The 144,179-nt window shown below is 41.7% G+C and overlaps 1 protein-coding gene across 7 annotated transcripts; it reads right to left on the reverse strand.

The window, feature by feature from the left end:
• Positions 1–1,386: 1,386 nt before the first annotated feature.
• Positions 1,387–114,193, reverse strand: ADRA1A (adrenoceptor alpha 1A). 7 transcript variants are annotated; one of them, XR_015170075.1, is made up of 6 exons: positions 113,847–114,161; positions 111,069–112,606; positions 8,318–8,703; positions 6,863–6,973; positions 6,373–6,433; positions 2,692–3,254 (listed from the first exon to the last, which is right to left on the reverse strand). XR_015170075.1 is itself a non-coding variant. In XM_086416527.1 (5 exons), the coding sequence occupies exons 2-4, from the start codon at positions 111,949–111,951 to the stop codon at positions 6,404–6,406; spliced, it is 1,299 nt and encodes a 432-aa protein (XP_086272653.1). In that variant the 5' UTR covers positions 111,952–112,606; positions 113,847–114,161; the 3' UTR covers positions 1,387–3,254; positions 6,373–6,403. The 7 variants fall into 7 exon arrangements, 6 of the variants coding, with proteins under 6 accessions (XP_086272653.1, XP_086272654.1, XP_086272655.1 ...); XM_086416527.1 differs by lacking the exon at positions 6,863–6,973 and having other exon boundaries at positions 1,387–3,254; XM_086416528.1 differs by lacking the exon at positions 6,863–6,973 and having other exon boundaries at positions 1,387–3,254; positions 114,002–114,151.
• Positions 114,194–144,179: the final 29,986 nt, after the last annotated feature.

The raw sequence follows: 144,179 nt of genomic DNA on the forward strand, positions 1-144,179 counted from the left end.
TGCACACCTTGTTTCCAGCTGAGACTGTCTTTCTCCCCCCACTGCCTATCAGAATTGGAGGGGATGGAAAGGAAACCCCTCCCATAAGGCACCAGCTCAGAAAAATAGAGCTCTGTTATCCCAGGGGAGGGCTAAATATGTTTCCATAGTAACGCCATTTTGAGTCTAGTTAGGTCATTTCAGACTTAAACAAAAAGGAAGAGAGGAAAAGGAGGAGGGGGAGCGGGGAGGGGAGGAAAGGGGAGGTGGGCAGAGGAGGAGGAGGAGAGCTCCTGTTGGTAAATTGTTCAGTCATTTAGTCGTGTCCAGCTCTTTGTAACCCCATGGACTGCAGCACACCAGGCTTCACTGTCCATCACCAACTCCTGGAACTTGCTCAAATTCATGTCCATCGAGTCAGTGATGCCATCCAGCCATCTCATCCTCTGTTGCCCCCTTCTCCTCTTGCCCTCAATCTTTCCCAGTATTAGGGTCTTTTCCAATGAGTCAGCTCTTCGCATCAAGTGGCCAAAGTATTGGAGCTTCAGCTTCAGCATCAGTCCTTCCAATGAATATTCAGGTTCTATTTCCTTTAGGATTGACTTGTTTGACCTCCTTGCCTGTCCAGCACCTCCTGTGGACCCCAGGTCCTGGTGAGCTCCAGTAACAGACCCCTAATTGCCCGGGTACTTGTGCTGTGGTCAGGAGGCCTCCCTATGGAGCCAAGTGAGGACCTCCCTACAGCAGCCTCCAGCAGTCTGGGAGGAACTTCACATTGGCCTTAGTCAAGTGGCTGTGGTTGGCTGTTGCTGCTCTCAGAGTTGGCCAGACTGTGCTGGAGTAGTTTTCCAATGAGGGGAAGAGCTAAAAAGACCCCTGTGGATGGCCCTGGGCTTCTGCTGAACTGCTGGCTCTGCGGAATAGAGCAGTGGGAGTGGAGATTGAAAATCACAATGACAGACTGGAGTGTATCTTTTGGGTGGGCGGGTCATACTGGAGCAGGCTCCAGCCCTGAACGTGAACGCTGTCACTTTACTTAACAACTCGTACAGTTTGGAGATGCTAATGTAATCAAGTGTAGATGTGGCAATTGAACATTAAAAAAAAAAAACAAAACAAAACTTGCTGTTGAACAACCAAATCCAATGCTTAACATTGTTTGTACTACGCTGTAAACAAGTGATGGCAGAGATCAAGGATAGAAAACTATGGCCCATGGTCTGTTGTTATTTTGTTTTTCTTGGTACAGTCTGTGGACTAAGAATGGTTTGTACATGTTTAGAGGGTCTCCCCTCCCCACAAAAAATTTCAAAGGAAGAAGAATGTGTGACAGAGACTGTATTGCCCACAATGCCAAAATTATTTACTATCTAGCCATTTGCAGAAAATGTTGGCCAACCCCAGGTGTATATGAAATAGGTTTTTATTTTTTGTTTTTGGTTCATCGGAGAACATCCTTCCCCACCCCCATTTATAACAATGCCTCTTGGAAAAATGCAACAGATGAGTTTGGAACACACCCAGATCACAAGCTGGGGACTGTCTGTGCCTTTCTGTATTTTCTTTTTCTTTTTGTGCCAAATGCAGGGCCTGGTGCAGGAGAAGAAGTGAACAACTTGCTGATGGTGATGATCATGGTGTATACAACTCTCAGGCTCACAGGAAAATGAACATTCCCAAAACTCTCTCTGGGACTTTAGCATTCCTGAAGTCCTTAAGGTGTCAGTCACTGCTGTCTTTTCCTGACAGGTCACCACGTTGAGGAAGCCAAGAGCCCCTCCTGCCCTGCTTATTTCCTTAGCTCTGCTGCTGCCTATCTAGGGAGAATGAGCAGAATAACATCTGCTTGTCTTTTAGCCAATGAGAGAAGCCTAGACAAATATGCACTCAGCCCCCAGAACAATCTTGATCGGCCCAGCCACCAGCAGAGATACAGTGGGAGAGAAGGTACAAACAGAGCTGAAAATATGGCTAAGAGGTGAGTGAGTGAAATGTGAATGTCAGGGTCTTGAGAAACACAGTGGACCTTGGGGATATTGAAGGCATCTGGGAAAAAGAAGTCAGAGGCTGGATTTGAAGATATTCAAAGAAATCCTCAGCTTAACGTCATCCCCCACCTTGGCTCTTTATATGCTAATAAACATAATTCCTTTTTTCTCTTCCTACTTCACGGGGTAGGACTCGAGATATGCAAACGTACTTTGGACTCGTATGAAATACATAAATAGAAGAAAATATTAAACTTCTGTTGGGACTGTCTGTAGTTTCTTTTCTATCACATTAGAATGTGCATGCATGCTTCAATTGTATCCAACTCTTTGTGATCCCATGGACCATAGCCCTCCAGATCCCTCTGTCCATGGAATTCTCCAGGCAAGAATACTGGAGTGGGTTGCCATGCCCTTCTCCAGGGGATCTTCCTGACCCAGGGATTGAACCAGTGTCTCCTGCATTGCAGGCATATTCTTTACCACTGAGCCACTGCGGAAGCCCATCACATCAGATTGCAATTATTGTATTCAAACTTTCTAATAGATCAGAGCCTTCATTTCCCGCCCCCCCTCCCAAATATAGTACAAATTTGTCCTCAGACGTTATAACCTAATTAAATATGGACTCCTCATAGTTTCGCAATAATCATTTCTAGCTCATGACATGCCACGTTGACTATGCTATGGAGGGCAAGTAACATAGTGACTCCTGAGCCACAAGTAGAAGAAAAAGACAGTTGTTTTGTCTTTGGAAATGAATCAACAACAGCTTTAGGGAAGTTTCCTGCTGAGTAGTTGCAGGAATGCATTACTGAACAGCTTTGAGCAATGTCCAGGGTAAGTCTTCCTCCTCCTCCAATGCTATGACCTTCCTTCGAGGTAGAAGACTCAGTAGTTCATGCTGCAGTAGCCAAGACATGATCTTTTCCTGTACAGAGCAGACAAGATCCATCCACAGCCCCTGTGACATTGAGGTCTGGGTAAGAGGGAAAGAGGCAATGCTGACAGGATCGCTGGCAAGATCTGGCATCCTCTGCTCAAATTCCAGCTTGCTCTTGACAGCCTAGCCCCATCACAGTCATCTGCACTTACTCATCTTGCAGGGACTTGGAGGGCCAGAGGCCCTCACTTCTGCCATTGCTTTTGGAAGCTGATGGACCCCACAGCAGCCTGCGCTCAGCCCTGCTCCACACAGTACAGTTTGCAGACAGGGAGCAGATGTCAACAGTGTTCCAACCGGAGCTCCACCAGAGCTGTGTGCAGCTAGTTTGTTGGTTAAAAGTCCTAGTAGTGTAAAAAGAAATCAGAGTAACAAATGAGCACACGTCGGATGCCACCATATTTACCACTGCTGCCTTCTTTTTTAGTCTGCCTGGTTTTGCTTGCAGAGTTTGCCTTCCATGTGCTTGGGCTCCCTTCTCCCCTCGCTGACGAGCAGAGCTCTCTCCTTAATTAAGTGAACAAGTACTCATACACAGAGGCAGCGTCTCTTCTGGCAGGACAATCTGAGCAGAAACAGCCCCCGAAGCAAGTGAAAACATTTGTCAAGCTGTGATTAAGTAGCCATGATTAAAGAGCGAATAATTACCTGCCCAAGCAAAGAGTTCCTAGCATGTTCTAACTCCCAGGCCGTAATCATGAAACTTATGGGGCCAGAAGGTCTGCATGATGGTTCATTTTGGGGGTGGGGTGGGGGTAACCAAGATGCTCAGGACTTAAAAGTTTTCATTTGTGAAATCCAGAAGCAAGAGGATGCCATCTAAGAAGTAGCTATAGCTACCAACTGAGTCTTCATTTTCAAAGACTGCCCAGGTCTCTGGGTACTTGAAGACCAGCATTCTGAACCATTTCCTCCTGGAGACAGACATGAAATTCACATGTTTGACATACTCTTTGGACTCTATAATTCCTGGTGAACTACCTCTAATTCCTTATCTCTCTCCAACTCAAAAAAATTATTTTTGGAGTACAGGTGAAAGCAAGTGATATTGTATTTATTTTTTATTTATTTTAAAAAGGGCTATACTTCCTGAAAAAAAAAAAAAGGTGGGGGAGCTATAGCTTCCCTGGTGGCTCAGACGGTAAAGCGTCTGCCTGCAAAGTGGGAGACCCGGGTTCGATTCCTGGGTTGGGAATATCCCTGGAGAAGGAAATGGCAATCCACTCCAGCATTGTTGCCTGGAAAATCCCATGGATGGAGGAGCCTGATAGGCTACAGTCCATGGGGTCGAAAAGAGTCAGACACAACTGAGCGACTTCACTGTACTTCCTGAAAGCGTGCTGATGAACTGTGGCTGGTCGTCAATAACTTCAACACATTGCACAATGTGTTTTGTGTCCACAAATGTGTTTGCTGTTCTAAGCCAAGGCAGCCTCTTCTGCCTTCTCTTACATGTCTGCCTTCACCCAGTTTGATATAATTTGTCCTTCACGCAAAGCCACATTCCAGGTCACAATACCCTACAAAAGTGCTGCAGTTTGACAGTTAGAATTGTAGGTGCCACAGCCTTACAATTACGACCTGCTCTTGGGTTTGGCTGGGCTGGAAAATTGGCGGCATATTTATTGAGATTAATTGGAAACAAATCCCGAAGAAACAAAACATTCAAAGTTTGAGTACAGTGGCTTCCCCGGTGGTTCAGTGGTAAAGAATCCTTCTGCCAATGCAGGAGACACGGATTCCATCCATGATCCAGGAAGATCCCCTGGAGGAGGAAACGGCAACCCACTCCAGTATTCTTGTCTGGGAAATCCCATGGACAAAGGAGCCTGGTGGGCTAGCCCATGGGGTCGCAAAGAGTCATATACGACTTAGCAACTGAACAATAACAATGACAAAAATGGTTTAGTATCATCAGCATATCCAACTCCAATTTGGGGGCTTTGACGTTTACTACTTATGAGGCTGAGGTGTTGGTGGAAAACATGTAGACATTAGGGTTTGGAAGACCCAGGATCAAATCATGGTTCCTCCTTGGCCTTGGGTGAATCATTAATCACTTTTAACTATCTCATTTCTTGGCTCCAAATAAGAACAGTAGAACTGCTATGACCTTTAGAGACTATGGATGTGAAATGTTCTGCCAATGCTTGGCACATAGTAACACCTAAGAAGAAAACCTTAAGAAAATATTTATTTACCCAAATAACACTGTCCACTATGGATGGACCAATCCAAGTAGCTGGCAAGAGCATTAGAAGCCTTTTGGAGAGTATTAGCAGACCCCAAGTGATTATAGGCAGAAGCAGTATTGGCTGAGACCTCCCTTATGGGAGGTAAAATGAAGAAAGCGTAACACATAAAATGCTTTTCTGAAATTCTTGCAAAGGTCTGGGGCAATTCCTGAATAAAGAGATTCAAGGTCTCTCTTAATGCATGCGATTTGAATTGCAGAAGAAACTCAAGTTTCACCTATCCCATAATGTCAAGTTGATTTTTTGCTGATGTTTAGACAATCCTAAAAGCAACTGCTTTTTATAACACATTAGAGAAGATATTTTGATCACTGTTACTCTGGGTACATTCTCCAAACTCCAAATAGAAGCAGTAAACATGTGAGTATAAATATGACGATCATTTGTTTAACTGTGACAATTTTAGAGAGTTTTTGGCATGCTCCAAGGTACAGAGATTTTTGTGGATGAGTAAAAAAATAACTCGTGTATTGTTTATCCCTCTTTGACTAAGTCTTGGGTGACATTATCAATTTTTCATAAAACTGGTGTGTTTATACCTAATATCAAGTCATAGGAAAGGAAAAAAATGTTAAAGTTTGCCTCCCTGGAGGGCTTGGGGATGGAGAAGCGTGTAGCAGACAATTATTTATGGATAGTTTTACATGAATACAATTGTCATGGATTTTATCTGATGACCGGAAGGTTTTCAAATTGTTGTCTTTGATTAGAAGTGGCATTAAGGCTAGTTTTCTGATGATCCTAAGCTTTTTAGTATTTAAAATTTAAATTTGTCTCTAGAGGTGTTTAAAGACCAGCTCAAACATGGAGTCATATTCTGGTGAAGAAAAACTGTTACCCTTCTTTTCATGGAGTTGTTCTTCCTATAAGGGTGAGCCTGGTATAAGTAGTTTTAAAAATTCAGATCCTAAAAGAAGTTCCTCTCAACAATGAAACTGAAGAGAGGTTTATGTAGTCAAGTCCTTCCCGCGTGTCTCCATGCACAATATGACACCCACATCTGGAAGAGCCATTGTAAGATGTGCAAACAGACCAGAAGAGTCTAGAAATCCAGCCAGCATCTACTGCCAGAGTCTAAGTTACAAGCGAAAGGCAGAGTGTCTAACTGGACAACAATGAGACACTTTCCAGAAAGGACTGAGAAAGCAGTAACATTCTACATCAAAACACAACCAAAAACCAAACTCCAACTGATGTGCAAACATACCTTCCATGGCAGTGTGCAACAAATTAGCCTTTCAGGAGGATTTCAGGAAATTATCACTTTGCTGCAAGGAAAGAAGGAAAAGATGATGGTGCCACTACCTTTGCAGTGAAGGTTAAATAATGTCTGTAATGGGAAATTCCCTGGTGGTCCAGTGGTTAAGACTCTGCACACTCACTGCCAAGGACCTGGGTTCAATCCCTGGTCAGGGAACTAAGATCCTGCAAGCCATGTGAGGTGGCAAAAATAAATAAATAAATAAATGAAAAATTAAAAAGGCAATAATCTGTTTTAAAATTCTTAGAGGGAATTACCCCAAATAGGGGAAATAGACCATAGAAATGGTTAGAAGTTTTAGACCAGTGATTCTAGTCAAGCATTATTTCAAAAACATAAATCTTGTAAATTCCTATTGTGGAATGTGAAAATACTTTAGTTTTTACAGATTGTCACCATCTGTATCTTTGTAATATATTGAATTTATGAGGCTTACCAACTTTGATATTCAGAAAGCAAAAAACAGCTCCTCCCCCAAGTTCTTGTAAAAAGTGGGATCAGGTTCAATAAATGGGCAACTGGATCTTTTCTCAGCATAAACAGGATTCTGTCAAAAACAATTTGCAAACTTCTGTTTTTGATGGGCTTAAAGTGACCAGAAAGCATTTTCCTAAGTGTATCTTTCAGAGTTCAGGAAGGAGGTACTTGAATCATCAGGCTCATTCTGGCATGTTCCATGCGCCCTGGGGACCATGGACCTTACTCATTATGCAGCAGTGAAGCAGCTGAGAAAAAACGGCAGTGGTGATATGCCATTCAAAATATTATATGCCCTGGATTTTCATAATGGAATTCTGGAAAAGGTAAGTGATTTGCCAAGAAAAGCCTTTCTATGCCATGTTGAAAAGGCTGTGGAGTAATTTTGCAGCCTCTATCTTAGCTTGAAAGTAGCACCCACCCCACCCCAAACTCTTGATCTTTAAATATGTTACACAAGAAGCCTTCCTCCACCTGATCTTGGAACCACTTAATGGAATTCTGTCCATAGAATTTGAAGAACTGACTCTCATCCTTACTGTCTTCCACTAGGAAAAGCCATCCTTTTCCCAACTGGTTCTTTCAACACTCTCTATACCCAAGTGCAGATGACCATTGGCATAATGAGTACCCCTCACCCTCATCCTTAGGGAATTGGGAGCAGTATCCTGTCAAGCAGCAGCAAAAGGTAAATAAAATCTCACTGTCAAGTTTCACCCAAACTGAGAAAGGGTGGACTGTAAAACTTGCTCTAAAAATAATGCGTCTGGATATTGGCCACCATCTTAAGGCTCTTCATCTCCAGGCCTTCTCTCCATAAAAATCCAACGTGGCTTTCAGCAAGTTTAGCCTGGAAATAAAATCCCCTCACTCCATCAAGAAATAGCTCCAAACTTAGAGTGCATGCTCAAAATATTCATGATGAAATCATAATCCTATATTTATCGTCTTTTGGATTGTGTATGAAATTCTGTTTCCCATGGTGTTTGTCGTTGAAAGGGACAGGCGTAGAAAGCAGGCTCAGAGAATGACCCAGAGAGCATTAGCCTCAAGGAAATGCTGTTTCTCATCATAGTGAACTGGATGGTGGTAGGACATCCTCTCTCGTCTCTAAGCCCTACCTCTGCCCCAGAGTCAGCTCTCCTCCCCAGCCCATTCCCAGATGGTCCCTGGTTTACTGGCTGTGTCTCAGCATCCACGGAACGTGAACTGGCCTTCCCAGAAGGAAGTGGAGAGTGGGTGCCTAAGATCACCCTCCCATCCTTCTGACCTTTCCTGTCCTTTAGACTTCCTCCCCATTTTCACTGAGGGAGATGGTGTGGATCTTAATGGTCGGAATCTGATGATTCTCTCCATGACTGGGGGTCGAGGGCCCCAGGCAACAGCACACTTGCAAAAAGCTTTTACTTCTCACCCGGGCAGTGGTGCAGGCTGATGGGTCTCTGGCCACCGCCATCCTGGCAGATCCGCGGGGTAGGGAAGAGAAAATTTTCCATTCACAGACCCCATCCGTCTTGGAGATCTTATAGAAGGTCTCTGCAGATCCCACCGGAATGCGAACCAGGTCCTTGTGCTGTCCCTCCAGGACGTGGCTGGGTGCGTGCAGCGTGTAGCCCAGGGTGTGTTTGGAGGACTGCTTTCGTCGCAGACACTGGATTCTCAAGACATTCTGAAAGGCCTTTTTAAACTCTTGACTGGAGCATGGGTATATAATGGGGTTGATGCAGCTGTTTAGGTAACCGAGCCAAAATGCTATTTTAAAAACGGTTTCTGAGGGCCTGAAATCAGGAAAGAAAGACCCTGGAAGAAAACACAAGAGATTCATACGTGTTATTTGCAAGTCAATGGGACACTTGGCTAGGAAAATAAAGCAAACCCTCCAACAAACACCTTTATCGGATCTCGAAAAAGCTCCAAATGATCCCAAATGCATCTGAGTTTTCAGATTTGACTGATCACATCCTTGATAATATCCTCAAAAGCCATTCACATTTGGCTTTTGATATTGCTCCAAATGAGCAATATCGTTTACGGGAAAAGACCCAAAGGATAGGGCTGCACTGGTTCTTAGTGATGAAATATCACTTGATGTCCACTAGGAAGCTTTAAATCATGAAAACATGAGATGGAGCCTGAGTCTATATATGCAAATTGTTTTGCTTGAATTTAAAACTAAGTTGAAATTCATCCAAACATTCATATTAAAATAAGATCACCTGAATTGTTCTTTTGTTCTTTGATGCAGTATTGTACGGGCTTCCCAGGTGGCGCTAGTGGTAAAGAACCTGTCTGCCAAAGCAGGAGACATAAGCGGAAGAAGGCATGGCAATCCAATCCAGTATCCTTGCGTGGAGAATCCCACAGACAGGGGAGCCTGGCAAACTACAGTCCATAGGGTCGCAAAGAGTCGGATATGAGTGAGCAACTGAGCATACATGCAGTATATTATACAAGTACAGCCTAAATATTAATAATTTGAATCTTTTTCTCTCCTGAATGTTGGAGAAGTATTTTCTAATGAGAATCTCAAATTTACAAACTATTGGCTTTGTCAACTTTGACCAGTGATTTTTTTCTCTGATGATGCCTTTTGACATTGCAGTATACTCACCTGCTCAAAATGCTCCAATAGCAGCCAAATGCTCCTTAAGAGCTTGACATGCAGGGTCTTTTCCAGTGCTAAACCTACTCTAGCTTTCTAACATTAATACTTCCACTGTAAACAGACACACTACAAAATTTTCTCCAAGTCACTGCTCATTTTTTGGGGTCCAGATGTCCAAAATGACCTTTACTGTCCTCTTTACCTACTCAAGTCATCCTTTAACTTACCCAGCAGGAATCAAGTTTCAGGTCTCTTTACGTCTTACATAATAACTATCCCATAGCTCCTGGATGCAAAATGGCAAAACCAAGTTATCTTAAAGTGGGAACAGTGTTAAAGTGTTAGTCGCTCAGTCGTATCCTACTGTTTGTGATCTCACAGATTGTAGCCCACCAGGATCCTCTGTCCATGGAATTCTCCAGGCAAGAATACTAGATTGGGGGCTGCCATTTCCTTCTCCAGGGGATCTTCCCGACCCTGGGATTGAACCAGTGTCTCCTGCATTGCAGGCAGATTCTTTACCACCTGAGCCACCAGGGAAGCGCTGTGCGAACAGTCTTAGAGGTTATTTTATTCAATTACTCAATTTCCAAATGAAAAAAACAATGATTAAGGTGGTTGTCACAAACTTAATAGCTATGTACTAATACAGTGATAGATAAAGAGATATAGAACTGCTAGCCCAGTGTTATTTATTTTCTGCACAATTTTTTTCTTTTGCTTCAGCCTCATAAAGATCTTGATTTTATGTCTTTCTTTTTCTCTCTGCTCTAGAGATCCATCAGAGTCATGACAAACTGATGGATAGGCTTAGAAATCTACTCTGGCAAACAGTGCCCTGAAATTTAGTGGAGAATCTCATAAATATAAACAAAGAGTAAAGTTAAATATTGCAGAACCAAAGAAGGCAAAATGGTACAATGATTGATGAGAGTATTTTTTGTCTCTGAAGCATATTCCCTGTTAAATTCAATGTGTCTCAAAAAAATTAAAACACATACAGGCACATACAGAGATGATGGTTGTTAAGTGGGAAAGTATTATTCTTTATCTCCAAAGCTTTTAACATTTTCCTATAGTTATAATACAATGTACTCATATTGAGTGTCTGGTTTGAGCCAGGCTCTGTACTAAACAGTCTACATAAATTTAATCACCTCTGAAACTCCAGTGCTTTGGCCACCTCACGTGAAGAGTTGACTCTTTAGAAAAGACGCTGATGCTGGGAGGGATTGGGGGCAGGAGGAGAAGGGCACGACAGAGGATGAGATGGCTGGATGGCATCACCGACTCGATGGACGTGAGTTTGAGTGAACTCCAGGAGTTGGTGATGGACAGGGAGGCCTGGCGTGCTGCAATTCATGGGGTCGCAAAGAGTCGGACACGACTGAGCGACTGAACTGAACTGAACTGAGTAACATCAAGAGTCATATGATTCCTACTGTATAGCACAGGGAAGTCTACTTAACACTCTGTATGGGAAAATACCTATATGGGAAAAGAATTTACAAAAGAGTGGATCTATGTAAAACTGATTCACTTTGCTGTACATTTGAAACTAACACACTATAAATCAACTGTTAATGTATTCTAATAAAAATAAAAGTTATATGATTCATATCAACATCCCCATTTTACAAATTAAGAAACTGTGATTTAATGAGATAGAATAATTCAACTAAAGTCACACAGGCAGAGGGTTAGCTGGGATTTGAAACTGGGAAGTCTGACTTTAGGGCCTATGTTCCTTTATCATATCTGAAAATACATTAGAATAATGCATATCTAGAGAATGAGGATGATGTATGGAGAATGATAAAGGGTACAGTTGAGGGAATTAAACTAGAAAGATGGTTTCTCAAACTTAATCTTAGAGGTGAAAAAAGCAGCTAATATGAACATGAATGGTGATTCTTATGAATGTGGTCAGTTCCAGAAAAATCCATCTTAATTATGATGCCTATATGTTGTTCCATATTTCTTCCAAATAGCAACAGTGATAGGATTAAGGGGACTCTCTTCTCAAGGCAGGCCTTGGGTTGGGCTTAATTAGGACATATGAGCAGGGCATGCCTGAAATTACCTTGTCTGGGAATTTCACTCTTCTGTAAATCAGCTAGAGAGGGGAGTATGTGTCCCTTATTTGAAGAATTTAAGTTAAGAGAAAAATAAAAAAAAATATGTGAATTCTGAACGCTAATGCTAGTGAGATGATTTCAGATCCTTGGAGTTTCCCATAATTTCTTCAGGGACACTCTTTGTATTCACAGAGTCCTGTTCTGCATTAAGACATCTCAACATTTCCTTTCAGTCCATTTCCTCCTATTCCTCTTCCCTCCTTTGAAGTCTCTTTACAAAGCCAGGCTACTTTGGCCTTCCTGTTATGTCCACAGCTTCAGAGATAAATATCAGTCCTTTCCTTCAGGTGCCCTGCTCAAAATACCCATTTCCTGGTGGCAGCTGAGGCATAGGATGATAAAGGAGAAAGTATAAATGTGTTAGTTTCTTAGTCACGTCCGACTCTTTGCGACCCCATGGACTGAAGCCCACCAGGCTCCTCTGTCCATGGAATTCTTCAGGCAAGGATACTGGAGCAGGTAGCCATTCCTTTCACCAGGGCATCTTCCTGACCCAGGAATTGAACCCAGATCTCCCACATGGCAGCCTGATTCTTTACCATCTGAGCCACCAGGGAAACCCATAGGATGAGAAAGGAGATGGTTAAAATGAATTTATACCTAGATTTTAAAGACAGTCGTGTTTTAACCCTGCAGAAATACTGTCTTGCTAATTATAGCAAATCTCTTGATATTGGCTTTTAAGACAGTGAATGGGAGATTCTTCTGGACCAGAGGCTCTCTCATAAATGAACCACTTGGTTTATCCCATCAGGTGTGTGACAACACCTAGATGTGTCTAAACCTAGCACAATGTGCCCATGCCCAATCTGACAACTCCACAGAGGCAGGTCACGGGACCCATTTCTCCTCCCTGCAGTCTTTCATCCTCCCTTTCAGGTGATTGTCTTTTGGTAGCTTCCAACTGGGGTTTTAGAAAAGGCAGAGGAACCAGAGATCAAATTGCCAACATCCGCTGGATCAAAAGCAAGAGAGTTCCAGAAAAATATCTATTTCTGCTTTAATGACTATGCCAAAGCCTTTGACTGTGTGGATCACAATAAACTGTGGAAAATTCTGAAAGAGATGGGAATACCAGACCACCTGACCTGCCTCTTGAGAAATCTATATGCAGGTCAGGAAGAAACAGTTAGAACTGGACATGGAAGAACAGACTGATTCCAAATTGGGAGAGGACTATGTCAAGGCTGTATATTGTCACATTGCTTATTTAACTTATGTGCAGAGTACATCATCAGAAATGCTGGGCTGGATGAAGCACAAGCTGGAATCAAGATCGCTGGGAGAAATACCAATAACCTCAGATATGCAGATGACCCCACCCATATGGCAGAAAGTGAAGAAAAACTAAAGAGCTTCTGGATGAAAGTGAAAGAGGAAAGTGAAAATGTTGACTTAAAACTCAACATTCATAAAAATAAGATCATGGCATCTGATCCCATCACTTCATGGCAAATAGGTGGGTAAACAGTGGAAACAGTGGCTGACTTTTATTTTTTGGGGGCTCCAAAATCACTGCAGATGGTGACTGCAGCCATGAAATTAAAAGACGCTTACTCCTTGGAAGGAAAGCTATGACCAACCTAGACAGCATATTAAAAAGCAGAGACATTACTTTGCCAAAAAAGGTCTGTCTAGTCATGGCTATGGTTTTTCCAGTGGTCATGTGTGGATGTGAGAGTTGGACTATAAAGAAAGCTGAGCGCCGAAGAATTGATGCTTTTGAACTGTGGTGTTGGAGAAGACTCTTGAGAATCCCTTGGATTGCAGAGAGAGCCAACCAGTCCATCCTAAAGGAGATCAGTCCTGGGTGTTCATTGGAAGGACTGATGTTGAGGCTGAAACTCCAATACTTTGGCCACCCGATGCGAAGAGCTGACTCATTTGAAAAGACCCTGATGCTGGGAAAGATTGAGGACGGGAGGAGAAGGGGATGACAGAGGATGAGATGGTTGGATGGAATCACCGACTCAATGGACATGAGTTTAGGTAGACTCCAGGAGTTGATGGTGGACAAGGAGGCCTGGCGTGCTGCACTTCATGGGGTTGCAAAGAGTCAGACACAACTGAGCAACTGAACTGAACTGAACTGGGGTTCGGAGAGAGACTCCTAACTGTATTTCCTTCAAATGCTTTCCAAAAGTTAAAAGAAGACAGTACAGGGCTTCTTTCCAAACTTCTTCATATTATTCACATCTTTTTTAAAAATTGCACTTATTTATTTATTTGGCTGTGTTGAGTCTTAGTTATGGCGCTCAGGATCTTCATTGCATTATGTGGGATCTTTCGTTGCACCCCATGGACTCTCTAGTTGTGCCACATGGGCTTAGTTGCTCCAAAGGCATGTGGGATCTTAGTTTCCTGACCAGGGATCCAACCTGAGTCTCCTGTGTTGTTAGGCAGATTCTTAGCCACTGGACCACAGGGAAGTCCCTTATTCACATCTTTGGATCTCTTTCTTCCCTTCATTTTTCCTCTCTAGGAAGAGAAGATTGAGCTGTCATCAGGCTTGGAAAAGAACTGTTGTTTCGTGGTCCCCATCAGGGTGCTCTCATCTCAGGATCCCTTCTTCTGCTCAAAGCTTTCTGCTCAGGCATCATCTTTTCTGAATTTCTCACAATTTCTTTTCCCAACCTCACTTTCTTCTCGATGATGATGATGTTTTTTAGATCAGGAAGCTTGATCATGATTCTCTTTGTTGTCTACCCATCATGGCATGGAGCACCAGGGTTGAATCTGCCTGGTTTAGGGACAGACATCTCTGGACCCAGTCACTAGGATGAAAACTCCCTTTTAGCAGGAACCGTGTCAGTTCTTCTTGCTCATAGAGCTCCAGAACCCAGCACAATGCTGGTGTTTCAAAGTTCTTGTTTAGTCACTAAACTGTGTCCAACTCTTTGCAACTCCATGAACTGTAGCCCACCTGGCTCCTCTGTCCATGGGATTCCCTAGGCAAGAACACTGGAGTGGGTTGCCATTTCTCCCTCCAGGGGATCCTCCCCACCCAGGGATCGAATCAGTGCCTCTTGCATTGTCAGGTGGATTCTTTACCACAGAACCACTGAGGAAAGCATCCTCCTAATTTTTGCTGAATGAATGGCTGAATGAATTTCTTGACTGACTGAATAATCCTCCCTGTCTCCCCTATCACTGCTTCATAGTGTGGCCTGGCTTCTTCTCTGCCTCGCCATAGCCCTTATTTCTCATCATGCCCCTGCCTTCCTTCTGTTGTCTCTTTCATTTTGGCAGAGTTTCTGCTCAAAACTCTGGTGTTCTTTGGGCTGTCCTTACACTATCTGATTTGTGTGTTCATCACTCAGTCGTGTCCAACTCTTTGCAACTGCATGAACTGTAGCCCACCAGACTCCTCTGTCCATGGGATTCTCCAGGCAAGAATACTGGAGCGGTTTGTCATGGCTTTCTCCACTATCTGCTTTACCTTACTGCAATTAACTGGTATCTAATACTCTAATTTTTCTCACCATGCTCCACAGGAGGAGCCAGACATTTGAATTACCCATAAGAACACGGGGTCTTCTATTTCTCTTGTCATCGTAGGTATACTGGGCACTTCAACAATTTCTGTTCAGATTCTGCTGCAAGAAACACAAACAGCTTCCGGCTTAATTCCCGGAACTCCTCCCCCTGCAGGTCGGGTCATCCCTTGCATGTGAATTTGCTTCACTGAATTCCCGAACTTTGGAAAATCCCCAAGCCTCTAGAGACTCTTTCATGCACTGACTTTCCTCCATGATTAGGTCCTGCTGCAGAATTTCTGACTATTTTCGGGTTCATCCAAACACTCTGGTTGACTAAAACTTGGCCAGACTGAGACGGGAAGAGCCTGAGTTTATCCCTTCAACACCATCTACATCTTCACCCTTGGAGATTGACTATCCTCCTTTCCATTGTCGAGGGCTCTAGATACCAAGGAGAAATAGAAACTGACGATTTCAAATGATGCACTTAAGTCTCACTCGATGTCCTCTCCATTGGAAGCATTTCACTTTTGGTTTCTGATCTGGGGCTCATCTGTAGGCTTATTGTGGAAGATACCAGGACCCATCCCAGTGAAGGCTACACTATAGTCACATTTTAGCTACAAAGTTACAGCAATTTGTTCTCAATGGTCCCCATAGAAAGAAAACTATTTTCCTGCCAATACTGGCCTCCTAAGTGTGTTTTATCCATCAGTGTTCCAGTTCTCTCTAAAATACATGAGGATAAAAATGCAGTTCTCAGGAGAGGGTGGGATGAACTGAAAAAGTAGCATTGACATATATACACTATCAAGTGTAAAACAGATGGCTAGTGGGAAGCTGCTGTATAGCACAGGGAACCCAGCCTGGTGCTCTGTGATGACCTAGAAGGGGTGGGATGAGGGGGGTGGGGAGAGAGAGACAGGCTCAAGAAGGAGTTTGTTGTTCAGTTGCTCAGTCTCATCCGACTCTCTGTGACCCCATGGACTGCAGTATACCAGGCTACCCTGTCCTTCACTATCTCCCGGAATTTGCTCAAACTCGTGTCTGTTGAGTTGGTAATGCCGTCCAACCATCTCATCCTCTGTCACCCCCTTTTCCTCTTGTCCTCAGTCTTTCCCAGCATCAGAGTCATTTCCAGTGAGTCGGCTCTTCACATCAGGTGGCCAAATGAAGCTTCAGCTTCAGCATCAGTCCTTCTTATGAATATTCAAGGTTAATTTCCTTTAGGATTGACTAGTTTGAACTCTTGGCTGTCCAAGAAGGAGGGAAGATGTACATATATACATATGGCTGATTCACACTGTTGTACAGCAGTAACCAACACAACATTGTAAAGCAATTTTCCTCCAATTAAAAAATTCAAAAAACCCAGAAGTTCTCAAATTCCAACTCAGCACTGATAATTAGAAGGTGCCTTTTGAGTTCAGCTCCTGTCAAATCAGGGGGACTCAATACAGAAGTTGGAAGCCATGAGTCAGTCTTCTTGGTTCTAGCCTTCCAATTTCTACACTTAGTTTCACCTACCTGAAAACCTGACATCTTAATGACAACTTTGAGAGATATCAGGTTATGACAAGCTTTAATTAGCTGGAGTCACAGGATGTTAGAATGTGAAGAGTGGCAGAAACTAGGAAACCTAGCAGGCACTGTCAACCCCTCCACAACAGATGAAGAGTGTACGGATGAGAAGAGAAAGTGGTTTCCATAAAACTATCTGCTCATCTGTGGTCCAGAGACCCAGACTCTGCTCAGTTTCTTCCATTTCTTCTCCCGATTTGCTGGGCCATTTGGCAACCTCATGATGGCATGGGAAGTATTGATGGCGATATGTCCAACTGTGGTCATAGAATGACAACAGGTTTTGCAGAGATAATGAGAAAGAAGGGGGAGGAGAGCAGTGTCATCAATAACTACACTATTTAAAAGTTGCAATGTTCAGACACTGGAAAGGAGAACAGTGGTGATGGTCTTGGAAGGGCTCACACATTTGTGATACACTTGGAAGGGTATCACATTTTGAAAACTGGAGTTTAAATAACTTCAATTAAAAAAACATGGACACCCAAGGGAAAGCTAATGTTATGTGGCCATGGGAGAAAATAACCCTTAATTGTTTCTCTTTGTCTAACCAGCGGTCTCTCCATGTGTGTGGTATACAGTCCAGTGTGGCTGGTATGTATATGGGTGGCTGGTATGTATATGTATGGGTGGCCAGTTCCCCAGGCCAAGGAGCTCCCGTGCCAAGCAGTATTCAAGCCAGATCGGTTGGCATCTTCTGGCCACGAAGACAGTTCTTGCCCCATTGAGCTAAGTTTGGGAGAAAAGCTGTTGGAATCAGAGTATAAGCACAGACTCAAGCTCTTTGTCACCCTGGAGTCCACCAGATGTTCTACCTTGGATGGCTGATTTGGCTGTGTCACAGTGACTTGCCTGAGCCCTTCTGAGGTTCATCCAGGGGCCACCCTTATGCAATTCTCAGCCAGATAAGAATCTTTAAGTTAGCTCCCTGGAATAATGGACAGAAATCTCTAAGAACACTGCCAGATTAACTGCAAACTGGAACCCTGGGCTCTCGACCCAAGATCCATGAATAGACTTCCCATGAAATGAAATGCAGTCTTTGTATGAGCAGAGATTCATTTCCTGGAGAAGAAGGCTTCAGCTTCTATCAGCTACTCACAGTGGTCTTGGAGACCCAAGGTATGGCCAAGCCTACCTCCCAGGTGCTGAGCAAAAGTGGTACCTCTGCCTGGCACACCTCACTTAGCCTATATTCGTGCATGCTCAGTCATGTTTGACTCTTTGCCACCCCATGGATGGTAGCCCACCAGGCTCCTCTGTCCATGGATTTTTCCAGGCAAAAATACTGCAACGGGTTAGCATTTCCTACTCCAGGGAATCTTTTCCATGCAGGGATTTAACCCCCGTCTCTTGCATCTCCTGCATTGGCAGGCAGATTCTTTACCACTGAGCCACCAGGGAAGCCCCCACTTAGCCTATACATCCTGATAAGAGCATCCAGCTTATAATCATGACAAAAAGATGTCAGTTCAACTCCTCTTTAGAAGGACTTGCTCTTTTCTTCTCCTAGTTAATTGGGACTTAAAATTGCCTCTAAGGACAGTCACATGATTGCTCCCTGGAAAGAGTTAACTGCTGGTCTTTTCTGAGCTTTCTGGGGTAGCTTAAATAGTAGTGTGAGGAAGGATGGCAGTGTGGGAGGGTGCAGTGAGCAGGGGAAAAGACACACACTGTGTGCAGGGTACAAATGGAACAGAACAAACCTGGAGCACTGTGGGGACCAACTGTGGATGGGAGAGTTGCCCTTTTTCTCATTTTCTGGGGACCAGAGTATATCGGCCATGGTTACTATTGTCAAGGGCTTCCCAGGTGGCGCTAGTGGTAAAGAACCCGCCTGCCAATGCAGGAGACTAAGAGATGCGAGTTCAGTCCCTGAGTGGGGAAGATTCCCTGGAGGAGGAAATGGCAACCCACTCCAGAATTTTTGCCTGGGGAATCCCCGTGGACAGAGGAGCTCGGCGGGCTACAGTCCATGGGGTCACAAACAGTGGGACAAGACTGACTTAGCATGCACACTGTTGTCAAGAACCACTGCTCCACCACCCCTGATGGGTAAAGAGGTCACCTGGGGAGAGGTTGTCTCATGCTTCATACTTCTGCAAGTGGAAGACATTCTTTATGGGATCCTTCTGGCTGTGTAGTGTGTAGCTCTGCAGAATCAGGGGTTTTATCCTGGATGAGTCCAAGCTGCTCGAAGTAAAGCTCTTTAAATGGTGTCTCTCACCAGTTATCAAAGCCCCAAACAGCATTTCTCCTTGTAGAAAGAGCGCCGTGTCTCCCAGAACGTGCATGCTTATCTCAAGATAACTCAGGAAAGAATGACCAGCTAGACCAGAGCTAGACTCATCAGGTACATTTCCCTCAAAAATCTCCTTGTTATTGTCTGTTTAAAATTAATACATAATCTAAGCACTTTCAACAGATGGCAAGACTTTTTCTTCTCCTTTACTTAGTGAAATATATTTTGATTCAGGAAAACAATAGTAATTAAGTCATCATGTTCTGGCTTTTAAATAATTATTTATTTATTTATTTTTGGCTGTGCTGGGTCTTCATTGCTGCATGGGGTTTTCTCTAGTTGCGGTGACCATGGCTACTCTCCAGTTGTGGTGCACAGGCTTCTTATTGCAGTGTCTTCTCTTGTCGTAGAGTACGAGCTCTAGGGCGCACAGGCTTCAGTAGTTGCAGCTCCTTGGCTCTCTGTTTTGCAAGTAAGATCATCTATACCATTTTTCTAGATTCTACATACATGTATTAAAATATATTTGTTTTTCTCTTTCTGACTTATTTCACTCTGTATGACAGACATCCATGACCTACTGTATAGCTCAGGGAATTCTACTCAATGCTCTGCAGTGACCTAAATGGGAAGGAAATCCAAAAACAGGGGTATATGTATACAGAGAGCTGATCCACTTTGCTGTGCAGTAGAAACTAATACAACATTGTAAAGCAACTACACTTCAATAAAAATTGATAAAAAAAATCTATCTTCAACATTGCATTCAACACATTTGAGTCAGTCCTAATGAGGTGGATGAAGCTACAGCCTATTGTAAATAGTGAAGTAAGTCAGAAAGAGAAAGACATATGTTGTATATTAACACATATATATGGAATCTAGAAAGATGGTGCTGATGAACATACTTGCAGGGCAGCAATGAAGACGCAGACAGAGAATAGACTTGTGGACACAGTGGGGGAAGGAGAGGGTGGGATGAATTGAGAGAGTGGCATGGAAATGTAAACATTACCATATGTAAAACAGAGAGCCAGTGGGAATTTGCTGTGTTACAGCAAATTACAGGAATTTGCTGTGTGCTCTGTGACAACCTGGAGGGATGGGATAGGTGGGAGACGGGAGGGAGGTTCAAGAGGGAGGGGACATATGGCTGTCCCCTGTGGCTGATTCATGTTGATGAATGGTAGAAACCAACACAATAGTGTAAAGCAAATATCAATAAAAAAATTAAAGAAAAAAGGTTGTATTGTCTATTTAGACATTTCTCCAAAGAAGACATACAGATGGCTAACAAACACATGAAAAGATGCTCAACATCACTCATTATCAGAGAAATGCAAATCAAAACCACTATGAGGTACCATTTCATGCCAGTCAGAATGGCTGCGATCCAAAAGTCTACAAGCAATAAATGCTGGAGAGGGTGTGGAGAAATGGGAACCCTCTTACACTGTTGGTGGGAATGCAAACTAGTACAGCCACTATGGAGAACAGTGTGGAGATTCCTTAAAAAACTGGAAATAGAACTGCCTTATTATCCAGCAATCCCACTGCTGGGCATATACACTAAGGAAACCAGAAGGGAAAGAGACACGTGTACCCCAATGTTCATCGCAGCACTGTTTATGATAGCCAGGACATGGAAGCAACCTAGATGCCCATCAGCAGATAAATGGATAAGAAAGCTGTGGTACATATACACGATGGAGTATTACTCAGCCATTAAAAAGAATACATTTGAATCAGTTCTAATGAGATGGATGAAACTGGAGCCTATTATACAGAGTGAAGTAAGCCAGAAAGAAAAACACCAACACAGTATACTAACGCATATATATGGAATTTAGAAAGATGGTAACAATAACCCTGTGTACGAGACAGCAAAAGAGACACTGATGTATAGATCAGTCTTATGGACTCTGTGGGAGAGGGAGAGGGTGGGGAGATTTGGGAGAATGGCATTGAAACATGTATAATATCATGTATGAAACGAGTCACCAGTCCAGGTTCGATGCACGATATTGTATGCTTGGGGCTGGTGCACTGGGATGACCCAGAGGGAGGGTATGGGGAGGGAGGAGGGAGGAGGGTTCAGGATGGGGAACACAGATATACCTGTGGCGGATTCATTTTGATATTTGGCAAAACTAATACAATATTGTAAAGTTTAAAAAAAAAAAAAAAAGGTTGTATTCAAAATCCAGCTCATCAAGCCCCTCCTTCTTCATAGTCTCACCTGTCTTCTCACCATCTCCCCTAATGGGCCAATCTAATAGCACTCATCACCATCTTCTATACTTATTCTTTTTTTTTTGTCCCTTTCCTTGAATATGAACTCCTCAAAGGCATAGGTTTTTATCTTTACATTTCACGGCTAAGTCCTCAATGCCAACAGTTTGTAGGCTCACAACAAATATATGTTGAATAGATAAGACATTCAATCTTAATTTTCAGTGTCTCTTTAAGGACACATACTTCTTATCCTTCATTTAATCTCCATCAGTGTCGAATGCATCCTCGATAAATGTGTATGGAATCAATGGATGACATTTGCCAATGGAAGAAAATGACATTTTGAATAAAACTTGGGCTTCAACTACTTACAGCTGGAAATAACGCTTTTAAATGGAGAAAGAGAGCCTGTCTTAACTCACATTCCAACACTTTATATCTTCCCGATCTTCAAGACACTTATATTTACATGAAAATAAAACCATTCTACAAATAACTGGATACAGCTAAGTTGCAGGCACTTCATAAAATGATTACTTCCAGTACTTATAAAGACATTTTATAGGGTCCTGTAGGAAAGGTCGGAGCCTGTAATTAAGATGTGATAATCATCAGCAGTCTCTCATATTTGCGGGGTATGAATCCAAGGCCAAACACTACAAATCCAAAGCAGTGACAGAAACAACCAAAATCGGTCACCCAAGGAGGAAGCACAGGAGCTTATTGGGGTGGTGTCTCTTCACTCTCAGCTTATAGGCTACGGCAGGCTCCATTCCATCAGGGACATGGGAGCTGGCTGGCGGTTACATAGTAAGAGGTGGACAGGGGAGCCGGCAAGGACTGACAGCAAAGCTATAGAATCTGGGGAATTCCCTGGTAATCTGGTGGATAAGAATCTGCCTGCTAGTGCAGGAGACACAGGTTCGATACTTGGCCAGGAAGATCCCATATGCCTCACAGCAACTAAGCCCATGCGACACAACTACTGAAGTCTGTGCACCTAGAGCCCATGCTCCGCAACAAGAGAAGCCACTGCAATGAGAAGCCCATGCACTAAAATGAAAAGTAGCCCCAATGGCCACAACTAGAGAAAGGGTGTGCACAGTAATGAAGACCCAGCACACACACACACACACACAAAGATATGGAATCTTTAGACAAATCCTTACTTGGAAATGACAACCCCAGGTCCTCTCACTGGCCACCAGGTCACTCAGAGGCATGTCCATGAATACTGTAGCCATCCTCCATGAGTATCATCTAACTCTGCTCAAGGTAGAATATGACTAGCACTTTGGTCTCCACCCATAGCTCCTGCATGTTCCCCTCCACTGCCCAGGCTATGACAGGGATGTAGGTGGTCTTTGAAGCCCCTGCTACTGCTTCCAGCCCTAGACTCAAGCTGGGCCAGGCCAGCAGAGTGCCTGACCTTCATCCAGAGTGGATGGTAGTCAAACTGACATAACATATATGCATAGGCATTTTGATAGCTTATTTTCCAAAATAAAAAGTGATTTCACAGAACCTGTTATATGGCTTCTAAACACAGCTAGAAAAAAACAACTTTAAAACGCAGGAAAACTTTACTTTTTCCTGGGAAACTTTACTTTTTAATTTAAAAAGGCAATAGAGTATGACACTGATTTGATTAGAGATCTCCTTGAAAAAAAAAGAACTGACCATGTCTCCATCTTTCATAATAAATGCGATATTGAGAAAGCTCAGTTTTGCTTGCAAGGGGACATGCTCATTCTTTTCATACGTAACCCAAGCCTTTGCAGTCTTAACTGAGAACTGTCTGATACTCTAAGCGGGAAGATAGAGGTCGGGGACATTCATTCATTTCCATGGCTTCAATTTCTTTTTTGCTTTGATGAATTCTCCAATCTCCATCCTGAGACCATATCTGGCTCCTGAACTCAAGTTCTGCATACACAACTATTAACAGACATCTTTCTTTTGTGTGTGTGTGATGTGGAGCATTTTTATAGGCTTTATTGAAATTTTTTACAATGTTGCTTCTGTTTTATGTTTTGTTTTTTTGGCCATATGTAGGCATGTGGGATCTTAGCTCCCCAACCAGGGGTAAAAACTGCATCCTCTGCATTGGAAGGTGAAGTCTTAACCACTAGAGCACTAAGGAAGTCCCCAGGCATCTTTCATGGTTTTCCCAAACCATTGCATTCTTAACATAAACAAACTGAACTCATTGTTTCTCACAAAACCTACTCTTTCTTCTCTGCTCCATCCTCAGCAGATGGCGCCCCTCCTCCTGAGTTGTCCCAGCCAGACACCCACTGTCATCCTTAATTCTTCACTCTCCCAACTCTTCCATTCCATCCACTCACCCAGTGCAGACCACGGAAACTTCATTCTCCTTGTCACCATCCATCCTATTCAAGCCACCATCATTTCTAGCTAGGACCCCATATCAGCCTACTAACTAAGCTTCCTGATTCTTGTCTCACTGCCTTATAACCTACCTTCAAAGTGTAGCCAGAGAGAGTCTGAGAAAACAAACCTGATTTTATCTTCCTTGATTAAATCATCTCAGTACCTCTTCAATGAATTCAAGGTCAAGCACAAATTTTGTACTAGGACTTATTAGGTTCATGGGTCTGGGAGAGCGAAAATCCACTTTGCTAGATAACTAGTTAGTAGAGTAAAATGATCCAAGTGCTCACTCAAAGTCTCTAGTTAGTACTATGTCTTGTGTGCCTGCTCAGTCTTGTCTGACTCTTTGTGACTCCATGGACTGTAGCCTACCAGGCTCCTCTGTCCATGGGATTTCCCAGGTGAGAATATTGGAATGGGTTGCCATTTCCTCCTCCAGGGGATCTTTCTGACCCAGGGATCAAACCCGTGGCTCCAGAGACTCCTGAACTGGCAGGCGAGTCTTTGCAACAGTGCCACCTAAAGTAGAAAATTATAAACAACAGGAATAATAGTGTGTAATTGTTGACTCAAGTGAGTGATAGGGCATTTTTGTTCCTGAGGATGTGGTTTGGGGTTATTGTGGTTGATATATGAAGGCTTAATCCTAAGGAGCAAAAAGATGGTGTCCAGAAGGCAGCATGCCCACTAAAACAGCTTTTCAAGGTCAAGGAACAGAAACCACTCAAGAATTTCCAGCCATTCCTGTGGTATTGATGACAATGGTTCAAATAGATTTGCAAAATCTGGAAGGCCTGAGTTGAGAATAGAGATGCCTGAAGAAATACTAAGGAATAAATCTATCTAAGGAAACAAAAGACCTATATATAGAAAACTATAAAACTCTGATGAAATAAATCAAAAATAACACAAATAGATGGAGAAATATACCATGTTCATGGATCAGAAGAATCAATATAGTGAAAATGAGTATACTACCCAAAGCAATGTATAGATTCAATGCAATCCCTATCAAGCTACCAAAGGTATTTTTCAGAGAACTAGAACAAATAATTTCACAATTTGTATGGAAATACAAAAACCCTTGAACAGCCAAAGCAATCTTGAGAAAGAAGAATCGAACTGGAGGAATCAACCTGCCTGACTTCAGACTATACTACAAAGCTACAGTCATCAAGAGAGTATGGTACTGGCACAAAGACAGAAATATAGATCAATGGAACAAAATAGAAAGACCAGAGATAAATCCATATACCTATGGACACCTTATCTTTGACAAAGGAGGCAAGAATATACAATGGAGAAAAGACAATCTCTTTAACAAGTGCTGCTGGGAAAACTGGTCATCCACTTGTAAAAGAATGAAATTGGAACACTTTCTAACACCATATACAAAAATAAACTCAAAATGGATTAAAGGTCTAAACGTAAGACCAGAAACTATAAAACTCCTAGAGGAGAACATAGGAAAAATACTCTCTGACATAAATCACAGCAGGATCCTCTATGACCCACCTTTCAGAGTAATGGAAATAAAAGCAAAAATAAACAAATGGGACCTAATTAAACTTAAAAGCTTTTGTACAACGAAGGAAACTATAAGCCAGGTGAAAAGACAGCTTTCAGAATGGGAGAAAATAATAACAAACAAAGTAACTGACAAAGAATTAATCTCAAAAATATACAAGTAACTCCTGCAGCTCAATTCCAGAAAAATAAATGACCCAATCAAAGAATGGGCCAAAGAACTAAACAGACATTTCTCCAAAGAAGACATACAGATGGCTAACAAACACATGAAAAGATGCTCAACATCGCTCATTATCAGAGAAATGCAAATCAAAACCACAATTAGGTACCATCTCATGCTGGTCAGAATGGCTGCTATCAAAAAGTCTACAAACAATAAATGCTGGAGGGGGTGCAGAGAAAAGGGAACCCTGTTACACTGTTGGTGGGAATGCTAACTAGTATAGCCGCTATGGAGAACAGTGTGGAGATTCCTTAAAAAATGGGAAATAGAACTGTCATACAACCCAGCAATTCCACTGCTGGGCATACACACCGAGGAAACCAGAATTAAAAGAGACACGTGTACCCCAGTGTTCATTGCAGCACTGTTTACAATAGCCAGGACATGGAAGCAACCTAGATATCCATCAGCAGATGAATGGATAAGAAAGCTGTGGTATACATACACAATGGACTATTACTCAGCTATTAAAAAGAATGCATTTGAGCCAGTTCTAATGAGGTAGATGAAACTGGAGCCTATTATACAGAGTGAAGTAAGTCAAAAAGAAAAACACCAATACAGTATGAAGTGAAGTGAAGTGAAGTCACTCAGTCGTATCCGACTCTTAGCGACCCCATGGACTGCAGCCTACCAGGCTCCTCCGTCCATGGGATTTTCCAGGCAAGAGTACTGGAGTGGGGTGCCATACGCATATATATGGAATTTAGAAAGATGGTAATGATGACCCTATATGTGAGACAGCAAAAGAGACACAGATATAAAGAACAGACTTTTGGACTCTGTGGGAGAAGGCAAGGGTGGGATGATTTGAGAGAACAGCATTGAAACATATATGTTATCATATGTGAAATAGATTGCCAGTCCAGGTCTGATGCATGAGACAGGGTGCTCAGGGCTGGTACACTGGGATGACCCTGAGGGATGGGATGGGGATGGAGGTGGGGGGGGGATTCAGGATGGGGAACACATGTACACCCATGGCTGATTCATGTCAGTGTATGGCAAAAACCACAATAATATTGTAATTAGCCTCCAATTTAAATAAATAAATAAATTTAAAAAAAGATGCCTGAAGGATAAACATGGAAAATGGTGAAGAAAAAGCAAGGACATCCTACTGTATAGCACATGGAACTCTGCTCAATGCTATGTGGCATCCTGGATGGGAGAGGGGTCTGGGGGAGAATGGATACATGTATACATATGGCTGAGTACCTGTGCTGTCCACCTGAAACTATTGTTAATCAGCTATATTCCAATACAAAATAAAAAGTTAAAAAGAAAAAGCAAAGACAGAGACAAATGCCTTTCTTCCTGAAAAGAACTAATCCCTGGTGTATGGTGTGACTTTCTGTTACACCAAAGAGTCATGTTTCTAAGAAAGGTTGTTTCCCACTGTGGCTATTCACTTCTGAAATGCCCACACAATATCTGCTCAAATTAAGTGATTCATTCAGAACACATCAGATAATCACAAGCAATATTTTTCTAGATGTTCTGTTTGGGATAGGAGTTTCCTTCAGCACCTTCAGCCCAGCTCACTTCAGTTTCCAGGCAAGTGTTGAAGCAGCTTAACTACCTGGCTTAGTTGTCAATCTGTCTCTCTCATTCCCAGAAAAATTATCATTGGGGATAGGAGTTTCCTTCAGCACCTTCAGCCCAGCTCACTTCAGTTTCCAGGCAAGTGTTGAAGCAGCTTAACTACCTGGCTTAGTTGTCAATCTGTCTCTCTCATTCCCAGAAAAATTATCATTGGAAGAGAAGAAAGCTTCGACAGTCTGTTAACATGAAATCATAATACTCATTGTTTTTGCTTATTCTGACTAGATTCTGTTGAGTTAGAAGTTAACTCCTGGCTTCTGGAGGAGAAGGGGATGACAGAGGATGAGATGGCTGGATGGCATCACCGACTCGATGGACATGAGTTTGAGGAAGCTCCGGGAGTTGGTGATGGACAGGGACGCCTGGTGTGCTGCAGTCCATGCGGTCGCAAAGAGTCGGACACAACTGAGTGACTGAACTGGACTGGCCTTCCCTGGTGGTTCAGTGGTGAAGAATCCATCTGCCAATGCAGGAGACATGGGTTCGATCCCTCATCTGGGAAGATCCCACATGCCTCAGAGCAACTAAATCAATGTCCCACAACTATTGAATCTATGCTTTAAAGCCTGGGAGCTGCAACTGCTGAGCCCACGTGCTGCAACTACTGAAGCCCACGCGCTAGGGTCTGTGCTCCACAGCAAAAGAAGCTACCGCAAGTTCATTCTATACATCTGCATCTCCATTCTTGCCCTGAAAATAGGTTCATCAATACCATTTTTTCTAGATTCCATATATATGTGTTAACATATGGTATTTGTTTCTCTCTTTCTGACTTACCTCACTCTGTATAAGTTGCTATAGAACACAGGGAGCTCAGCTCCGGTGCTCTGTGATGACCTAGAGAGGTGGGATGGGGGAGGGGAGCAACGCTCAAGAGGGAGGGAGGGCTTCCCTGGGCGGCTCAGCGGTAAAGAATCTGCCTGCAATGCAGGAGCCACGGGAGATGTGGGTTTGATCCCTGGGTCGGGAAGATCCCTTGAAGGAGGGCAGGGCAACCTATTCCAGTATTCTTGACTGGAGAATCCCATGGACAGAGGAGCCTGGTGGCTACAGTCCATGGGGTCGCAAAGAGTCGGACATGACTGAAGCAACTTAGCATGCATATATATACACACAAACACATACATATATATATATGTATACACACACACACACACACACACATACTCATGGCTCATTCACAATGTTATATGGCAGAAACCAACACAACATTGTAAACCAGTTTTCCTCCAATTAAAAAGTAAATAAAAAACAAGAAGTCATCGCAATGAGAAGCCCACATACCGCAACTAGAGAGTAACCCCTGTTTGCCGCAACTAGAGAAAGCTCATGTACAACAATTAAGACCCAGTGCAGCCAAAAATAAAATATAAAAAAAGAAACTTTGAATTGGAAGCATTTTAGGAGGCCCACAGATATAAGAATATGGACATATTATTAAATCTCACCAATAATATACTCAGCACGATTTAGCTTTTTTCTGGGAGTGGTACTAATCGACATGTATTTCAATACTTTGTAGATTTTCTTTGTAGTCTATTTGGGATCCAGCATGCATATTTTGATCTAAATGGTTATGGAAATTATTTATAACCCCTTCCTATAAGCCCCTGAATCACCAAGAGTCAAGCAAGACATCTGAGCTACAAAGAGATAAGGATATGAACATGCAAAAGGGTGAAGCACTTGCTTGGGGTTACACAGCTGGTGAGCAGAAGGACTAAATTAAAACTCTGGTCTTCAGACTCCCAGTTAAGAAACCTTTCCACTAGTCAATATACTGAAATTTTCCACAGCAAGAGTAGAAATATCTCTGATTATCTGGGAGTGCTCAGAAAATTTGCTCCAAAAATATGGATGCCGTCAAGATTAATATCTGTGGGTAGCATTTAGCTATCAAGTATATAGCCTGGGCTTCCCAGGTGCGGTTAGTGGTAAAGAACCCGCCTAAGAATGCAGGAGACATAATGAGACTCGGCTTTGATCCCTGAGTCAGGAAGATCCTCTGGAGAAGGAAATGTCAACCCACTCCAGTATTCTTGCCTGGAGAATCCCCACGGACAGAGGAGCCTGGCAGACTACAGTCCATAGGGTAGCCAAGAGTTGGACACAACTGAATCGACTTAGCATACACACATATAGCTTGAGTCAGTGCTTATTTTTTGAGCTCATGATCCATACATGCATCTATACTTAGATGTCTTATAGGAACTTCAGTATTAATATGTCCCAAATGACACTCTAGCTTGCTTGTCTTCTAGTATTCCTCATCTCTATAAAGAATATTTAACATTCATTCATGTGTTTATGACAAAAACATGGCAGTCAATTCTGATACCTTATTGATATCTCCAGTGGATTATACCTCCTAACATTGTCCAAGTCTTTGTACATCTCTGTCTCCACTGTCATGGGTTATGGCCTAATCCAAACTACCGCTATTTATCATCCACATGACTCTACTCATTGGTCTCCTGCATGCACGTATCATCTCTTTTCTCTAGGATGATCTTTATGAAATTCAACTAACTCCTATTCTGTGACATCTCTGCCTGTATGTCTCAAGTGCACTTGGATGAAATTCACTAACACCACCCATCAGGCCATATGATCTGGTCTTGCCTCTCCTACTCTGCCTTGCAGACCTTCCACAACTCCTCCAATCACTGTTGTTCTCTCAACTTTTCACCCCAGGACCCTCACACCTGTTGTTTCATTTACATATAATGTTTTCTCCACCTCCACCCCTTCTTCATCCTTTAGGTCTTAGATTAAACTCTATTTCCTTAAGAAAACTGTCTGTGATCTTTCTCCTCCCATCTGCACACTCCAGATTTCACCTAGGAATTCTCTTGTTAAATGTGACCACAGCATCCTATGCTCTACATTCATAACTTTTTGCCACAATTGTTCTCATATGATAATGTGTGTGATGACTTGCTTAATGGCTCTCCCTATATGCATGTGTGCATGCTAAGTCACTATAGTTGTGTCAGACTCTGAGACCCTATGGATCATAGCCCACCAGGCTCCTCTGCCACCTAGGAAGCTCCTCTTTATATATATACATTTCATCAATAGAGGATTGGGATATTACATATATACATTATAGATATTATGTATAAAATAAATAACTAATGAGAACCCACTGTATGGTTTAGGGAACTCTACTCAGTGCTCTGTGGTGACCTAAATAGGAAGAAAATCCAAAAAAAGGGGATATATGTATAACTGAGTCACTATGCTGTACAGCAAAAACTAACACAACATTATAAAGCAGCTATACTCCAATAAAAATTAATTTTAAAATAAATAACATTTAAAAAATAAATTTCATCCAAATAGGGATTGTGCCTGGCACAGTATCAAACCCAGGGATCGAACCCAGATGTTCCGCATTGCAGGTGGATTCTTTACCATCTGAGCCACCAGGGAAGCCTGGTACAGTGTATGTGCTTAGTAAATATTCATGAATCATACTGACATTTCACCGAACACTTATTTTATGCCAGACTTGTTTTGCTAGAAGATACTTATTTTATGCAAGGTATTTCACTAACCTATCCCATTTAATTCTTCCTTATGACCCTATGTGAATATACTCTCACTCTCATTTTGCAGATGAAGAAACTGAGACTTAAGGAGTTTAATTCATGACTAAAGGACATGGCTGAGCTCAGATTCAAACCCAACCCTGTTTGACACCAAAGCTTATGCTTTTAACCTTCAGATCACACTAAGAGTCAATCTCTGCTTTGCTGGTTTTATAATGAAAATAGTGTTCACTGCTACAATGCTCAACGTTTGAAACAAAAACAATCATCTGAGTGGCCAAGGAAATTAATCACACATTTTATGGTCTATTCTTCAGAAAGCAGAGAAATGTATAATTCAAATAACTGAAAGAACAATAAATTCTTCCAAGTTAATAATTTTGTTTGTTCAAGTTGGACATGATTGGCCATGTGAAAAACTGTGAAGATTGTATTCTGTCAAATTAAAAAAAAAGACCGTTGACAAAACTCTGTTAATAAGGTCGGCTTAAAAAAACAATCAGGTTAGACTAGGTCAGAATGTATGACTTGTCACTTATAAAAAAATTAGAGTTCAGGCCTAAAAGGAGAACTGGAATCTGTAGCTCTTGAATACAGAGTTCCTTAGGAGAGGAAAATGAAAATATTGGGTTGGCAAAAGTTTGTTCAGGTTTTTCCAAACTATGTTATAGAAAACCTGAACTGTTTGATCAACTCAGTAGTTACCACATTTATTGTGCTGCATAAACATACTAGGGCCTGCTACCAACTTTTCAGAGCTACTCCTCGTTCCTAGAAAGGAAATCCTTCCACTGATAGGTCCACTGGTGAGGGCAGGTTTCTCACTTTCCTTGTGCCTCAATTTCCTCTTACTGGTAAGCATAGTGTCTGGCTGTTAGCGTTGGCTGTGTGTTCGTGCTAAGTCACTTCAGTCATGTCTGACTCTTTGCAATTTCATGGACTGTAGCCTACCAGGCTCCTCTGTCCATGGGATTCTCCAGGCAAAAACACTGGATTGGATTGCCATTTTCTTCTCCAGGGGATCTTCCTGACTCAGAGATCAAACCAGGTGCTCCGGCTGGGATGGGGTGGGAGGTGGGTGGGATGTTCAAAAGGGAGGGAATTTATGTATAAGTATGGCTGATTCATGTTGATGCATGGCAGAAACCAACACAATATTGTAAAGCAATTATTCTCTAATTAAAAATAAATTAAACAAACAAAATAAACAAAAAACAATACATAAAAACCCAACCTGGAGCAGCAATATTAGTATTAAATAAAATAGAATCCAAGGCACAAGGCATTTCATGGGATTAAGATCTTACTTTATGTTGATAAAAGGCATACTTCCCAATAGAGCTATATTTATTGTATTTTATACACCAAAAGATATCAAATATATATATATATATATATATATACAAATATGTATATTATACACACACACAGGGCATCCTAGGTGGCACTAGGGGTAAAGAACCTGCCTGCCAATGTAGGAGACGGAACAGACGCAGGTTTGATCCCTGGATTGGGACGATCCCCTGGAGTAGGAAATGGCAACCCACCCCAGTATTCTTGCCTGGAGAATCCCATGGACAGAGGAGCCTGGTGGGCTACAGTCCATAGGGCAGAAAAGAGTCAGATAAAACTGAAATGACTTAGCATGTGCGCAGGCGCACACACACACACACACACACATACATTAAAATGTTCTTGGAAAAAAATTGATAAAGCTATATTCATAGTAGAATGACTAAAATATAAACTCACCAAAATACTGATAATTTTTCAGTTGAAGAGTAAATAAAAACTAGTGAAAGACAACTTAGAAAATACTGAAATTGAATTTCATATAATTTTTATGTATTACAAAATACTCTTCTTTTGATTTTTTCAATCATTTAATAAAGGTAAAAATCATTCTTAATTCATAGTCATTAAAGAAAAGAAGCAGCTGTATTTGGCTCTTGGGCCACAGCTTGCTAATACCTAAAGGATTTCCCCCTCACTTTAAGGGGAATTTGTCTGATATCAGAAATATTTTTTTCTGTTCCTTCCTTGATTATCAAAAATGTTTTTAATGAATAAAGATGCCTAAAAGTATAATTAATGAACAATGTTCTAGATGGCTTAGACAATGCAATGACAGAAGAAAAGAAACAGGGGATATTAATATAATGGAAAAGATAACTTATTATTATTTGTTGCTTGGAAAACAAATAGTGTATTTATCTTAAAAATCACATTTCCTAGCTTTGACTACTAAAAAGACCTAGAAACAGTGATCAGTGCAGCTAAATAAGCCTCTGACTAGACTGTGGCCTCAAACACTGTTTATCACTGAAAAGAATGAAGAATTCTTGGAGAAATCAGATCTGGGCAGGAAATGTATTATATACAAGAATGGTAGTCACAAGAGACCACGGGATTTTGACAAGAGGAGTCAGAAACTAATCTGAAGAAACTGCCACTGGCCAAAGCTGGCATGGTTTGAAGCTTGATAAGGATATTAAAAAGTATTAATCATCACAATAAGGAGTAATAATGGGTTTCAATCTGTAAGTCTGAATCAAGAATTTAACCTGCCTCTCTTGTAAAATCTATACCTCAATTAATCAAATAGCTGATGAGTGAAAGTTGGTCCTTTCAGATGTTTTCCAGCTAATAATAAATGAAGGTAGAATGATAGAGAATAGAATAGAAGGTAACTATTTTGCAATCCTAATAAAAGCAAATTGATGAATCAAGACAGTGGTTGATTGATAGAGTCCATAAACATTATGTACCTCCTGATGGAAGTACATCATCTAAACATTAATTTTAAAACAAACAAAAACAGGAGAAAACCTTTCAGTTCTAATGACCAGTTTCCAGGAAACACAAGGAGAAAAGGAACATGACAACACAGAGAACACAGCAAAATCTAATCCATAGAAAACTGCTCGTTCAAATAAAATAACAATAAAAATTTCAAAGAAAAGGGAAAAAAGAGAGATGAAGAGGGTAAAAAAAATTTACAGACATAAAACCAACCATTATATATGAATCTTACTTGGATCTTGATTGAAGCAAAGAGATTCTAATAGTGTTACAAGAAAATTGGAGAAATGTGAACCCTGGGTGGATATTTGAAAATAATTATTGTTGACTTTCCTCTTAGAGATGATAATGATATTATGGTTGTGTGTGTGCAAAGTTGCTACAATTGTGTTCGACTCTTATGTTGGACTGTAACCTGCCAGGCTCCTCTGTCCATGGGATTCTCCAGGCAAGAATACTGGAGTGTGTTGACATTTCGTCCTCCAGATATTATGGTTACGCATTTCAAAAACGAGTACAATATAGAGGCACCCAGTGAAAAATTTTCAGATGAAGCAATTCACTGTCTAGAATTTGCTGCAAAAGAATCTCCATGGAGTGGGGAATTTGAGTGAAACAGAAGTGTTTACATACCTATTTAAAATTGTTAAAATTGGGTAATGGGTAGAGCAGCCTCATTACACAGTTCTCTCTACTTTTCTATTTATATTTGATAATTTCCCTGATAAAATTTTTAAAAATTAAAAAGGAATGAAAGCTCATAGCTATCAAAAATTCACTTATTCCCTGGTTTTTGTACTTTTATCTGCAGTTCTAAGTTTCTTAAAACTTTCTTAAGTGAGTTTTGCATTTCAAGTGAAGGGAACCATACAAAGGGAGGATTAGAATGGACCTGGGTAGAAACACCAAGTTAGAAAGAGTCAGAAGACTGATCTGTACATCAGTGTCTCTTTTGCTGTCTCGTACACAGGGTTATTGTTACTCTGTGGGAGAGGGAGAGGGTGGGGAGATTTGGGAGAATGGCATTGAAACATGTATAATATCATGTATGAAACGAGTCGCCAGTCCAGGTTCGATGCACGATGCTGGATGCTTGGGGCTGGTGCACTGGGACAACCCGGAGGGAGGGTATGGGGAGGGAGGAGGGAGGAGGGTTCAGGATGGGGAACACATGTATACCTGTGGCGGATTCATTTCGATATTTGGCAAGACTAATACAATATTGTAAAGTCTAAAAATAAAAAAAAATAATAAAAAAAAAGAGTACTGGAGTGGGGTGCCATTGCCTTCTCTGGATCAGCAGGTTTACTCCTCAGCAATTACCCGACAGATCAATGGACACACATATGGCGCCTATATGAGTATACTCACAGAGCACTGGTTTGAATAGCAAAACATCTGGAAACCACAAAAAGGTCTGCTAGTAAGAATTGCAGATAAATGAATTATGGTACATTCATACAATGGGATATATGCAGCCATTTAAAATATTAGCTCCAGAAGAGATGATATGGCCTGATCACCTATACTGTTAAATTAAAACAAAATAAAAACACAGAATTGCGTGTTTATAATTCCATTATTTGCATCAATTATATATACCACATATACAGAAAAAATCTGGAAGGACAGATACTGAAATATTAACACTTTATCTCTGGTGGCTGGAATTATAGGGTACTGCTTTCTTCTTTTATAGCCTTTTATATTTTTCTTTATTCCCATGATGATATGATACTTTTCTAATAAAAAAATTAATCTATCTTCATTAAAAAAAAAAAAGAAAGAGTCAGAAGAGATGAGGAGTCCCCGGAAATCTGGTGAAAGTGTTAGTCATTCAATTGTGTTTGACTCTTTATGACCCTATGGACTGTAGCTCAGCAGGCTTCTTTGTCCAGGGAATTCTCCAGGCAAGAACTGGAGTGGGTCACCTTCTCCAGGGGATCTTCTGGACCCAGAGATTGAACTGGATCTCCTGCACTGCAAGCAGATTCTTTACTGTCTGAGCCATCAGGCAAGCCCATGAAATCCAGCAGTCATTTATACAATGATCATTGTATTTGATACAATGATAATTGCATCATTTAATAACTATATCATTATATCATTTGATACAGTGATAATTCAGTAGCCTTTACAATGTATGATCAGAGGAAGCCTGGATACAGCTTTGCTTTTAAGGTAGACATGATCAGGATACACTGGTGAGGCTTATTCATGCACTGAGCCAATATTTATAGAGATGAGACTGGAATCTGGTGTGAAATGAAGAGTCATACTAGAGCATCAGTTCTCACAGCTCTCTTCCAAAGGGGCTGCAAGGTGGAAAATACATTCATAATAATACAAAGACATTCGCTTTTTCACTCGCATCTCACAAAAAGTCTAGTGGAATGTTCCAGAGATGATGATGTGATGTGTATTATTGTGATAGATTGAATACAGAAGCAGACATGAGGATTCAGCTGTTCTTTTTATAGCTAGATTTGCAAACATGTAAAACAATATTCCTCTTTACACTATCTTTTCTTTTTTAATTTGAAAGATAAAGTTTCTTTTCACAAAAATAGGTTATTTTTCAACATGTGATAGGTTTATTATTGCTATTTCCAAAGAATTAATAAATATTAAACAACTCAATTTTAACTTCCAATATAGTAGCATCAACAGATATAATCCACATAAATAAAAGCTCTTTCAGGGTCTCAATAATTTTTAAAAGTATAAAGGAGGCCTGAGACCAAAAAATCTAAGAACTGTTATACTCAAGTGTTTATTAAGAATATGGAGGGAAAAAAAAGCAGAGTGTAAGGGAAAAGTGGTCAAGACATGGCAATTACTTCAGTAAATAATCATTAAACACTCACTACATCCAAAGTACTAAAAAGAAGCTGCTGCTAAGTTGCTTCAGTTGTGTCTGACTCTGTGCGACACCATAGACGGCAGCCCACTAGGCTCCCCCGTCCCTGGGATTCTCCAGGCAAGAACACTGGAGTGGGTTGCCATTTCCCTCTCCAGTGCATGAAAGTGAAAAGTGAAAGTTAAGTCACTCAGTTGTGTCCGACTCCTAGCGACCCCATGGACTGCAGCCTACCAGGCTCTTCCATCCATGGGATTTTCCCAGGTAAGAGTACTGGAGTGGGGTGCCATTGCCTTCTCCGAAAAAGAAGCTAGAGGGATAAAAATTATCTTCAGGCTGTCAAGCAGGCTGACTGACTGACTTGAATACAAATTGTTACAAATTGTTATCTGCATTGACAAGTGAGTTAGTTTTCAATAACTCCTAGAGATGCTCCAAATTATTTTCTCTTCTAGCTGAGTGGATGCGAAAAGTTTTGAACTTCACTAAGAAAAGCATAGCTTTATTAAACCATGGAGAAAGAGTATGTTCTAAAAAGGACTCCTAGTACAGTCAGCAGATCCGAAACTACTTACCCATTTGCTTATATATCATAAACACTGTCAACGCTCACCTACCTTCTGCTTATTCTCATTTATTTTTGTTACAAGGACATTTTTCATCCCCCAATTATTTTTCCAGACAGAGATAGCAGGTTATTTATCTTGACATATCATTTAATGCCTGAGTGTGGTGGTGGTTGAGTCACTAAGTCGTGTCTGACTCTTTGTGACCCCATGAACGGCAGCCCACCAGACTCCTCTGTCCATGGGATTTTCCAGGCAAGAATACTAGGGTGGGTTGCTATTTCCTTCTACAGGGGTTCTTCCCCACCCAGGGATCAAACCAGCATCTCCTGCATTGGTAGGCAGGTTCTCTACAACCTTGCCACCCTGGAAGCCCATTGTATTCTCATTATAACAGACAAAAACCTGGTAATAGCACATGCTGGTAAAAAGCAATTGGAAATTTCATACATTGATGGTGGAAATGTAAAATAATCAAATCATTTTGCGTAAGATTTTAAGAGTTAAAAAGTTAAAACATACACCTAGCACATGACCCAGTCAGTTCTATTTACCCAGGAGAAATGAAAACATATGTCCACAACAAAGGCTTATATAAGAATATTCAAAGCAGCTTTGTTTGTAATAGCCCCAAACTTCAGAAGTCCAAATGTTCAGCAAATGGTTGAAAGTATAAACATGTTATAATATACATAATACTCAGCAATGGGCTTCTTTGGTGACTCAACGGTAAAGACTCCTCCTGCCAATGCAGGAAATGTAGGTTCAATCTCTGGCTTGGGGAGATCCTCTGGAGAAGGAAATGGCAACCCACTCCAATATTCTTGCCTGGAAAATCCCATGGACAGAGGAGCCTGGCGGGCTACAGTCCATGAAATTGCAAAGAGTCAGACATGACTGAAGGGACTGAGCACGCACTCATCAATAAAAAGGAACTAACTTGATACACAACATAGACACACTTCAAAATCATGCTGAATGAAAGAGGCAAAAAAAAAAAAAAAGAGTAAATACTATATAATGCCATTCATAAGATTCTAGAAATTTCAGTCTAGTAGAAAGATTCAGAAAACAGATAAGTGCTTGTCTGGGGCACAAATTCACGACTCCAGAGTGGTGTTCTGAATTCTTCTAATATGCCACTGATTGTTTAATGAACAAATGGTCATAGAAAGTGGAGACTTTTGAAACTAAAAGTTTGGGGTCTAATTCCAGAGTCAAGTAACTTCTGTGTATCCCATCAGAGGAATATCTTCTGCCTTAGAAGTTGGTTGTCTAAGAGATCAGATGAGATGACTTATGAACAATAATAGCAATTATAAGATCTGATAGAAATTTAATTTATTCTTATTGTTTTGTTAATAACAGCTAGAGAGAAGCGATGAAATTGGGATTTCATAGCTCATCAGCCAGCATCAACGATGGATGTAAGTCAATTTTGGAGCCATAGACACACACACATAAATACACACCGCCCAGGTCCCATACATGTTGTTTCTGGAGATCTAGAGCATCGCTTTGAAATTTTTTCTAACGCTATTGGTAATTTGGATGCTCATTTTAGGCTAGGAATCAAATTCTAAAATATCACTTAGATGAACTTCATTGTGACCACTGAAAATGGGGGAAGTGAGGGAGTCAATATACCTATCTCTTTCACACAGAGTCACCTTCCTGGTTTGCAGAATCAATTTATGCCTCTTGTCTTGCCATAATTATTTATAGCTCTCTCTTTCATTCTTTTAAAAAAATATCTATTTATTTGCCTGAATGGGGTCCTAGTTGCAGCACATAGGGTTAGTTGCCCCAGGGCATGTGGGATCTTAGTTCCCTGACCAGGGATCAAACCCTCATCCCCTGCATTGGAAAGTGGATTCTTAACTACTGGATGACAAGGGAAGCCTCTAAACCACTGGACTGCCAGAGACATCCCATGGGTTTCTGAATCTTTGTTGTGTTCTTCAGTAATGGTTTCCCAACAGGGCCATTCAGAATTGCCTAGAGTAATGGCTTCTTCATGCATACCTTACTATATTGCTCAATTTTTGAACCAAGTCAATGTCTTAGCATTCAAAGGTAAACTTTAAAAAAAATAAGGAATTGCAGAGGTAATGACACAAGGGGCTTGGGAACTGGTTCTATGTCCAGAGGGGAGCAGGAGGTGATGATGGAAAGATTTAGCTATCTTGTGAAGCTGTGAACTGGAAGGAGGGAACAGAATTTACACGTAAGGAGCAAAAGCAGGTGGGTCAAGAATCCAGATAGCTCAGTTGGTAAAGAATCTTCCTGCAATGCAGGAGACCCAGGTTTGATTCCTGGATCGGGAAGATCCCCTGGAGAAGAAATGGCAACCAACTCCAGTATTCATGCCTGGAGAATTCTATGGACAGAGGAGCCCTGTGGGCTATGGTCCATAGGGTTGCAAAGAGTTGGAAATGACTGAGCACCACCTGGTCTCTATGGCAAATCTGTTCCCCAGTACTCCCCAACTCCTGTTCTCCAGCCAGGCTATCCTCCTCTGCATCTTCCTAAATATTCTAAATATGTTCCTGCTTTTGTTCACGCCACATTCCTGCCAAAGCAAACACCCTTCCCAATGTTTCTCACCAACACAAATCTTCATTCATTCAGTTATTCACTAAATATCTAAGCACCTCCATCCTCTAGAATGGTGGCAGACCCCAGACCTGAATGAGGCACATTCCCTCTCTTGAAGGGGTCCACTGCCTATTAAGATAGACAGACAGTGAGATTAATGATGTAGCATGGCATTGCAGAACAGCTTCTCAGAGAGGTGACTGATTCTTAATAGTGAAAATTAGTAAGAATTGACTAGGGGAGAAATACCCTACAGTTAAATCAGAAAGAAAAAGTAGTTTCATTCGGATTCTAACTTAATGATACCAATCATTTGTATTACTTTCATTTCTCAAATTAATATTTATATATTAAGTGCATCCTAATAAACATTGTCATGTCATGCTAAGTCATGCTAAGTTGCTTCAGTCACGTCCAACTCTTTGCGGCCCTATGGAGTGTAGCCTGCCAGATTCTGTACATGAGATTCTCGAGGCAAGGATACTGGAGGGGGTTGCCATGCCCTCCTCCAGGGGATCTTCCCAACCAGGGATCGAACCTGGTCTCTTATGTCCCTTGCACTGGCAGGGGGTTCTTTATCACTAGCTCCACCTGGGAAGCCCCTAATATACATTAGGTGCAGACAATACTGTTTGATTCCACTTATACTAGATACCTAGAATAGTCGAATTCATAGAGTTAGCAAGCACATTGGTAGATGCCAAGGACCAAGGGGTGAGGGGTCAGGGAGAGAGGATGGGAGTTAGTGTTTAATGGGGACAGAGTTTCAGTTTAGGAAGGTGAAAAATTCAGGAAATGGATGATGGTGAGAGTTGTACAACAATGTGAATACCCTTAGTGCCACTGAACTGTACAGTTAAATATGGTTACAATAGTATGTTTTATTTTAAATGACTTTTATAATAAAAAACATTTTAGAAGTTAAATTAATATTTTAATAAGCTATGTGCTAAATCACCCTCTCTAATTCTTGCACATACATGTTATTTCATTGTTAAAAGAAATCCTGTGAAAATAGCTATGATTATACAGCTATACAGTCAAATATAGTCAAAACTACTATAGTTTTTCCAGTAGTCATGTATGGATGTGAGAGTTGGAGCATAAAGAAGGGTGAGCACCAAAGAATCGATGCTTTTGAACTGTGGTGCTGGAGAAGACTCTTGAGAGTTCCTTGGACTGCAAGATCAAACCAGTCAATCCTAAAAGAAATCAACTCTGAAGATTCTTTAGAAGGACTGATGCTGAAGCTGAAGCTCCAATATTTTAGTCATCTGATATGAAGAGCTGACTCGTTGAAAGAGACCCTGATGCTGGGAAAGACTGAGGGCAGCAGAAAAAGAGGGCGACAGAGGATGAAATGGTTGGATGGCATCACCGACTCAATGGACCAGAGTTTGAGCAAACTCTGGGAGATGGTGAAGGACAGGGAAGCATGGCATGCTGCAGCCCACGGGGTCACAAAGAACTGGATATGACTTAGGGACTAAACAACAACAGTAATACAGCTATTGTACAGATAAAGAAAGAAGGCTTGGAGAGGTAAGAGGCCCACTCAAGGCTGGAAACTAATTCCTCTTAGGAGGTATGCTTAAAGGGAGGGGGGGTAAGTTTGTCATCTTTAGGATGGAAAATAATTACTGTTGTGAAAATTATTATAAGGCTCTCTCTTTTTATATTGATTGCATCTGGTTAAGGACCTTGTTGAGCCATGGGTTTTTGGAATTTAAAACTCATTCATTGAACACATTTTCTTCTTAGCATTTTCCCCTACAAGTTACATTACGAACAAGGCCAAAGTCAAGCTCAGAAGGCCCTCAGTAAAGAAGCAGATGGTGACTCAGTAAAGAATCTTCCTGCCAAAGCAGGAGATGCAGGTTCGATTCTCGGTTGGGAAGATCTCCTGGAATAGGAAATGGCAACCCACTTCAGTATTCTTGCCTGGAGAATCCCATGGACAGAGGAGCCTGTTGGGTTATAGTACATGGGGTTGCAAAGAGTCGACACAACTGAGCAACTAACACTTTCAAAGAAGCAGATGGTCCACACAAACCTAGCCTGGGACCCCTCCCACTCATCCATCCTCTCTTAATGCTCACTAAGGTCTGCTCCTTCCCCATCCACTCTTGGGGACCTGAGGTGATGGGCTCAGCCTTGTTCTCCCATTACTTCTCTTAAGTTGGATCTAGAATGTCACTTTCCTTTCTGTGGCTACCTGGACTGTCCTGCAGGCCATTTCTAACCAGGGCCAACCACACTAGCTCTTGCGGTTTCATCCTTCAAGGCATGTGGCTACTGTATATAGTGATTGAGCTCTCAGTTAATCCAGAGACTTGCCCCCAGAGAGACTTAGGGAGTAACCCTGATTCTCTGGCAATAGCAGCAGCTCTACTCTATAAACTCTAAGCCATTTTCACTTACTGCCCTGTGTGAAGCTTGACATCTTCCTACTAATTAATAGCAACCCTCTCAGTGATGAGTTACTATCTGGATTCCCATGCACTGTCTGTAGAAGAGCCTGGACACCAGAGAGCTTCTATTTTTAACCAGGCTCTGGCATCGCTCTTACATTCCATTAAAACTGAGTCAGAAGCCACAGAAAACTTGAGTTGTGCTTTTTTTCCTACCTAGGGCCACCGTATTAACTGATAAAGAGCTTTTTACACCCTCTTAGCTATTATAGTACAAAAGAGGAGCAAAGCAGAAGCCTGGTTTCAATTTAATAAATAAACTCATGTGTAAACACTCAGCTTCTGGGGCTGGTTTCACCATATCTGAAGGCAGGCCATGGTGGAAATTATATTGATACAAACACAGGAGGCTGAATGAATTGCAGCCCAGTAAAAAACAGGATAGTAATAATTCCCCACAGGGGGTCATGCCTGGGGAGGAGGGAGGACAGCAGAGATGGGGCAGAAGCAGGGGCATGATAGATTCTCTTTCTTCCTTCCAAGGAAGAAATCTATTAGATCAATATGCCAGCACTTTCTTCAAACAAAAACGATGTGACCACACGTGGGAAGGGTAAGGGGTGGATGCTGAGAGTGTAGGTTCCAGATCACTGGGTTGTGGGAGTTTAAATCCTCTTCCTCCATTTCCTTCTTGTATGGTGTCAGGCAGGTTACTTAGCCTCTTGTGCTTGTTCCCTCATCTGTAGTAATACTTTATGAAAGTGAAGTGTTAGTCTCTCGGTCATGTCTGATGTTTTGTGACACTATGAGCTGTATGGCCTGCCTGGGAGATAGTGAAGGACGGGGAGCCTGGCATGTTGCAGTCTAAGGGGTTGCAAAGAGTTGGACAAGACTTAGAGACTGAACAAGAACAACAGGGAGAATCCCATTAAATAATAATTAGCAACCATTTGTAAAAAACACAAAATCTTGTCTACTTTAGTGATACCCAGAGGACACTTAAATAAACAAACATATATTCAGCTTCTACCTCCACTGGACACTGGTCTCTATGTGGAATGCAGGGGTGGTCTGTTCCCTCAAAGAGTTGAGAGACAGTCGTGGCCATTGAGTTAGCCTCATAAAATGCAAAATGATGTCACCTTCTCAAAGGGAGATGGGAGAGTGACAATCCTGAACTAGGCTTGCCTTTGTAAAAGGCTTGTTGTATAATTTTGACAAAGTCTCTCTAGCAATTTGGTCCTCAGATTTCCTAGATGGCTAACAGAATTTCTTCCATAGATTATTAAACTTCTGTGTCTCAGCTTGCAAATTTTATCATAGTAGTGGAACTCGGGTTCTAAGGAGGAGATCTTCCCTTGAAAACTGGCTGCCCTTCTCTCAGCTAAGCTACACTGGCTTGTGGACATCTTTTTTATGTTGTTAATGATTAATCTTTTAAATTCAGAGATCAAGTCAATAAAAGCCAACATATTGACCAACTTTAATCTGGCTATCTCAAATACCAAAGTAATATATATATATATATATATATATATTTTAAACAAAAGAGTAGTTATGCATATTCTAGTAATTCAGGCAATTTCCACCATGGCTTAATTTCACATTGGACTTCTGAATTCCCAGTGCAATTTCTACTAGATGTAATTATAACTGCAGATTTTTTTACTTGCTACATTCTAAGAGTTGGTGACAGGCAACAACCTTAAAACAGCTGCTCTGTTTCATTAGGGAGAGAGGCTGCATATGTCCTCTGAATGAAACCATATGTTAGAATTTTCTAGCAGCTTTATTAAAGAAATTGTGGAGAATATTTCAAGAAGCTCAGTTAAAGGTAACTGAATATTTATAAGATGACCTGAAGCATTTTATTTATTTAATTGGAGTATAATTGCTTTACAATCCTGTGTTAGTTTCTACTGTATAACAAAATGAATCAGCTGTATGTATACATGTATCCCCTCCCTCCCACCCGTCTAGGTCACCACAGAGCACCAAGCTGAGCTCCCTGTGCTATACAGCAGCTCCTACTAGCTATCTGTTTTGCACGTGATAGTGTATATATGTCAAACCTGATCTCCCACTTTAAATAAGAAGGCAAACCCTTATTATCCCATTCCTGAGTCACACAGGCAAGGCAGACCTGGCATATTCCAGCTTAAAATAAACACAGTGATTTTTTTTTCTTTGCAAAAAACCAATGACTTCATTAGAGAGATGGAATGGAGGCTCTAGCAGAGACCAGAACGAGTATTTCATTGTCTATCTTCCAAGTCTCACATATCCGCTCCTATAGAATCATGCATGGACGACACATCTTTGTTCATTGAATGGCAGGTTTTGCACTTTTTTGGCCCCACCACGTGGTTCTTGTAATCTTAGTTACCCAACCAGGGATCAAACCTGCACCCTTGGCAGTGAAAGCGTGGAGTTCTAATCATTAGATCACCAGGGAATTCCCTGCAATTATTTTTAATTTATATACTTCTTCTTTGACCGACCCCAAAGAGTTTGAAGTCAAAACAAACAAAAATATTGCCTAATTTAAGCTATGATTAATCAGTTATTTGAAAAATTACCTGAAAATTAAAAAAAAATCAAGATTCACCCAGCATGGCATTTTACTCTTTTGGGATATCCTTCAAATGTGCTTCTGGGTAAGCTTCTGGAGTTAAATAATATGAATGGAAATGAAACACCTTGAATCCATGCAGGACATTCTATATCAATCATTGAATCCATTAACAAACAGAAACTCACTCCAGGTGCATTTATTCATCGTCATTGTGTGTGAGGCCTTTGTGAGAGAAATAGAGATAGAGGTTGGATCTTGCCAGAAAGAGAGTCACCATCTAGCTATCTAAAGACAAATTGGTCTTTACATCAACCTCTCTTCAGTCATTGCCACAAAACTCCAGTTCACTCAGAGCCCACTCACAAAACTTTTCATCAACACATGAGAGTATGGAAGTGGGAATTTACTCTTAATTTCTTGCACTTAAAAATTTTGAGATTTAACTTAATATTTATAAATGGTCTAAATCTTCAGTATCCAGCTCAATGGTTTTATATGTATGTACATACACAGGAAACTGCTACCCAGATCCAGATCCAGAACATCTTCAGAACCTCAGAAGGTTCCCTTATGCCTACTCCCAGTCAATACTCCCCACAAAGTAGTGACTATTCCAATCTCTAACTCTATAGCTTAGTTTTACCTGCTTTTGAACTTCATATAAACCGAATCACACTGTCAGCTCTTTTTTATGTCTTGCTTTGTTCACTTTTGTCTGTGTGATTCATCTTGTGATCCCCAGAAGAGGGCATGGCAACCCACTCCAGTCTTCTTGCCTAGAGAATCCCATGGCCAGAGGAGCCTGGCCGGCTAGTCCACAGAGTCACAAAGAGTCAGACACAACTGAAGTGACTTAGCATGCATGCACGCACACATTCCATATGAACATAACAATTTACCTATTTAATAGGTAATGGGCATTTGTGTTGTTTCTTGTTGTTAGGATACTATCAATAAAGCAGCTACAAACATACTTGTAAATGTATTTTTAAAACGAATTTAAGCAGTTTCACAAATTCCAGGTGGATCAAGGATCTTGTTTTACATCCACATACTATTAATTCAGGCAATAAAATGAATGACTCTCAAATGTACCCTATTAAATGAAAGAAACCAGACTCAAAAGGCTACATACTCTATCTTTCCTTTAATGTTGACATGACATGCTCGAAGTGGCACAGCTACAGAGACAGAAAATGGACCAATGATTGCTTGGGGCTGAGGCTGGGGAGAGAGGCTGACTGCAGAGTGGGCATAAAGAAAGTTTTGGGGATGTTCTAACCTTTCAATACCTTAACTATACTGATGGTTACACAGCTGTACGTGTTTATAGAACTGTGCACCAAAAAGGAATAAATTATACTGTATAAATTATGCCTCAATCAAATACAAATAGGGAATTTCCTATTAAAAACATAGCAACCATTATTAATCTCTTAGCATGTTCCAGATACTGTGGTCCTCATTTCTACATGCATCCTTTCATTTAATTGTTCACAATCATCTTATGAAATAGATACTATAATTAAGTGAAAAAGATTAGTAGAGACAGATTCATTCACTGTTCCATTCATTCTATAAAGATGCCTAAATTCTTTTCAAAAAATTCTTTAAATCTCCTCTTGAGGAGCAATTTTGGGCTTCCCAGGTGGCATTAGTGGTAAAAAACAAAAAACAAAAAACAAAAAAAAAAACCCACCTAACAATGCGGAAGATATAAAGAGACCCGGGTTCAATCCCTGGATTGGGAAGATCTCCTAGAGAAGGAAATGGCAACCCACTCCAGTATTCTAGCCTGGGAAATCCCATGGACAGAGGGGCCTGGTGGGCTATGGTCCACAGGGTTGCAAAGAGTTGGAAAGAACCGAATTGACTTGGCACACAAACATCCACCTAAAACTTCATATCTGTTCAGCTGGAGAGTTCAAGCATTCCTTTCTGTGTGAGACCTTTCACCACCTTCCCGAAGGCATGAATCACCTTCTCTGCTTCTCTGCTACTGCCTACCATCCAACCAAGCCATACATTTGCAGACACAAATGCACACATATGCTCACACGCACACACCAGTATATAAACACTGCTACAAACAGAATTGGCTTGACTACACTGAGATTCTGGAATGATGAAACTTCTATAAGTAATAGGTGTACAGAAATCGACACATTTTTAAGAATTAAAATTCCTTTTGTGGTAAATGTAGATTCACATACTGCTGTAAGAAATATACAGAGAGATCTCCTATTACCAGGTTTCCTCCAGTTGTTGCTGTTTAGTCACTTAAGTCGTGTCCAGCTCTTTGGGACCCCATGGACTGCAGCCCACCAGGCTCCTATGTCCCTGGGATTCTCCAGGCAAGAATACTGGAGTGGGTTGCTATTTCCTTCTCCAGGGGATCTTCCCAACCCAGGGATTGAACCTGGCTTTCCTGCATTGGCAGGCATGTTCTTTACCACTGAGACACTTGGGAAGCCCTTCCTTCAATGGTTCAGTTCAGTTCAGGTTAGTTGCTCAGTGGTGTCCGACTCTTTGCGACCCCATGAATCGCAGCACGCCAGGCCTCCCTGTCCATCACCAACTCCCGGAGTTCACTCAGACTCACGTTCATTGAGTCGGTGATGCCATCCAGCCATCTCATCCTCTGTCGTCCCCTTCTCCTCCTGCCCCCAATCCCTCCTGGCATCAGAGTCTTTTCCAATGAGTCAACTTTTTGCATGAGGTGGCCAAAGTACTGGAGTTTCAGCTTTAGCATCATTCCTTCCAAAGATATCCCAGGGCTGATCTTCAGAATGGACTGGTTGGATCTCCTTGCAGTCCAAGGGACTCTCAAGAGTCCTTCAATGGTTAACTTCTTGCAAAACTATAGGACCATATCACAACCAGGATATTGACACTGATACAGCCAAGATACAGAACATTTTCATCACTACTAGCATAACACACCTACTTAGTTTCCAACTCCACTTTCTCCTTTGCCTCTGGTTACCATTAATCTGTTCTCTGTTTCTATAATATTTCAATTAAAAGTGTTATATAAATGGAGTCATACATTATGTAATCATTTGAGGGTTGTTTTTTTTCACTTAGCATAATTCTCTGGAAATTGATCCAAAGAATGTTGCATTTACTAATAGTTCTTTCCTTTTATATTGTTGAGTAGAAATGGATCCTGGTTTGTTTAACCATTCACTCACTAAAGAACATCTGCATTGTATCTGGCTTGGGACTACTACAAATAAAACTGCTATAAATATTTCTGTACAGGTTTTTGTGTGAGCACAAATTTTCACTTGTCTGGGATAAATGCCCAGGAATGCAATTACTGGGTTGTGTGATAGTTTTGTGTTTAGACTTTTTAAAAAAAAGTCAAACTTTTCCTGAGTCTGAATCATTTTACATTGCCACCAGCAATTTATGAGTTATCCAGTTTATCTGATGTTGCCATTATTTTTTTATTTTAGCCACCCTTATAGTTGTGTAATGATATCTAACAATGGTTTTCATTTGCATTTCCTTAATAGGTAATGATGCTTTTCATTATCATTCAAAAGTACATCTTTTTATATACTTATTGAGATATCTGTTCCTGTGTTCTGCTCATTTCTACTTGGATTGTTGAGTTTTGAGAGTTCCTCAAATATTTTTTTTTAAATTTTAATTAATTAATTAAATTAATTTTTGGTAGCTCTAGGTCTTCATTGATGTCCGTGGGCTTTTTCTAGTTGTGGTGAGGGCAGCTACTCTTTCTTGCAGTGCACAGACTTCTCACTGGAGTGGATTCTCTAGTTGCAGAGCACAGACTTTTAGCACATGGGCTTCAATAGTTATAGCACACGGGCTTAGCTGCTCTGTGGCATGTAGAATCTTCCTGGACCAGGGATCGAACCTGTGTCCCCTGCATTGGCAAGTGAACTCTTATCCCCTATATCAGCAGGGAAGTCCCGCAAATAGTTTAGACAATAGTCTTTTACTGAATATGGAATTTGAATACATTTTCTCCCAATACGTAATGTCCTTTCATCTTAAGGTCTTTTGTAGAGCAAAAAAAATTAAATTTTTATCAAGCCCAGTGTAACAAATTTTCATTTTCACTTCTGGTGTCAAGTCTTGTCTAAACCTTCAGTTCAGTTCATTTCAGTGGCTCAGTCGTGTCTGACTCTTTGAGACCCCATGGACTGCAGCATGCCAGGCTTCCCTGTCTATCACCAACTCCTGGACCTTGATCAAACTCATGTCCATAGAGTTAGTGATGCTGTCCAATCACCTCATCCTCTGTTGTCCCCTTCTCCTTCTGTCTTCAATCTTTCCCAGCATCAGGGTCTTTTCCATTGAATCAGCTCTTCACATCAGGTGGCCAAAGTATTGGAGTTTCAGCTTCAACATGAGTTCCTTCCAATGAATACTCAGGACTGATTTCCTTTAGGATTGACTGGTTTGATCTCCTTGCAGTCCAAGGGACTCTCAAGAGTCTTCTCCAGCACCACAGTTCAAAAGCATCAATTCTTCAGCACTCAGCTTTCTTTATAGTCCAACACTCACATCCACACATGACTATTAGAAAAACCGTAGCTTTGACTAGATGGACGTTTGTTGGCAAAGTAATGTCTCTGCTTTTTAATATGTAGTCTAGGTTGGTCATAGCTTTTTTTCCAAGGAGCAAGTGTCTTTTAATTTCATGGCTGCAGTCACCATCTGTAGTGATTTTGGAGCCCAGAAAAATAAAGTCTGACACTGTTTCCCCTGTTTCCCCATCTATTTCCCATGAAGTGGTGGGACCGGATGCCACGATCTTAGTTTTCTGAATGTTGAGTTTTAAGCCAACTTTTTCACTCTCCTCTTTCACTTTCATCAAGAGGCTCTTTAGTTCTTCTTCACTTTCTGCCATAAGGGTGGTGTCAGCTGAGTATCTGAGGTTATTGATGTTTCTCCTGGCAATCTTGATTCCAGCGTGTGCTTCATTCAGCCCAGCATTTTGCATGATGTACTCTGCATATAAGTTAAATAAGCAGCCTTGATGTACTACGTTCCCAATTTGGAACCAGTCCCTCGTTCCATGCGTAGTTCTGTTGCTTCTTGACTTGCATAGATTTCTCAGGAAGCAGGTAAGGTGGTCTGGTATTCCCATCTCTTTAAGAATTTTCCAGTTTGTTGTGATCCACACAGTCAAAGGCTTTGGCATAGTCAATGAAGCAGAAGCAGATGTTTTTCTGGAACTTTCTGGTTTTTTGATGATCCAGCAGATGTTGGCAATTTGACCTCTGGTTCCTCTGCCTTTTCTAAATCCAGCTTGAACATTTGGAAGTTCACGGTTCATGTACTGTTGAAGCCTGGCTTGGAGAATTTTGAGCATTACTTTGCTAGCATGTGAGATGAGTGCAACTGTGCAGTAGTTTAAACATTCTTTGGCATTGCCTTTCTTTGGGATTGGAATGAAAACTGACCTTTTCTAATCCTTTGGCCACTGCTGAGTTTTCCAGATTTGCTGGCATATTGAGTGCAGCACTTTCACAGCATCATTTTTTAGGATTTGAAATAGCTCAACTGGAATTCCATCACCTCCATTAGCTTTGTTCATAGTGATGTTTCCTAAGGCCCACTTGACTTTGCATTCCAGGATGTCTGGCTTTAAGTGAGTGATCACACCATCATGGTTATCTGGATCATGAAGGTCTTTTTTGTATAGTTCTTCTGTGTATTCTTGCAACCTCTTCTTAATATCTTCTGCTTCTACTAGGTCCATACTACTTCTACGCTTTATTGTGCTCATCTTTGCATGAAATGTTCCCTTGGTATCTCTAATTTTCTTGAAGAGATCTCTAGTCTTTCCCATTCTGTTGTTTTCCTCTATTTCTTTGCATTGATCACTGAAGAAGGCTTTCTTATCTCTCCTTGCATTCTTTGGAACTCTGCATTCAAATGGGTATATATTTCCTCTTCTCCTTTGCCTTTCACTTGTCTTCTTTTCTCAGCTATTTGTAAGGCCTCATCGGACAACCATTTAGCCTTTTTGCATTTCTTTTTCTTGGGGATGATCTTAATCACTGCCTCCTGTACAATGTCACAAACCCCTGTCCATAGTTCTTCAGGCACTCTGTCTATCAGATCTAATCTATGGAATCTATTTGTCACTTCCACTGTATAATTGTAAGGGATTTGATTTAGGTCATACCTGAATGGTCTAGTGGTTTTCCCTACTTTCTTCAATTTAAGTCTGAATTTTGCAATAATGAGTTCATGATCTGAGCCACAGCCAGCTCCATCCCGGTCTTGTTTTTGCTGACTGTATAGTCAACAAAAGAGTCTGAAATGCAGTACTTGTGTGCAATCTCAAAAAGGACAGAATGATCTCTGTTTGTTTCCAAGGCAAACCATTCAATATCACAATAATCCAAGTCTATGCCCCAACCAGTAATGCTGAAGAAGCTGAAGTTGAACGGTTCTACGAAGACCTACAAGACCTTCTAGAACTAACACCCCAAAAAGATGTCCTCTTCATTATAGGGAATTGGAATGCAAAAGTAGGAAGTCAAGAGATACCTGGAGTAACAGGCAAATTTGACCTTGGAGTACAAAATGAAGCAGGGCAAATGAATAGTTTTGTCTAAACCCAGATGCCAATACTTTTCTCCTTTATTTTTCTAAAAGTCATATAGTTTTGAGTTTTACATTTAAGTCCGTGATACATTTTGAGCTAATTTTTGTTTAATGTGTAAGGTTTAAGTTGAGGTTCAGTTTTTACCTCTGGATGTCCAATTGCTCTGGCATCAGCTGTTGAACAAGCTATCTCTCCTTCACTGAGTTGTTTTCGCCTCTTCATCAGAAATCAGTTGAGCATATTTGTATGGATTCATGTTTTGCTTTTCCATTTTGTTCCATTGATATGTGTGTCTGTTTCTCTGCTTGGTTTCCATCACTATATAATAAATTTTGAAATCTGAAAAAGTGATTCCTCTTGCTTTAAACTTGTGTCCAGGTGGTTTTAGCTATTGTAGTTCCTTTCTCTTTCATATAAATTGTAGAAGAATCTTATGCATAACCACAAAAAAATCAGGCTAGAATTTTGATACTGATTGTGTTAAATCTCTATTTCAATTTGGGGAGAATTGATATCTTTGCTATATTAAGTCCATGAACACAATATATCTCTCCATTTATTTATATCTTCTTTGATTTCTTTCATCATCATTTTATTGTTTTCAGCTTATAGACACTGCATAATACACTGTTAGATTTAAACCTAAGTCTTTCATTTTTATGAGCAATTGTAAATGGTATAGTATATTTAAATTTGATGTCATGTGCTCATTATGAGTATGTAAATATATAATTTTTTGTTTTATTTAACTTTGCTGAACTTATTAGTTCTAGAAGGTTTTTAAAAAATAGATTCCTTTGCATTTTCAACATATATACAACATCATCTACAAATAATGACGGCTTCATTTCTTCCTATCTAACTTGTATGTCTTTCCTTTCCTTTTCTTGCCTATAGCATGGACTAGAACTTCCAGCAAATATGTTGAATAAGACTAGTGAGAGTGAAGATCATTGCCTTGTTCCTGATTTTAGAGGGAAAGCATTTACTCTTTCACAATTATGTTGAGTGTTATCTGTAGGTTTGTTCTAGATAATCTCTATCAAGGTGAGGAAGTTCCCCATCTACTCCCAGTTTTCTGAGAGTTTTCATATTATCTGCACATTAGCTTTTGTCAAATGCTTTTTCTATATCAATTGATATGATCATGTGATTTTTCTTTAGTGTGTTAATATGATAAATTACATGGATTGATTTTCAAATATTAAATTCACCTTGCATCTTTGGAATAAATTCCACTTGGTAATGATATACAACTACTTATGTATATTGCTGAAGTACTTTTTTTAAAAATCATTTTGTTAAGGATTTTTGCATTATATTCATGAAAGGTATTAAACTGTAGATTTCTTTTTCTCCTTCCTTCTTCCCCTCTTTTCCTCTCTGTCTCTTTTCTTCCTTCCTTCTTCCTTCCTTTCTTCTGCTCTTTCTTTCCCTTACTTCCTCTCTCTCCTACTTTATAGCATGGAAAACTATACTCAATATCCTGTGATAAACCATAGGAAAAGAATATGAAAAGTATATATATATATATATATGTGTATGTATAAATGAGTTGCTGTTGTACAGCAGAAATTAACACAACATTGTAAATCAACTATACTTCAATAAAATAAAAAGAAAGAAAAATAAATACCAACAAAAAATGGACAATGTGAAGGAAGATGTCAATGGGAAGCAAAATGGGTGGGCAGTGTTTCTTCAAACTGTGCCCCTCTCTGTGATACACTCAGCAACACAGCCCGGCATCTGCTGTCCACAGTGTCACCTGCTGAGCTCCACCTTACGTGGTGGCTCTGTGCTGGGGGCTGGGTGTGGGTAGCAATTTCCTTTCTGCTTCCTCACAAAGCAATATCTTACAGAATTCATTATGGAGACAGGTCACCAGTACGGATGTGCTCTGGCATGAAAAACTGGTCCCTGGGGTTTCCCTGGTGGTTCAGGGGCTAAGACTCTGCGATCCCAACACAGGGGGGCCTGGGTTCGATCCCTTGTCGGGGAACTAGATCCCACATGCCTCGGTTAAAAGTTCCCATGCCACAACTAAAACAGCCCACATGCCGCAACTAAGACCTGGCACAACCACATAAATAAGTACATTTTCTTTAAAAAAAAAAAAGAACTAAACCCAAAACTGGTCCCTGATGAACTTTATCTCTGCTTTCGCCTCTCAAAAAATTATACAGTTTGATATTGAAACTCCAACTAAAAATCTTAATTTATCTACTTAAAAAATTGGAATATATAGTGGGAAAATATGTACCCTTGCTCTATATTTTCCAAGTCTCCTGTAAATGTGTTAGCATACATTCACAATTCAAAAAAAAAAAAAAACTTGTACAATGAACGTAGATGATATTCATCGACAGATAGTTCATTATTCCCTCATGATAGGTATAAGTCTTTCTTCCATTTTGGAAATGAGGACAAGTGGCCTGGCTCCAGAAGTACTGGGAATGCTAAGAGGTTGCCTGAATACTTAACATATTTGTGCCACCAACCATGTATGTGCCACCAGGAAATTCTGAGGGAGGATCAGAACTCTACGGCTTAAGACCCCCACAAAGACCGCAACTCCATTATTTCCACCTGACATGTACGTTTTTGTGATGATAAGGAAACGTCACTCCCTCATGTATATTACAATTACAGCTGCAGAGAGAAGAAACCAGTGTTATGATGAGACAGTGACTTGGTCAAAGCCTCACAATAAGATGGGGCTTCCCTGGTAGCTCAGACGGTAAAGAATCTGCCTGCAATGCAGGAGACCTAGGTTCAATCCCTGGGTTGGGAAGATCCCCCAGAGAAGGGCATAGCAACCCATTCCAGTATTCTTGCCTGGAGAATTCCATGGACAGAGGAGCCTGGCAGGCTATAGTCCATAGGGTCACAAAGAGTCAGACATGACTTAGCGACTAACACTTTCACTTTTCACAATAAGATGGTGGCAAAACTGGAAACAAAATCCTCAAACTCTAAGCCCCTGGGTCTTTTCCATATATCATGGTGTTCTGAGCTCATTTAGAAGAAAGTATTGTTCAGGGCTGGAAAACAGAACGCCTAGTGACTATACCTGCTTCTCTCTCCATTCCCTTGCTCACTTCCACATCTGTTAACACCAGCCCTGGTTCAGATATGTAGCAAAGAGGATAAAAACAGAATCAAAGAAAGAAATAGGGAACCAAAAACTGAAAGGAAGCCCCATAGTTTACATCAGTTCAGAAATAAAGACACTCAAGAGTTTCCATGAGAGCCAGCATCCTCATAGAATCATAAACAGTTAGAGGAAGTGAAGCAGGAGGGTAAAGTGACTTGTTTCAGGTAACAGAGGTTCATTTAGTAAGCAGACACTAATAATGGACAGCAGAGCCTGGGAACTAAGGTCAGCTAGAGTTCCAATCTCAGCTCAGCCACACTCCAGATGGGAAGCCTCAGTTAGGGCAGCTTCTCTGAACTTTATTTTTCTCATCTCTTTAAGGTTTGGGGGGGGGTGTCGTGATACCAGCTTTACAGGGTTACTGTGAGGATTAAACAAGATAATATATGCAACACAGCTGTCCTAGATAAGAAGGTAATAGGAGAGAATATTTATTAATTTGGACTAGAACCCAGATACTGTTTCAATCAAGTGATCTTCCTGTTATAATATGCTACCCCTCCCCTTCTGTCTCTCCTACCCCAATGCCAGCTCATTCCCTCAAGCTCTCTAATTAGCTAAATAAAGAGTGCAGACAGGGTCTATGTATAAATGCTATCTGAGCCAAGTGAAATCTCCAGGGATGTGAACAAACCCACACGGCCAATTACCATAGCATCATTTCATTTCCTGAGAGTGACTAATACCCAGAGATGGTCACTTAAACACTAATTGCAGGAGAACAGGTAGAAATCATGTTAAATGAGCCCAACTTTATTTCTGGGGAAAAGGATGGAAAGCCTCTCAGATCCATGAGTATGCCTGCTTTCTACTCTACAGGAAGAGGGAGGCTTCCATTTCCAACTGGACATAAGATTTTGATTGCAATGGTAATTGTTCTTAAGCAAGTGGACAGATTTACAGCGCGGAACTAAATTACCATCCTAATAATGTGCCAGCTCCATTCTGTGAGCGTTTGATTTTTCTGAATTCAAGCAGTGCATGGAACAACGATGCCCGCATGCTGCCGAGAAGACAGCCACACACCCACATGTCTCACCTTGAGTTTGCTCAACCTCCCAGGGCTCAGTGCCCACTGGTGTGCTGAGACAGAGAAAGGAGACAGCCCCTTCTTTAGGAGGGTTTAATGAGCTCTCATCACTGAGGGCTACTGTGAATCATCACTCCCTACCCACTAGCTGGTTTTCCACCTTCCAACTGTGGCTTCACTTTCTCTCTTCTCTCTTCTCCTTGCTTTTAACCATACATCCATCCAACATCAAGGTGAGAGAGTTGGGTTTCATTACAAGAAGTATAAGGCAAGCAGGGAGGAGGGCACATTTCCTTCATTTCCTCAGTCTGCCCCACTTCCTCACCTGCAAGGAGATTGTGAACACTTCTCACTGGTCAGCCTTGGTCTCTCATGCCCCGGAAGCTGTGTCTACCCAACCTGCAAACCACCAACCATTTTTGTCAAAATCTCTTTATCCCTCCTACATAAGTCTTCCTTATTCCCTAAGTTCAGGTAAAGTGCCACCCCCTCAAAAAGTCTTCCTTAACTACTTCAGCCTTTATACAATTCCCCTTGCTTCTTTAGAAAAACACAAAGTGTTCTTCACAATTATCTCCAAATTTGATTGTCATGTGATGTGGACTCCATGTCTTGATTTAATGGTCCTGAAGGAGGGGGACCAAATCTCCCATCACTCTTGTATCCACCATGAGTGTCCTGGTCCAATGCTAGGCACAGACCTGCTTGCCTATTTGACTCCTGCTTAAAAGAGAGAACCTACTTCCAATTTCCACATGCTGGTGTTTGCATGAGGGCACAAACTCAGTAAGCCACAGAAATAGCTTTCTGTGGTGCTAGGGTTGAGTTCAACACAGAGCTTTTTTTTTTTTTTTTTTTTTTACATTCCTCCAGTGTTCCAGGCACTGACCTAGCAACTAGCTGTATCAGAAATACACTCTGTCCAGTGCTGTCTTCACCCCTTCTTTCTCAGGAGATGGCCAGCCCTCCTGCAAGCTGACCTTATTCTCATCACGGAGATGATGAAGACAGGGTGCCTGACAATACTTCATGCCTGTCAAGACTCAGATCAAGTTGGATTTCCTTCTGTGACCTTCCTCAGACTGGGTCACCTTAAGTCCTTTCAGTTTTCCCAAGGAAATGAAATGAGGAATGCTAGAGTCATTGACTGGGGCTTCCCAGGTAGCTCAGGAGTAAAGAATCTGTCAATGCAGGAGATGCAGGTTCGATCCCTGGATTGGGAAGATCCCCTGGAGAAGGAAATGGCAACCCACTCCAGTATTCTTGCCTGAGAAATGCCAAGGACAGAGGAGCCTGGCAGGCTACATACAGTCCATGGGGTCACAAAGAGATGGACATGACTTATCGACTAAACAACCACAACAACAGAATCATGGACCAAGATGATCGCTTCATGGGATGATCTTTTGAATCTGTTTCCTATTGGTAGTAGGGTGTTTTGACTGACAGGCAGCTCTTCAGTAGGCCCCTTCTACCTGTGCTCTGCCACTTCTGATGGCCTTGGGGTCACCTGAACTCTGCTCATAATAATAAAAGGCCACATTATGATTTTCATGGTTCTAGTTACATTTGCCTTCATGGGCTTCCTTTTCATTACAAAATATTAAAAATTATATTTTATGACTGTGTTGGTATAAAGATAAATATATTTTGTAAGATTACATTTTCATTGACATAAAAGTTTAGTTTTGATGCTGATTTTAAAGAAACGAAAACTTTCCATGAGCCCTTAAAAATCATCATGGTTCCTAGATACTGTTCTTATCCAGTTTGTGATCATCTCTCTCTGATCTCAGCCTCCATGGTGCTGGTCCACCTGTTTCCTTGGCAACCAGTGCACAGGCTTTGCTTTGCCCACATGATGTGTACACATCAGACCGACAGCAGAGTCTTGGGCCACTTGCTAGCTCCCTAGCACATGGGTCAGTGCTCTGCCCAGGGCTAGAGCTCTGTGGGTATCAATGACATAGTTGTGCACAATTGGACAATTTCTTAGACTCAGTAAACCTCAGTTTTCACATCTGTAAAATGGAGTGCAAGATTTGAATCTTTCTCATGGTATTGCTAAGGGGACGAAGTGAGGTGATTCATGCTTAATACAGAATCTGGCATGTGGTAAGCACTGCATAAATGTTAACTTTTCATTCTTATGAGTTAATATGACAATAGCTTACAATTATAGAATGCTAGAGTTTTCAAAGAACTGCCACAGCATGATACCATGGCTATAGTTTTCACATCTCACTGCAGCCAAAGTTGGTTTATGGAAAATGTTGAGATTTAATGGAAAGATTTTAGAATAGCACTGGTGTGGATTTGAATTCCATTCTGCCACTCATCAGCAGGATGACATGTGATACATATTTACATGTGAGACTTTGTTTTCTCATTTGTAAAATCAAATCATAATAGCAGTTGCTTCACAAGTACTAAAAATACTCTTCAGGAGTTTGGAATGGATATGTACACACTGCTATATTCAAAACAGATAACCAACAAAGACCTACTGTACAGGGAACTCTGGTCAATGTTCTATTATAACCTAAATGGGAAAAGAATTTGAAAAAGAATAGATATATGTAAATGTATAACTGAATCCCTTTGCTGTATACTTGAAACTAACACAACATTGTTAATTAATAATACTCCAATATGAAATGAAAAGTTAAAAAAATAAACCCACTTAGCTCATCAGTCTAGTTCAGTCTCTCAGCTGTGTTCGACTCTTTGCAATACCATGGGCTGCATCATGACAGTCTTCCCTTTCCATCATCAACTCCCAGACCTTGATCAAACTCATGTCCATTGAGTCGGTGATGCTATCCAATCATCTCATCCTCTGTTGTCCCCTTCTCCCCCTGTCTTCAATCTTTCCCAGCACTGGGGTCTTTTCCAATGAATCAATTCTTCGCATCAGGTGCCCAAAGTATTGGAGTTTCAGCTTCAGCATCAGTCTTTCCCACGAATATTCAGGACTGATTTCCTTTAGGATTGACTGGTTTGAGCTCCTTGCAGTCCAAGGGACTCTTAAGAGTGTTCTCCAGCACCACAGTTCAAAAGCATCAATTCTTTGGTGCTCAGCTTTCTTTATAGTCCAACTCTCACATCCATTCATGACTACTGGAAAAACCATAGCTTTGTCTAGACAGACCTTTGTCAGCAAAGTAATGTCTCTGATTTTGAATATGCTGTCTAGTATGGTCATAGCTTTTCTTCCAAGGAACAAGTGTCTTTTATTTATTTTTTAAAAATTTATTTATTTTAATTGGAGGCTAATTACTTTACAGTATTGTAGTGGTTTTTGCCATACATTGACATGAATCAGCCATGGGTTTACATGTGTTCCCCATCCTGAACCCCCCTCTCAACTCCCTCCCCATCCCATCCCTCTGGGTCATTCCAGTGCACCAGCCCTGAGCACCCTGTCTCATGCATTGAACTTGGACTGGCAATCTGTTTCACATATGATAATATACACGTTTCAATGCTATTCTTTCAAATCATCCCACCCTTGCCCTCTCCCACAGAGTCCAAAAGACTGTTCTAGACACCTGTGTCTCTTTTGCTGTCTCATGTATAGGGTCATTGTTACCATCTTTCTAAATTCCATACATATGCATTAGTATACTGTATTGGTGTTTTTCTTTCTAACTTACTTCACTCTGTATAATAGGCTCCAGTTTCATCCACCTCATTAGAACTGATTCAAATGTATTCTTTTTAATGGCTGAGTAACACCCCATTGTGTATATGTACCACAGCTTTCTTATCCATTCGTCTGCTGATGGACATTTAGGTTGCTTCCACGTCCTGGCTATTATAAACAGTGCTGCGATGAACATTGGGGTACACGTGTCTCTTTTAATTCTGGTTTCCTCAGTGTGTATGCCCAGCACTGGGATTGCTGGGTCGTATGCCAGTTCTATTTCCAGTTTTTTAAGGAATCTCCACACTGTTCTCCATAGTGGCTGTACTAGTTTGCATTCCCACCAACAGTGTAAGAGGGTTCCCTTTTCTCCACACCCTCTCCAGCATTTATTGTTTGTAGATTTTTGGATCTGCCATTCTGACTGGCGTGAAATGGTACCTCATAGTGGTTTTAATTTTCATTTCTCTGATAATGAGTGATGTTGAGCATCTTTTTATGTGTTTGTTAGCCATCTGTATGTCTTCTTTGGAGAAATGTCTGTTTACTTCTTTGGCCCATTTTTTGATTGAGTCATTTATTTTTCTGGAATTGAGCTTCAGGAGTTACTTGTATATTTTTGAGATTAATTCTTTGTCAGTTGCTTCTTTTGCTATTATTTTCTTCCATTCTGAAGGCTGTCTTTTCACTTTGCTTATAGTTTCCTTCGTTGTGCAAAAGCTTTTAAGTTTAATTAGGTCCCATTTGTTTATTTTTGCTTTTATTTCCATTACTCTGGGGGGTGAGTCATAGAGGATCCTGCTGTAATTTATGTCAGAGAGTGTTTTTCCTATGTTTTCCTCTAGGAGTTTTATAGTTTCTGGTCTTACGTTTAGATCGTTAATCCATTTTGAGTTTATTTTTGTGTATGGTGTTAGAAAGTGCTTTAGTTTCATTCTTCTACAAGTGATTGACCAGTTTTCCCAGCAGCACTTGTTAAAGAGATTGTCTTTTCTCCATTGTATATTTCTTGCCTCCTTTGTCAAAGATAAGGTGTCCATAGGTGCGTGGATTTATCTCTGGGCTTTTTATTTGGAACAAGTGTCTTTTAATTACATGGTTTTAGTCACTGCCTGCAGTGATTTTGGAGCCCAAGAAAATAAAGTCTGACACTGATTCCATTGTTTCCCCACCTATTTGCCATGAAGTGATGGGACCGTATACCATGATCTTAGTTTCCTGAATGTTGAATTTTAGGCCAACTTTTTCACTCTCCTCTTTCACTTTCTTCAAGAGGCTCTTTAGTTCTTCACTTTCTGCCATAAGGGTGGTGTCATTTGAGTATCTGAGGTTACTGATGTTTCTCCTGGCAATCCTGATTCCAGCTTGTGCTTCATCCAGCCTGGCATTTTGCATGATGTACTCTGCATATAAGTTAAATAAGCAGGGTGACAATATACAGCCTTGACATACTCCTTTCCCAATTTGGAACCAGTCTCTTGTTCCATGTCCGGTTCTAACTGCTGCTGTTTGACCTGCATACAGATTTCTCAGGAGGCAGGTCGACTGGTCTGGTATTCCCATCTCTTTGTGAATTTTCCACATTTTGTTGTGATCCACACAGTCAAAGGCTTTGGCATAGTCAATAAAACAGAAGTAGATGTTTTTCTGCTTTCAACTTAGTTCATGCTGCTGTTCAATTAGAAAACAACCATACCAGTCACATACACACTGCTATATTTAAAATAGATAATCAACAAAGACCTACTGTACAGCACAGGGAACTCTGTTCAACATTATGTGGCAGCCTGGATGGGAGGGGAGTTTGGGAGAGAATGGAAACATGTATATGTATGGCTGAGTCCCTTTGCTGTTCACTGGAAGCTATCACAACATTGTTAATCAGCTATACCCAATACAAAATAAAAAGTTGAAAAAGAAAAAAAAAAATTCCTGGGTCTCCTTGTCACAGGTTGCCTTTCCTTTTTGTTGAGGAAGAAGATCACTGTAAACAAATCCCTCCCACTTGCCTATGGTTATGAGACCCTCCAAGTCCTTATGGGAGACCAGGAGATTTGGCACTAAGCTTAATAATGCTAGATTCTTTCCCCCATCCCATCCATGTTTAAATAAAAAACACCGTATGCCTGGAAGGGGTGATGCCCAAGTCCTTCATTAGTCATCAACACCTTAACATAAATTAAAGGTGCTTCTTGTCTCCAGAGAGCAACTTCAGCAGCTGCTGCAAGGAGGGAGGGTTTCAGAACACCGGGCTGGGGGCAAAGGCCTGGGATACTGAGAACTCACAGTGTTTCTTTCTTTATATATCTGTTGTTTCTGTGATACTGGTATGACCACAATACAATGAAATCCTCTTGGTTTTAGGGTGACTATGCTCTCTGTATGCTCCCATATGGTGACTGCAGCCCTGAAATTAAAAGACCCTTGCTCCTTGGAAGAAATGCTATGACAAACCTAGATAGCATATTAAAAAGCAGAGACATTATTTTGCTGGTAGAGGTCCATCTAGTCAAAGCTATGGTTTTTCCAGTAGTCATTTATAGATGTGATAGTTGGACCATAAAGATGAGCATGGAAGAACTGATGCTTTTGAACTGTGGTGCTGGAGAAGACTCTTGAGAGTTCCTTGGACTGCAAGGAGATCAAACCAGTCAATCCTAAAGGAAATCAGTCCTGAAAATTCATTGGAAGGACTGATGCTGAGGCTGAAGCTCTAATACTTTGGCCACCTGATTAAAAGAACTGACTTACTGGAAAAGACCCTGATGCTGGGAAAAGACCCTCTTGACCCTGAAGGCAGGAGGAGAAGGGGACGACAGAAGATGAGATGGTTGGATGGCATCATTGACTCAATGCACAGGAGTGTGAGCAAACTCTGGGAGTTGGTGATAGACAGGGAAGCCTGACACGCTGTAGTCCATGGGGTCACAAAGAGTCGGACACAACTGAGCAACTGAACTGAACTGAATGTTCCCTGTAGGGTTTCCCTGGTGACTCAGCAGTAAGGAAACTGCCTGCAATGCAGGAGACACAGGAGACTCAGGTTCAGTCCCTGGGTCGGGAAGATCCCCTGGAGGAGGGCACGGCAACCCACTCCAGTATTCTTGCCTGGAGAATCCCATGGGCAAAAGAGCCTGGGGGACTATAGTCCATAGAGTTGCAAAGAGTTGGACCTGACTGAAGCAACTGAGCACACTTGCACACACGCTCCCTGTAGACTGCTTCTCTAATAAATGAAGTTGTAGGGTGTGCATTTCAATTCTTTCATGTCTTCATGGTCAGTGACCAAGAGTCAGCTGACCTAAACATTGGAAACAACAGTCATGCCTGTGACTTAGGAAGCACTAATATTTGCCAGGGACACATCATAACCACACACAGGGCATCCTGAGTTAGAGCCCAGGGCAGGATGCCCATTCTGTATTTGCCATATATAAGCCATATCACTTAATCTCAGGATTCCTCCACTGCTTTTTCCTTTAAACCTACAAGGCTGTATGCATGAGGAAGTTCATGTCAAGTTTAAGGTGGCTGGCACATAATTTTGCAAAAGTATCACATCTCAGTAGAGCAGAGTCACAGTACACAAACAGTTTCTGGAAGCTGAGACACAGTAGGGACTGTGGCATCTTCTTGCTGTCACCTGGCCCGGGTATTGAACCATCACCTACCTTGACCCATTGAGCCACATGTAACCTGCCTGCCGCACCTGCTGATAAAGCCAGGGTCTGGATAAGCGCTGCTGGACTCAAGACCACATGCTGCTAAGCTGCTACTGCTGCTGAGTCGCTTCAGTCGTGTCCGACTCTATGCGACCCCATAGACGGCAGCCCACCAGGCTAACCCGTCCCTGGGATTCTCCAGGAAAGAACACTGGAGTGGGTTGAGGAGGGTAAATACAGTGCTGACAAGAAACCAATCACAAAATAAGGCAAATTCTAATTAATGGCTACTAGTAGTAGCCTATAACAGCTATAACCCTATAACAGCTGCCTGGGGAGCAAGCAACACAAAGGCAAGACAGTTCCAGAGCAATATTCTAAGAAAGGATAAAATGAAGGGATATGCACGTCTCTTAAAGCAAAGAGCCATATTGCAAGGATTCCAATTCACCCCATATTCTTAATAAATTTAAATAGGACTTTCAATGTCACTTAAAATTATGTGCCAATGAAATTTTATCCACAAGAAAAAAAGTGGCAAGGAAGAAACGACAATTCAGTAAGTGGAGAAAGAGAACAACAGGAACGAATGAGCACTAGGCAGCAGGATGAAAGGCTCAATCACAGAGCAAAGAAATGCAGCTACGTAATCCTTGATTCCATGCTTCCCAAGTGGTGCTAGTGGTAAAGAACCTGCCTCCCAATGTAGGATACATAAGAGACATGGGTTCGATCCCTGGGTCAGGAAGATCCCCTGGAGGAGGGTATGGCAACTCCAGGCAGTATTCTTGCCTGGAGAATCCCATGGATAGAAGAGCCTGGCAGGCTACAATCCATTGGGTCGCACAGAGTTGGACACTACTGAGTGACCTAGCGCACACATACACACACAATCCTTGACTCCACCTCTGAACACACAGAGCCCGAGTCTTGAGTTTTTCATGAATGTGGGCAAAGAGCTAATATTGGAGTTCAGAAGACTACCCGACATAAAATGGAAACCTAGATAAGTACAGTAAGTTCCCTAAATATGAACGAGTTCTGTTCCGAAAGCACATTCACAAGTCCAGTTTGTTCATTAGTCCAACAAAGTTAGCCAAGGTGCCCAAGTAACACAATCAGCTATACAGTGCTAAACTGTAATAGTTTTATAATACTCTTCACACAAGTAATAATAATAAAAAACAAACACAAAAGATTAAGAAAACACTTAAGCTTGTGGTACAGTACCTTGAAAAGTACAGTAGTCCAGTACAACAGCTGGGATACAGAGGCTGGCATCGAGTGACCAGGCAAGAAGAGTTACTGACTGGAGGAGGGAGAGGAGGGGAGAGATGGCAGAGCTGAAGGGTCATCAGCAATAGGAGACAGAGGGCAAGCTGTAATTACACTCACACCTGACACTGAAGGGACCTGACAATCCTGGTTCCTTGCTGGATTCAATTCTATCTACCCTCTTGAAAAAAACAATCCAGTGAAGTCTGGGTAGTAGCTCTTTTTTTCTCATCATAGATGACACAGTAGCACTAGGTTGCATTCTGAACGGCTGCTGCAACCTGTATGTACCATTCTCCATTCAAGTCCTGTGCTTCCAAAACTAACAGTGCCTCCTCAAACAAAGGAAATCCTCTTGCCACTTACTGCGCAGTAAATTACTTCTTCCTCTTGTCTCTCTTCATCCTTTCCCTGGGCCTCTCATTCCATCAGGTCTTCATTAGTAAGCTCCAGGTTTGCACCTTTGAAAATTTGCAACTTGAAGGTTCCTATGTAGAAGACTTACTATAATTCCATAACACATATTCCACTTGTGGATAACCCCACATGCTTCTGCTAAGTGTCTCTAGAGGAAATGCTGAAAACCCTAATCTAAGGTGCAGACAAGCTGAGTGGAAGCAGATTCACTAGGGAAATAGTGACTCCATGTTCTAAACGCAGAGGAGGCTGGACTGGGTACTGCAGGGAGAAGAAATGCCAAATGCTAGCAGAAAATAAGGTGCGTGTGAGCAAGTCTCTGCTGCTGCTGCTGCTGCTGCTGCTGCTAAGTCGCTTCAGTCGTGTCCGACTCTGTTCGACCCCATAGACGGCAGCCCAACAAGCTCCCCTGTCCCTGGGATTCTCCAGGCAAGAATACTGGAGTGGGTTGCCATTCCTTCTCCAATGCATGAAAGTGAAAAGTGAAAGTGTCACTTTGCTATGCAACTGAAACTAACACAATATTATAAATCAACTATACTTCAATACAGCTTAAATAATTAAAAGAAGAAGTGAGGCCTGGAGAGAACGAACCTTCCCAGAGTCACACAGCAGCAAGTGTGAATCTTTAAAAGTCATGCTTCTGAAATAGAGTTACAGACATAGAGAAAAAGCATATGAACACCAAAGGGGGATAGGGAGGTGGGATGAATTGGGAGATGGGATTGACATATATCCACTACTATGAGTGTATACTTGCTGGAAGGACTGGGAGAAGGGATAGTTAGGTAGTTTGAGATGGACATGTACACACTGCTATATTTAAAGCTGATAACAAACAAGGACCTACTGTATAGCACTGGGAACTCCGTTCAACGTTATGCAGCAGTCTGGATGGGAGGGGCCTTGGGGGGAGACTGTATGCAGTATATGGACAACTGAGTTTCTTTGTTGTTCACCTAAAACTATCACGACATTGTTTATTAATCGGCTACACCCCAGTACAATAAAAGTTCGCTTCAGTCGTGTCCGATTCTGTGCGACCTCGTAGACGGCAGCCCACCAGGCTCTGCCATCCCTGGGATTCTCCAGGCAAGAACACTGGAGTGGGTTGCCATTTCCTTCTCCAGTGCATGAAAGTGAAAAGTGAAAGTGAAGTTGCTCAGTCGTGTCGGACTCTTAGCGACCCCATGGACTGCAGCCCACCAGGCTCCTCCGTCCATGGGATTTTCCAGGCAAGAGTACTGGAGTGGGGTGCCATTGCCTTCTCCGAGCAAGTCTCTAATAGACTCAATTCAACTGTTCGTGTCAGAACCACAAGGACCCACCTTAGCCTGCATGAGGCAGGATTTCTGGAGGTGGGGCTAGCAATCTACACATTTAATAAGTTTCTAGGTCATGCTCACCAATGAGAACCACACTTTGGGACTTCCTGGTGGTCCAGGGGTTAAAGAATTCACTGTGCAATGCAGTGGATGTAAGTTTGATCCCTGGTTGGGGAACTAAGATCCCACAAGCTGTGGAGCCACTCAGTGTGCCACAAGTACTGAGCCTGTGCTCTGGAGCCTGCGAGCCACAACTAGAGAGTCCCGGAGCCACAGAGAAAGATCCCCCATGACACTGCAGAGATCCCATGTGCTGGACTAAGACCTGGTTTGCTGTTCAGCTGCTCAGTTGTGTCCAACTCTTTGCGATCGCATGGACTGCAGCATGCCAGGCCTCTCCACCATCTCCCGGAGTTTGCTCAAACTCATGTCTATCGAGTTGGTGATGTCATCCAACCATCTCATTCTCTGCTGTTCTCTTCTCCTCTTGCCCTCAATCTTTCCCAGCATCAGAGTCTTTTCCAAAGAGTTGGCTCTTTGCGTCAGGTGGCCACAGTATTGGAGCTTCCCCTTCAGCCCAACACAGTGAAAAAAAAAAGAACCACCACTTTAGCTCCTGGCTACTTTTGGGCAGGGAACAGTGGTCCCCTGGGGTGTGGGGATGGGAGCATGAGACTGAGTCAACACCCAAAACCGTGGTTAGCAGAAGATGCTTCATGACCTATTCCGTCTGCACCCGCACTTGATCCTTGGAGGCAGCCATGGATACCCTGCTTGCAAAGAAAGGGGAGCACCTGGAGGAACATGGCTATGAAATGAAGATGCTCACTCACTCTTGTCAGCCCAGTTCCAACCTCTGCTTTCTTCTTCTATCTCCAGAACTAACTTAGTTATCAGGAACCACGTCTGGACCACAGGGAAATGGCCATGAAAGGATGAGGCTTTGATACCTGACAGTATTCTTTCAACACAAAAGTGGGAAAGTTAATAGAAAGTAGAAACAAAGACGGTGTGGCTGGAGAGACAGCAGTCGGACCTTCCTCAGAGTGGCTACGACAATAGTTGGCAGAGATGATGGTTTACTTAAGGAATTAACTGAGCAATAAGCTGTTCCGCCCACAGTCATCTCAGCTGCCAAAACCTCAATTATTTTCCTACCCTGAAATGATCTGAGGAAAAGAAGCACTCAAGCTCTGCCACAATGTTAACTACTCCCTCTGGACTCTGTATTAACCCTTGCAGAAGGTTAAAATATGAACCTGCATAATGAGACTAAAAGGGCCTCAACTGCAAGGGAAAAAGCTCACAAATGCCTAAGACACTACATCCTGTGTGATTCCATCTACGTGAAGGTCAAAGCCTGGCAGAAGGAATCTATGGGTTAGAAGTTGAGAAAGTGGTTACTTGGGCTGAGTGGAGGCGGGTATGAGGGGCCTCTGGGTCCGGGTGATGTTGGTTCTTAAACTGGGTGCTGGATACCCAGGTGGGCTCACTTTGTAAAGATTCATCAAGAGGGATACTTAGGTGCACTTTTCTATGGGCATATTATACTTCAATAAAAATTTTTTAAGTGAAAAAATATACATACACACATGTGCATGGTTGCTCAGTCACTAAGTTGTGCTGACGCTTTGTGACTCCATGAACAGTTGCCTGCCAGGCTCATCTGTCCATGGGGTTTTCCTGGCAAGAATACTGGAGTGGGTTGTCATTTCCTCCTCCAAGGGATCTTCCCAACCCAGGGATCAAACCTGCATCTCCTGCATTGGCAGGCAGATTCTCTACCACTGAGCCACCAGGGCAGCCACCATGGAAGTCCCATATATACACACACTTTTGATTCCGAAACTTTGAGGCTGCTTGTTGCATAGCCTCCCAACTGGAGTTGGTTAAGGTCTTTCTTTCTCTCTCTCACACATACACCTTTCCCCCTCTTTATTTACTTATTTTCACAAGATTAAATTATTTGTTGGAAGCCCAAGATACTGGTCTTCCTAACAGCTTTGTTCTCACGGATGCACCATGACTTCCCAGACTTCAGAAAACTGAGGTCTTTTAAAAGAAGTATGCTCTGGAGAGGAATCCTTGACAAGGAGGGGGACGGGTAGGGAGGCTCTGAAGCATGGGTCACTGGAGCTGTAACCTAATCGTGTATCCTTGGCAGCTAAGGCAAGATCCCCTGCTGACTTGTCAAACTCTCACATGGACGTTAAGAAGATTAAGATAACAGCATGCCTCACATAGCTAATCAGAGAGACTTAAAACAATTGGCAAAAATAGATGGAGTTATGAAATGCTTATTAAGGATAATGAGTCTGTGTCACAATAGTAGCATAGAGGGTCAGCTCATTTCAACACACACCAAAAAGAGGAGAGGAGGCGCCAGTGATGACCAACCCGGTAAGATACTTCATGTCTGGTGCCTGACCATGTAGAAACATACCTGCCAAGCTCTCCCATCCCACCCCGTCACTGACCATGGCCAGTTTGCAGAGGATGTAGAGGTCATGGAGGCACTGGTCACATCCAACATCTTAGACATAAGAGAAGGTACATCTGTGCTCAAATATTCTAAATAGATTTTTCCCAATTTAAGGACAGTCACCTCAATCCTGAGCTTCACTGGGGGCTCAGTGGTAAAGAATCCACCTGCCAATGGAGGAGATGAGGGTTTGATCCCTGGGTCAGGAAGATTCTCTGGAGAAGGAAATGGCAACCCACTCCAGTATTCTTGCCTGGAGAATCCCATGGACAGAGGAGTTGAGTGGACTATAGTCCATGGAGTCACAAACAGCTGGACACAACTTAGTGATTAAACAACAACAATGACATCTTAATCTTCCCCCATCCTCTTGGGTATATCAGCCACATGCCAGTTCACGTCCCGCTTGTTTTTTAGGGACAGATCAGATCAGATCAGATCAGTCGCTCAGTCATGTCCAACTCTTTGCGACCCCATGAATCGCAGCACACCAGGCCTCCCTGTCCATCACCAACTCCCGGATTTCACTCAGACTCACATCCATCGAGTTAGTGATGCCATCCAGCCATCTCATCCTCTGTCATCCCCTTCTCCTCCTGCCCCCAATCCCTCCCAGCATCAGAGTCTTTTCCAATGAGTCAACTCTTCGCATGAGGTGGCGAAAGGACTGGAGTTTCAGCTTTAGCATCATTCCTTCCAAAGAAATCCCAGGGCTATCTCCTTCAGAATGGACTGGTTGGATCTCTTTGCAGTCCAAGGGACTCTCAAGAGTTTTCTCCAACACCACAGTTCAAAAGCATCAATTCTTCGGTGCTCAGCCTTCTTCACAGTCCAACTCTCACATCCATACATGACCACAGCAAAAACCATAGCCTTGACTAGATGAACCTTTGTTGGCAAAGAAATGTCTCTGCTTTTGAATATGCTATCTAGGTTGGTCATAACTTTCCTTCCAAGGAGTAAGTGTCTTTTAATTTCATGGCTGCAGTCACCATCTGTAGTGGTTTTGGAGCCCAGAAAAATAAAGTCTGACACTGTTTCCACTGTTTCCCCATCTATTTCCCATGAAGTGGTGGGACTGGATGCCATGATCTTCGTTTTCTGAATGTTGAGCTTTAAGCCAACTTTTTCACTCTCCACTTTCACTTTCATCAAGAGGCTTTTGAGTTCCTCTTCGCTTTCTGCCATAAGGGTGGTATCATCTTGAGGAGCATAAATCCACTCATGGGGGCTAGCTAAACACTGTTTTTGGTCTAGGGTGGGGAGTATGCTGCCGGCAGTTCCTCCTATGCCTGTTCTGCCCACCTTTGCTCCGAGGTCCTCCTTTTTTGGCCCCGGGCCAGCAGCAGCAGCCCCTCTGCTATGCTCCACAGCCCCCGGTGGGCTTCCCAGCCCCAAGTGCTCCAGGCTGGAGGGCCAGAGAAGAAGAGGTCCTGAAGGTCTCTACTCTGCCTTTCATCTATCTAGAGGAAGGAGTCACTAGGAAACCTCAGTGACTAAAGCCTCAAGCCCATCAGTCTTGCCCTCCTCTCACCAAACTCTCCTTCATTTCCCACTGGGTCTGCAGTGGGAAATGATGAAGGTCTGAACAAAGCCTTAAGGTCTGAACTAGCCCTTTGGTCTTCAGGTGAGAGCATCAATGGCCAAGAAGTCTCCTCCACTGTTGGTGGAATGATGTTCTTGAGTCTTATCTGACAATGTCTTTTAAAATCAAAAGCACACATACGCTTTAAACTAGCCATCCTTCTCTTAGGGATCTGTCTCCAAGAAGCAAAATCACCTGAGTACGTAAGGACCTCTGTAAGGGAGGTGTTGGCATACTCATAAAAAGAATGACACTAAAAATTCCAGCAGATTGTATAGGTCAGGGAAGTAGACTGAGGGACAGGATCTGGGCAGTAGACTCTACTTGGGAAGTTGACTCTAAGATGGAGGTTTGCCTGTGGGAAGTTTATGGGATGTACCCTTGGGATCACACCTGTTGGAGAGTGAAGCCAATCCCAATGCAGCTGGAGAGCGCTGAACAGTTGCCCTGAATTAGGACAAAGACTGTCATTGTATGCATGCTGCTTCCAGAGAGGGGACAGCTCCCACCAGCAGAGGTGAAACTGAGATCAGCACTCCCAGCATTGGGTGTCATCTACCGCTTTGGTCCTGGAGGGAAGGGACCCGACAGCACAGCACAGCACAGCATCCACTGCACTAGACATGATCACATTTATGTGTATTTAAGAAACTACTACTCATGGCTTCCCAGGTAGCTCAGCGGTAAAGAACCCACATGCCAAAGCAGGAGACACAGGTTTGATCCCTGGGTTGGGAAGATCCCCTGGAGAAGGCAATGGCAACCCACTCCAGTATTCTTGCCTGGAGAATCCCATGGACAGAGGAGCCTGGAGTACTACAGTCCATGCGGTTACAAACAGTTGGACACGAGTGGAGTGACTGAGTATGCACACACACGTATATAGTGTCTGTGCCAATGCATAAAGTAAGGGAACAAGCAGAAGTAAAGAGAAGCTTGTTTGATTCTCAGATTTTTCATTTACTCTGAACATTGACAATTCTGAACCCTAACCAGACTCTATACCAAGGGGAAACAGAAGAGGAGCCCAGCCCGGGCAATTCTGGTGATTTCCCCTGACCTTGTCACAGTGGAGACCAGATGCCCAGTCTCCCAGCTGAACCAACGTTCACTCCTGAGAACTCTGCCTGCCTTCTATTTTTGAATGGGTTGGAAATAGAAGCAAGGGATAAATTTTGTCTTCCTTTTGCTTGTCAGGGGTGGGTACCTTGAATATGGGTTTGAATTGAAATTAAGCACAAAATGCAAAGCAAAGTCTTCAGAAGTACCCCTACTATCTCCTTGAAAGGCAGAGCTATATAAATTGAACAATTGTTTTGACTGGGTCCTCAATAAGGAGCCCAGCAGTAACTCAGGTAAGCACCCTCTTGAAGCTAATTAAGATGTTACAAAATGTAGGCACCTCATAATTAGACTGAAATCAGTCCTTCAATCCCACCTTCTCCTTCTAAGCCCCATATTATTAAGGCAAAGCCAAGGGAAAGCACTCAATTGCATATTTCTCCCAAAACTGCCTTTCACAGTCATCTGAATGAGATTTCACTTTTATCTGCAAGTGTTTGAGCAACAATGGAGAGGAAGAGGAGGCTGACACAGAACTTTAGAGTTCCATGTTTCTACTGATAAGAAAGAAAGTTCTGGAAGCCTGTTATCTCAACAGGACATCTTTACTTATTTAACATTGTTCTAGAAATAATAGCCAATACAATTACCCAAAGAAAAGGGTAAGTTATACATATTGGAAAGAGGACGAGAGTTGATAAACGCAGATGATTTTTGTAGACCTGGAAAACTCCAAAGAATTAGCTAAAAAATTACTGGAACCATAATGAGACAGCAGGATGGTGGTTGGTTAAACCTAAAACCTTAAAGCTTTCTTATCTACCAGTAATCATTAGAGTCAGAATGTAATGCGGGTCAGGACTTCATTCACAGTAGCAATAAAACTGAGAGACTAGCATTGACATATATACACAATCATGTGTAAAATATCTAGCTAGATAGAAGCTGCTGTATAGCACAGGGATCTCAGTTCAGTGCTCTGTGAGGAACTAGAAGAGGAGTATGGGAGGTGGGTGGGAGGGAGGATTAAGAGGGAGGGGATATATGCATACATATGGCTGATTCATGTTATTATACAGCAGAAACTAACATAACATTGTAAAACAATTATATTCCAATAAAAAATCTAAAATATCCAGGGATTCATTTAATAAGAAGTGTATAGAAGACACAAAGGGAAAGTTACAAAGCTTAACTGACTTAAATGAAGTGATACATGCCTGGATGGGGCTTCTTTATCATGTAAAGATATCACTTTTGTTCATTTTAATATACAAGTTAACAGACTTCCAAATGAGAGAACTAAATAATTCCACATTTCATCTGGAAGAGTAAATATGTATGAAAAGCCAAAAGGAGATGAGGATTATCTTATTTGATATTAAAATATATTTTAAAGTTACAGTTGACTGTCAAACAACATGAAGGTTAAGGGTATTAATGCCTTCATAGTGGAAAAATCCAAGAATAACTTCACAGTCAGCCCTCCGCATATGCAGCTGGCATCTGCAGATCCAATCAGCCTCTGATTGTGTAGTACTGTAGGAGGTATTCATTTAAAAAAAAAAATCTGCCTATCGGTGGACCTATGCAGTTCAGATTCCTGTTGTTCAAGGATCAACTGTACACCAATTTATAAATATCAGTACCAAAACAGAAAGCAGGCTGTTTTCAGATCACTCAGCCACTTCTGATGGTCCGGACATGGAAATTAGCATCCTCTCCTTGCTCAGCTGACCATGACCTTCTGTGGATGGCCAGATTTCATCAGCGGCACCACCCTAGGAAAAGTGCTTGTAGTCCTACTCTTGGGGCCTTTATTCCTTTTGATGATACTGGGGCAGATTCCCAGGTTGGGACATCAGAGCATGTCCTCTGGTTGTGTTGACAAGACACCAGACATCTTCGAAGGAAGTGACGCACCCAGCTGGGGCAGTCTCTGATATTTTCCACTTCCTGTCAGCCTCTCAAGGGATAGGTAAAACATGCAACTCTCATTTTAATTTTTCACTTGTCTTCTGGATTTCTGATGCCCCACACATCCTGGTGGCTCAGTCGGTAAAGAATCTGCCTGCAATGCAGGAGACCTGGCTTTAATCTCTGGGTTGGAAAGATCTCCTGGAGAAGGAAATGGCAACCCACTCCACTATTCTTGTCTGGAAAATTCCATGGACAGAGGAGCCTGGTGGGCTACAGTCCATGGGGTTGCAAAGAGTTGGACATAACTTAGTAACTAAACTACCACCATGCTACAGTTTCTCCAATCTCTGTGAGAGGCCAGTTTTTTGTTTTTTTTTTTTTCAAATACAACATATATCAATACCAGTCCTTTTGTTAAATGTAAGAAAAATAAGTTACAAAAAAGAGAAAGAAACCTCAAAGGACAAGCAAATACAAGCCCTGATTTTTATTATCATATTTAACAGAATTTCTTGGTCATCTTGCTATAAACATCTCTAAACACTTACTCTATCCACAGACCAGTAACAAATCAGCCAAGCACCCGTCCACTGACCAAAGGTTCTAAATCTTGTCACCAACAAACTGCCACTTTAGACAAGGATTCTTCATGTCCTGCAGTCAATGTAACACGACAATCTTAACATCTGTACAGCACAACTGTTTTATGTTGTGCATGGCACAACATGCACTCGAATCTTTTATGGCACTCGAATCTTATCCCTCACATGACTCCCCGGTGATATTATTCTGAGGTAATTGGGGCAGCTTTTAAACAAACCCCAGTTTTCAGGCAACAAACCCAAATCCTGGCAGAGATAGCAACGTGGCCAAAGTAGTGAGTGCTAAAGCTGCACTCACTCACCTGAAATGTTCTGATTCGTGACCCTGAGTTCTTCCCACTCCTTAAAGGAGCCACATAGGTGGCAATGACCCGGATACTGGTCTGTGAAGAGTCTAATCTCATGGCCCTGGCCCACAAAGCATGTTAAGTGCTCAGACTGCAAAAGTCCCTTTCCACCTTCCTTGACCCCATATCCTTGAACAGAAAGCCCATCAAATTGTCCAGAGCCCTGGGGCCAATGACACTGTTCTCACACTACACTGGTGTGTTAGGAGGCGAATTTCAAACGCTCTGTGTGTCTTTGTGCCCACGTGTGTGCCCACACTATGTTTGACTTTTTACAGCCCCATGGACTACAGTCTGCCAAGCTCCTCTGTCCATGGAATTCTCCAGGCAAAAATACTTGAGTGAGTTGCCATTTCCTCCTCCAGGGAATCTTCCTGACCCGGGGCTCAAACCCGTGTCTCCCAAGTCTCCTGAATTGGCGGGCAGATTCTTTACCACTGAGCCATGAAGTTTGTGTAAATGGCTTAGCAGATACATGCTGGAAAATACGTCTTTGTAAATAGAAAAAAATGAAGCAGACAGAGTTCACTTCCTCCACCAGGCATCTGCCTGAATCTTTTCCAAAAGCCCCTTATGAAAAGATGTTTTATTTATTCTGGACCCACAAAGATTCTATTGTATTAAACTAGCTTCAGCTGGAGTGTGGAATCTGCAGGACATGACACAGGTAAAAGGAGAAGTAGTAAGAGTTGCACTGAAGTCTTCAGTGGCCATTGGTACTCAAGTAAATGGCCAGAGAGCTGACTGAAGTCCACAACGAGGATGCTTTGCTTGCAGTGGCTGTTTTGATACTCGGGCTTTCCAAGTGGTAAAGAATCCACCTGCCAATGCAGGAGATGCGGGTTCAAGCCCTGGGTTGGGAAGATCCCCTGGAGAAGGACCCACTCCAGTATTCTTGCCTGGAGAATCCCATGGACAGAGGAGCCTGGTGGACTATAGTCCATGGGGTCGCAAAAGAGTCAGACACAACTAAGCACACACATACACATTCTGACACCCACCCCGGTGGCCTAACACAAACTGAGAAGATGCATCTTCTATGGCTCAGTATTCCCCGCTTTCCTGGCTTTGATTCCTATCCTGAGACTTTATTCTCTAACAAGGCAATTCAGGACAGGGAAATGGAATCATCTTTAAGTTACTGGAAGCATTGCAACATATAATTAGGACAATTCACATTTTTTCTTTTTGGCTTAAGTTTTTCCCGTTGGCCGTCTACACTGATCACAAGACTCCTGTTTCTCAAGGCTGTGTAGTTAAGCCAAGTAACTGAGTACAAACCAGGACAGGCTTTCAATCATACAGCTGTTTCACACTGAGTTTACTTTTCTGGCACCAAAAGGAATTTGGAGACTTAAAAAAGTTTACAAGATCACATTTAAGTGTTTTGGATAATTGACATTTTTCCTTTTAAATCTAAATGTTTAACAGCATGAAACTTGGGCCAATCTTTGCCTGAATGTACCTCTGAAGATTAAAGTTGTACTAACTTAAAGAGCCAAGTCACCTCCACATGGAGAAAATCCAAACTCTTAGTTCTGCTGTTTACACACAATATGGCACAGCTGATCAGGATATCTGAACTCCGCAGGAAGATTCATTTTATCATCTCACAAGTAGAACTGGACCTTGAGTCCTTTTAATTTAATTCAACAAATACTTATTCAGTACTTTACTACTGTACATTGTATCTGGGGATTCAAAGCTGATTAAGACTGTTTGGATCTTCCCTGTAGCTCAGATGGTAAAGAATTTGCCTGCAGTGCAGAAGACCCAGGTTCAGTCCCCGCGTTGGGAAGATCCTCTGGGGAAGGGAATGGTAATCCACTCCAGTATTCTTGCCTGGAGAATCCCATGGACAGAGGAGCCTGGCTGGCTATAGTCCGTGGGGTCGTGAAGAGTCGGACGCGACTGAGCGACGACTACTACTACTAAGACTGCTTTAGGCTAGGCCTGTAGAATATAATGCAGAGCTTAAGAAACATCACCGAAACCAGCTCTATCATTCTGGAGAAAAACTGAGGTCTAAAGACATAGCAACAATGGGCTTCACAGGTGGCTGAGTGGTAAAGAATCTATCTTCAGTGCAGGAGTTGGGTTCGATCCCTGGGTCAGGAAGATCCCCTGGAGGAGGAAATGGCAACCAACTCCGGTATTCTTGTTAGGATAATCCCATGGACAGAGGATGGATCACAGTCAATGGGGTCACAAAGAGTCAGACATGACTGAGCATGCACACTCGACATAGAAATAAACATGGTTACCAAAGGAGAAAGGAGGGGGGGGATAAATTAGGAGTTGGGGATTAACTGACACACACTACTGTATATAAAATGGATAACCAACAAGGACCTACAGTATAGCACAAGGGAATATGCTCAGTATTTTGTAATTATCTATAAGGGAGAAAATATATGTATATGTGTAACTGAATCACTTTGCTACGCAACTGAAACTAACACAATATTATAAATCAACTATACTTCAATACAGCTTAATTAATTAAAAGAAGAAGTGAGGCCTGGAGAGAACGAACCTTCCCAGAGTCATACAGCACCAAGTGTGAATCTTTAAAAGTCATGCTTCTGAAATAGAGTTACAGACATAGAGAAAAAGCATATGAACACCAAAGGGGGATAGGGAGGTGGGATGAATTGGGAGATGGGATTGACATATATCCACTACTATGAGTGTATACTTGCTGGGAGGAAGGACTGGGAGAAGGGATAGTTAGGTAGTTTGAGATGGACATGTACACACTGCTATATTTAAAGCCGATAACAAACAAGGACCTACTGTATAGCACTGGGAACTCCGCTCAACGTTATGCGGCAGTCTGGATGGGAGGGGGCTTGGGGGGAGACTGTATGCAGTATATGGACAACTGAGTTTCTTTGTTGTTCACCTAAAACTATCACGACATTGTTTATTAATCGGCTACACCCCAGTACAATAAAAGTTTAATAAATAAATAAAATTGGCCAAAGGGAAAAAACCAGATAACTAATGAGAACCTACTGTTATAGCACAAGGAACTCTACTCGGTGCTCCATGGTAACCTAAGTGGGAAGGAAATACAAAAAAGAGGGGATGTATGCACGCATGTAGCTGATTCACTTTGCTGTCTGTACAGTAGAAACTAACACAACATTGTAAAGCAAGTATACTCTAATTTAAAAGAAAAGTTGTGCTTCTGAATCAAGGTAATCCAAAGCATGAAATTATGGTTAAAATGTAGGTGCCATTACTTTTAAAGAAATGGTAGAATATATACGCTACCATGTGTAAAACAGTTAGCTAGTGGGAAGCTGCTGTTAATATAGGGAGCCCAGCCTGGTGCTCTGTGAGATGTTAAGGGGCAGGATGCGGGGGTGGGGTGGGGTGAGGGAGGCTCAAGAGGGAGGGGATTTAAAAAAAAAGAAATGGTAGAAAGTAAAAGAAGTGGTTGAAAATAATAAAAGTAGCGTAGTGCATGCATGCATGCTAAGTAGCTTCTGTGGTGTCTGACTCTGTGTGACCCTATGGACTGTAGCCCACCAGGCTCCTCTGTTCATGGGATTCTCCAGGCAAGAAAACTGGAGTGGGTTGCCATGCCCTCCTCTGGAGTGTCCTCCCCACCAGGGATTGAATGTTATGTTTCGATCTTATGATTCCTGCATTGGCAGGCAGGTTCTTTACCACTAGCGCTACTCTATAGCTTTGGGGCTTATCAATCCATTTCCCACTGGACACTGTATACTCAGCTGCACAGGCCACCCAATTCACATACACAGCCTGTAGATTCTCCAATCTGTTCCCTCAGTTTTGGAGGCAAAGTCAGGGCCACGATGACCCTCATTGGTTTCTCAGCTCTATTCTAGGTAAGTCAGATATTTTACCTATAATAAGAAAGACTAGGTTTTCATATTGAAGATTTTTGTGATCTAAGGAGACACTGAGGGCAGAAGGAGAAGACGGCGTCAGAGGATGAGATGGCTGGATGGAATCACCAATGCAGTGGACATGAACTTGGGCAAACTCGGGGAGATGGTGAGGACAAGGAAGCCTGGCATACTGCAGTCCATGGGGTCACAAGGAGTTGGACACAACCTAATGACTGAACAACAAGGGGACATCAAGACAGACTTGCATGTTGGTGTGTGTATTTAAACCTATGTCCTAATCATGAAATGTGAATGCTAATTATATGAAGATCACACCAATCTTCTTTTAAGAAGACTTTTGACACTCTGCCCTGCTCCCCAGATTGGGCTTCCTTGGTGGCTCAGACGGTAAAGAATCTACCTGTAATGCAGAAGATCCTGGGTCAGGAAGATCCCCTGGAGAAGGGAATGGCTATCCACTCAAGTATTCTTACCTGGAGAATTCCATGGACAGAGGAGCATGATGGGGTATAGTTGGTGGGGTTTCAAAGAGTTGGACATGACTGAGCAACTAACACACATACACACACACACACACTCACACACACATATCCGAAACTGGAAAAGCAACCTCTTCTAACAGTGCCTACATAATAACGACAGCCCTTTAATAGGCTCAGTTTTATGTTGGTTTCGACCTTGAAGTCAGGGTCTGCTTGTATCTGCCACCTAGTAGGCTCTCAATATGTTTCTCACATAAAGTAAATACAAGATATTTTGAGATCCTAGTCCTGGGGTGGCTTCCCAAAGGAGGAAAACAAGGATTTATTTTAAGAAATGGAAATGATTTGGTGAAAGAAGGCACATTTCTTCCTCGGTCCCTTCATTCCGCCTAAAATATAGAAGAAAGGGCGTAGGGCGGGGTGGTGAGAAGGGCGTGGGGAAGAGGAAAGTCATTCGCTGTCCCTATGATGCTCCCATGATTGGGCGGAAGTTCTCAGATCTGCCAAGGTCAAGAGCAAGAACAGGAAAGACGTTCCTGACCCTCAGTACAATTTCCCTTGTACTGTCATGCCGTACGTTCTCCACATAAGACACCTTTGAACTCGGCTTTGCAGTGACCTTGGGAAATCACTTCCATCTGGAGGCTGGAGTGAGTCATAGGAAGGCAAGACACAATTTTTCCAGCTGGCAATTGGCCTGGATTATCGAATCCATGTTCCGACCCTTATGAAACACGATTGCTCAAGATCACTGATGGACGCAACATTGGTAGATCAAAGCATGTGGCTCTAATTTCTGTCCAATGCTCACTAGAGAAAGAGAAAAGTCACAGTTGGATATAGCTGATGGTTTGACTTTGATGGCCAGGATGGCCACCCCTGGGGAGCTCTGGGCACTTGGTCAGCACAGTAGCAAAGCCCAAGAGTGTGGGAAGGTGGTGGCTGGGTGCACGCAATATTTTCCTGTCTGGTGTTTGTCCCAGGAGATCCATCTGCTATTGACACCTGAACTTTGCCACACAGCTGGGTCCTGCTCCACTGGCTTCTAGACAAAAAATACTTGATGCAAGCCAGTTAGGGGAAAAGCGGTTACCATGGGAACCCTGGACTTCAGTTTGGAAAGATATTTACAATGACCACAGATATGGTTTGTATCAGTGCACTTCCCGAGAAGTTTCTTTTTATCCTTAACTTTAACATTCCCCCTCCTTGCCCTGTGGAATTTGGCAAAAGAAAAATTTTAAATCAGATTGAAAATATTACCTTCCCAGTTACATAGCTAAAACAGGATGTCTTGATTTATCCAAACCGTATTCATTAAAGACAAATTTAATTCTAAATGGAGAAAATATGGAAAGGTCAAGTTTTGTCTTGGATACTTTGAAAGTTGCTAAGCATTCTGTCCTCCGTGGAGGCTGGGTTGACACCAGGAGGTGTTATTTTTGTTATTTCCCCATAACCATTTTTCTGCCTCTCAGTAATGAGAGGAGAATTATGGCTCTAGAGAACAAACACATCCTTATGTGGGCATGACCACAGCTGTGGCAAACTCGGTCATGATAGCAGGAATAGACCCATCGCTTTAGTGCGTTGGCCTGAGAACACAGAGGATGTTAAGGGCACGAGACTGGGCACCAGGGAGAACCAGGTTCCAATTCCTACTCTGCCACTTGTACTTAGTGGTGTGACGCCGGGCAAATTACAGAACCAGCCTCTGCCACAATTTCCTCGTCTCTGAAATGAGACTCAGAATACCTATTGCTCCACGTGTTTGCAAGGAGTCAATCAATAATGTCCACAAAGCATTCAGCATCAGTGCACAATAAACTAAAATCCAAAATTAAATCAGTTTCTAACAACTCTTTACCCTAAAGGCAAGGAGGACAAATAATCTTTATCTGGTCAATAGAGTTGTCAACACATATGTATGCATGCATGCATACCTAATTAACTGTATTCATCTATTTTTAAAAAGCAGCTCTTCAAATTTAAATGTAATTACTGACTTTATAATTAAATGGTATTGAATTAATTGCCTCTCTGTTCACAGTAGTGTGATGAACCCTGTATAACAAGAGTTAAACAGACCCTGTCCTTGTCCTTACAATCTAAAACAGGTGATGCTAGGACTTCCCTGGTGGGCCAGTGGTTAAGACTCTGCCTTTCAATGTGAAGGGCTGCAATTTCGATCCCTGGTCAGGGAACTCCTATGCCACATGGGGTGGCTAAAAAGTAAATAAATAAGTAAGACAGATGACACTGACACAGACAAATAATAAGTGTGCATGTAGAGTTGCAACAGTTTTAGAGAAATCTAGAGAGCTAGGGAGTCAAACTATGCATAAGTGTTAAGGTCTAATGCATTAGAAAAAATCAGAATTAAATCGGTCTAAAGGAATAATCCCGGAGAAGGCAATGGCACCCCACTCCAGTACTCTGGCCTGGAAAATCCCATGGATGGAGGAGCCTGGTGGGCTACAATCCATGGGGTCGCTAAGAGTCAGACACAACTGAGCGACTTCACTTTCACTTTTCACTTTCATGCATTGGAGAAGAAAATGGCAACCCACTCCAGTGTTCTTGCCTGGAGAATCCCAGGGATGGGGAGCCTGGTGGGCTGCTGTCTATGGGGTCGCACAGAGTCAGACATGACTGAAGCGACTTAGCAGCAGCAGCAGCAGCAAAGGAATAATCCAGTGGAAGGGAAGTGGGGAAGACAGGAGAGCCAGCAGACCAAGCAGAGGCATTCCCTGGCTTCACACAAGTCTTCCAATCTCAGAGGACAATGGCCACAAGCCCACCCATAACTCTCCTGATCCCCCATCCACCCCCTGACAGTCTAAACCCTCTCCCAGCAACCCCTTTCTCATTCCATGCCAACCATAAAGGCGTCCACCTGGTTTTCACAGGTATCTTCTTCTTCTAATCCTCTCAAACAATCCTTGGAGAGTCTCTCATCTTTTTGCTTCCTTTCTTGGAAAAAGAAAGAATACTTGACTGGGTTGCCCTGGGTGGTGACAATTCCCTCTCTTTCTTTTGCTTCTCTTACTGTCTGGCTCTACTCCCCACCTCCATTTCCTCCCCCACCTCCATTCTCTGAACCAAGCCCTGGTCCCACCACTCTCCTGAAACTGTTCCTAGTCCCAAACTCCTATCACAGTCTCAGAGATCAGCATCAAGTCTGATAGGTCACCAATGATCTCAGATTGCTAAACACAATTTCTTTTCTGGTTCTCTTTCTCCTTGACATCAGCAATTGATATTGGCTCTACTCCCTCCTAACTGACATTTTCTTCCTGTTCTGTTGCAGGACTTATGCTATGCTGTGTCTCCCACTTTTTCAAAACTTCAGGGAAATTTTTGTTTGCTCTCCTTATGCCTTTTCCCCTAAAGTTCATGCATGTCCTAAAATTCACCCCTATAGTCTCCTCCTTGAGAGATGACCCTTGACTTAGCATCACCAGTACCCATTTCTATCCCAGGAGCTACTTCATCACCAAAATGCTGATATTTGCTACTGATTTCTAGATCTAGTGCAACTGAACATCCCAAGATGATGCAAATTTTTCTGTATGGTAGCCATTAGCCATATGTGAATACGGCTACTGATACTGGCATATGGCTGTCCAATATGGTAGCAACTGTCCAATATGGTAGCCATTAGCTATATGTCACTAGTGAGGGCTTGAAATGTGGTGAGCTTGAATGAGGAGATAAGTTTTTATTTTATTTCTTTAATTTTTATTTTGATGGAATTGTTTTTGCAGCTGCAAGAATACTGGAGTGGGTTGCCATTTCCTTTTCCAGAAGAGCTTTCCAGATCAAGGACTGAACTCTTGTCTCCTGCACTGGCAGGCAGATTCTTTACCAATGAGCCACATGGCATTTTTGACTGGTATGGGGTATCTCCAGGGCACTGAGAAACCTAAGGGAGAGGGGATGGATGAAATGGGATTTACAGTGGAACCACATGGGAAAAATGTTATATATGATTTTATAGGAACTAAGTTTTTAATGTTATAGGGGATGAGAGAGGACAATATGGGCAGATGGTTGACTCCATGGACTCCATGGATGGTTGGTCCATTGACTCCATGGATATGAGTTTGAGCAAACTCTGGGAGATGGTGAAGGACAGCAGAGCCTGGCATGCTTCTGTTCATGGGGTTGCAAAGAATCAGGCATGACTGAGTGACTGAACAACAATGTCAGTGAATTTTAACTTTAACGCACCACGTATGGCTAGAGTCTACCATATTCACATTGAATAGCAGTTTTTCACAGTTTCACTCATTCACCATGATTTCAGGTGGAATATGGTCAAAACTGATGGTCTTCCAGAAGGTATTCCTCCTCCCAGCATCAGTCCTTGGCACCACCATTCCACTTCACACTCAAAGCAGAATGCTATCTTTTGTTTACCCCACCCCATTTCTTCATAGGAGAAGAATGTCACCTATCCCACCATGTCACCTACCTTCTTTGTACCCACAGTGGCTCCCCAGGTTCTCTTACTTCAAGATCAAAATCCTTGACTGGTTTTCAAAAAAACACCCAGGAGAATGGTGTAACCAAACCTGGTCAGTGTTGTCTTTGATGGCTGTCCCCTGCATGCACACACGTGTGCTCATACCCACACACTCAGTCACCCTCTCTAGAGGATGAGTTCACTAGCCCATAACCATGCCAGTTCACTTCTGCCTTGCAGCTTGACTTTTCATATATTACCTTTCAAGATCCAACTGAAAACTCTCTCCCTCCACAGAAATTTCCATGAGCATCTAAGCCCTGCCTGACCTATTTTGCCTCTGAATCCTAGAGCTTTTTCTGATAACTATTGTTTTATGGATGTTATCCTTTTCTCCCCAATCAGACTTGGAGGCAGTGGGTCACCTTCTCCAGTCTCCTTCATTAGACATAACTGAGCACACGGCAGATGTTGGATGCCCCGTAAACACTTCTGACTACTAAGCAAGTTTAGGAGAAGGACTGGATGTGAAAACATCTGAGAACTCAGAGAACATTAGACTCACAATGTTAATAATTTACTCCCACACTCTCTCATTTCTGCTGATCCTTCTGCTTATCCTGGGTTTCTCCAACTTCAGTTCCTCTTATATAACTACTTCTTCCCTTCATCCAGGAAATTATAAGAGCTAATCTTGACAGAGTCAGGGTAGACAGTGTCAGGTCTTCTGTTTTCTCCTGGAGATGGTGGCCAAAGCTAATGTCTTATTTGCCGTGTGATCGACATGGTTCTATTGAGGAAGTTAACACACTGTAGAGGAAAAAATCATGATGGCCCTTCTGTTTCTACCTTGGTGGCTTGGTTACACTATTTAACACCTATGAGTTGCATTTCTTAGGCAGGTAAAACAAGGATAAAAATATCTCCTCACAACTATATAGGGAAATTACATAGTTAAGTAAAATAACACTTGAATACTGGGCTATAGAATTGGAGGTACCAGAGGCCTTTTGATTGGCTGGGGCACTTTCATTTTAAAGAATGCTCCAGAAGAGACTTCCCTTGTGGTCCAGTGGTTGGGACTTCACCTTCCAACACAGTGAGTGAGAGTTCAATCCCTGGTTGGGGATTCCCAAATGTCTCATGGCCAGAAAATCAAAACAAAAAACATGAAACATTGTAACAAATTCAATAAAGACTTAAAAATAGTCCACATCAAAAAATCTTAGAAAAATAAATTACTTATATAAAAAAAGAGGATGTTCCAGAAGGGCAATGTTTAAGTTAAAAGAACTCATAAAGGTGCAAAATTCCAGACTGTGTAAACTAATCTGAAGAAGGAGAATCATCTAGAAATCACCAACAGTCCATGATGAGGTGAAGGGGAATCTGGGCAGGTCTGCTGCCTTTCAGGAATGATGAGGCAGAACAGACTGTAAATAGGAGAGGAACAGTCCCCACACAGGAGCCAGACCAGACATCAGGAGGAAAACTTGATTTTGGTTTCCTATCCATGGAAGCTAAGCAGGACATCAAATTTGTGAAAGCGTTTTCCTTTTCAGTTTGTCTTGATATATTAAAAGAGGTCAGAAAAACCACTCCCAACTTTTGACTAATAAGGGTCACTTCATAATGTTTCCCCACAGACAGAGGATGAGATTATTGGATGGCATCACCAACTCGATGGACATGAGTTTGAGTAAGCTCTGGGAGTTGGTGATGGACAGGGAAGCCTGGCATGCTGCAGTCCATGGGGTCACCAAGAGTCAGGCATGACTGAGTGACTGAACAAAAGTGAACTGTCAGAACCTGTGTTCTGAAAGATTTAAAATGAGATAGCACACGTAAATATTGACTAACACAGATCATTTGTGCCATCAATGTTAGTACAGAAAACACATCGTGATTATTTGTTTCTCCTTGTGTTTTTCTACCCAAAGTTAGAAAATCATCAGAGTTTTGAGCATCATGAGATAAACAGTGTTGCCCTAATAGAATGGCATGGGTCCACCATTCTGTTCCGAAAACTTTGGGAGTTATATGTTTTGGAACCGAGGATGTTTCAGATTTTGTAAAAGCAACACAGATCATATGTTATGCATTAAATAAGACCACCAGAGAGGCATGGGGCAGTATCCCATAATCAAACACATAAATCTTTTTGCAACTTGATATGTGAATATAAAATCTAGATAAAATATAAATAGTATATGAAATTTATTTAAAATATAGATTTTTATATTCTATAAACTCTATATTCTGAAATCTATATTTTCATAGATCTAATAGAATCTATAGATCCATGTGAGTTCAGATTGTGTTCACTGCCAAGTGAGTTCTGATCAGGTCAGGTCTTAGCCTCAAATTAATAATCTAGAAGTTTCCATCTTCAGAGTTTTTGAATTTAAGAACTCTAAAGGAATCATGTACCTATGCTATTCTATGTAATATTAAAAAAAAAGTAGTAGTATCTTTTAAATCTTCCATTAAGCTTTAGGAAATATGAAAAACACTGGGTAGCAATCTCAGTTTGGGTAGATTCAAGGATGGAGGTTTGTGACATTGTACAGGAGGCAGTGATCAAGACCATCCCCAAGAAAAAGAAATGTAAAAAGGCAAAATGGTTGTCTGAGGAGGCCTTACAAATAGTCATGAAAATAAGAGAAGTGAAAAGCAAATGAGAAAAGGAAAGATATACCCATTTGAATGCAGAGTTCCAAAGAATAGCAAGGAGAGAAAAGAAAGCCTTCCTCAGTGATCAATGCAAAGAAATAGAGGAATACAATAGAACGGGAAAGGCTAGAGATCTCTTCCAGATAATTAGAGATACCAAGGGAACATTTCATGCAAAGATGGGCACAATAAAGGACAGAAATGGTAGGGACCTAACAGAAGCACAAGATATTAAGAAGAGGTGGCAGGAATACACAGAAGAACTGTACAAAAAAGATCTTCACAACCCAGATAATCACGATGGTGTGATCAATCACCTAGAGCCAGACATCCTAGAATGTGAAGTCAAGTGGGCCTTAGGAAGCATATCTACGAACAAAGCTAGTGGAGGTGATGGAATTCCAGTTGAGCTGTTTCAAATCTTAAAAGATGATGTTGTGAAGTGCTGCACTCAGTATGCCAGCAAATCTGGAAAACTCAGCAGTGGCCACAGGACTGGAAAAAGTCAGTTTTCATTCCAATCCCAAAGAAAGGCAATGCCAAAGAATGCTCAAACTACCACACAATTGCACTCATCTCACACACTAGTAAAGTAATGCTCAAAATTCTCCAAGCCAGGCTTCAACAGTACATGAACCATGAACTTCCAGATGATCAAGCTGGATTTAGAAAAGGCAAAGGAACCAGAGGTCAAATTGCCAACATCTGCTGGATCATCAAAAAAGCAAGAGAGTTCCAGAAAAACATCTACTTTTGCTTTATTGACCATGCCAAAGCCTTTGACTATGTGGATCACAACAAAATGTGGAAAATTCACAAAGAGATGGGACCACCTGACCTGCCTCCTGAGAAATCTGTATGTAGGTCAAGGAGCAACAGTTGGAACTGGACATGGAACAATAGGCTGGTTCCAAACAGGGAAAGGAGCGCATCAAGGCTGTATATTGTCACCTGCTTATTTAACTTATATGCAGAGTACATCATAAGAAATGCTGGGCTGGATGAAGCACAAGCTGGAATCAAGATTTCCGGGAGAAATATCAATAACCTCAGATATGCAGATGACACCACTCTTATGGCAGAAAGTGAAGAGGAACTAAAAAGCCTCTTGATGAAAGTGAAAGAGGAGAGTGAAAAAGTTGGCTTAAAGCTCAACATTCAGAAAACGAAGATCATGGCCTCTTGTCCCATCACTTCATGGCAAATAGATGGAGAAACAATGGAATCAGTGTCAGACTTTATTTTTTTGGGCTCCAAAATCACTGCAAATGGTGACTGCAGCCATGAAATTAAAAGATGCTTGCTCCCTGGAAGAAAAGCTACGACCAACCTAGACAGTATATTAAAAAACAGAGATGTTACTTTGCTGACAAAGGTCCGTCTAGTCAAAGCTATGGTTTTTACAGTGGTCATGTATGGATGTGAGAGTTGGACTATAAAGAAAGCTGAGCACCAAAGAACTGATACTTTTGAACTGTGGTGTTGGAGAAGACTCTTGAGAGTCCCTTAGACAGCTTGGACAGAAAGGAGAAACAATCAGTCCATCCTAAAGGAAATCAGTCCTGAATATTCATTGGAAGGACTGATGCTGAAGATGAAACTCCAATACTTTGGTCACCTGATGTGAAGAACTGACTCACTGGAAAAAACCTTGATTCTGGGAACAACTGAAGGCAGGAGGAGAAGGAGATGACAGAGGATGAGTTGGTTGGATCACATCACTGACTCAATGGACATGAGTTTGAGTAAATTCTGGGAGTTGGTGATGAACAGGGAAGCCTGACATGCTGCAGTCCATGGGTTTGCAAATAGTTGGACATGACTGAGTGACTGAACTGAACTGAACTGAGCAATCTCAAAACTATTACAAAGATACAGTAATCAAAACGGTCTGGTATTGGCATAAGATTAATAGGCACATGAAATATGTAATAGAGTCCAGAAATGACCCATATTCTACAGTCAATTGAATTTCAACAAGGACATCAAGACCATTTCATTAGGAAAAGGATAGTCTCTTCAGCAAGTGGTGCTTGGACAACTGGATTTCCACATGCAAAAGAATAAAGTTGGAACTTTATTTCACACCATACATATAAATTAACTCAAAATGGATCAAAGGCACTTGTAAGTGCTAAAATGAGAAACTCTTAGAAGGTTAAGAATAATTCTTTGTGACCTGGATCAGACAATTTAGATATGGTACTAAAAGTACAAGCAACAAAAGGAAAATTAGGCAAATTGGGCTTCATAAAAATTAGACATTTGTGCATCAAAGGATACTATCAAGAAAGTGAAAGGACAACCCACAGAATAAGAGAAACACTCGCCAGTCATATATCTCATAAGGTTCTAGTATCATAAATATATAAAGAATTCCTACAACTCAACTACAGAAAGACAAATTCTAATTTAAAAATGGGCAAGGGACTTGAATAGACTCTCTGTCAAAGAATATACACAAATGGCTAACAAGCACATGAAAAGGTGTTCAACTTCTTTTGTCATTAGAGAAAGGCAAATCAAAACCACAATGAGACACTACTTTATGTCCACTAGGATGGTTATAATTAAAAGATTGAAAAAAGGAAAGGAGGATGTGAGGATGTGAGAAATCCTACCAATGTGAGGATGTAGAGAAATTGGAACCCTCATATATTGTTGGTAGGTACATGAAACCTTTTTTGCTTGCTTTGTTTTAAATCACTAGCCAAGATATTGGAAATACAAGTAAAAGTCTGAATCATAATAAAAAAATTTTTTGCTTTCTAAAGATTTTGATTGATTTTTAGGAATTCTTTTAAATAAACTACTTTTAAATAAACTATTTTAAAATAAACTTCTTTTAAATAAACTTCTTTTAAATAAACTACTAATCAGTCTTGGCAGAAGCGTGGCTGAGAGGAACTACCCCACGACCAAGGTCAGGGGCGGCGACCGAGAGCGCCAGGCTGCGACGGCGCAGGAGTGGCTGAGAGGAGCTGGTCAGCGGGGGTGGCCAAGAAAAGCTACCCCACGTTCGAGGTCAGGGGCCGCGGCGGAGAGGAGCTACCCCACGTCCGAGGAAGGGCAGCTGCGCGGGTGCAGGAGGGCAAGAAGAGCTACTCCACATTTAAGGTCAGGAGGGGCGACCTCATCCAAGGTAAGGAGTAGTGGCTGCGCTTTGTTGGAGCAGCCGTGAAGAGATACCTCATGTCCAAGGTAAGAGAAATCCAAGTAAGACGGTAGGTGTTGTGAGAGGGCATCAGAGGACAGACACACTGAAACCATAATCACAGAAAACTAGCGCATCTGATCACACGGACCACAGCCTTGTCTAACCCAATGAAACTAAGCCATGCTGTGTGGGGCCACCCAAGACAGATGGGTCATGGTGGAGCGGTCTGAGAGAATGTGGTCCACTGGAGAAGGGAATGGCAAACCACTTCAGTATTCTTCCCTTTAGAACCCCATGAAAAAGCAAAATGATAGGATACTGAAAGAGGAACTCCCCAGGTCGGTAAATGCCCAATATGCTACTGGAGATTAGTGGAGTAATAACTCCAGAAAGAATGAAGGGATGGAGCCAAAGCAAAAACAATACCCAGTTGTGGATGTGACTGCTGATAGAAGCAAGGTCCAATGCTGTAAAGAGCAATATTGCATAGGACTGGAATGTTAGGTCCATGAATCAAGGCAAATGGAAGTGGTCAAACAGGAGATGGCAAGAGTGAATGTCAACATTCTAGGAATCAGCAAACTAAAATGGACTGGAATGGGTGAATTTAACTCAGATGACCATTATATCTACTACTGTGGGCAGGAATCCCTTAGAAGAAATGGAGTAGCCATCATGGTCAACAAAAGAGTCTGAAATGCAGTACTTGGATGCAGTCTCAAAGACAACAGAATGATCTCTGTTCATTTCCAAGGCAAACCATTTAATATCACTGTAATCCAAGCCTATGACCCAACCAGTAATGCTGAAGAAGCTGAAGTTGAACGGTTCTATGAAGACCTACAAGACCTTTTAGAACTAACACCCAAAAAAGATGTCTTTTTCATTATAGGGGACTGGAATGCAAAAGTAGAAAGTCAAGAAACACCTGGAGTAACAGGCAAATTTGGCCTCGGAGTACGGAATGAAGCAGGGAAAAGGCTAATAGAGTTTTGGCAAGAGAACGCACTGGTCATAGCAAACACCCTCTTCCAACAACACAAGAGAAGACTCTATACATGGACATCACCAGATGGTCAACACTGAAATCAGATTGATTATATTCTTTGCAGCCAAAGATGGAGAAGCTCTATACAGTCAGCAAAAACAAGACCGGAGCTGACTGTGGCTCAGATCATGAACTCCTTATTGCCAAATTCAGACTTAAATTGAAGAAAGTAGGGAAAACCACTAGACCATTCAGGTATGACTTAAATCAAATCCCTTATGACTATACAGTGGAAGTGAGAAATAGATTTAAGGGACTAGATCTGATAGAGTGCCTGATGAACTATGGACGGAGGTTCATGACATTGTACAGGAGACAGGGATCAAGACCATCCCCATGGAAAAGAAATGCAAAGAAGCAAAATGGCTGTCTGAGGAGGCCTTACAGATAGCTATGAAAAGAAGAGAAGCGAAAAGCAAAGGAGAAAAGGAAAGATATAAGCATCTGAATGCAGAGTTCCAAAGAATAGTAAGGAGAGATAAGAAAGCCTTCCTCAGCGATCAATGCAAAGAAATAGAGGAAAACAACAAAATGGGAAAGACTAGAGATCTCTTCAAGAAAATTAGAGATACCAAGAGAATATTTCATGCAAAGATGGGCTCAACAAAGGACAGAAATGGTATGGACATAACAGAAGCAGAAGATATTAAAAAGAGGTGGCAAGAATACACAGAAAAGAAAGTAAGGAAAGTGAAGTCGCTCAGTCATGTCTGACTCTTTGCGACCCCATGGACTGTAGCCTATCAGGCTCCTCCATCCATGGGATTTTCCAGGCAAGAGTGCTGGAGTGGATTGCCATTTAAAAGATCTTCACGACCCAGATAATCATGATGCTGTGATCACTCACCTAGAGCCAGACATCCTGGAACGTGAAGTCAAGTGGGCCTTAGAAAGCAACACTATGAACAAAGCTAGTGGAGGTGATGGAATTCCAGTTGAGCTATTTCAGATCCTGAAAGATAATGCTGTGAAAGTGCTGCACTCGATATGCCAGCAAATTTGGAAAACTCAACAGTGGCCACAGGACTGGAAAAAGTGTTTTCATTCCAATCCCAAAGAAAGGCAATGCCAAAGAATGCTCAAACTACTGCACAATTGCTCTAATCTCACACACTAGACTGGAAAAAGTCAGTTTTCATTCCAATCCCACAGAAAGGCAATGCCAAAGAATGCTCAAACTACTGCACAATTGCACTCATCTCACACACTAGTAAAGTAATGCTCAAAATTTTCCAAGCCAGGCTTCATCAATACATGAACTGTGAACTTCCAGATGTTCAAGCTGGTTTTAGGAAAGGCAGGGGAACCAGAGATCAAATTGCCAACATCCGCTGGATCATCGAAAAAGCAAGAGTTCCAGAAAAACATCTATTTCTGCTTTATTGACTATGCCAAAGCCTTTGACTGTGTGGATCACAGTAAACTGTGGGAAATTCTGAAAGAGATGGGAATACCAGACCACCTGACCTGCCTCTTGAGAAACCTATATGCAGGTCAGGAAGCAACAGTTAGAACTGGACATGGAACAACAGACTGGTTCCAAATAGGAAAAGGAGTTCGTCAAGGCTGTATATTGTCACCCTGCTTATTTAACTTATATGCAGAGTACATCATGAGAAATGCTGGACTGGAAAAAACACAAGCTAGAATCAAGATTTCCGGGAGAAATATCAATAACCTCAGATGTGCAGATGACACCACTCTTTTGGCAGAAAATGAAGAGGACCTAAAAAGCCTCTTGATGAAAGTGAAAGAGAAGAGTGGAAAAGTTGGCTTAAAGCTCAACATTCACAAAACAAAGATCATGGCATCTGGTCCCATCACTTCATGGCAAATAGATGGGGAAACAGTGGAAACAATGTCAGACTTTATTTTTGGGGGCTCCAAAATCACTGCAGATGGTGATTGCAGCCATGAAATTAAAAGACGCTTCCTCCTTGGAAGGAAAGTTATGACCAATCTAGATAGCATATTCAAAAGCAGAGACATTACTTTGCCAACAAAGATCCGTCTAGTCAAGGCTATGGTTTTCCTGTGGTCATTTGTGGATGTGAGAATTGTACTGTGAAGAAAGCTGAATGCTGAAGAATTGATGCTGTTGAACTGTGGTGTTGGAGAAGACCCTTGGACTACAAGGAGATCCAACCAGTCCGTCCTAAGGGAGATAAGTCCTGGGTGTTCATTGGAAGGACTGATGCTGAAGCTTAAACTCCAGTACTTTGGCCACTCATGAGAAGAGTTGACTCATTGGAAAAGACCCTGATGCTGGGAGGGATTGGGGGCAGGAGGAGAAGGGGACGACAGAGGATGAGATGGCTGGATGGCATCACCGATGCTATGGACATGAGTTTGTGTAAACTCCGGGAGTTGGTGATGGACAGGGAGGCATGGCATGCTGCGATTCATGGGGTCGCAAAGAGTCAGACACGACTGAGCGACTGAAACGAACTGAACTGAACTAATCAGTCTTGGCAACGTTTTCATCTGGGGCTGGATACTTTTTTGTTGTGGGGCTGTCCTGCACATTGTACCATGTTTAGCCGCATCAGTGGCCTCTATCCAGAAGACGCCAATAGCATCTCTCACCCCAGCTGAGACATTGTGACAATTAAAAATGTCTCCACACATTGCCAGATGTTCCCTGGGAGTCAAAATCACCCCTGGTTGAGAACAACTGCTGTAACTTAATTGTTGTTTAGCTGCTATGTCACATCTGACTATTTTGCTATCCCATGGACTGTAGCCTGCCAGGTTCCTCTGTCCATGGGATTTCCCAATCAAGAATACTAGAGTGGGTTGCCATTTCCTTCTCCAATAACTTCTTTAGGAGTAATTTGTTACTCTGGGGTTCTGTCCTCTCCTAGAGTTTCCTTTGGGGAAAAAAAATCCATTTCTGAGATTGTCCTTCAGTTATGATGACAGTGAAATCATTTTACAAAGTGAATGACTGCAGATGGCAGGTAACCTTCTAAAACATTTCTCATCACATGGGCTCAAACCACACAGCCAATTTGTAAACAGCAGGCTTCTCACTGGCAACTAAATGCCCCGACGATAAGCTAAATGCGGAGAGCATAAAAAAAAAGAAACAAAGTTAGCGTGCAATGTTCTCTTCTCAAACCCTTTTTGGGCAAAGACGACGGCTCTGCCAGCATTCCAGAATAATGACAGCTGATGTGCCCTTTGTCAACTTTCCCTCCTGCTCGTTTGAAAATGCAGACTGAACTTTTTCCAGAACTTCTTCTGATACCATTTACTGAGCCTAGAATCAGATCCATTAGAAGAGAGAGCAATCAGTGCACCAGATGCCCCACCGACCACTCCTGGTGGGAAGGTGAGGGTTCAGCATCCAGGACTTGGGGTCCCCCGACCACTTTCATGGGCTCAGTGCCACTTTTAACCATTTTACACCTTGGGTGTCTGAGAAGGATTTCACTGGAACCAGGAATTGTGAAGTCGAGGAGCTGGAAAGCTACTGGTCCCACACAAGCCCCATTTTCTACAGATGAGGAAATGGAACCCAGGGCTTTAATCATGAGTTTAATCATGGCCAGAGCACTTTCCTGTATTCCAGGAGGGCAGCCAGGCAACTCCAGTGAGAGGTCACTTCCTCCCTGCCATGCCTTGATTTCTACTTCTCTACGTGAGCCCAGTGGCTTCTAGCTTACAGGCTTGTTCTAGAAATTAAACTAGAGCCAGGAAGTGGCCACAAGCACCACTAATATGGACTGAGTCCTTGTGTCCTTTCCCTCCCCCCAACTTCATCTGTCGAAGCCTTAACCATCACTGTGATGGCATTTGGAGGTGGGGCCTCCGCTTTGGAAGTAATTAGGTTTGGATGAGGTCATGAGGGCGGAGCTCCTGTGATGGGATCCGTGTTCTTAAAAGGAGATGAAGGGACCAGAGCTGGCTCGCCCTCTGTCCTGCGAGACAGAGCAAGAACCTGGCTGTCAGTGAACCAGGATGAGGGCCCTCAGGAGAACCTGACTATGGTGCACCCTGACCTCGAATTTCCCAGTCTTCAAAACTGTAAGATGTATGTATCTGTTGTTTACTGGTCTATGGTGTTCTGTTTCAACAGCTTGACCTGCCTAGGGCAAGTACTCTTCATATCCCTTACATAAACTCCTTCATTTCTTGCTTCCCAGGTGGCGCTAGTGTTACAGAATCTTCCTGACAATGTAGGAGACATAGGTTTGATCCCTGGGTTGGGAAGATCTCCTGGAGAAGGACATGGCAACCCACTATACTATTCTTGCCTGGAGAATTCTGTGGACAGAGGAGCCTGGAGGGCTATAGTCCATGGGGTTGCAAAGAATCGGACACGACTGAATTGGCTGAGCACACACACACACAGACAAGAGCCCTTCACATGATTTCATCTCCTCTTGTGATCAAGTGAAAGCTCAGCCTGCTGGCCTACACAGACTCTGCCCCTGCCTGACCCCATAGGTATCTCCCTCTGACTGCTCTGCCTTGAACCACAAACTTACATGAAACCAAAGAAAATGATCACAGGTCCATTGATTTTCATTTCTGCTGCACACTTCAATATCAACCTGAAAAGGTGCCAGGGCTGAGGCAGGGATATGTGGCTCACAATGAACCTCCTGATCCCCTTTCTAAATTCTTTATAAATCCAAGAGCTTGTGTGGCACAATTAAGATTCAATGCAATCAAATAAATAAATATTTTTTAAAATCTAAAAGAATACACAAATAGGTGAAATTTTGCATCGCTACTGAAAACACTAAGCAAGGGTCATACACATAAGGCAGAACCTCTGAGAGATTTCTGGAAACTAGTTTGGTCACCACCAGCCTGAATGAAGGATGGAGTCCTCAGTTTATCTCAAAAAACAGGATGAAGGGAGGACGGATCCCAGTTGCTGCTGGGTGACACCCCCAGAGGCTTGGAATAGTAGATCCTGGAGACCTAGGCAGAATCAGGGTAGCTTTTCAAAGACAAATGTCAACTGCACTTGAGTGTCTAATTAGAGTACTGATGCCGAGGTCCACACAAGATGGGAAATCTCTCAGTTTTCCCATCAAGACCAGCCAACAACTAAAGGGAGGCTCTTGGGACATTGATCCCAGGAAGCCGGTCATGCCACATGGAGGAGAGGCCATTGCACTTACTATGTCAACCAAACAGGACAAGGACTCTTGTCCTCTGCTAGGCAAAAGTGAACACTTGTCCTTCTGTCTCCTCTGCTCCCTATGGATAAACAGATCAAGATTCTGGCAAATGTGAACTACAACAAGGACAATTCTTTTCCTTCACCCCTCATGTGCATGTGGAGTGGCTTCAGTCATGTCCGACTCTTTGTGACCCCATGGACTGTAGCCCACCAGGCTCCTCAGTCCATAGGATTCTCCAGACTAGAATACTGGAGGGGGCTGCCATTTCCTTCAGGGGATCTTCCCAACCCAGGGATTGAACTCTATCTCTTATGTCTCTTGTATTGGCAGGCAGGTTCTTTACCACCAGCACCACCTGAAAGTCCCTTAATCTGGATCTGAAAGGTTTGGACTGGGACCCAACCAATTCCAAACAGAGCCCATTTCAAATGTTATTATTAGGTCACCCTCGTGAGGCTGAACAAAAAGAGAATTACTGTTTATGTGAAAAGATTCAGCTGTTCAGTAGATGAGATTGATTTGAGGAATCAGAGATTCTCAGGTACAAAACTTCACTTTTAAAAGAGCACAGGGAACAAAATGAAAAGACAACTCTCAGAATGGGAGAAAATATTTGCAAATGAAGCAACCAACATGGGATTAATTGCCAAAATATACAAAGAGCTTGTGCAGCTCAATATCACAAAAACAAACAAATCAATCAAGAAATGGGCAGAAGAACCAAAATAGACATCGCTTCAAAGAAAACAAATCGTTAAAAAGCACAGGAAAAGATGCTCAACATCACTAATTATTAGAGAAATGCAAATCAAAGCCACAATAAGGTATCACTTCACATTGGTCAGAAGGGCCACCATCAAAAAATCTACAAATAATAAATGCTAGAGAGGGTGTGGAGAAAAGAGAACCTTCCTACATTGCTGGTGGGAATGTAAAATAGTATAGTCACTATGAAGAACAGAACGGAGGTTCCTTAAAAGCCTGAAAATAGACTTATCACATGATCCAGCAATCCCACTACTGGGCATATACCCTGAAAAAACCATAACTCAAAAAGGTACATGCACCTCAAAGTTCACTGCAGCGCTATTTACAATATCCAGTTAATAGTCGCTTAGTCGTGTCTGACTCTTTGAGATCCCATGGACTGGAGCTATTTTTGTTTTGTAGATAAGTTCACTGGTACCCTTTTTTTAGATTCCACATATAAGTGATATCACATGATATTTGTCTTTCTCTGACTTAGTATAGCAATTTCTAGGTCTACCCACATTGCTGCAAATGGCATTATTTTGGTCTTTTAATGGCTGTGTAATATTCCATTGTATATATGTACCACATCTTCTTTATCTATTCCTTTGTTGATGGACATATAGGTTGCTTCCACTGAGCAACTAACACTTTATTTCTGGGCTTCCCTGGTGGTGCCGATGGTAAAGAATCTGCCTGCAGTGCAGGAGACCCAGATTCTTGGGATTTCCCAGGGAAGAATAGTGAAGTGGGTTGCCATTCCCTCCTCCAGGGGGATCTTCTCAACCCAGGGATCTCAACCCAAAACCAGAAGACAAAATCAATCCAAATGTTATAATCAATGAAAATTAGTTAAATTTTTACTAAGAGAATAACATCCAGATTAGACTGGATGTTTTTCACAGACTCTGAAAAATCCATTTGATGCAAGATACACAATCTGATATATAAAAATATGGGCAAAGGTATGTTGACAATGCAAACAAAAATATGTTAGAGACTTCAATATTAATTTTTAAAAATGTACATATCAAGGGAAAATAAACAGGACAAAAGCCTCTCTTTAAATGAAGGTATTATTGATTTAATCTTTCTAGTATTAGTCATCTACATCAACATATTTAAAGCAAAACTTGTTAAAAATATAAGAAAGAATTGGAAGAATTATTCACAGTAGCAGTAGGAAGGTTTATCACACCTCTCTTGACTGACAAAGTGAGATAAAGATAATAAATAATGAATAAAGATCTCAAAAACACCACTGTTAACATTAAAATATATCTTATCAACATTCAGTCTATTAAATGTGCTAATTATTGATCATATATCAAATAATCAAAAAAGCTAATACATTTCATAAGCTATAAATTATTGGGTTTACATTCTTTGATCACAATGCAGTAAATCTGAAATTGGTTTTTAAACATAGGGGATAAAAAAACTACCATATGACCTAACAATCCCACTACATTAGGGTACATGTATTGTTATCAATAACAATTGACTGATAATGATACATGTACCCTAATGTTCACTGCAGAACTATTTACAATAGCTGGGAAATGGAAGCAACCTGGATGCCCACTGAGAGATGAATGGATAAAGAAATTGTGGTACATATACACAATGGAATATTACTCAGCCATAAAAACGAACACATTTGAGTCAGTTCTAATGAGGTAGATGAAACTAAAGACTATTATACACAATGAGTATGTCATAAAGAGAAAAACCAATGCATACTAACACACAGATATGGAATCTAGAAAGATGATACTGACGAACCTATTTGCAGAGCAGCAATGGAGACGCAGAGATAGAGAACAGATCTGTGGACACAGTGGGGGCAGGAGAGAGTGGGACAAATTGAGAGAGCAGCACTGAGATATATACATTACCATATGCAAAACAGATAACCAGTGGGAATTTGCTGTATGACACAAGGAGCTCAAACCCGGTGCTCTGTGATGACCTAGAGGGGTGGGATGGGGTGGGAGGTGGGAAGGAGGTACAAGAGGGAGGGGACATATGTATACTTATGGCTGATTCATGTTGATGTATGGCAGAAACCAACATAATATTGTAAAGCTATTATTCTCCAATTAAAAATAAACTTTAAAAAAAGAAAAAATAATATCCTCCTAGGTCTATTGTTCAAATAGCCTATAGATTTATATATTTTTATCTTCTAAATAGTTTTTACTTTTTGGAAACATAGAACTCTAGATAATGTTTGTTTTAATATTTTTTGAAAAATAGTGACAATAAATAATATAACAGTTTTGATAATCACAATCACATAAATGAAATTTTGCAATAAAAATGATACAACAACCAAAAAGTAGGGGATAAAAGCACCAATTACTGTTCAAATAACAAGCAACAACAACAACAATACAAGAAATCCTCTTCAGTTCCTATAGGACTAAAGAGCTACAAACAGAGGAAAAAAAAACTGGATGAGAGCACTGCCTAGCAAAACATAAGGCAAGAAACTCAAGTTGCAGGGAAGAAAATGAACAACTTTGGTAATTTTTAATCTTAGACGAGAAAAATTAAAATACGTGAACCAAACATTCTGCTTGTTAACATAAAAGAACAAAATATAACCAGAAAAACAAAGGAAATGTCTAGAGCTTAAATTAGTGGCCTAGAAAACAGAGAAAAATGATTAATAAATTCAGGATGTGGGTTCTCTGAAAAAAACTAATGAAATGAACAATCTTTCAAGACACCTCAGTGAAGACAGAAAGTGAGAAAACATAAATAGATGGTGTACAAAATGAGAGAGATTGAAAAGAAATGAAAAAATAACAGAATTTCATGTAGAATTCTGTGCTAAAACGTAGGACCTCAATAAGAAGGAAAATAGAAAAGAAGAAAACGAAGATTATCAAATCTGACAATCAGAATAGACCACTATCCATGGAAGAAATAGAAAACAGTCTCCAAGAGCTGCTTCCATAAAAGGTGCTATACCCAGATGTTTTATGGGCAAGTTCTTTCAGACCTTCAAGGAACACATAATTCTTATGCTATTTAAATTGTTACAGATAGTAGAAAAAAAGGAGAAGTGTCACAATTCATTTTATAAAGTTAACATAATCTTGAAACCAAAAAAGCAACAAAAACACCACTGTAAAATAAAAAAATATATTCATTTCACATAGAAATATAGATGCAAACCAGAAATAAAATATTTAGTAGAATATAGCAACATAGAAAAGAATAATACCACTGATCAGCTAGAATTTAATCCAAGAATACATGATTGGTTATTATTAGGAAATAAAATTTATCAACTCAATGTCAATGAAAAATATTATATTGATGCCTATTAAAAAGGCAACAGTTGATAAAATTAAAAATTCATTTTGATAAAATTGTTCTATAAACTATAGAAAAATAATTCCTTGATATGATGAAGGATATTGATCTAAAAACCAACAGTGTCATATCTAATGATGAAATACCCAAAGCAGCATTTCCCAACTTCTTTGTAACAATCATTTTTCAAGAACATGTTAGTAAGTGTGATTAAAAGCAAAGTGCAAACAATAGTCAAAAAATAATTTGGGAAGTAAATGGAGAAATATTATATTTTTTATTGAAGTACTGTTGACTTACAGATGTCATATTTCTTTACAGGAGGTCTCAGTGTGATAAAGATGGTGCCTTTCAAATTGATCTATATATCCAAAAATTATGAATAACATGTGACAGGATTTGTGTATGTATGTGTGAGAGCATGTATGTGAACATACATGTATGTGAACAGTGGTGTTGGTGGAGTAGGAGATATAACTGGACAAAATGAGCTCAGAATTTTCCTGGAAGAATGAACGTGCAAAGACAGACAAAATAATGTCGAAAAACAATATTCATCCAGGTGCCTTCACCCCCAAAATATGAAAGTGTATTACGAAACCACAGAAGCTAAAATAATGTAGCACTAATAGCAGAGAGACAGATAAATGTAACAGAAGTGGGAGTTCCAAAATAGATTCAAGATTCTTCCTAATGTAACAAAGGCAGTTTCCCAAAGAAGATGGGAAAGGATAGATTATTCAAAAAGTCTTTCATGAGTATCTAGCTAGGGACTTCCTTGGTGGTCCAGTGGTTAAGACTTCACCTTTGAATGCAGGGGGTGTGGGTTCAATCTGGTCAGGGAGCAATGATCCTACATACCTCAGGGCCAAGAAACCAAAACATAGAAGCAATATTGTAACAAATTCAATAAAGACTTTAAAAATGGTCCACATAAAAATCTTAAAAAAAAAGAATATCTGGCTAGCCATTTCAACATAAATACAGTTAGACATCACTACCAAAATACAAAACTAAATTCCAGGTAGATGACAAATGATGCTCTAAAAGAACTAGGAGAAAATAGAGGTTATCTGAGTTACATGGGGGAAGATCTCTCCAAGGGTCCCCTAGAAGGCACAATCCATGAAGAAACATTAAAATATGAGACTACATAAAAATTTTAAAAGTCTATGTATTTGTAAAAGGACAAAAAGGATAAAATGCAAAAAAAAAAACAATGAGAATAGTCGCTAAATATGTATAAAGATTATAAAACTATTAAATATCCCTTGTCTTTATCCCCTTTTTAGTAAACCTATACCTCTCTCTGCCTGCATGGAGGAGGAGGAGTATGTGGTTCAAAGGAGGGTCCCTTTTAGCCAGAAAAAGGAAGGGAAAGCTTTCTGTATCTGCCCTCCACAGGTGGACAGTGGGGGAAGTGGGGAAGGAGGAAGCAAAAAGAGAAAACCTGGGGTTCCCAAACTCCCCTCTTGACAAGCACTGCAGAGGCTGTTAAGACAGAGTTGGAAATGAAGGTGGCTTTTCCCACTCTCCATCCTGGCATCTGGGAGATGACACAAGAGGGCTATTACATCTGCTAAAGTCACAGCCCGTGTGGCTGGGTGCAGAAGAGTAGGTGTGGGTTGGCACAAATGTTTGGTGTGGTGTGGAGTGGTATGGTGTGGTGTAGTACGGAGTGGTGTGGTGTGGTATGGTAAGGTGTGGTATGGTCTGGAGTGGTGTGGTGTGGTGAGGTATGGTGAGGTGTGGTGTGAGTGGTGTAAACTTGGAGGAACCCATAGGGCTCTCCATGCCTTCAGACAATGATGAAACATCATTGAGAATTTAGCTCAGGAGCCTGTGAACAGTGACCACGCGGGCTGTTACAGACAAAGTGACTCCTTGGCCAATGGCAATAGAACAAGCATCACCCCAGCCAGGAACCAAATGGAGACAAAAAGATAAACCTATAGTGACTTAAGAGGGCTGGGTCATTAGGTGGGGCAACTGTCCGTGGGTGAGCACCCTCAGACTCATCGGGGACAGCTGTGTGATGGCTAGAGACTGGCACCTGGGGCCAGCCACTAGACTAAAACAACATCCCCAGTGCCAGAAACTAAAAATCACCATGAGAGATCAACCTGCTGCTGCTGCTGCTAAGTCGCTTCAGTTATGTCTGACTCTGTGCGACCCCATAGATGGCAGCCCACCAGGCTTCCCTGTCCCTGGGATTTTCCAGGCAAGAATACTGGAGTGGGTTGCCACTGCCTTCTCCAGAGACATCAACCTAGGACCTGATAATTTCCTATCACCCACTACCCCAATAACCATAATATGTGCCCCTGATTAACAATTTAGCACGCAAACCTTCAATGCTGAGTTATCCAAGAGATGCTGAGTATATAAAGATGCTGCTTAAATGATTGGATTTGACTGAACTTACTGGGTTTAACTAAAAGTGTGTGTGTGTGTGTGTGTGTGTGTGTGTGTGTGTGTGTGTGTCCGTCCCCTGGGAGTTCATGAAAAAGATCACATCAGTTTTTGAAAAATAAAGAAGCTATATTTTCTCAGCATGTCTGAATACAGCATGAGAAAACTGGCAACTCAAGATATACAGTAATAAGTGATTAATATGATCAATGTATACAATAAACTTACAAATGGAAAAGAAGTAAAACTCAGTGGCTTAACAAAAAAGTGTCCAAAGAGCACAGATGAGCGATTTCACAATACAAAATTGAAATAGAAATGACTGATATGAGGGGAGTGGATTTCAAATATAAAAATATGGGGGGGATTTCAAATAGTAAAGAAAAATGCAGTTTCAAGATGAAAAGTCACTATACACATGTCCAGATGGAAAACCAAGTTAAAGAACTAAAAGACAGTAAACCTGTCCAATGGGGAAAATGCCTTAGGAAAAATCCTTCCGCCTGAACCTGCAACCACGAAATAAGAAAACACAGCAATACCTAGGTCACTAAGTGGTGTCTCTTTCGGAGTACTGACTTGCCTGTATACAGTTGGTTTAAAAGAGTCAGTTATTGTTCAAAGCTTTGTTAGAACTCATTGTAGACGTCTTCTGAGCCTGAGGCACATTCTTTGGAATATGATGGTAAATTTCCAATGACAGATTCGTCTTGTGGAAAGAGCCACAATTAATTTAAAGCCAAGTCTGGTTAGACTTTGTGATCAGGGAAAGCTTTTCTCGTAAATCTGCTCTGAAGGCAATGACACAAGAGGCATTTGAGAACTCTGTGGCAGCTCGCGGAAATAAATATTTTCAACCTCAAGTGAGAAGGATCCTATTTGGCAAGGTATCTCTCACCTGTCCTGGGTCAATGTCTCCCAACTGGTCTAGCCAGTCTTCTTTTTGCTAAGCCTCTGATAACTTAACGTATAAACTTGATCATGTCATCCTTGTTCCTGGTCATCTTCAAATAAAAACACAAACTCATAATAATGACCCTTCAGTCCAGTCTTATCAGAGTCTTTATCCATCTCATTCCCTCCAGTCTCCTTTTAGCCAATTAACAGCTCCTTGGTCTACAGATCTCAGCCCCAAAGATCAAGGTCAAGAGGGTCAAGCTCTCCTTCCCAGCAAGCCTATTCTACCCTCTCGCCCAGGGTCACTCATCCACAGTACATGTTTCCAAGGTACCACTCCATCCTCTTCCTTGTACACAATTTTGGCATTTTTATGTGGTTATCTGATTCATGTCTGTCTCCTCATGGAGATTAGAAGCCTGCAGGAAGGCAAACACCGAGGTTGTTTTTACATGGTTACATTTCATAAACCCCAATATATGGGACATTCTCGATAAGTAACTGGAAGATGAATGAGAAATGCTGCCTGATACAGTTGTGAGGAAGATGTACTGGAAGATGGTTGCAATAATCCCCTTATTCCTTTGCAAATCTGCTCTCCCACCAGGAGGTGAGTCTGTTTCCCTCCCCTTGAAGGTATACTGGCCTCGGTGACTTGGTTTTCCTGCAGAATGAGGCAGCAGTGACCCTGGGCCAGGTCTGGGTCTTGTGCTTCAGAAGCCTGGCAGTTTCTGCCCCGATTCTCTTGGAGAGAAGTGCCACGCTGCAGGAGAGCTGGCTTCAACTACTGGGGGAAAAGCGGCCACCAATTCTAACATCCCAACAGCCCAATAAACTAGACCTTGACTCATAACTGCCCTACAGTCACAAGCCATAGCAGGATTGTTGCCTTAAGTTACTAAATTTTGAGATGATTTGTGGTGCAGCAAGGGGCTTCCCCCATGGCTCAGCTGGTAAAGAACCTGTCTGGCAATGTAGGAGATGCAAGAGATGTGGGTTCAATCTCTGGGTCAAGAACATCCCCTAGAGAAGGAAATGATAATCCTTGGAAAAGAAAATAGCAACTGACTCCAGTATTCTTGCCTGGGAAATCCCATGGACAGAGGAGCCTAGGGGCCACAGTCTATGAGGTCACAAAGAGTTGGACACGACTTCACACACACACCTACCTATGTGATGCAGCTGCTGCTGCTGCTAAGTCACTTCAGTCGTGTCCGACTCTGTGTGACCCCATAGACGGCAGCCCACCAGGCTCCCCGGTCCCTGGGATTCTCCAGGCAAGAACACTGGAGTGGGTTGCCATTTCCTTCTCCAATGCATGAAAGTGAAAAGTGAAAGAGAAGTTGCTCAGTCATGTCCGACTCTTCGAGATCCCATGGACTGCAGCCCACCAGGCTCCTCGGTCCATGGTATTTTCCAGGCAAGAGTACTGGAGTGGGGTGCCATCGCCTTCTCCAATGTCATTATGTGCACTCACCCCTTTTTCTTGTTACTTTTCACACAGCACCATCTGAAACTTGCTATGTATTGTGCAGATTTTCAGCTCCACTAGGGCAAGGATTTGTCTTTATCTCCAGGAATTCTCTAGCTACCTGGCACACAGGAGATGCTCAATGAAATTTTGCTGAATGAATAAATGACTATGCCTCACTGCTTCCACCTGGTAATCATCTTGCCTGCATTGCCTTCTCCTGGACACTGCATCTTAAAACATTCTCCCTCCTTACCATGTGCTGTCTTTTTTAAAAAAACATCTATAAACTTTTTCAAAATAAGTTATTTTTTAATTGGCCATACCATGTGGCACGTGAGATCTTAGTTCCCCAACCAGGAATCAAACCCACAGACTCTACAGTGGAAGCATGGCATCTTAACCAGTGGACTGCCAGGGAAGTTGCTGTACTGTTTTTTTTTTTGTTTTTTTTTTTTAAATAATTCTCAAATAGTAATGTCCATCTGAAGCATGGCTCAGCCAGTGCTCTCTCCTTTCATTCAGAGATAATGGCAATGGCTCAGTGCAATAATAATACTTATTTTGAATGTAAATCAGATGTGTTCAGAGTTCTGATGCGTATAACCAAGTGTTCAGTAAATGCTTCCCCCCTCATCCCCTTCTCTCTGATGCTTTCTTTTGCCCAGACCTCCAAAGGCATCCACTCTTCATGGCAACATCCCACATCAACATATGTCAGTAATGATCTGTGAAACATATGAATTCAGATAAGATGAACATTTATTGCCATTTGCTCTGTGCTAGGTGCTATATTAGGCAGCTGACCCATATAACATCCCATATTTTATGAAAAAAGAAAGCCTAGGTTGAAATCTCAGGTCAATACTTTCTCCATCCAGCACACTGCCTTTGGTACCAGTTGGCTCTAGACAAAAGAATGTAATAGGCAAAGATGAAACACACACTCCAGGTCCCAAGGTTCCTTGAGGCACAGTTTATACCCTTCCTTCTTTCATATGTTGAAGGCTGCTGCTGCTGCTAAGTCACTTCAGTCATGTCTGACTCTGTGCGACCCCATAGAAAGAAGCCCACCAGGCTTCCCTGTTCCTGGGATTCTCCAGGCAAGAACACTGGAGTGGGTTGTCATTTCCTTCTCCAATGCATGAAAGTGAAAAGTGAAAGTTAAGTCACTCAGTTGTGTCCAACTCTTTGCGACGCCATGGACTGCAGCCTACCAGGCTCCTCCATCCATGGGATTTTCCAGGCAAGAGTACTGGAGTTGGGTGCCATCGCCTTCTCTGATGTTGAAGGCTAACAGCTTCAAATTCTTTTTATTTAGCTTCATGATCAAAACTTGTTTTCTAAGAACATTCACTCACTCTAGGACTTCCCTGGTGGTTCAGTGGCTAGGAATCCGCCTGCCAATGCATGGGACATGGGTTCAATCCCTGGTCCAGGAAGATCCCACATGCCTTGGAGCAACTGAGCCCTTGCTCTAGACCCCACGAGCTGCAACTACTGAAGACCGTGTGCCCTAGAGCCCATGCTCCACAACAAGAGAAGCCAATGCAAAGGGAAGCCCGCTTACTGGAACTAGAGAAAGCCCCTGCACAGCAGAAAAGACCAAGCACAACCAAAAATAATAAAAATAAATAAGCAAAAACAAAATTTAAAAAATTCACTCTCGGGTATAAATGACTGATCATTACATCAAGTGTAATCTCCCTCCCCTGAAGGGGTTCTCAATTTCAGGCAAATATTTAGGATATGGGAAGAAGACAAGGCTAGCAAGACTTAGACTTGAAGGCAGAAAAGTCAGATTTCTACCTGTAATCAGGCTATTCAGCCCAGCAACCAACCCAGCCCTGGTGGGGAAGAACTGGGGAGAGAGTGAAGTGTGGAATCCGTGGGGAGACAGAACCTTCTCACAAATCCAGAGGGGCCTTCAGCAATGAGATGGGAGGCCCCCCTCACCTGATTATCCTGGCTTGGTTCCTGCACACATGGGTGCTTCACCCTCAGCTTTGCACAGTACATCCACCCCTGCTTTGATTTTAGTTTCTAAGCCCTCTGTCCTCTGGCAGCTGAGGGCAAACCCATAAGCTCTCTTCCCAAGAGACTACTTGTCCTACTTAAGAGCTCATGTCCCTTGGGTATAATAATATAATGGCATATTTATTCTTCTCTCCACATTTTGCATGAAAAATGTACTTAAGATAGTTACTAAAAACAAACAACGTCTCACTGATGGCTCATGAGATGCAGTGCAGTCTTCAAGTCCCTGCTAAGTCAACTGCGAGACATCTAGATGCTTCTGTAGTGATTTCCAGACATCATTCACTATTCTATTCTTTAGCATTTCTAATATCACTTTGAGGACCAATCTCATAGATTTGTGATCATTGTTTTCAATTTGTCTCCTTAACTAGACTGTGAGACCCTTGAGGGCAGAGTCTGTGCTTTGGTCAACTTTTTGTTCTAACACAGTGCCTGGCACTTATTATACAGCCAATCACTCTGGGAAGAAACAATGTCTTATTTGTTTGGTGTCAAAAAGAAACTGTGGACCATAGATTTGGTAGGTTTGGTGATCTTGTGCCCATTTTCGGTTATTCCCTGGTGGCTCAGAGGTTAAAGCGTCTGCCTGCAATGCAGGAGATGTGGGTTCGATCCCTGGTTTGAGAAGGTCCCCTGGAGAAGGAAATGGCAATCCACTCCAGTATTCTTGCCTGGAGAATCCTATGGACAGAGGAGTGCCCATTTTCACTTCAACATTACCAGCTTCCCAAGATAGCAGATCCACAAGAGAAGCTCTGATAAGACCAGAGTCTCCTTTCCCCAGATGGACTCAAGATCCAGTCTATCATGCTCATCTTCTTGGATAGCTAAGCCACCACTGGAAGTCCCAAACTCCCAGTCACCCATCCTTATCTGAGCTGTTCCCACCATGTGGCTCTGTATGACCCCTGATCCAATCTAGGAGCCTCAGGAGATGTGGTTTGATCCTTGGGTCAAGAAGATCCCCTGAAAGAGGAAATGTCAACTCACTCCAGTATTCTTTCCTGGATGATCCCATGGACAGAGGAGCCTAATGGGCCACAGTCTACGGAGTCACAAAGAGTCAGACATGACTGAGTGAGCGCATAAACAGCACAATCTGATCTAGCCTATGTTCCTTCACAGTCTCCCCTTCTTTACTTCAGCCCCTAGATATAATCAGTCATCAGCAACATTCCCTATCATTCCCAGCCTCGTAGCTGTGAGAGACCAGCATTCAGCCTTCTTGATTGGTCTTCCTTTAAATAAATGACCTTAAGTCTCAAACATGTCCTCAGCTCCTCCTGGCAACTCTAGAAAATTTCCATAATCTATTTACTCTCTCACCTCAAAGACTGATCTTTCACATTTTCTTTTACTCCTCAAACTACCATCACTTCCTATTCCTTCCTCACTCTTAGTTGATGATCTTAATTATTTTTTTTTCTTTCCAACTCAGTTTATTGAAAATAGGGACTAGAGATGCCACAGGACATTTTCATAAACACTTAGATATTTGGTTCATTTCTTTTTCATGATGAGCAGAATTATACAGAAGGGAACCCAAAGCAAGAGAAATTAAGCTGATGTGTACTTTTATCTGACTACAATTTGCTCCTGATGTATAAAGCAAGCCAGGCTGAAGCCATCAGCATTACCTATATCTAAAATTTAACTCTAACAATGATGCTGTTTGCTTGGTAGGAACATTTGCTTTCTAAAAACGAATGTTTTCTATTCTCTTAGTCATTCTGAAATTAAAATCAGCTTAGTTTTAAAAATACATAAATTTCATCAAACTTTGAGATGACCATGAGTCTTATTTCATGGGGAACATGCATGTATTTGGAAGTGATCTTGACCTTTCCCCTCCTTACCTACTGCCTCTGTGCCTATACACTCTGGCTTCCCCATCATTTTCAAACCCTCTTGTCTCCTCCCTTGCCTGTACCATCAGGATCTCTCTAGGCCATCATTTCCATCAGAAAATAAACATGATATCCTATCTCCCACCTTTGAAAATTTTCTCTAGATCCTTATAGCTACACTGCCTTTCCCTGTCCCACAGTCTAGCAAAACCCTTTCACTTCACCTTTCAGTCTCTCAAAAAAGTGCACAATCAGGCTTTCATCTCCATCACTCCACTGAAACTACTGTCCTCAAAGAAAGTGTTAGTTGCTCAGTTATGTCCAACTCTTTGCGACCCAAGGGACTGTAGCCTGCCAGGCTCCTCTGTCCATGGGATTCTCCAGGCAAGAATACTGGAGTGGGTTGCCATTTCCTTCAGGACTTCCTCATATCACCAAAGACCTCTACAAGGCCAAGTCCATGGTGGGTTCCCAGTCCTCCTCTGACTTGGTCTAGCAACTGCATGTGACAGCTGATGACTCCTGCCTTCATGAAACATCTTCATTCAGTTTCCGGGACATCACCTTCTTCTACCTCCCTGGCCACTCCTCAGTTTCTTTTGCTGATCATTTCTCTTCCTTTTCCTGACCCTCAAATATCAGGATCCAAGGCTCAGTCTTCATCTCTCGTTCCTCTCCACACTTTCTCACTTGCATATCTTTCCATTTCTGTGGAAATATGTGGATGTGTCCCAAGTTTGTATCATAAACTTGGATAAACATAAACAGCTTCCTCTCTTAGCTCCAAATACATGCATGTAACTGCCTACTTGACATATCTACTCGTGCATCTAATAGACACTTCTCAGCATGGACTGTATAAAATAAGCACTGTGCTTCATATTCCTGCCAACCCCTTACCACCCCATCATTCTTTAGTTTCTCCAGTATCAGGAAATACTACTATTTACCTAGTTTTTAGGGCCTAAAACCCAAAAGTTATCTCTACTCCTCTCTTTTTTTTATATGCTATGTCCAAATTTGTCAGTTGTACCTCTGAAATAAGTGCCTATTGGGAGTACGTCAAGGCTGTATATTGTCACCCTGCTTATTTAACTTATATGCAGAGTACATCATGAGAAACGCTGGGCTGGAAGAAGCACAAGCTGGAATCAAGATTGCTGGGAGAAATACCAATAACCTCGGATATGCAGATGACACCACCCTTATGGCAGAAAGTGAAGAGGAGCTAAAGAGCCTCTTGATGAAAGAGGAGAGTGAAAAAGTTGGCTTAAAGCTCAACATTTAGAAAACTAAGATCATGGCATCTGGTCCCGTCGCTTCATGGCAAATACATGGGGAAACAGTGGAAACAGTGGCTGACTTTATTTTTTTGAGCTCCCAAATCACTGCAGATGGTGGTTGCAGCCATGAAATTAAAAGACACTCACTCCTTGGAAGGAAAGTTATGACCAACCTAGACAACATATTAAAAAAGCAGAGACATTACTTTGTCAACAAAGGTCTGTCTAGTCAAGGCTATGGTTTTTCCAATAGTCATGTATGGATGTGAGAGTTGAACTATAAAGAAAGCTGAGCGCCGAAGAATTGATGCTTTTGAACTGTGGTGTTGGAGAGGACTCTTGAGAGTCCCTTGCACTGCAAGGATATCCAACCAGTCCATCCTAAAGGAGATCAGTCCTGGATGTTCATTGGAAGGACTGATGTTGAAGCTGAAACTCCAATACTTTGGCCACCTGATGCAAAGAGCTGATTCATTTGAAAAGACCCTGATGCTGGAAAAGATTGAGGGCAGGAGGAGAAGGGGATGACAGAGGATGAGATGGTTGAATGGCATCACTGACTCAATGGACATGAGTTTGGGAGTTGGTGATGGACAGGGAGGCCTGGTCTGCTACAGTTCATGGGGTTGAAAAGAGTCGGATATGACTGACCAACTGAACTGAACTGGGATCACTTTGAACCACGCCCACCTGTCTTACCTGAGTACAGGGCTTCCCCACTTTTCCCCCCTTGATGTCTCCAACAGTCTCCTAAGTGGTCTCCCTGTTTCAACTCTTATCTGGGAAACAGCCCTCACTCCTCCCCGTAGCCAGAACCATCCTTTCAAAATATAAGACCAGCCACTCAGGTGCTAAAGCTCCTCTGATTGGATTACTTCCCATCACAATTAGAATAATATGCAAATTCTACTTTGGCCTAAAAGACAGGTCAGGTTCCTTGCCAGCTCTGTACTGGGTATTGACTCTGCCCAGAAAACTCTTCCTCCTAGAATTTGCAAAGCTTGCTCCTCACTTCAGTCAGGTCTCTGCTCAAATATCACCTCTTCAGAGAGGAGTTTCCATGCCATTCACCACATTGTCATCCCAGTCTCTATCTTATTATCCTGTTTACTTTTAAAATGGTGCTTGTTAATCCTTGACTTTTAAAGGTATATTTATTTGTTTTTGTCTATTTCCCCCCAAAGATTGCAAACATCTCAGTGCAAGGACTTTTCTGCCTTGTTCACCCTAAGTGTCTAGAACAAGTGCTTAATAAATACAGTACTTGACAGGTGAACAGATGCATAACTAAATGTGCAAACTTCAAGAGGAAGCGATGGGATGCAGATGATAGGTAAGGAGGCAGTGGCTCAGGTAAAGAAGGTTGTATAAATACAATCAAAGCTGTGATGTCATTCTAGAAGCAGAGAATGCAATAATGATGAAAGGCCAGAGAATGGACTTGGAAGGGCCTCTCAAGCAGCTGTGTTGGGTAGAAATTTCTGCAATGATGGAAATACTCTATATCTCTGCTGTTCAAAGCAGTAGCCACTGGCCACATGTGGCTGCCGAACACCTGAAATGGTCCAGTGGGACTAAGCAATTGAATACTAATTTTCTTTAATTTTAACTTACATTCAATAGACACATGGGGCTAGTGGTTATGACAGTAGACAGCAAAGCTTTAGAACCTGAAGAATTCCTTCCCCTGACTTGTGATTTTGGAATAATAACATATACCTCACTTAGTTATTGAGAGGACTAATGATATCAAATTGTCAATGTCTGAAACATAGTTAGTCCTCAAAAAATAATAGTGGCAATGACCACTCAGTGTTGCCAATAAAAGGACTTTCAGTACATGCCATGTAAATTGACCCTAAAGTACAGAAAGACTTTTATGACTTTTTATTGTAATTTTTTGTTCGCTTGAGCTACTGGGTAACCAATGTGTGTGGGTCTACATTTGAGCTCACAAACTAAAAATAGTAAACAACCATTCTGGGTTGTCAGGAAGGCCTTCCAGAGGTAAATGATGAATCCAAGTGCATCAGCTTGCTGACACTTATAATGAACTAATTAGTTCTGACAACAGCTCATTCAGCATTTGTGAAAATTGGATCTGTAACATTACTGTTTGCTTTAATACTTAGCATTAAAATAAAGGGGAATGTATTTACTTATTGGAAATAGTATATTGAATTCTTTAAAGGTTAAACTGTTTTGGAGATATATTTTTTTCTTGCCAGTAGCTCGTTATAGTTTCTTCCACACAGAATCCAGAAAACAAAATGAACACAGATATAGAACATAAGCAGACCATTTTCACTAACCCTTAGGAATAATCTAATCTAATAATCAAATTGCACAAGTTTGTTCAGGATAAGCATCGTGCTTATTTTTAGGCCAAGAGAATTTGCAGTCCACAGCAGCAGAGATGAAAGTGACATTCCATTGCCCGTGCCTAAGTGCCTGGTGGAGGAGACTCAGAGACTTGAAATCCAAGGATGGATGTTTTTAAGTTAAACACAGGCTTAAAAGCATTAACAGAAGTTGATATTCTTATTAAGAAGACCAATTAATCTGCATCGGTGGGAAACCACTTTGCAGTAGTCGAAAAAGTGCCCTAGGACTGAATATAAGTGAGATTGGAGCAGAAAGGGAATGAAAATTTACTTTTCTACAGGGAAGTCTTTCCTAACTGCCCTTCTAGCGTTGCCGTTTGAAATGCAGATCCTTTCTCGTCCACCCATGACTGTGAGTCTAGGATAGCAGAAGGGGAAGAGCTGATGTAAAGACTTACCAATGGGCATCACTAAGAAAAAAGGCAGCCAGCAGAGGACGAAGCAGCCGACCACGATGCCCAGCGTTTTGGCCGCTTTCTTCTCGCGGGAAAATTTGAGCAGTCTCACGGAGAAGTGCGTCTTGTTCTTGGCGCTGGTCACCCCGCTGCCTCCTACCTGGGCGTTTTTGCGATGGATGCGGAGCGTCACCTGCTCCGAGTCTGACTTGTCGGTCTTAAGGCCCGACTTGAGGCCCCGGCTCTCCCTCTTGGCCACCACGTAGACCCGGCAGTACATGACCAGGATGATGGTCAGCGGCACGTAGAAGGAGCCCAGAGCCGAGAAGAGCACGTAGCCCGGCTCCTCGTTGATCTGGCAGATGGTCTCGTCCTCCGGGGCCGGCTGCCTCCAGCCGAAGAGGGGCCCGATGGAGATGACCAAAGAGAGCGCCCAGACGCAGAGCAGGGCCATGAGGCCCCTCTTCTGGGTGACGATGGTGGGGTAGCGCAGAGGATAGCTCACGCCGATGTAGCGGTCGATGGAGATGATGCAGAGTCCCATGATGGAAGCCGTGCAGCACAGGACGTCCACCGCCGCCCAGACATTGCAGAAGACCCTGCCGAAGGCCCAGTAGCCCAAGATCTCGAAGATAGCGGAGAAGGGCAGAACCGTGGAAGTGAGGAGAAGGTCGGCCACCGCCAGGTTGACGATGTAGTAGTGTGTGACCGAGTGCAGGTGCCGGTGGCAGGCCACGGAAAGGATCACGAGGATGTTCCCCAGTACCCCGAAAAGGATGAGGCCCCCCAAGATCACCCCGAGCAGAATGGCCTTGGAAATGTTCACCGGTGGCGGCGGGTGGGTGCAGTTGGAGCTGTCGGAGGCATTTCCGGAGAGAAACACCATGGTCCCAGCCCCCCGGGGCCGGGGCCGGCAAAGTCCGGCTCTTGAGGGCCACCCCTCGGCGGGTGAGGAGGAGGGGAGCGAGGGAGCGGGGAGTCAAAAGCTCTCGGCTCCCAGGAGCCTCGTCTGCTGGGGTTGTCTGGGGGTAAGAGAGAACGTGCAGGGAGGAAGCAACCCCGGCCAGCCCGGGAAACCCTCAGTAGGCCATGCAAAGGGGTAGGGCTTTAAAGGCGACATGGCCAGGGGCTCGCGGAGCTGCCAGCCGACCCTCTCCACCCGTAGCGCTGGCCCGGGGCCCCAGCTCCCTCCCTATCCGAGCCTTAGCATGGAACTCTGGGAGACGTGATGCAAAATGCAATCCCAGAGTTATGGGAGTCCCCTTTCCTGCACTGTCCGCTCCGTCCGGGTGAGAAGTTTGAGCATTCTGCACATAATTGGAATTCAAAACTTCAGTCTTCCCCAACAAACCACAAGCAAGTACTGGTCTGCCGTCGACTCTCAAAGGCGGGGACCGTTGGCATCTGGGCGCTTCTCTCCACCCGCAGTTACACTCGGTGTGGCTGGATTCATGATAGATCGCGCAGGCCAAGGGGAAACGCGGATGTGAAATGTTCACCAAGTGCGAGATGGCTGCGGAGCGTAGTTTGCCAGCGTTGTCCTGAAAGAGCGCAAAGAAATGCAGAGTCTAAACCGGCCGCCGCGGGAAGCGAGGCCGTGCTAGACGCGGGGTCTGACCCGGCCGGGAGTCCCGCAGACTCTGAGATCCCGACCCGTCCTGCCGCAGCCCAGCGCGCGGGAGGGGACCGCAAGCCGTGCCCAACCTCTGGGCACCTGCCCTGGCGCGCTCCTCCTCGCGGCCTCTGGTGGTTTTCAAGGACCGAGGCAAACACACCCCAAGCTCTAGCACGGCCGGCGTGAAATTAAAATCTGAAATTAAATTAATTTAAATCTAGCTTGAAATTAAAATCTAGCCCGAGTGGCGCGATTTGAGGCTGAAGGGTTTGCCGCGCCGAGCCAAGCTGGTGGAAACCCGGAGGATCTACCCGGTGGCCACTTGCACAGGTTGCTTCGCAGTCACCTGGAGGGGGCGGCCTGGGAGAGGGAGTCGCCGAGACCCGGGCACCGCAGAGGCAGTGCCACGCGCACGCTCACGCCAGAGGAATTCACACTTGAGTGTGCGGAGCGCGCCGGTCTGTCGACCAGCCAAGCCAGCCTGAAAGCCGGGTCCGAAGCAAAGCCCTCGGGACACAACGAGGGCTGAACCCGACTCTAGGAAAGGTCCGAGAGTCCTTTCCGAGTCACAGGATCAGGGGTCCCGGAGGACTCGAGCCTCTAGCCACGCCCAGGAGGGCCCTGGGGGTTCCGGGGAGGAGTGGGAGCAGGGAGCATCGCTAAGCCTAAGGGGCTTTGCTGGCGGCAGTCACTGCGGATTTTGTAGGCGTAAAAATCAAGCCGGCGGCCAGGGGACGCCTCGTATTTATTTTCCGAGCCGAGGGCCACCGTCTGCCTAAGAAAGGTAGATTTCCATAGCTGCGAGCGGACCACAGGGACTCCGGTGGGAATGCGGGGGAGTGGGGACCCACTTTGCGGCTGGGCCCCGAGGCGGGATTCCCTCGGCAAAGGCTTCTGTGAAAATCTCAAGTTCTAGAGCTCACAGGTGATAACAGAACGCAAGCAACTGCAGAAACCCGTTTCCCCTTACCGCGGAGAGATAAATACGCTGTTAAAAACACACTTGTTAACTAGGAGATAAGTTCCCAGAATCCAAGAGGGAAACGCGGTGGGGTGGGGAAGAGGGGTGAAAAACGGAGCAGGAGCTTGGGGAAAGTGGGAGTAGGGTCTCGCCTGGAGGCCCCGGGAGGTTTGCCCTCACCCGCCCGGCCCTGCAGCGCACTCACCTGGAGCGCGGATGCAGAGCCACTGGTGCGCGCGCGCCGCGAGAAGTGGAGCGGCCCGCGGTCCCCCGAGCAACTCCGCCGCCGCCTCCCTGCGGGGAGAGGGGACTGTCTCTCCCACCAAACAGTTCCCGGTCGTTTTGCACCCGCTGACTCACCCCTCTACCAGAGACGTCTTTAAGATCCTGGCTCACAGACGCTTTACCTGGAAATTTTAACAATAAAGAAAACAGAAAAAGAAAAAAAACAATACAGTCAAGCAATAACTCCACCTTCGCCCTTTTAATATTCAGCTCCCCTACATCAGCAAAGACTGGCAAGGAACTTTGCGGCTCTCGCTGACGTAACACAGTCAGTAGCCCCGGCTAGTACCGTAATCTCCTGCTGTTACCGTATTACTCGGCGGTAATAGGCCCTATGCGCCCACTAAATTTTGTTTTGTTTTGTTTTATTTTTTAATTTTTGGCTTTTGCCTTTTTACTTTGAGTGAATTAGGTTCTCGCTTTACTTTAAGAAAGTGTGTGAGAGGAGAGGAGGAAGCGGGGAGAAGGAATTTTTTCATTTGTAGTAAATAACTTCTTTACATGCTCTGATTTTAAAAATAAAGAAAAATAGACATTTGCCAGACAAGTATTACAGTGCGTATGATGTGTTCAAAGAAATGCCCAGTAGATTTACTTTTGAACAGCTTGATTCAATTAGCACTTGGACTAGGTTCTGTTAAAATAGAAAAGAAGCATATTGTTATGCCAAATATGCAGGTGAATTATATTATTTGCAGATGTTTTAAGAAGAATGTAAAATCAGATAAATTTTCAATAAATCTGATTGCAATAAAATTATAATTCTAGAAGAATAAAATGAGCATATCTAAACCTTTTGAAATATGATTCACTTCTCATTTCTGCAGACAAATGGATTAAGAAAGCATGTTGGTTCCACTGCAGTTTCTCACACAGCTTAGTGTTTTTAAAGTGCCATTTATTATTTTCCAGTTTCCATAAGAAAATATATCCTTTAAAAGAGTGCTGTCATCTAGTCACTAAGTGGTGTCTGACTCTTTTGTCACTCCATGGACTGTAGCCTGACAGGCTATTCTGTCCATAGGATTTCCCAGGCAAGAGTGCTATTTCCTCCTCCAAGGGATCTTCTGACTCAGGAATCAAATCCGTGTCTCCTGTGTCTCCTGTATTGGCAGGCGGATTCTTTACCACTGGTGTTACCTGGGAAGTGTGCCCCTCCCCTCCACTGCCCCCCCCCCCGCCCCCCCACACACAAAAGAGTATTACTTTTCTTTAATTTTCTTAATGAATGAATAATTAGAGTTCAAATAGTTGACATTGCCAGTCTTATTTACTTTTTTTGGATAAATCCCATGTGCTTTTTACCTTACAATTGAATAAAGTGTTTTGGAATATTGGGGAAATGCCAGAATTTTCTCCATTCTTGATTCCCATCTCCTAAGTCCCCTCCTTTCATTTTTATTGATTCAGGCAAAACACTCTGTTTGTAAAATATAGTAGGTTCCGTTAAATCTAGTAACAGAGAGGGAAGTACTTGAATTCCCTCCCCTTAACAGAAGTTTATTATTACCTTTTTCAAGGGAAATGTTTGGAAGACTTTTATCATAGCAGTATGCCTCAAAGTATCTCATAGAAATGCCCTCAGGAAGATCAGGGGAGGAGGAAGCAGGGAGAAGGGATTTTTTTGCTTCATTCAAGACCTAAGGTATAGATGACCTCTTTCTTAAAAACAATGCCATTCTACCCCCACATCTATAGGAGTGGTACCGACAGTTAGCTGGAAAAGGAAATGGCAACCCACTCCAGTGTTCTTGCCTGGAGAATCCCATGGACAGAGGAGCCTGGCAGGCTAAAAGTCCATGAGGTCGCAGAGTTGGACACAACTTAGAGGCTGAACAACAACAACAAACAGCAACTGACACTTGTCACGTTTGATTAGACTTTAATACTATTTGATTAATTTTTTGACTTGACTTTAATATTATTTTAAAAATAAATACACAAATGGCTTTATTATTCATAAACTGAATTCTATGTTGAAGGAGAAGCAGACATGAGAGGAGACAGGAAATCTGGGTTTGCTCTCATCCTTAAGCCACTTGCTCTCTGAGATGTAGTCCCCTGGGTTGGAAAGGCTGTATCAGTTCCCTGAGACTCCTACATCTTATCATCCAATATGTATACAATGTCTGTTCTTCAGAAATCCCACCCACCAGAGGACTATATTATTGTTTAATTTCTAATCCATTAACCTTTTAGCATGAATGCAAGCTTTCTGGTAAGATCTGTTCCATGGTAGATAAGGAAATAGTGTAATCAATAAGAGCAAGTAAAAATCGCTCAACTCTGCAGAGTCAAAATGTACAAAGACTTCGCAACTCTCAATCTCCAATCCCTAACTAATAAGCATACTCACAATCCCAGTGCCCTCAACCAAGTAACCCGTGCCAGCTCTTTATTTCCAGCTTGGCCCCCGGATGGTGCCAGGTAGGTCTTTCAAATCTGCTTCTAAACCTGTGAACATCAACATTTGCTAAACTATCAGAACCAATCTTTCCATAGCTAATCACAGACTGGCTAATAGGAAACTATTCATCTCCTTAAAAAATGGTTGACATGGATGCCCCAGAAGATGTTCAGTGAGATCCAGGAGAAGGTGCAGTGAGGTCAGAGTAGGCTGTGAAGTGGTAAAGGTCTGTTCCTGCCCTCCTGTGAGACCAGGATGAAACTCACTCTCACTTTTTCACTCTGGAGACAGTTAAGAAAGATTGGAAAACAGATCAGGGAAAACTGCTATTTGCTTACAGGAAATCTGTAAGTACAGGAATATCAGGACATCGCAATAGTGCATTCGGCTGCCTCAGGATCAATAATGTGCCTAATATCCAGAAAAAAAATCTCCTGGAAAATCTTCACATATGCTGTGGGCTGAAGCCTTCATTCCTATGCAACAGTGGTACACAGAGCACGATGACTTCTGCTTTTCTTTTCCTTTCAGAACTTCCACAGGAATTCCTCTCATTGGTATATTATAACCCCAAATCTGGCTGGCAGAGATTCTTCCATCCATTGGAATGCAAAGGAACATAGAGATGGGAAAATAATTCTAAGTGGCTGATGGGTAATTTGGTGTAATGTCCATGGGTATTTTTATAGTGGTGTTTCCTCTTTTTGTCTTATTGGTTTGTAAGTATGCTTTACATATTATGGCAGCCATGAAAATGTGCTATCAAGATCTCCTGATGCATAATTGACTGACAGTCCCACATTTTGTCCTTCTGGATCCATCCCTGTGCTCATGTTATACTTCCTATGGGCTACTCCCAACCAATGGCTAAGCATGGAAGAAGTTCTAATGCAGGCCTGTTACTATAAGACCTGGGATTTCCTGAATGGGGGACTTTGTCTCATGTGCTCCTCATTGGCTGGCCAAAACTTTCTTCTAACTGTGGAACAGTCTGATATATTTCTTTCCCCATACTTCTTCCTTCCTCTCTTCTTCACAGGATTCTGACTTAGATCACAGTTTGAAGGCTCTCTTTCTCCAACTTTCCCTTTTTCCTTCACAGGAATTTCCCCCTTATATCTTTTGCGTGATTAATCATGTCTCCGTGTCTGTTTCAGTTCAGTTCAGTCGCTCAGTCGTGTCTGACTCTTTGCGAGCCCATGAATCAGCACGCCAGGCCTCCCTGTCCATCACCAACTTCCGGAGTTTACCCAAACTCATGTCCATCTAGTCAGTGATGCCATCCAGCCATCTCATCCTCTGTCGTCTCCTTCTCCTCCTGCCCCCAATCCCTCCCAGCATCAGGGTCTTTTACAATGAGTCAACTCTTTGCATGAGGTGGCCAAAGTATTGGAGTTTCAGCTTCAGCATCAGTCCTTCCAATGAATGCCTAGGACTGATCTCCTTTAGGATGAACTGGTTGGATCTCCTTGTAGTCCAAGGGACTCTCAAGAGTCTTCTCCAACACCACAGTTCAAAAGCAACAATTCTTCGGCGCTCAGCTTTCTTCACAGTCCAACATTTCTGCTTTATTGACTATGCCAAAGCCTTTGTGTGGATCACAATAAACTGTGGAAAATTCTGAAAGAGATGGGAATACCAGACCACCTGACCTGCCTCTTGAGAAATCTGTATGCAGGTCAGGAAGCAACAGTTAGAACTGGACATGGAACAACAGACTGGTTCCAAATAGGAAAAGGAGTACGTCAAGGCTGTATATTGTCACCCTGCTTATTTAACTTCTATGCAGAGTACATCGTGAGAAACGTTGGACTGGAAGAAGCACAAGCTGGAATCAAGATTGCCAGGGGAAATATCAATAACCTCAGATATGCAGATGACACCACCCTTATGGCAGAAAGTGAAGAGGAACTAAAAAGCCTCTTGATGAAAGTGAAAGAGGAGAGTGAAAAAGTTGGCTTAAAGCTCAACATTCACAAAACAAAGATCATGGCATCTGGTCCCATCACTTCATGGGAAATAGATGGGGAAACAGTGGAAACAGTGTCAGACTTTATTTTCCTGGGCTCCAAAATCACTGCAGATAGTGACTGCAGCCATGAAATTCAAAGACGCTTCCTCCTTGGAAGGAAAGTTATGACCAACCTAGATAGCATATTCAAAAGCAGAGACATTACTTTGCCAACAAAGGTCCGTCTAGTCAAGGCTATGGTTTTTCCAGTGGTCATGTATGGATGTGAGAGTTGGACTGTGAAGAAAGATAAGCGCCGAAGAATTGATGCTTTTGAACTGTGGTGTCTGTTTACTGGGGTACAAAATTAACATATATATTAAGGATGTCAGCCCTTTGTGATATATGTTGTCATTTTTTCCAGTCACAGATATTTAAAGGAAAACACCTCATGAATTTATATATACATATGGATTCTTAAATAAAACATAAAGAATAGAATTTTTGAAAAAAATTGACAAATTTCCATCAATATTTAATACTTTGCAGTTTGATAAGAGATACAAAAGGGCAAGATAAAAGTATAAGTTTAATTGGGAGCAAATATTGTAAAATATATAGCACACTAAAATTATTTTCCAGAGTATATACTTTCTACTGTCTAACCTTTATCGTTTCTGAAAAGTCAGACAAATTTATATTATTTTGTCACTGTAGATAATATATAGTTTTTGTTTTCTAGCTGATTCACATTGGTCAGCTGATAAAAATGTGACCAGAGGCTTGCAGGAACCTAACCCTGAATTCCCAGGAATGGTTCCATATTCACTAACTCAGTGCTTGCAGTGACTGTACAGAACATAACTACCATGAATGTGAATAAACTGTGTATGTCTGTCTGGGAATGTCTGTACACACACACATACCCAGTGTGCATGTGCACAGGTATATATAGATAATCCAGAATTTAGAATTATTATATGCAGGATTACTATGACAAAATACTCCACTATTTCCAAAAGCTAGAAATGTCATTTGAATTTTAATGAGTTCATTGATTTTCAACAAAAATCTTACCAGAATTTTAGTTGTGATTGCAAGAGTTAGATTGTAGAGAATTAACATATTTATAATAGTTCTATTTCTCCTCTTACTCAAAATATATTTTTTAATAATTGAAAAAAAATTTTTCATAAGCATCTGGCCTGACTTTGGTTAGTAATTTTTAGATAACTTATATTTCTTGGTCCTATTATAAATAGTGTCTTTTCCTTATTTGATTTGCTGATATATGGAAACGGCCTTAACTTTTGTACACTGATCTTATGTACTGAGTTTCTTTTATTTCTTTTTCCTTTCAAAAATTAATATTGACTTTTAAAATTTCTGCATCATCTTGGATTTCCTACAAAGACAATTATCTATATTTAGTTGAAAATTTTACGTCTTTCTTTCAAATGCTTATACCTCTTCTTACTACTTTTATATTTAATTATAGCCCCAGTATAATGTTGAATTTTAGGGATAATTATAAACATTCTTGCCTTAATCCTTACTTTAATGGGAATGCTTCTAGACTTCCAATAGTTAGGATGATGTTTGTATATCTTTTGCTAATAATTTGTTAAATTGGTTCCCATCTGTTTCTAATTTGCTAAGTGGCTTTTTAACATTCTTCTCACTTTTAAGGTTTTATGATTTTTCACTTTTAATTTATTAATATGGTGAATTACATAGATTGATTTTTATATTGAATACTTTTCTGCTCTTAATTTATGAGTACTACTTAGTCCTAATATAATATTTTCCTTGATATACTTTAAATTCCATTTTTTGGTAATTTATTCATAATTTTTCTAGTGCTATTTACCAGTAAGATTGGACTATGATTTTCTTTTTTACTATTTTATCTCTTCTTCTTTGAAATTATAATTGTACTCACCAAAAAAATGATATCTGGCTGTCCCTCTTTTTTTGTTCTCTGGGACAGTATATATAAATTAGAAAATCTGTTATTTGAAGATTGTGTGAATTCAAGTACATTTTTATTTCATATTTACTATTGAAAGATTGTTTTATTGGTGATAAAATTCTAAGTTAACATTGATTTTCTCTTTAGTATTTAGAAGATTAATTCTTTTATGCTATTGCTCATTTTTTGCTGCTGATAATTTTGCTATCAGTCTAACTGGCATTTGTGTGTAATCTTTTATCTCCCTAGTAGTTTTTATTTTTACCTTTTATGTTCTGCATTTTCATAAAAATATGAATTTGTTTCCATTCTGTTGAGTAGTATGGTGTCTTTTCAGAGTGATTATTTCTGAACAATTTCCATCTGTTATTCTTCATTTAAACTTTAAAAATGGAAATAAAACACAGATGCAGAAAAGTGCACCGACTGTAAATGTGCAACTTGATGGATTATCACAATCACCCAGATTTTGAACAAGATCACTTCCAATTCCTCACAGTCTCTCTCATAGGTAATTACATTCTTCCCTAAAGGTAATCACCATCTCAATGTCTAACTTCATACTTATGTCTATTTTTGAATTTTATTTAAATCGTACAATATATATTCAGTCATGTCTAGCTTCTTTAGTTCAGGATTACATTTATGGCATTCAATCATGCTTTTCATATACATCATATGGATCATTTATTGATGCTGCTTTATATTAATAGTATTTAAGTGTATAAATAAGCCAATATTTTATTACCTTTTCTTTGTGTGCTGTTCAACTAGTATCGATAATCTTGCAATGAACTTCGTGTGAAGATTTTTGGTGCATATGGCCAGAATTTCCATTGGATATATTTCCTAGAAATGGAATTACTGGATCTTAGGGCAAAGTATAAATTATAGATGTTCTACTTTAGCATATATTGACACATACTTTTGCAAAGTAGTTGTACCAGTTACATTCCTGTCAGAGGTACAAGCATGTCTATTGTCAGTCTTCTTAATTTTAACCATCTTGGTGTGTATGTAAAAATAGCTTCTTGTGGCTTTAGTTTGCATTTTTCCTGATTACTAATGAATTTGAGAAACTTTTTATATATTTATTGGTTGACTATCTTTTTTGTGCAGTGTTCAGGTCTGTTTTTGAAATTCCTATTGAGTTATCTGATATTGTTTTCTTATTAGTTTTTTTTTAAATAAAATTTTCCTTGAGGTATAAAATGCGGAAAAAAAAAACAACCAATAAAATCATTACTGTACAGCTAGCTAGAATACTCACAAAGGAAACTTAATCCTGATTAAGAAATCCATTCTTACCAGAATCCCAGGAGGACCTTTCATGCTCACTCCCAATTATTATCATTTCTTTCTTTCTCAAAATTAACAACTATACTGACTTCTAAGACCAGAGGTTAATTTTGCCTATTTTTTATATTTACATGATTGGAGTCCTAAGCATATGTGTATATATATATATATGTATATATATATATATATATCAGATCAGTCGCTCAGACGTATCCGACTCTTTGCGACCCCATGAATCGCAGCACGCCAGGCCTCCCTGTCCATCACAAACTCCCGGAGTTCACCCAGACTCACGTCCATCGAGTCAGTGATGCCATCCAGCCATCTCATCCTCTGTCGTCCCCTTCTCCTCCTGCCCCCAACCCCTCCCAGCATCAGAGTCTTTTCCAATGAGTCAACTCTTCGCATGAGGTGGCCAAAGTACTGGAGTTTCAACTTCAGCATCATTCCTTCCAAAGAAATCCCAGGGCTGATCTCCTTCAGAATGGACTGGTTGGATCTCCTTGCAGTCCAGGGGACTCTCAAGAGTCTTCTCCAACACCACAGTTCAAAAGCATCAATTCTTCGGCACTCAGCCTTCTTCACAGTCCAACTCTCACATCCATACATGACCACAGGAAAAACCATAGCCTTGACTAGACGGACCTTTGTTGGCAAAGTAATGTCTCTGCTTTTGAATATGCTATCTAGGTTGGTCATAACTTTCCTTCCAAGGAGGAAGCGTCTTTGAATTTCATGGCTGCAGTCACCATCTGCAGTGATTTTGGAGCCCAGAAAAATAAAGTCTGACACTGTTTCCACTGTTTCCCCATCTATTTCCCATGAAGTGATGGGACCAGATGCCATGATCTTAGTTTTCTGAATGTTGAGTTTTAAGCCAACTTTTTCACTCTCCACTTTCACTTCCATCAAGAGGCTTTTGAGTTCCTCTTCACTTTCTGCCATAAGGGTGGTGTCATCTGCATATCTGAGGTTATTTATATCTCTCCCGGCAATCTTGATTCCAGCTTGTGTTTCTTCCAGTCCAGCATTTCTCATGATGTACTCTGCATATAAGTTAAATAAGCAGGGTGACAATATACAGCCTTGACGAACTCCTTTTCCTATTTGGAACCAGTCTGTTGTTCCATGTCCAGTTCTAACTGTTGCTTCCTGACCTGCATACAGATTTCTCAAGAGGCGTATTTAGTATCACTCGTACATTATGAGAGTCACCTTATTATTGCATATGCTGCTGCTAAGTCGCTTCAGTTGTGTCTGACTCTGTGTGACCCCGTAGATGGCAGCCCACCAGGCTCCCCCGTCCCTGGGATTCTCCAGGCAAGAACACCGGAGTGGGTTGCCATTTCCTTCTCCAATGCATGAAAGTGAAAAGTGAAAGTGAAGTCACTCAGTTGTGTCCGACCCTTAGTGACCCCATGGACTACAGCCTACCAGGCTCCTCGGTCCATAGAATTTTCCAGGCAAGAGTGCTAGAGTGGGGTGCCATTGCCTTCTCCATTATTGCATATAGCAGTAGTTTACTTCTTCTCAAGCTTCTAGACTAGTGCTTTCCAATAAACCTCTGTAACAATAGAAATTTCCATAATGGAAAAGAATACTAAAAAATAAGAATGTATGTGTGTTATAATTGATTCACTTTGCTGTACAGCATTAATTAACACAACAAAGTAAATCAACAATACTTTAATAGAAACACTGCCTAGTTTATATGTGGCACTATTTGGTCATGCTATGCACATTAGAAGCTTCCCCTGCAAAAGACAGAATTGACCATAACATAGCAATTAAATTGCCACTTGATGAAAAGAAATACCTCTAAGTCACTGAGAAAATAGTTGGTGACATTTATGAAATCAGGAGGAGAAGATTTATGAGATGGCTGATAAATGTTGAAAGTGTGGTTTGAATATGATGAAGTTGATGTTGCTAGTGAGCTTTGTGGCAGAATACAGTTCTACAGAGTATGGTGGGTAACAGCAATGATTAAAACACAGAACGTTATTGTCATGAGCTGGGTTCCAAATTCCTTACAGAGATATTTAGCAGGAAAGAAAGTTCCTGCTTCATGGACCTTATAATCTAACGTGAATAAGTGTTTTAGGCAACTATTTATGAGTGATTTTGTTGTCTGGAGGATGGAGCTGAGGAGACAGTTGGGTCAATCCAAAAATGTTGGCAAATGCTCATGTTTTCAAGGTGGGACATGGAAGAGGAGCTAGAAACTAATAAAGAGCTGGGAGAATAAAATATCAAAAGTTTGAGGCTTTTTTTTTTTTAAAGTGTGATCTAGAGTCAAATACAAAGAATTGAAAAGAATTATTAAAGATAATCTGTTATACACATTTTGTAAATGGACACACTATTTGCTATCACTATTTATGACAGTTTGTTGATGTTCTTACATAACTTTTGTTGGGGGAGAAATACCTTAAGAGGCACATGGGTAGAACATATATTCACTTTTTGTTTTGTTTGTTGCCAAATTTGGTAACATTTAGTTCAGTTCAGTTGTTCAGTGGTGTCCGACTCTTTGCGACCTCATGAATCACAGCATGCCAGGCCTCCCTGTTCATCACCAACTCCTGAAGTTCACCCAGACTCACGTCCATCGAGTCAGTGATGCCATCCAGCCATCTCATCCTCTGTCGTCCCCTTCTCCTCCTGCCCCCAACCCCTCCCAGCATCAGAGGCTTTTCCAATGAGTCAACTCTTCACATGAGGTGGCCAAAGTACTGGAGTTTCAGCTTCAGCATCATTCCCTCCAAAGAAATCTCAGAGCTGATCTCCTTCAAAATGGACTGGTTGGATCTCCTTGCAGTCCAAGGGACTCTCAAGAGTCTTCTCCAATACCACAGTTCAAAAGCATCAATTCTTCGGCGCTCAGCCTTCTTCACAGTCCAACTCTCACATCCATACATGACCACTGGAAAAACCATAGCCTTGACTAGACGGACCTTTGTTGGCAAAGTAATGTCTCTGCTTTTGAATATGCTATCTAGGTTGGTCATAACTTTCCTTCCAAGGAGGAAGCGTCTTTGAATTTCATGGCTGCAGTCACCATCTGCAGTGGTTTTGGAGCCCAAAAAAATAAAGTCTGACATTTAATAGCTGTTCAATTCCTCAATGTATTAGACAAGGCAGCATTGTGGTTGCAATCAGCCAACACCATTTACTTAAATCTGCCTTTTCTCCTTATATACTATACCCTTATATACTATACCCTTATATATTTCTTCACATATGTCTATTTTTCTCCTTATATATTATATAATATACTATATTAATTTGCAGCAAAATTTTGAATTTCTCTTTTTCTAAAGAAACAGATCCTTGCTCATTTTAACTTCTGAAGGATAGAATTTTTGGCTTTTGGAAACAAATCTCTGCAAATAGTTTTTAGAAAACTATTTTATTTTTCTTTTGTGGTTTTTCTCCTTTGAATGTGGAAGGTTTAAAAAGCCACAGCTTCTTTTCCATACAAGTAACTTCCCACATAAACAAAATAATAGCTTCTAAGAAAAGTTCGAAGCTTTCTAATAATTTATGATTCAAACCAAATACTTCTTTGGGACTTTTCCCACACTCTATCATTGGGTCTGTATATATACAAACTAAACCATAATGTCATCAGAGTGATTCTATTTCCTAAAAGTTCAATAACATCTAGTAATAATAGCTAAAATTTAAATAGAGTTTATAGTTTACAAAGAACTTTGACATATGTTTTGTCACTGGGGAATTTGAACAGCCGAATATAAGATACTCATTTATTGCTCATATTTTTAAGATGATGTAACTACAATTTAAGAAGTCAAATGAGCTGACCCAATCACACAGTGCCTTAGCGATAGAAACCTAGGTTTTCAGAACCTAAACCCTTAACACATTTTAATAAGAAAAGGTCCACAAAAAATGAACTTACTGTTGGTTTGGAGGTATCATCAAAGTAAAAGAGCATCTATTCAAGGATTGGTGAACTATGACCCATGACCTACATCTTGTTCCCGCACTGATTTTTTGTAGGTGTCCTCCTGCTAAGAGTGTTTTTGTATTTTTAAGGTTTGTAAAAACAAGCAAGCAGAGAAAAAATTGCAACTGTTATGTGACCTGCAAAGCCTAAAATTTTTTTTTGGTCCTTTACAACAAACTGTGCTGATCCCTATTTTATGGTATGGTTGGTATTAGGCATGCCTGGAGGCTCCTGCTTTTCTGTCAAGCATTTCTCTAGGTTTAAGAGTTTGGGAGGAGGATAGTGAGTGTTTTCAGGGCCCTCTAGCCTGTACTTCCCAGAAAGTCTCTAGAAATGGACCCATGAAACTTCCTTGGCTAAGGAACTAGACCCCAGCAGAGTAGGGGCTGGCTTTTCCCTAGGCTTTTGCCTCAAGGGCAGCTTGGCTGTGTGCTTTTGGGTGAGGATAGGAGCAATTTTGGAGTCATTCTTTATTTCTGAATACCCAATAATGTTCTGAAACGTCTGGCTTAGAACTCTACATGGTGGTAGTAGCTTAAGGAGCATTTTTCAATAATGAACATAAAAACAGGTCATTTTCTCATTTTCATATTCTTATCCTGAGCAATTGTGTGAAAGAATGAAGGGGGAATCAGGAAGCTGAAAAGGTTTCCTTCTATTTGAAATATATATTTTTTAACGTTTTTATTGGCGTACAGCTGATTTACAATGTTGTGTTCAGCAAAGTGAATCAGTTATACATACACACATATACACTCTTCTAAGAATTTTTTAGTTTTTTAAAAATTACTTTTCATTGGAGTATTGTTGCTTTACAATGTTGTGTTAGTTTCTGCTGTACAGCCAAGTGAATCAGCTTTATGTATACCTATATACCCTCTTTTTTGGATATCCTTTCCATTTAGGTCACCACTGAGCACTGGGTAGAGTTCCGCATGCAATACAGTAGGTTCTCATTAGTTATCTGTTTTGTATGACTGTATATGTGTCAATCGCAATCTCCTAATTCCTCCCACCCCTCTTTGCCCCTTGTTCTGACTCATGCAACTAAGTTTTCAGTTCAGTTCAGTTCAGTCGTGTCTGAATCTTTGCGACCCCATGGACTGCAGTACGCCAGGCTTCCCTGTCCATCACCAACTCCCGAAGCTTGCTCAAACTCATGTCCATTGAGTCAATGATGCCATCCAACCATCTCATCCTCTGTCTTCCCCTTTTCCTCCTGCCTTCAATCTTTCCCAGCATCAGGGTCTTTTCTAATGAGTCAGTTCTTCGCATCAGGTGGCCAAAGTATTGGAGTTTCTGTTTCAGCCTCAGTCCTTCCAATGAATATTCAGGACTGATTTCCTTTAGGATGGACTGGTTTGATCTCCTTGCAGTGCAAGGGACTTTCAAGAGTCTTCTCCAACACCACAGTTCAAAAGCGTCAATTCTTTGGTGCTCAGCTTTCTTTATAGTCCAACTCTCACATCCATACATGACTACTGGAAAAACCATAGCTTTACCTAGATAGACTTTTGTCAGCAAAGTAGCATCTCTGTCTTTTAATATGCTGTCTAGGTTGGTCATAGCTTTTCTTTCAAGGAGCAAACATCTTTTAATTTCAAGGCTGCAGTCATCATTTGCAGTGATTTTGGAGCCCAAGAAAAATAAGTGTTATCTCCTGCCATTACAGATTGCCTCTGCTTTTTTACTTCCTCATTTTGTTCACTCCCTTTCAGATGGCACATCTTCTACTTTATCCTGGAGCAAAAGAATATCAACCCAACCCGTTGCAATTTGTTTTCCCTCTGTACTCAGAGATCCCAGAAGGAGCATTTGCTTCCCTCTAAACTGGATGTTGCTGACTGATGCTTACAGAATTACTCTCTCACGCTCTAGAGTTTCTTTGGCTATCAGGGCATTTTGAGTTGTCCCAGGCTTCCAGATGAATTATGAGAAATTGGCATAGGGAGCAGTGGTCTCAAAACCAGAGAAGCAAAAAGTGTTGATGCCAGGCCAAGTTCAAATGGAAATAGTCATTCTCCTTTCAGGCCAATGAAAACTTAGGTTTATGTGAAGGCATCTGGAGGAGGGCTCTCTTCACTTTGAAAGTGAAAGTGTTAGTCACTCAGTCGTATCTGACTGTGACACCATGGACTGTAGCCCACCAGGCTCTTCTGTCCATCTCCAGGTAAGAATTCTCCAGGTAAGAATACTGGAATGGGTTACCATCCCCTTCTCTAGGGGATCTTCCTGACCCAGGGATTGAACCTGGATCTCCTGCAATGTAGGCAGATTCTTTACCATCTGAGTTTGTGAGACAGTCCCAGTTTGTGAGAAAGCTCATCCCACACTGTGCTGCAAACGGCTTGGACTATGGGGAGACACAGTGATGGCCACTGACAGATGGACCATGACTTCAGGGGTGGGGGCACCTGGAAGACAATACTCTTTGAAGAGGAAGAAATTCAGAGGTGCTAAGTGAAAAATCTTTGCTTTTAGATTATGTCAACACAAGTCAATTGGTCCCAACTCATTTTTATGGTAGGCTCTTAGTGTAAGGCAAGACTTGTCTATTATGTACTTTCAAGGTGAGTACAGGAAAAGGATGAACTGCCACCAAAAGCCATTAAAGGAAAGCGGCTGTCTTCTGAGGACTTTCTTTAAGCTAATATTTGTGGGGTTCAGTAAGAACCATAGATGCCTTTCCTGGGACTTTTCAATCTCCCTGGTCCCTGAAACCTACCTAGCTACCCAAATCTGTGGCTCAATCCAAAGAAGATGAACACCCCCAGAGTCAGCAAATCACTGAAAAACCGGAGCAAAGCACTTCATAACTCTTTGCCTTTACAGGAACAGATGTTATTGTATCTTTTTGTTTTTCAAGTTAACACTTGCTCAAGCCCCCATCTGCTGTATTGGAAGGAAGTCAGATAAATCTGTCTTCTTGCTTCACTCCTAATTTTCCAAAACTCCAACAGCTTGTACAATCTTAAGGGAGGACCCTGGTGTCCATTCAGTTGCTCACACTGATGTCCACTCAATGGAATGAGTGGATGAAAGCATAGGCTCTGTGACCAGACTTCCTGGGTTTGAATGCCCAGGAAGTTTATTTACTAGCTTTATGATCTTGGATAAGTTATTTAACCTCTCTGTGCCTCTTTTTTCTTCCACGGTGAAATGTACAGCAGTAACACATCTTCACTGAATCATTGTGAGGATTAAACGAGTCAATTCACAAGTCTTAGTCTGTCTGGGTTGCTGTAACAAAACACTGTGGATGTGTGGTTTAAACAAACATTTATTTCTCACAGTTCTAGAGGGCGGGAAGTCCAAGATCAAAGTGCCAGCTGATTCAGTGTCCTGGAAGACCCCACTTCTTGGGTTGCACACAGCCTCCTACTTGCTGTGTCATTATGTGGTGAAGAGATGGAGAGGCTCTGCTCTCTCTTCTTTTAAGGACACGAATCCCATCACCAGGGTTCTGCCTGCATGACCTCTTCTAAATCTCAAATGCCATGCCTCCTAATTTCATCACAGATACTAACAGATAATAAGTATTTGTTGCCTTCAGACACAAATTTTTGGGAGTAATTCATAAACAGCAATAACTATTAATACATATGCTGTCAAAGTCCCCTGAGGGCAGATGAGTACCAGGTTCATTCCATGATGCTCCTATAAAGCTCTCATTCTCAGCTAGTTTTCCAAGGTTAGAAGCACTATGACAGTGCGTCTGATCTGAAGGATCTTCCAGAATCAGCCCCACCAAAGAAACGGATCCTTTTATATGGAACCTTTGGTTCTTCCTGAATCTTCCTGAATCTTCCTTCTGAGACTGTACTCCACTTTTCTCAATGAAATTGTATTTCAGGGACCTCACTGTCCTGGCTAAGTAGAATTTGGTTGAGATCACCTTGGTCTAATGCATCAGGACTCCTCAAGTTCAAGTCTTGAGATAACTGGATGATTTTGGTTCTTTCTCTCCCAAAATTGCAGATCATTTGACAACTAAAACGGAGTCATAGAAACTTTTCTTTTACTGAAATCCCACAGTTTAGACAAGCCATTCAAGTTGGTGAACTTTCAAAAGATCTTAGTGTGAACTTCCCATTTGCCCCACTGGTAGCGTGCTTTTCTTGACTTTTGTCTTCACTATTTTGTTCCATTTATTTTTCCCCTTAGTTTGGAATATATGCACTTTTAAACTATTATTTTAGTAGTTACTCTAGAAACTTGGCGTGTATATATATTAAAGTCTACTATTAATCGATCGTATTACCCTCCTCTGAAACAATAAAGGGCCTAAGAACACTTGGCTTTCTTTTGCAGAGTCTTGACTTTTATGTTATTGCTCCTATTTTAGACACTTTGTAATTTTATAAACTGTCTAAATGCTCTCAGGCTTCCCTGGTGACTCAGTAGTAAAGAATCTGCCTGCAATGCAGGAGACTCAGATTTGATCCCTGTGTGGAAAAGATCCCCTGGAAGAGGGCATGAAAACCCACTCTAGTATTCTTGCCTGGAGAACTCATGGACAGAGGACCCTGTTGGGTTACAGTCCATGGGGTCACGTGTCCAAGGGTTGGACATGACTGAATGTCTGAGCATGCAGCATGCACGCAATACTCAGCCTTTAAATTTCCCTGTGTATCCCAGATATTTTCTATTGCACTGGTTGGAGTCCACACATTTCACTGGGTTGTGCTTTAAAATTCTCCTTTAATACTAAGCAACCTCCTTCATCTTTTTTAATGACATTAATTTGTTGAAGAAAATAAAAATCTTGATGGCAAATAAGCTATTAGCCTGCATTTTCTTCAATAGCAGAAGTACAATATTATGTTGCCTTGGGTTGGTTCACAAGCACCATTTAACTCAATGTCCTCTCTCCGATAACCCTATTCTCAGTAAGAAGCAAAACAGCACACAACTGACATCTTTGGCTCAGACAGCGTGACTCAAAGCAACCAGCTCCCATCCCCAGACTTTGGGTCACAGTTCTTCAGGGAGTCAGACTGGGGTGCAAGGTCAGTGACTGATAACTGCAAAAAGAGACAGAAATAAAATGTTTTCTGTGCTGAATTGGGAAAATTTAACAGAGGACATTAGGTCTGCAATATCATTAAAATGAGTTTATATTTTATTAGATACAGGCTTAGAGTTTTCTTCAGTCTTAGGAGAATTTTTAAAAACAGCTACTTTTTTCCACTATGATTTTTGATATGCTTAAGTATATTTTAACCAAAGACTATAATGTTTTTTATTTTATTGAACATGAAGAAGGTGAGATTTGGGGAAGATTTTAAACTTTGATCAAACAAATTGGAAATAGGTTGTTCATTAGACAAGAGTCTCATTAGTAGTATCTTATGACAATGTTACTTGCAATACAGATTGTTACTCCTATATTTTGACATTTGCTATCAACTGAACACTTAAATCTTTTTTTTTTTGTTTATATATCAGTTTATTGGGGAAACTTACATTTAGATTAATACATCTGTATTTAAGATAAATGAAACACCAGGAATTGCCTTCCCATTTCTCAAGTTTCCTGATAAGACCCACTGTATTCACTGTTAATCCTGCCTGCCACTCAGCTCTCTGCAGATATTAATTTTGTCATATGGATATGTAGAATAAAGAGAAAAGTTTTTCTTTCTCTTTATTCTTTTCATCAATTCAAAATGAACATTCATTTCTTTAATGCTGGCTATACATAGTCTGCTTACCTTTATACTTGTTTTTCTGCCTACAATTTGTATATCCTTTTTGTTCCCCTACTAGTTGTACCCTGGTTGTGATTTCATCATCCAAAGAGCTGACCTTCCAGAGTTGTGGTTAACAGAATTTTAAAACTTGATTAAAACAGCTAGGCATAAACAGTAATAAATATTAGTCTTGCTCATTTTAACAGTAAGCTAGACTGTTATATATATATAGCCTAGTTATATAAAATTAATAACACATAAAGAAGCAGAAAAAGGCCACCAATAATCTGATCATCTTAAGTCATTACTGTTAAAATGATAACATATTTGTTCTCATTTTCACTTGTTTGAGATTCTTACATATAAGACTGTATAGTGTTTTATACATACATTTACTGTTGAAAACCTCTAGGTGTCTGCACTATAATAGATTATCTATGATAGTCTTTTGTAGTATTTATCTGTGTTTCTGGTTTTCCTCCTTTCCCGCATGGGGTATAATTTCAGTTCTTTGCCCCTTGAATTTAGGAGAAGGCATGGAACATTTCAGACAGAAACTTAACATCAGATACATGATTTGCCAAGTTCCTTCTGTCTGCCACTGTGGTGTTACAGACAGCATAATGTTTCAAGGATCCGCCTGGAATCTCTCTTCTGTACCTGCTTGGTTTGTCTCACCCAGGTTCTATCCCTGAGTTGGGAAGATCCCCTGGAGAAGGAAATGGCAATCCACTCCAGTGTTCTTGCCGGAGAATTCCACGGACAGAGCAGCCTGGTGGGTTACAGTCCATGGGGTCCCAAAGAGTTGGACACGACTGAAGGAGAACACACAAGTTCCCACTTATAACCCTATTGCCGTGGGTGTGGTTTTACCTTTTCTCTGTCTTTGGACTGATGCTTGGTTTGGCAGCCCGTTCAGTTCTTGAAGCTTGCTTGCCTCTGGCAGCAGTCTCCTGACTCCGTGGTCAGTGACTGAAGACTAGCCCTACACTGTTCTCATTTTTGTTCCCTGGGTCCTGAAAGCCAACCCTTAGTCAGATCCTACCTTCCAGAAGGGAGTTCAGGCAAAATATTTTATATAGGCTGTTGCTTCCAACATTATTTAATAGCAAAACATTAGAAAAACAAATATCCAATAATTCAGGAATGCATGAGCAGGTCATGGACTATTTGCATGGTAGAATATTGTAAAGCTTACAAAACATATTTTAAGAGTTTTGACCGAAGTGAAAAAATGTTTTGCTGCAGTCAGGATATATGAAGAGCTGATCTGGGGGAAGGTATAATCACACAAAAAGAGCCCAATTCTGGTGTAACATTCATTAACTGTGTGAGAAACAACAGGCTGTTCAACCTCAGTTTTCTCATCTGTTAAACACTGGCATAGCCCTCAACTGGCTCTGCACAGGGAATGGATGTACAATTACTAACGTCTATCAGCCACAGATTGCAGGCTGCCTGGGGAGGATTGGCTTAAAGATGACTTTGAAGGTGATCCAATGGTTTTGTGATTCCTGTGCATTTAAGCATCTGACTTGGTTTATTTCAGTGCTCTGTCACTGGGTTTATGCCAACTGAAAGGGGCAGTGTTGATCTTCAACTAAGATTAGTTTGGAGTATCATAGTATTATACACTTCATTGTTCATCTCCAACTTATATTTAATTACTTTTCACAATGAAAATCATAAGCTGTGAAGGTGGGAATCAACTCTATTTTCACTCATTGTTAAAAAGAACTCCTGTGGCATCTACTGCTTTGAAATAAGACAACACCACCAGAGGTGCATATTTGTAATGCTCTGTTTTGATAAAATGCTTTGGTTAAAGGTTTCTATTCTTCTGATGTGAATAAAAAAGGTTACTACTACTGTGAGCTGAACCACTATGGAATGCTTCCTGGGAGATCAGTGAAGATGAACACATGAATTACTGACAGAAGGAAAAAATGCAAGAAGAATCAGCTCTGATGGGGGTGGAGGGCATTAAATACTAAAGTTGGACACAGGGCCAAAACAAACTATAAGAAACTGAGAATAAAAATTACACAATTGCTTTAAAATGTCCCTCTTTCTGATAATACCTGTGGATTTCAGAAGCTGACATTTGTTCCTCTTGTTATGAAATATGATGGTTTAAATGGCTTTTCTGTTTATTGTTCCTTTAGGAGGGAGGTCCACATTTGCCAAGATTAGCTCATAGAGTTAGGAATTCATGATTTTGTGTGTGTATGTGTGTGTGCTTTGTCTAAGATTGGGTGATTCTATCTCTTCTTCAATCTCTCAGTCTAATGGAAGGGAGACAGGGGAGCTCAGCTTTTCTCTGGTTTACTTTGCAGCAGTTGCCTGCTGGCACATCTCCATTCCCTCTTCAATGTCAGTCACCAAACAGCATACGGAAGCCTGACCCAGTCCTGGAAGGCATCTCAGCAGGAACCTTCCCTGTGTTGAATCCCTAGAGAACCAGATCCCCTGATGCTTGCCCCTAGTATGTACCTTCTGCTGCTGCTGCTAAGTCACTTCAGTCATGTCCGACTCTGTGTGACCCCATGGACGGCAGCCCACCAGGCTCCCCCGTCCCTGGGATTCTCCAGGCAAGAACACTGGAGTGGGTTGCCATTTCCTTCTCCAATGCATGCAAGTGAAAAGTGAAAGTGAAGATGCTCAGTTGTATCTGACCCTCAGCGATCCCATGGACTGCAGCCTTCCAGGCTCCTCCATCCATGGTATTTTCCAGACAAGAGTACTGGAGTGGGGTGCCTGGTTCCAGATCAGAAGGATTTTCCACATGTGCTGGTAGAATGGAGATGATTCACCCAGCTCTTCAACATGACATTGGATAGTGAATGGTGGAGGTAAGACATCACCATCTCTCTCCACATTACCCTACAGCCTGTCGGTATGAATCCTCACTCCTTTGCTCCTTTGCATCCTAAGATATTAAAGCAGTTTTGCTGGATTCTCTTCTTCTTACTTTCGGGCAGACAGCATTGTAGTCAATGATTCTTGCTTTTTTTAAAATTAATTAATTAATTTATTTTTGGCTGTCCTGGGTCTCGGTTGTTGTGTGGGCTTTTCTCTAGTTGTGGCAAGAGAGGACTACTCTCTGGTTGCAGTGTGTGGGCTTCCCACTGAAGTTGGCTTCTCTTGTTGCAGAGCATGGGCTCTAGACACACAGACTTCAGTAGTTACGGCTCACAGGCTTCATTGCTTTGTGGCATGTGGGATCTTCCTGTACCAGGGATGGAACCCATGTCTCCAGCACTGCCAGGTGGACTTTACACCACTGAGCTGCCAGGGAAGCCTGGTGATTCTTTATTTTAATCTAATCCTATCTCCCTATATTGCTATATCTGAATGATTTTCTCAAGGTTTCTGGTATATAAAATAATTCCTGGAACTACAGCACTGAATATCTTTTCATAATCTTTATCGTCATTTAGATAGGAATCGGGGAAGAAGCAATTTGATATTTGTACACATATCACATCTTGTCTGGTCTCCACATTGCTTCTGAATGCTTTCTGCTGAATCTTATATGTATCTCTAACCAGACCACAGAGCAAGTCTTAGGTTTTCTTGCATTTTCAACACCATAACCAGTGCTTTGCATATCATTTACATTTTATAAACCATGGGTGAAATGAATAGAATTCTAATGCAATCTCTCCCACTTTCTTGCTTCCAAACTCAGGCTTTAAATATCAATATTTTTGCTGGCAGGGATTCTTCTAAAATAAGACTTGAGTCTCCAGTTTTCTTTTTGAGTTCTAGGAAGAAAAAGGAGATATTAGAGCACCAGATAAGAGAAATTTTCTGTAAGTAATTTAATAAAATAATTGGGTTAATATGCTTGGGTCTATATCATTACAAGTGAAATCCATGCTTCATTGCTTTCACGCTGGATGAATTACCCAGGGAAACTGATAGACTGAAAAAGAAAATAGCAGCTTGTCTTTCCCTGACTGTCCCTGCCCCCACCTTCATATGCAGCTTGTTCCCAAAGAACAAGACAATAGGAGAAGACAGTTTGAATCTCTTCTGAAATGTTCACATGATAGAGTTCTGATGGCTGTTATAAACATCAAGTCGAAGCCACTGAATTATCTGAGTGAATCACCTGTGAAGACTATGTCTAATAATGTGAGCTGGCTAAAGATATTATTTATAACCCACTTCCCAGTTTATTCCTATTCCCCTCTAAGTGATTGACACAGTCACCTAGAGATGTAGATTAGCAGTTTGATGCTGGTTTTATCAAGAGGCACTGACTGAGAAAGGATGGTTGTGTCTTAGTTAGCTCAGTGCCGTGACAGAATACTCTAAATTGAGGGGCTTAAGAGACAGAAATCTATTTCCTCAGAGTTCTGGGGGCTGGGAAATTTTATGATCAAGGTGCTCAGGGTTCAGGTCTCCGTGAAGGCTCTCTTCCTGGCTTACAGACAGCCACCTTCTCACTGTGTGCTCACAGGGTCCTTGCTCAATGTGTCTGGGGAAGCGAGCAAGAGAACAAGCTCTCTGCTGTCTCTTCTAGGGGCTTCTCTGGTGGTTCAGATGGTTAAGAATCTGTCTGCAATGCGGGAGATATGGGTTCAATCCCTGGGTCAGAAAGATCCCCTGGAGAAGGGAATGGCAACCCACTCCAGTATTCTTGCCTGGAATACTCCTCATGGACAGAGGAGCCTGGTGGGGTACAGTCCATGGGGTCATAAAGAGTCTCTTCTCATCAGGGTACAACTTTTATCAGAACAGCCTATGACCTCATTTTATTTGAATTACTTCCTTATGAGCTCTGTCTCCAATTACAGTCACATTGAGGGGTTAGGGCTTCAACATATTAATTTGAGGGAACACAATTTAGTCCATAGCAAGTAGGCTGGGGGATATGGGTATATGTGGAGATATTTGAACCAGGAATCTGAAAGCCAATTGTCTCCCCTGGTTGCTATCTGAATTCAGCAAGTCATTTCACCTTTCAAATCTTAATTATCTCCTCTGAGGGAACTGCATCAGAAAAATCACAAGATTTCTGTGGACTTGACCCTCCAGGGTTTTATGGGTCACACAAACATCAGACATGTCCCAGACTGTCCAGGTGGGTCAGTGTACTCCAGATGCATGGTACCCTTGACTAGTCATTGTTCCTTTGTCCACAGACATCACCATGTCCAGAAGGACTTTTTCTGTTTTCAGACTGTCAAATGAGATCCCTCCAGTCCTTCAGAATATCTCACATTTATCCATCCATTCAATTACTGTACACTTTTTTTGGCTGCTGTACTCTAGGTATCATTCTAGGTGCTGAGGTCTTCCCTGCTTTGACAAAGCTTAAATTCTAGCAGATGTGCATGGATTAAAGGGACAATGAGGGGGCTTCCCTGGTAGCTCAGATGGTGAAGAATCTGCTAGCAATTCAGGAAATCTGGGTTCAATCCCTGTGTTGGGAAGATCCCCTGGAGAAGGGAATGGCTACCCACTCTAGTCCTCTGGCCCGGAGAATCCCATGGACAGAGGAGTCTGTCAGGCTACAATCCATGGGGTCACAAAGAGTTGGACAAGACTGAGTGACTGAGTTCACGCACACACACAGACACTTATGTCACTCCCATATCTTGGCTATTGTGAACAGTGCTGCAGTGAACATTAGTTTGCACATATCTTTCAAATTGGTGCTTTCCCTTTCTTCAGGTAATATCCACGAGGGAAGTACTGGGTCATATGGCACTGTTATCTTTAAGTCTTTGAGGACTCTCTATACTATTTCATAGTGGCTGCACCAAATTACATTCACACCAACAGTGCACAAGGGTTCCCCTTCTCCACAACTTCTTCCTCCTTGGGGAGAACCTTTGCAACTGTGATTATCTTCCCATTTGTAGGATTCCTACACAGAGGTCTAGGTCTTCATCATACTACTTCTCTACCTGCCCCCCACCTTTCATATCTGACTGTGGCTCTTTATATCTTCAGTTGTGGGAAAATGTTTTCTGCTAGTCTTCAGGTTGTTTTTGTAGATCGTTGCTCTGTAAATTGTTGTGATTTTGGTGTGCCTGTAAGAGTTGAGGAGTTCAGGGTCTTCCTACTCCACTGTCTTGGTCACCTTTCCAATCTATTTTCTTAAGTAACACAGTGCTACTCTTTATATCCAATCAATGATCAATTTAAGTGTACTCATTACCATATTATCCATTTTTAGTTTTTTTTTAAGTAGTAAATATATATTTGTCATATATATATGACATATATATATATTTATATATTTATATATATATATATATATATACATATATATGGGCTTCCCAGGTATCCACTGTCTTGGTCACCTTTGCAATCTATTTTCTAACATAGTGCTATTCTTTATATCCAATAAACAGTCAATTTAAGTATATTCATTACTATGTTACCTCTTTTTAGTTTTTTTAAAGTAGTAAATATATATTTTTCTCTTCATAAGATATATATGGGCTTCCCAGGTACCTCAGCTGGTAAAGAACCCACCTGCAATGTGGGACACCTGGGTTTGATCCCTAGATTGGGAAGATCCCTTGGAGGAGGCATGGCAACCAACTCCAGTATTCTTGCCTGGAGAATCCCCATGGACAGAAGAGCCTGGCAGGCTATAGTCCATGGGCTCATAAAGAGTTGGACAGGACTGAGTGACTAAGCACAGCACACGCATACACAGAGACATACACATATAAATCTGCTACAAAGATAACTTGTTATTTATACAAGTTACAGATCTGGTGAAGATAAGTTTGAAATTAAATTGCAGAAATTGCTGTTCTCCTAGCTCAAAATCTGACATTATTTTCTTTATGCTCTGCTGCTTTGCCATGTTTTCTCCCCAAAGCTGAGGTGACATGGCCATTTTAGTGTAATATCTAGAGATAAGTAAATGGTCAGAATACTGGTCTCTGACAACTTCCATATAATCACTCACCTAAGCCATCATAATTAAATATATTTCACTTAAAACATAGCAATGAAAACTAGTTCAGTAACAACATAAAAATGATTTCATTACATTCTTTATGTGCTGAGAAAATTAAGAAGCAAACTCTTCAGGCTTTGTGTAAATTTAGAAATGACATTACCGGGGCTTCCCTGGTGGTCCAGTGGTTAAAAATGCCTTACAGTGCAGAGGACACCAGTTCGATTCCTGATCTGGGAAGATCCCACATATTGTGGAGCAACTAGCATGCACACCTGGAGCCTGCGCTCTGCAACAAGAGAAGCCAACACAATGAGAAGCCTGCGTACCACAACTAGAGAAAGCCTGCGGGCAGCAACGAAGACCCAGAGCCAAAAAGAAACAAATACATGACTTTTAAAAAATTTTAAAATTACGTTCCCATTTTTACATATAGCAAACTGAACCAACGGTTTCAGAATAAAATGTAACAATAAACCTTATATTCTTAAGACCTGATTATCATTTTAAATATTTAAGAATCATCATTTTTTAATTTAGTTCTTATACTCTTCTTCTTTCAGTAATATTGCTATCAGTCGTAGAATATACTTCTACTCTGGGATGGAGAAGGCAACGGCACGCCACTCCAGTACTCTTGCCTGGAAAATCCCGTGGACGGAGGAGACTGGTAGGCTGCAGTCCATGGGGTCGCTAAGAGTCGGACACGACTGAGCGACTTCACTTTCACTTTTCCCTTTCATGCATTGGAGTTGGAGATGGCAACCCACTCCAGTGTTCTTGCCTGGAGAATCCCAGGGATGGTGGAGCCTGATGGGCTGCCGTCTATGGGGTTGCACAGAGTCGCACACGACTGAAGCGACTTAGCAGCAGCAGCAGCAGCAGCATTCTGGGAATGTTTATTTTTTATTTACTTTTCATTCACAGCCCAACTTTGCAAGAAAAATGCTCTCTTAATAATTGAAGGACTGCAGTGAGATGCTGGTTTACAATTTACCAACATTGTCCCTCCCCAGCACATGCTCAAGAGCAGAGCTATCTCATTGTCATAGAAGAATAACTGCCACTTTCCAGTTCAGCCTCAGAGCCAACGGGATAAATTTAAAAATTGTCTTACAACCAACAGTTCTCAGACCTTACATATATTGGATACATTTCTAGGACCTGTTAAGATACTTAAGCTCTTTCTCAAACCATTCTAATGTTATCCCCAGCTATTAAAAAGACACAAGGCTATGGTTTTTCCTGTGGTCATGTATGGATGTGAGAGTTGGACTGTGAAGAAAGCTGAGCACCGAAGAATTGATGCTTTTGAACTGTGGTGTTGGAGAAGACTCTTGAGAGTCCCTGTCCTGGGATTTCTTTTGAAGGAATGATGCTAAAGCTGAAACTCCAGTACTTTGGCCACCTCATGCGAAGAGTTGACTCATTGGAAAAGACTCTGATGCTGGGAGGGATTGGGGGCAGGAGGAGAAGGGGACAACAGAGGATGAGATGGCTGGATGGCATCACCGACTCGATGGACGTGAGTCTGAGTAAACTCTGGGAGTTGGTGATGGACAGGGAGGCCTGGCGTGCTGCAATTCATGGGGTCACAGAGTTGGACATGACTGAGTGACTGAACTGAACTGAACTGAAGCTATATTGACAGAGTCACATTTGTAATTCCTTTAGGAAGAGTAAGAAGATGATGATATTCATAAGACATTTAAATATAAATTTGAATATGAAAGTCCATGTGATGTGTGAAAACCTATGAGATAGGCCCAAATGTTTCGATGCTTACCATAAATCACATTGTATACTTTTTTGATACCTTTTATCTTCCAGTCCATACAGATGTAGAAGGACTTCCCTGGAAGGCCAATGGTTAAGACTCAATGATTTCACTGCAGGGGGAGTGGGTTTGATCCCTGGTTGAGAACTAAGATCCTGCATGACTATGTGATATGGTCAAAAAAAAAAAAAAGGGCAAATGTAGAAACATCTATCAGAGGCTTCAGAGAAAGTTATATATCTAATGTGACTGATATTGTTTCTTTATTCTGTTTTTCCCTTATAAATGGCTGATATCTATGCTGTAAGAAACTTGGCCCCAAGAGGGTCATCTTCTCCTTTAAGTTGAAGTAAAAATCCTTTTTTCTTTTTTAAATCCTTTTTGAAGGGGAGAGCAGAGGGAGTTGGAGAGATGGCATTCCTTCAGAAAGGACAGGTAATCTCCTGGTTCTCAGACTTAGCTGTGCACTAAAATTACCTGGAGAGTTTTCAAAAATACTGATGCCTTGTTTCACCCCCTGAGATTCTGATTTAATTGGTATGGGGTCCAGCCTGAGTTTCAAGAGTATTCAAAGCTCCCCAGGTGATTCTAATGTGCACTCCAGGTTGAGCCACTGGCATAATGACCATGGGTTTAAGTTGAGTACTAGTTGGAGAGTGTTAGGTGAATCATATGGGCTTCCCTGGTGGCTCAGATAGTAAAGAATCTGCCCACAATGCAGGAGATCTGGGTTCAGTCCCTGGGTCAGGAAGATCCCCTGGGGAAGGGAATGGCTACCCACACCAGTATTCTTGCCTGGAGAATTCCATGGACGGAAGACCTTGGTGGGCTCTATGGAGTTGCAAAGAGTCAGACATGTCTGAGTGACTAGCACCTACACTTATTTTTTCCCAGGTGAGTCCTATACACTCTGAGTCTCTTTCTTCCTGTTTATGTAAATTAGATAAATACCAGTATCTTACAGGGCGTTTGTAAGGATCAAATAAAATAATGGATATAAAATTTCCTTGAAAACTGTAAAGGGTTATACCAATGTGCACAATTAGATTTATATTTAGACCCTTTTGCTCCAGAGAAATAGTTTAACAATCTAATTTGCGCAAAATGTCAGGCTTTAATCACCTCTAAGGAAACAGAGGTCCTGCCAATTTTTAAAGATAATTATTCATTATTCTGGTAGATTTTAAAACCCAATGACTATTTTGTATGATACATAGAATTTATATTAATAAGGATATTTAAATGATGTTGGTAAAGTAGATACATACATAATTTAACAGCTCTCCAATATTTAAAAAAATCAGTCTCCCAAGTTGAAAACTGAGGTAGGTAGATTCTCCACAGGATTTTATTTCTGCATACGTTGGATATAAAAAAGAGAGAGAGAGAGAAAGAATTACTGATATAGTTTTTAAAAAAAGAGTGCAGAAATCAACAAATAACAGGAAAAATTTTCAAGCAAATTTAAGGAAGTTAAAGATGCAGAGATAACCAATGAAAAAGACAACATGAAGGAGTTTTGAACTTAACCATGGGTAGAGTCCATAGAGTAATGAGAAATGAAATCCAAAGGAAATGTGTTGAAAAATGAATTGCTAAAAAGGGGAAAGGAGAAGAAATCACCAAATAGATGAGCGTTTTCAGGCCAAGGAAAAGTTTTCTCATATTGGAATTGCTATAACATACTTGGATACTTGGCCAACAAAGGCATATATAGTCAAAGCTATGTTTTTTCTAGTAGTCTTGCATGAATATGAGAGTTGGACCATAAAGAAGGCTGAGCAAGCACCAAAGAATTGATGCTTTCCAACTGTGGTGCTGGAGAAGACTCTTGAGAGTCTCTTGGACTGCAAGGAGATCAAACCAGTCAATCCTAAAGGAAATCAACTTTGAATATTCATTAGAAGGTCTGACACTAAAGCTGAAGCTCCAAAAGTTTGGCCATCTGATGCGAAGAGCCAACTCACTAGAAGACACCCTGATGCTAGGAAAGATTGAAGGCAAAAGAAGGGGTGGCAGAGGATGAGATAGTTGGATGGCATCACCAACTCAATGGACATGAGTTTGAGCAAACTCCAGGAGATAGTGAAGAACAGGGAAGCCTGGCGTGCTGCAGTCCATGGAGTCCCAAAGAGTCAGGCATGACTTAGCAAATAAACAGCAACAAACCTGGGTACTAGTAGGACTGATACATGAAAATGGGAATGATTCATGGAGGAGAGCTGATGATAGGAAGAAGAGCTCATTGCTAGAGTGAGGTCTTTCAGAAGGAGTTATGAGAAGCTATCCAAAAGTAGTGGTGTCTGATAGGAAAACATTACAACACAAGGAAAGGCAGAGATAGAGATTTTGGATATACATGTCAGCTAATTACTAATTTGAGGATGGGAAGATTGTTTCAATATCATCAGTACATTGAGAAGCAAGATTACCAATTATGAGTGCTGATAATATTTATTTGATGATAAAGGAGAAGATATAAAATAGTTCTAGAAGGTGGAGAGCGAGGAAAGTGAAGTAGGATGGCTGATCAGTGTTTAATGTCAATTTGTTGGTGATGGTCATGAATTTAATATGAGGTACATGAGTACTTTGGTCAATACTTGGGAATAAGAGGGGAAGGTAGATGTTAGGTTTAAGCAGGATGGTAATTTGAACTGGAAGGGATAATGAAGGAAGTTGTATTAGTTATATTGGTAGGTTTAGTTTCATGAAATGTTTATGGAACACTCACCAGTGAAGTTTTGGTGGAAGAATGTGCTTAAAAGACTTCTTTCAAATGTCTCTTTCTTAAATCAGTGTATCTTCTTCTCCACACTAGGCAAAAGCCAGATTTGGGATAGAACCTGCTGGGAAGCTTTGAAAGGCATTGTAATTTTTTTAAAAAAATGTAACCAAATTTTATTTGTTATTCTTTCTTAGTAGTGGATAGTTGAGGATATTTTTCCAATTGTAAATCCATCATTAAAATCCTTGTGTAAATTTATTTTTAATTGGAAGGTATTTACTTTACAATGTCGTGTTAGTTTCTGCTGTACAACAAATTGAGTCAGCCATGCGTGTGTGCTCAGTCACTAAGTTATGTCCGACTTTTTGCGACCCCAAGGACTGTAACCTGGCAGGCTCCTCTGGCCATGGGATTTCCCAGGCAAGAATACTGGATGGGTTGCCATTTCCTCCTTCAGGGGATCTTCCCAACCTCGGAGATTGAACCTGCATCTCCTGTGTTTCCTGCATTGGCAGGTGGATTCTATCACTGTACCACCTGGGAAGCCTTATGTAGCTTGGAGACGACTGTTGTTTGGTCACTAAGTTGTTTCCAGCTCTGTTATGACCCCATGGACACAAAAGCCATGTGTATACACATGATACATCCCCCCGTCTTGAGACTCCCACCCATCCATCCCACCCCTCTAGGTCATCACAGAGCACCGAGCTGAGCTTACTGTGCTGTACAGCAGCTTCCCACTAGCTATCTGTTTTACACATGGTAGTGTATATATGTCAGTGAGTGAGTGAGTGAGTGAAGTCGCTCAGTCATGTCTGACTCTTTGCGACCCTGTGGACTGTAGCCCACCAGGCTTCTCCGTCCATAGGATTCTCCAGGCAAGAATACTGGAGTGGGTTGCCATTTCCTTCTCCAGGGGATCTTCCCAACCCAGGGATTGAACCAAGGTCTCCCACATTGCAGGCAGACACTTTAACCTCTGAACCACCAGGGATAGAGGACATATCACATATTAAACTGATAAGAACATTGCTACTCTCTTAATTTTCCCCCCTTCTTCCCCTCTGTGTCCATAAGTCTGTTCTCTGTGTCTCAGTCTCTACTCCTGCCCTGCAAATAGGTGCATCAGTGCCATTTTTTTCTAGATTCCATACATGTGCGTTAATAAACGATAATCTCTTCTTCCCTTTCTGACTTACTTCACTGTATAACAGACTCTAGGTTCATCCACTTCAGCAGTGTGATCTTTAAGGGGCTTGAAATCCTTAAAAGATTTCAGAAATACAGAACCAGCTAACTCAGGCTTCCTCATCCTTTTCTTCTTACATAGCTGGTATAAAGGGTTGAATGGTGGCATGTTAAAAGAACCTGTAAGTGTGACCTTATTTGGAAAAAAAGTTTTTGCAGATGTAATTTAGAATCTCAAGATGAGATCCTCCTGGGTACAGATGGGCCCTAAATCCAATGACAAGAGACTAGAAGGAACAAGAGCCTTCCTACACACAGACTAGAAAACATGTGA

The sequence above is a fragment of the Bos grunniens genome, chromosome 8, assembly GCF_055505025.1.
Source record: "Bos grunniens cultivar Pamir isolate PY7600 chromosome 8, Bosgru_T2T1.0, whole genome shotgun sequence".
Taxonomy (NCBI): domain Eukaryota; kingdom Metazoa; phylum Chordata; class Mammalia; order Artiodactyla; family Bovidae; genus Bos; species Bos grunniens.

What these genes read in the sequence shown, in the direction of transcription:
- ADRA1A (XM_086416525.1), bottom strand. Translation starts at nt 111,951, where the DNA reads ATGGTGTTTCTCTCCGGAAATGCCTCCGACAGCTCCAACTGCACCCAC. An exon ending in TTTCTTAGTGATGCCCATTG is followed by an intron (nt 8,704 to 111,068) that starts GTAAGTCTTTAC and finishes GTTTTCTTCCAG; the next exon opens with GGTCTTTCTTTCCTGATTTC.